Genomic DNA, 108,400 nt, shown 5'->3' on the forward strand with positions numbered 1-108,400 from the left:
ATTTCCTATTCATATGGAGAATTTCAGTGATGAAATGAGCAAAAAAAAATTTTTCTGTTTAAAAATATATTTACATTAATTCTAAAAGCATATAAGCACTTAGTTGCCCCCCACCTGGGGTAATGAGGGTTAAGCAACTTGCCCAGGGTCACATAGCTAGTAAGTGTCAAGTGTCTGAGGCCGGATTTGAACTCAGGTCTTCTTGAATTCAGATCCAGTGTTTTGTCCACTGTGCCACCCAGCTGCCCCCATATAAGCACTTAGAACATTGCCTAGCACATAGTTGGCACTTAATGTGTATTGATTGATTAATAATTACTTTTTACAGGTGAACAATTTGATGCCTAAAAGGAGAAGGAAATGGACTATCTTTTAATAGTAAAAATCCTGCTAACATATGAATGTGAAGGCATAACTTTAAGACAGGATGTTGAGGAGTTTGCAAATTTTTAAAAATATATTATCTGGGGCAGCTAGGTGGCACAATGGATAAAGCACTGGGCCTGGATTCAGAAGGACCTGAGTTCAAATCTGGACTCAGACACTTGACACTAGCTGTGTGACCCTGGGCAAGTCACTTAACCCTCATTGCCCCACCCAAAAAAACCCATATATATATATATAATTAATTATATTAATTAATAAATATTATCTGGGGAACACTATAAGCTTCACTTGTGTGGGAATGTTATATTGGCTTTCCTATAAAAAGGTGAAGACAGTATTGGAGCCAGTAGACCTGCAAACGATTATGGTACCTCAGATCATCTGCATAGGCATATTTCATGATTAAAGAGTGAAAAACTGAAAACAAGGAGAAATCATTCTTCTGCCTACCTGCTCATTTTCCCAAACCAAGCCTGAAGACCATGTGTAGGAACACTCTCAGAACCTGAGGTAGGGCAGAACAGATACTATAACAAAATACCTCCCATATCCACTCTAAGGGACATAAGAAAGAACTGAGTCATTCTCTCTGAGAGTTCAGCGTTTAGGAGGGCAGGTCTTCTACTCTACTTCCTCCCCCCAATTTCTAGTCTTTCTAGCTTGTTCTATTGCCTGCTACTGTCTCTAGAACATTGTCTCTATACTTTTCTTTAAGAGTTTAATAAACATTTTATAGAATCTATTCAAAGCAAATGTTCATGGTGCCCTACATTGGACTTTTCCCATCAAGTTGATGTCAAAGGATTAATAATTAATTTTTTGCCTGACAATTTAATCATTTTTGAAATAATCTAACAGCACTATCAATAATACTACTCTCCCTACAAAAGCAGATATTAAAAACTTAGTTTGATAAAATGCACATGAAACCTGTTATGCTCATACAGTATCAATATTCACCCTCTTTGAGGACCATATGCCTTTTGTAGGGAGAGTAGTATTATTGATAGTGCTGTTAGATTAACCATGAACATTTGCTTTGAATAGGTTCTATAAAATGTTTATCAAACCCTTAAAGAAAAGTATAGAGCACATTAAAAAAGTGGCACAAAGATGGGACGGGTAGGATAGACAATGGGGAGATTCAGAAAATGAAGCAATGATTAAAGGGATCTTAAAGTTCCTCATCTTGTGTCCAGGAAGGAATCCTTCATTTAATCCTTAAGAGTGTTCAAAACGGGGCAGCTAGGTGGTTCAGTGGATAAAACACTGGCCCTGGATTCAGGAGGGCCTGAGTTCAAATCAGGTCTCAGACACTTGACACTTACTAGCTGTGTGACCCTGGGCAAGTCACTTAACTCTCATTGCCCCACCAAAAAAAAAAAAGTCTTCAAAGAGGCTGAGTTTGGTGTGAACTCATGGCGACTCTGAGCCCCCTATCCCATTCCTGCATTTCTGTTTGTCTAAGACAGACTAGAACATCAATTAGAAGCTGGTGAGAGGTAGGGGAAAGAAAAATTAGGTATTCATTTGGGAATCCTTCTCTTTGAGGCCCATGCCACCCTGGCAGAAAAAAAAGGCAGAATTTTCCCAGAGTTTCTCCTTCAAGTGCACATTGGACAATCCCTGAATCTATCTCATGGAACTATTGAGACAAAGTATAACAATACTATATAGGATTCTACACTTTAAAGTGACTTCTGTTACTCTCTTCCAATCTAATTCTGAAAAATAATGTGTTCTTTAAGATATCTGATAAATGGTCATCTAATCATGGCCTAATTAACCCTGATTCAACATTTGCAGTGATCAGAGACAGCTATTTCATCTTCCCTGAGTCTCTTCTTCTCCCAGCAAAACCTCCCCTTTTTCAAAGAGTCATGGAAAGATAGATAAAAAATTAATTGGAAACTAATTAATCAAATCCTAAAGTATAAGTGGGTCAAACAACAAAGCAAAGAAATAATCAATAATTTCAGCAAAGAGAATGACAATAATGAGATAGCATACCAAAACTTATGGGATACAGACAAAGCAGTTCGTAGGGGATATTTTATATCTCTAAATGCCTACATGAATAAAATAGAGAAAAAGGAGATAAATTAATTGGGCATGCAACTTTAAAAGCTAGAAAAAGAACAAATTAAAAATCACCAATTAAATACAAATTTGGAAATTCTGAAAATCAAAGAAGAGATTAATAAAATTGAAAGTAAGAAAATATAGAATTAATAACTAAAACTAAGAGCTGGTTTTATGAAAAAATAGATAAACCTTTGGTTTGCTTGATTTTTTTTTAAAGAAAGAAGAAAACGAAATTACCAATATCAAAAATGTAAAGGGTGAACTCACCACCAATGAAGAGGAAATTAAAGCAATAATTAGGAGATATTTTGCCCAACTATATGCCAATGAATTTGATAATCTAAATGAAAAGGATGAATACTTACAAAAAATATAAATTGCCCACTTTAACTTAAGGAGAAATAGTCTTTAAGTAAGCCCATTTTAGAAAAAGAAATTGAAAAAGCCAACAATGAACTCCCTAGGAAAAAAATCTCCAGGGCAAGATGAGTTTACAAGTGAATTCTACCAAACTTTTACAGAACAATTCATTCCAAAACTATACAAACTATTTGGAAAAGTGGGTGAAGAAGGAATCCTACCAAATTCCTTTTATGAGACAAATATGGTATTGATACCTAAACTATGATGAGCAAAAACAGAGAAAAGAAAATTATAGAACAATTTCCCTAATGAATATTGATGCAAAAATTCTAAATAGAATATTAGGAAAGATATGGCAGCAGTTTATTACCAGGATAATACACTATGACCAGGTGGGATTTATACCAAGAATGCAGGGCTAGTTCAACATTAGGAAAACTATCAACATAATCAACACATCAATAACAAAACTAACCAAAATCATATGATTATCTCAATAGATGCAGAGAAAGCTTCTGACAAAATACATTAGCAAGCATAGGAATAAATGGAGCTTTTTTTTCTGGGGCAATGAGGGTTAAGTGACTTGCCCAGGGTCACATAGCTAGTAAGTGTCAAGTGTCTGAGGCCAGATTTGAACTCAGGTCCTCCTTAATCTAGGGCTGGTGCTTTATCCACTGCACTGCCTAGCTACCCTCAAATGGAGCTTTCTTTAAGGTGAGAAGCAGTTATCTACCTAAAACTACCAGCAAGCATTATATGTAATGGGGATAAGTTAGAAGCATTCCCAATAAGATTAGGGATGAAATAAGGATGTCCATTATCACTACTATTATTCAATATTCTACTCGAAATGTATATTTCTAATAAGAGAAGACAAAAGAAGTTGAAGGAATTAGAATAGGGAAGGAGGAAATAAAACAATCACTCATTGCAGATGATGTGATGGTATACTTAGAGAATCCTAAAGAATCCATTAAAAAACTACTTGAAACAATTAACAACTTTAGGAAAGTTGCAGGATATAAAATAAACCCATATAAATCATCAGCATTTCTTTACAAGACCAACAAAGTCCAGCAGCAAGGTATAGAAAGAGAAATTCTATTTAAAATAACTGTAGACAATATAAAATATTTGGGGGCCTACATGCCAAGGCAAACCCAGGAACTGTATGAAATAATTATAAAATACTTCTTAAACAAATAAAACAAATCTAAGCAAATGGAATAATGTCAGTCGCTCATGGGTAGGCTGAGCTAATATAATAAAATGACAATGCTACCTAAATTAATTTACTTATTCAGTGCCAATACCAATCAAACCACCAAAAATTATTTCATAGAGCTAGAAAAAAAAAACAAAATTCATCTGGAAGAACAAAAAGTCAAGAATATTAAGGGAATTAATTTTAAAAATGCAAGGAATGTGGCAAAGGAAGCTGTAACAGATCTAAAACTATATTATAAAGTGGCAACCATCAGATCTATTTGGTACTGGCTAAGAAATAGAGTGGTGAATTGGTAGAATAGGTTAGGCACACAAAACACAGTAACAAATCGAAATAGCTATCTCCTGTTTAATAAAGCCAGAGACTCTAGCCTCCAGGATAAGAACTCACTATTTAACAAAAATTGCTGAGAAAACTTGGAAATAGTATGGCAGAAACTAGGTATAGACTAATATCTTACACTGTATACCAAAGTCAAAATGGGTAAATTATCTAGACATAAAGGGTAATACCATAGGTAAATTAGAAAATGAAGAAATAGTTTATTTGTCAGACCTATGGATAGGGAAAGAAATTATGACCAAAAATAAGATAAAGAACATTACAAAATGCAAAATGGATCATTTAGATTACATTAAATTAAAAAGAAACAGAACCAAGGCAACCAAGATTAGAAGGAGAGCAAAAAGCTGGGAAACAATGTTTACAGCCAGTGTTTCTTATAAAGGCCTCATTTCTAAAATATACAGAGAACTGAATAAAATTCATAAGAATACATGTTTGGGGGCACCTAGGTGGCACAGTGGATAAAGCACCAGCCCTGGATTCAGGAGGACCTGAGTTCAAATCTGACCTCAGACACTTGACACTTACTAGCTGTGTGACCTTGGGCAAGTCACTTAACCCTCATTGCCCCACAAAAACAAAACAAACAAACAAAAAGAATACATGTCATTCCCCAATTGAGAAATGGTCAAAGAATAAGAACAGACAATTTTCAGATGAAGTAATTAAAGCTATCTACAGCCACATGAAAAAATGTTCTCAATCACTACTGATTAGAGAAATGCAAATTAAAACTACTTTGTTGTACCACTTCACAATTATTAGACTGGCTAATATGACAAAAGAGGAAAGTGATAAATGTTGGACAAGATGTGGGAAAATTGGAACATTAATGCATTGTTGGTAGAGTTGTGAACTGATCTAACTATTCTGGACAAAAATTTGGAACTATGTCCAAATGTCTATATAACTGTGCATACCCTTTGACCCAGCAATACCACTACTAGGTCTATATCCCAAAGAGATCATAAAAAAGGGAAAAGAACCCACATGTACAAAAATATTTATAGCTGCTCTTTTTGTGCTGGCAAAGAATTGGAAATGGAAAGGATGTCTATCAACTGGGGAGTGGCTAAATAAGTTGTGGTATATGAATGTAATGGAATACTCTTTCACTGTAAGAAATGATAAGCATAATAAAAAACTTTTATGAAAAAAAAAGAAAAAAAGATTTTTAAAAATGACAAGCAGACAGATTTCAGAAAAACCTGGACTTACATATATTGATGCTGAATGAAATGAGCAGAACCAAGAGAATATAGTACATAATAACAACTTGCTGTGATGATCAATTGTGATAGACTTAGTTCTTCTCAGCAACATGATGATCCAAGACAATGTCAAAAGGCTCATGATGGAAAATTCTCCCCACATCCAGAAAAAGAACAATGGAGTCTGAATGCTGACTAAAGCAGACTATTTTCACTTTTGTTATTTTTTTTGTTTCTTCATTCTTATGGTTTTTTTTAAACTTTTGTTTTGATTCTTCTCTCACAAATTGACTAATGTGGAAGTATTTTTAACATGATTGTAATGTATAACCTATATCAATCAGATTGCTTGTTGGCTTCGGGAATGAAAGGGAAGGAGAAAATTTTTACAAAATCTTACAAAAATGAATGTTGAAAATATCTTTACATGTAATTGGAAAAATGTAAAATAAAATAGTATTATGTATATATGTATACACACACACACACACACACAAAGATAAAAACCCTCCCCATTTTCTTCAATGGATATGTATATGCCATTGAAATAGGAACTTTACCATCATACTTGACCTCTGCTGAACATTTTACTTTCTTACAATCATCTCTGAAATATAGTATATTGCAATGACCATACTTTTCATAGTGGCCTGAGCAAGGCAGAATGAAGTGGGACCATCACCCACTTGTTCTTGGAACCTGTGCCTCTATTAATGTAGCCTAAAATCTTAGTTTTTCTAAAGGTCAGCAAAAATCTTCCTCCTCTCCCTCTACCATGAGCTCTTAATTGAGAAAAAAGAACAACAAAATCCTTTTCACAAACATGTGTAGTTGGGGTCAGCTAGGTGATGCAGTGGATAAAGCACTGACCCTGGATTCAGGAGGATCTAAGTTCAAATCCAACCTCAGACACTTGCCACTTACTAGCTGCGTGACCCTGGGCAAGTCACTTAGCCCTTCGTGCCCTGCAAAAAAACAAACAAAAAACAAACATTTGTAGTCAAGCCAAATGCATTTTTAAATTGGATATTTAGATAGATAAATTGATGGAGAGAGATACATACACATAGACATATATGTATATTATATACAACATATATATGTATTTCCCTATATATACACACTCATATATATGTAAGTGCATATGCATATATATGTGTTTATATGTACATTGTGTTTATATTTTATTTTTTATATATGTGTGTATATATATGTATGTGTGTGTGTATATATATATATATATATATATATATATATATATATATATATATATATATATATATATATATATAGCACACTAAGGCCTTTACCTCTGTATTACGTTATGGTGAGCAAGTTTCATCATTGGTCCTCTGGATGCCAGGTAGATCATGATACTGACCACTTTCTAAAGTTTTTTGTTGCTACCATTTTGTTGTTATTGTATAAATTGTCCTCCTGATTCAGTTCATTTCACTCTGCGACAGTTTCTCCAAGTCCTCCCAAGTTTCTCTGAAAACATCTTTCTCATTTTTACAATCATCACTAATTCATGACATTTATGACACAGCTTGTTCCCCAATTTCTGGAGACCCCCTCCAATTCTCATTCTTTGTCATGTGAAAAAGAACCTTAAATTCTCTTTGTCCAACCTTAGAGTTCATTTTGCTGAAGACTAATAACTTCCTTAACCTACTGTCCCTTTACTTTTCCCTTCTCCATTCTCCCTTTTTCCACCTATTTTCCTGTTGAGTGAAATGTATTTCTCTACTCAATTATGTGTTTGTGTGTTTGTGTGTGTGTGTGTGTGTGTGTGTGTGTTCTCTACTTTGATCAGTTCAGATGGGAGTGAGATTCAAATGTCACCCATTCCCCATCACCACTGATACCTTGTTTAAGTACATGTCTACTTTCATACCCTGCCTTTTGGGAAAATTTTCCACATACCTCCTTTCTCTCCATCTACCTTTCTCCCTCTCTTTCCATTTGTTTGTTTTGTTTGTTTGTTTGTTTTGTGGGGGTAATGAGGGTTAAGTGACTTGACCAGGGTCACACAGCTAGTGTCAAGTATCTTTGGTCAGACTTGAACTCAGGTCCTCCTGAATCCAAGGCTGGTGCTTTATCCACTTTACCACCTAGCTGCCCCTTCATTTGTTCTTTAAGATCATCAAGAAAAAACAGACCTTCTCCTAGTGTTTGTCTTATTAGACTCCTTAATGTTTGCTGATGATGTTTGGTTTCAGAAAGGACACCTGGACCATCTTTGACTAATAGAATGGAAGTAGTTCACCTCAGGATTTTTTTTTAAATCATTATTCATTTCTGTTTGCCTTTTCCTGAGTTTGAACTTCAGTGTTTCTGCATGGCCCTGGTCTTTTCATCAAGATTGCTCCAAAGTCCTCTATTTCATTACAACTCTCTTTTTCCCTGCAGGGTTATATTCATTTCTGCTGAGCAAGTTATTTATGAGTCTAAGTTGCTACTATTTATTTGCTTCTGGCAAGTTCTTTATTGCTAAATTAGGTGTGATCCCAGTTGTGATTTCCTCACTATTTCAATTCTTTCTTGTTTTTTTTTCAGTGATGCCCCTCCCCCCCAATCCCACCATTGACTGGGAAGCTCTGGTTTTGACCATCATGTTCCTGGAATTTTTCATTTGGAGGTTTCTCTCTTGAGGTGACCAAAGGATTCTGTCTACTTCTACTTTGTTCTTAGTTCTGGTTCTAAGGGTTTGGGGCATTTTCCTTTTAGGATTTCTTTTTCTCCTTTTTTATACATATGTTTATATAGTTCATTAAATATGTCCTGATTACATGTGAAAATATTTTCCAGATGGTCCCTAGCAGTGAGGGGGCAGTTTTGCTTTGGAGCCTTCAGTGATTTCTATTGACAGAGAAGGTCAATGTTCTCCCCATTTTTTCCTCCCAAGCCTCTGGCTCAGTTTGAATGGTCACCATATCTTCTTGATTCATCTCATCTTCTCAGTCTGGAGAAATACCCCCTCTCTGTCATACTCCTCTGTCCCCAGAACACATAATTTGTGAATAAAGATAAACTGAAGTAATAGAGAAACAAAAACAAAGAAATGATGAGAAAGATGTTCTCAGAAAAACCTGGAAAGACTTACATGAGATGACAGAAAGTGAAATGTACTGCGTACAATTTAACAGTAATATTATAAGATGATCATCCATGAGTGACTTGGCTATTCTGAGAAATACAATGATCCAAGACAACTCTGAAGGACTTATGATGAAAAATGCTATCTGTCCCCAGAGAAAGAACTGATAGTGTCTGAATACAGATTGAAACATTTTTTACTTTATCTTTTCTTGAGTTTTTTTGGTCTGTTTTCTTTCAAAACCTAATGTGGAGGGGCGGCTAGGTGGCGCAGTGGATAAAGCACCGGCCCTGGATTCAGGAATTCCTGAGTTCAAATCCGGCCTCAGACACTTGACACTTACTAGCTGTGTGACCTTGGGCAAGTCACTTAACCCCCATTGCCCCGCAAAAAAATAAAATAAAATAAAATAACATACTCACAATAGCCTTGTGCTACTCTAAGTATAATAATTATTATTTCCATTTAAAAAAAAAACCTAATGTGGAAATGTTCTGCATGATTACACATGTTTAATATATATTGAATTGCTTGCTTTCTTAAAGGTAGAGGGTGGGGAGGGAGGAAGGAAGAAAATTTGGAATACAAAGGTTTTTTTGTTTTGTTTTGTTTTGGTGAGGCGATTGGGGTTAAGTGACTTGCCCAGGGTCACACAGCTAGTAAATGTGTAAAGTGTCTGAGGCCGGATTTGAACTCAGGTCCTCCTGAATCCAGGGCTGGTGCTCTATCCACTGCATCACCTAGCTGCCCCTTGGAATACAAAGTTTTAAAAATGGATGTTAAAATTGTGTTTTTACCTATAATTGGGGAAAATAAGATTTGAAATAAGAAAAAAGAATGTAAAAACAAAACAAAAACAAACAAAAAACTTGAAACCTACAGTTGGTCTTATTATTGGCTGGTTAATTACCTCATTTGGGATAAGATGACTACCTAGGGCTGTGTTCTCCTCCCTCCCCTCTGCCCACCCACAGTAGAATTTTACCTTTTCCAGGATAGGACCAATTTCATTTTCTATGTATTCCCAGCACGGTCACTGATCCAAGAAATTATTCTGATCAAAGTATCTCACAAATACTAATATTTATTGAATTTTAGCACAAAAAAATAATAATCAGATGATTACATTTTCTCCCCCTCCTTTTCAGAGGTGGATAACTATGGATCTGGAATAATATACATACTATTGGACTATGTTAATATAATGGTTATTTGTGCTAAGGTATTTTTCTATTTCTATTTTATTCATTGATTTAAAAACAACAACAGATGGACTCTGGGTTGGGGGAAATGATATTAAACAATAAAAATGATTAAAAATGCAAGGTTTTATATCTTAAAATATGAATAAATAAATGAATTTATTATGAATAAATAAATAATTGAACAAATAATGCATGCACACATACACAAATGAATAAACAAATGTCTATTGCATTGAATTAAGTGGTTCCATCTTCCTTTAAGCCTGTGCACATGGGTCACAGAAGGAAGCCAAGGCCTTATTTACAGTCTAAAGAAAGAGGAGGAGGAAATGAAGGGTGGTTTGGAGCCTGGTCCAGGGCAAGAGGAGAGGCAAGTGAATCCCTAGTATGTAGGAGGCTCATTTCTGTATCACACTGTTAACACCATGAGAGGAGGAAGGGGAAAGGGGAGAATGGAACAAGCATTTATTAAGAACCGACTATATGTGAAACACTTTAAAATATTATTTTTCATTAGATTCTCGGAAGAATCCTCTGCGGTAGCAGTTCTTGTTAGCCCCATTTTAGAGTTAAGGAAGCTGAGGCAGACAGACTTTAAATGACTTGTCTAGGGTTACAGAGATCTGTGTGCTGTGGCGACACCTAAGGTCCCCTAGAGAGAGGGAATGGGGAAGACGAGGATCTAACTCCTGAGAAGGGGCAAGGGAATAAGTATCTGGAAAAGTCCCTGATGCACTTCCTTGTCTTCCTGTCCCCAGAGCATCTGAGAGGAACGGGGCTTCCGGAGGCTGAGACCAGCCACCATGGCTGTGTCCCTCACACCTGGAGAGCTGGAATATGTTAATGACAACACGGAAAGAAGCACAAATGCGAGTTTAGGTCCTGGAACACCTGGAGAATTTAGCTACATGTGGATCCCCTCTCTGGTCATAGCCTGTATTGGGCTGCAGGGAAACGACATCGTCCTGTGTCTCCTGGGTTTCTGCACCAGGAGGAATCCCTTCTCAGTCTACATACTCAACCTGGCCTGGGCCGACTCTCTCTTCCTTGGCATCTATTTTTTACTCCACATACCGAGTTTTGTTAGATATTTCACTATTGTTGACATTTGCAAGTTTCTGTTAAACGCCGCATCCTTCTTCTACACTGTGGCCCTGAGCCTCCTGACTGCGATCAGCACCGAGCGCTGTCTAGCGGTGCTCTTCCCTTCCTGGTACCTACATGACCGCCCCAAGCACGCATCTGCAATGGTGTGCGCTGTCCTCTGGGCTCTGCTTGGCCTCTTCTGGTTAGCAGATTTGGTCTTCTGCAGTTACATAAGCAATTCACTTACCTGTCTCACCATCCCCAGCGTCCCTTTTGTGTGGATAGTCCACTTCACCCCAGTGCTCGGCGTGTCCAGCCTGACTTTGCTGCTGAAGGTCCAGTGCAGCTCCCAGCGCCGGCAGCCCCCCAGGCTCTACCTCCTGGTGCTGCTCATGATCCTGGTGTTCCTGCTCTGCGGCCTGCCTTGGGGGGGTCGAAGGTGAAATGAAGCGCTTCGGCTTTTATTTTATGCCTTATTGGCTCCGTATACTTTTGGTCTGTGTGAAAAGCAGCGCAAACCCTTTCATTTACTTCTTGCTGGGCAGCCGATGGCCTAGAATAGGGAGGGAGCCCCTCAGGGTGGTCCTGCGGAGGGCCCTGGCGGACGAGCACGAGTTGGAGGGCGGGAGAAGGGGCATCCGCCACACCCACACCCGGGAGAAAGCATGATAAGAATATGCTCGACAGGGAGCTCACGAAATGAGCACATGGCCTCAGCTGCAGCCTCCTCCCCCACGCCCACTTCCTTCCCCAGGGAGACAGCATTCCCCGCCCCCACCCCACCCCACCCCGTGCCTTCCTTCATTGCCTAGGGTTTCAACAGGAGTGGCTAGGTGGTGAAGTGGATAAAGCGCTGGCCTGTATTCAGGAGGACCTGAATTCAAATCTCAACTCAGACACTTAGTAGCTGTGTGACTCTGGACAAATCATTTCACCCCAACTGCCTCAAATATCAGGGGACATCTTCAGTCGTCCTGCTTTTTTTTTCTTGTCTCTGAACTCAGATGTCTCTGGAGGAGATAGTTAGACTGGTGACCTCGCACAGCCCTCTCTCACTTAAATCCAATTCACTGAAAGTCATGAAATCACCCCCACGTCATGGTCCTCTTCAGTAACAAAGGACAAACTAATGATGTAGGGTTTCGTCTCCAAGGAATGAACAAGCATTTATTAGGTGTCTAATACATGTATCTCATTTAATTCTCATAATATCCGTGGGAGGCAGGTGCTCTCATGATCCCCACTTTATCATGAAGGAAACTGAGGTTGGCAGTGATTCAGTGACTGGCCCTTTGTCCCAAAGCCAGAAAGTGACTCAGACTGGATTTGAGCCCAAGTATTCCCAACTCCAGGCCCAAAGCTCTGGGTACTCTGGAGCCCCTAGATGGCTAGAGGCTTCAGGACTTATGGTACTTGGGGAGTGAGGTCCAGAGCCTCACATGTCACCATATGAGGGCCAAAATTTGATATACAGAGCGTTATTTGGGTGACTCACCTTAATATGGGGGTCCCAGAAATATGAGAGACCTTTTAGGTTTACCCTCCCCTTTTGGATATTTCTCCCAGGCCAATAAGAAAGGAGTCTCTAAGCTTTAGTTCACAAAAGGATCAGATTTTATTACTTGGGAATTAATTAAACAACAAAGGTGAAACTAATAAAAATCAAAGATAAGGAAATAGGAAAATAGAAATACAGATAAATACTCTTAACTCTAGACTTAACCTATGCAAAACCCCAGACCGATTCCAATTTAGCTAGTTCAAAGAAATTTAGGGTTTTCCATAATTAACTCACCAACCACCCAGACAGTCTGCAGTTGCCCGGGCCACCAGAACAGCAGTTGCTGGAGACAGGGCAAACATGCTCCACCACCAGGGGAGTCGCCAGACAGAGAGAGCAGAGAGTGAGCTCGTGTTCTGGAAGCAGCCTCCACCTCCCTTCAGAGAGCATTCAATCTTTCATCCCCCAAAAGGGGAGGTCCTTCAAAAACTGCCTAATATTAATCTTACCACAAATAATTTTTACCACAACCAGTAGAGAGGAAGGCCACTCCAACAAATCACCACTGTTCCTGTCCTAGAGAGTAGAGGCAGAGGCAAGATATCCTATAAAGCTCCAAACCTCATTGCTCTTGCCTTACCCATCTTGGTAAATGAAGGATAGTCAAGGGCCAGACTCCTCAAGGTCCCATAAGCCAGGCTCCCTCACTTTCTATTGTCTGAGGCTTGATCCACAAGGTTCTCTCGGGCCTCCTTCCCTCTCCCTGCCCAGAACAGAGGAGACTTCAGCTCAGCAATGCCCACCCCCTTCCTTTCCCACTCCTCCCCCTTCCATTTCTCTTCCCACTGCCAGTAAAGGAGCTGAGCTAGCTACTTCTCTGCCTCTAAAGGTCAGGGCTGGGGCTCAGCATCCTCTCTTTTCTTCATTTTGTTTCTCTAGGGCTCAGCCTCTCTGAATCTCTGTGTTTCTCTGTCTCTGTATTGCTTTCTATTCCAATCTCTCTTTCACACTGCATGACCCAGTTCCTAATGAGGAGGCATTTTAAATACTTTATGACAGGGGGAACTCTAGAGGGTCCCAGGCAGGGGAATGGGATACAAAATACACATCACACACACAACACTCATACTCAACACACACACATATACACACATACACACAACTTCCAGCACACACAAAACACAGATCATATAAGAGACACAAACATGTAGAGAGAGAGAAAGAGACTGAACCATAACCTCCCCGGGAATATCCCAGCTATAAGAGATCATTTAGCTTCCCTTTGAATTCTCTAGTGACAATGACCTCACACTCTGCTCAGCGGCTTCAGGTCCCACATTTCACCTAGTCCAGGCACAGAATGGGACAGGGCATCCTCAGCTTCTCTTGTCATTGCTTACATGGTGAGCATGACGATGAGCATCAACCAGTTACCAAGGCAAAGAGTGTCATGGGATGTCCATGGCACCCAATTCTCCTTGATCATGTCATCCTTAATCACTAATACTGATTGGCTGTGCCCTCAGCTCCTCCCATTGTTGGTGGAATTATTGACATATTAACAGATAAAACCAAGCCCCCAACAAGGGAACCCTGCACCAAAGCTCCAGAGGCAGAGAAGTAGTTAACTCAGCTCCTTTACTGGCAGTGGGAAGAGAAATGGAAGGGGGAGGAGTGGGAAAGGAAGGGGGTGGGCATTGCTGAGCTGAAGTCTCCTCTGTTCTGGGCAGGGAGAGGGAAGGAGGCCCGAGAGAACCTTGTGGATCAAGCCTCAGACAATAGAAGGTGAGGGAGCCTGGCCTGGGGGGTGGTAGATACAGGGGTGTCTGTGGGAACTGAGGAGGAATTCAGCTATCCCACCCCAGTAGGGAACCAGGAATAAATCTTGAGCAGCAGCAGGCCCAGGTGGGGAAGGGGTGTGGGCTTGTCAAAACTAAGAACCATAGCACACAAAGTTCTGCTGGCTGGTTAACTAGGAAGTTTGCTTGAGGTTACCTTTGGACCAGAGAACAGGCTAAGTGAGAGAAAAACCTACCCTCCCTCAAACCAAAACACCTGGGACCCTCTAAATCTTGGGACAGTGTAGCTTGGAAGTAGGGCCCCACTGTAAGAGGGAGTTAAAAGTCAAGTAAAAAATAGCAAGATGAGCAAGCAAAGAAAGTTGAGAACAAGAGAAAGTCTCTTTAATGTCAAGGAAGATTGAGGTGCACCCTCAGAAGAGGATAACAACCTCAGGGCCCCTAGATCCAAAGCTTCCAAGAAAAATATGAATTGGTCTCAGGCCATGGAATTGCTCAAAAGGGACTTTGAAGAGAAAGTAGGAGAGATAGAAGGAAGATTTAGAGAGGTGGAAGAAAGAATGGAAAGAGAAATGAGAGCAAAGCAAGAGAATCATGAGAAAAATTCAACAACTTGAAAAGCCAAATGGAAAAGAAGATACAAAAACTCTCTGAAGAAAATTGCCTAAGAATTAGTATTGAACAAATGGAAGCTAGTGACTTTATGAGAAACCAAGACACAGTAAAGCAAATCCAAATGAATAAAAAAAAATAGAGGGCAATATGAAACATATCCTTTGAAAAACAAGTGACCTGGAAAATAGATGCAGGAGAGATAATTTGAAAATCATTGGACTACCTGAAAGCCAGCACCTTCCAAGAGATTGTCAGGGAAAATTGCCCTAATATTGTAGAAGCAGACGGTAAAATAGAAATTGAAAGAATCCACCAATCACCTCCTGAAAGAGATCCCAAAAGGAAAACCTCCAGGATAGCCAAATATAGCCAAATTCCAGAGCTCTCAGGTCAAGGGGAAAATATTACAAGCAGCTAGGAAAAAAAGGAATTAAAATACTATGGAGCTACAAAAAGGATAAAGCAAGAGTTAGCAGCATCTACATTAAAGGACTAGAGGGCATGGGATATGATATTCCAGAGGGCAAAGGAACTGGGACTACAGCCAAGAATCATGTACCCAGCAAAACTGTGTATAATCTTTCAGAGGAAAAAATGGGACTTCAATGAGAAAGAGGACTTTCAAGCATTTGTGATGAAAAGACCTGAATAGAAAATTTGACTTTCAAATACAAGACCCTAGAGAAGCATAAAAATTAAAGAACAAGTCATAAAAATAATAAATAATTTTATTGAAGAGAATGATAAATGAGACAAAGCCAACAGGATGTGGCAAAAGCAGCAATTATAATAATATTGATACCTCTAAATGTTTACATCAATAAAATAGAGAAAGAGCAGATCAATGAATTGGGTATACAATTAAAAAACTATGAAAAGAACAAATTAAAAATCCCCAATTAAATACCAAATTGGAAATTCTAAAAATTAAAAGTGAGACCAATAACATTAAATGTTTTTTTTGTTTTGTTTTTTGGGGTGAGGCAATTGGGGTTAAGTGACTTGCCCAAGGTCACACAGCTAGTTAATTGTCAAGTGTCTGAGGCCAGATTTGAACTCAGGTCCTCCTGAATCCAGGGCCGGTGCTCTATCCACTGCGCCACCTAGCTGCCTCCAATAACATTAAATGTAAGAAAACCATTGAATTAATCAATAAAAACTAGGAGTTGTTTTTATAAAAATAAAATAGTTTAACCATTGCTTAATATGATTTTTAAAAAGAAAGAAGAAAACTATTAAAAATGTATCCAAAAAGTATCAAAAATGAAAAGAGCTTTCATACCACTAATGAAGATGAAATTAAAGTAATTGGTAGGAATTATTTTGGCCAATTATATGCCAATAAATTTAACAGTTAAAGTGAAATGGAAAAACACTTACAAAAAATAAACTACCTAGATTAACAGAAGAGGAAATAACACATCTAAATAAACCTATTTTAGAAAAAGAAATTGAATGGGCCATAAATGAGCTTCCAAAAAACCAAAACAAACAAACAAACAAAAAAGCATCAGGCCCAGATGAATTTACAAGTGAATTCTACCAAACATTTAAATATCAACTAATTTCAATATTAATTAAATTATTTGGAATAATAAGCAAAAAAGGAATACTGCCAAACTCCTTTTATGGAAAAAAAAAAATATGGTGCCGATACCTAAACCAAGAAGAGCAAAAGCAGAGAAAGAAATTATAGAACAATTTCACTAATGAATACAGCTGCAAAAATCCTAAATAAAATACTAGTTAGGATATTACAACAGTATGTCACAAAGATTACACATCATGATTAAGTAGCATTTATACCAGGAATGCAGAGATGATTTAACATAAGGAAAATTATTTACATAATTGATTATATCAATAACAAATGTAACTAAATCATATGACTATTACAATAGATGCAGAGAAAACTTTTGACAAAATACAATAGTTATTCCTATTAAAAACACTTGAAAACATAGTATGAATGGATTTTTCCTTAAAATGAAAAAACCCATCTACCTAAAACTACCAGTAAGCATTATTTGCAATGGGGATAAGCTAGAAGCTTCCCCAATAAGATTAGGAGTGAAACAAGTATCCCCAGTATCACCAATATTATCCTGTATTGTATTAGAAATGCTAGCAGTTCTAATAGGAGAAGAGAAAGAAATGGAAGTAAAAAGAATGGGCAACAAAGTAATAAAACTTTCTTGTTTTGCAGATCACATGATGATATGCTTGGAAAATCATAGAAATTCAACTAAAAAGCGAGTTGAAAGAATAATTTTAGAAAATTGGCAGGATGTAAAATAAACCCACATAAATCATCAGCATTTCTGTATATTACCAAGAAAACCTCCTAAGAAGAAATAGCAAGAGATACTCCATTGAAAATAACCATAGGACATCTAGGTGGCACAGTGGATAAAGCACCGGCCCTGGATTCAGGAGTACCTGAGTTCAAATCCGGCCTCAGACACTTGACACTTACTAACTGTGTGACCCTGGGCAAGTCACTTAACCCCCATTGCCCCGCTAAAATTAAAAAAAAAAAAAAGAACCATAGACAACACAAAATACCTGGAAGTCTACCAGTGAAGACAAACCAAGGAACTATATGATCATAATTATAAAATATTTTTATATAACTAAAGTCAGATTTAAATGATTGGAGAAATACTAATTGTTCATGAGTAGAAAGAGCCAATAAAATAAAAATGGCTATTCTACTTAAACTAATTTACTTATTCACTGTAATCCCAATTAAATTACCAAAAACTATTTTATTGAGCTAGAAAAAAAAATGACAAAATTGATTCGGAAGAACAAAAGGTCAAGAATATTAAAGGAATTAATGAAAAAAGTAAAGGAAGTAGGTGTAGCAGTACCAGATCTTAAACTGTATTATGAGTTGGTAATTATACAAATTATCTGGTACTGGCTAAGAAATAGAAATGTGGATCAGTGGAGCAAAGTGGATATACAATACATGGTAATGAATGATTATAATAACCTTGTGTTTGACAAATGTAATAATGTAAGCTTCTTGGATAGAAATTCACTAATTGCTAGGAAAGCTGCAAAACAGTCTGGCAGAAACTGTGTATAGACCAATATTGTACATCATTTATCAAGAGATGGTCAAAATGGTTACATGATCTAGATATAAAGGCAAAATAAGTAAATTAGAAGAACGTGGGACTTATTTACCTATAAGGCCTTTGAATAATAGAAGAATTTATGAATAAACAAGAGGCAGAGAACATTATGAAATGTAAAATTGATCATTTTGATTATATTAATTTTTTTTTCTTTTGTGAGGCAATTGGGGTTAAGTGACTTGCCCAGGGTCACACAGCTAGTAAGTGTTAAGTGTCTGAGGCCAGATTTGAACTTAGGTGCTCCTGACTTCAGGGCCGGTGCTCTATCCACTGTGCCACCTAGCTGCCCCGATTATATTAAGTTTTTAAAGAAATAAAATCAATATAGCCAAGATTAGAAGAAAGCAGAAAATTGGGGGGAAATTTTATACAGTTTCTAGGATAAAGGTCTTAAGTCTCATATAGAGAATTTTATCAAATTTGTAAGAATATGAGTCATTCTAAAATTTGTACATGATACATTCCCAAATATATCCCAAAGGATATAAACAGGTAGTTTTTTTTAATAAAGAAACAAAAGCTATATATAGTCATAAGAAAAATGTTTCAAATCATTATTGATTAAATAAATGTAAATTAAAACAAGTTTGAGGAAGGGGAGGGAGGGAGGGATAGAATTTGGAACTAAAAGGGTTAAATAAAATGCTTAAGAAAGAAAGGAAGGAATTTGGAACTGTGCCCACAAAGCTTTTTAATTGTGAATACCTTTTGACATAGTGGTAATAAATATTTATTGGCTGACCGACTGATAATAATATGAATAGTAGGTTTAGACCTCAAAGAGACCAAGAAAGGATCCATATGTACAAAAATATTTATAGCAGTTCTTTTTGTTCAGGCAAAAATTGAAAAATGGAGAGGTATCTATCAATTGGGGGAAAGACTGAATAAGTTATGACATATGGATTGATAAAATACTATCATGCTATAAAAAATGATGAGATAGTTTCAGAGAAACCTAGAAAGATTTATATAAACTTATATAAAGTGAAGTTTGCAAAACCTGCAGAAAAATTTATACAGTAACAACAATACTGCAAAGACAACCAGTTTTTGGAGAATCAGAGTCCTTTGTAAATTTCAAAACATTAAAAAAAATTGCGATATCATTGCCATGTTGTATTCTCTCTCAGGAGAGTCTAAGGAGAGCAGAACCAAGAGGATTGCCTTGGGATGGATCTGAGCTCCAGGGCACTGTTTGCTATTTAATTGTCACTAGACTAGGTTTTTGACAAAGAATCCAAAGAAGTCCTACATAGATGGAGCTGAGTGACTAACCTTTTCCAATGATATGGATTTCAAGGGATGATGGTCAGTGACAGAGGTCTAGGAGGAGTCAGGGAGAAATTCTAATGAGATCATGGAGAGGACTTAAGCACACACAGATGTTTGGTGACATAAGGAAGGACTAAGAGAAAAAGAAGAATCAGGGAAAAGAGTTCTCCAGGTCATACTGCTGAACCAGTTTTGTTGATGCTCTGATCTACAAACATTGATGGAAGAAGAAGACCTTTCACCTTTTCTCTGAGGCAGGAACTGGAGGCCTCCTGAAAAGCTCTAATAAACATATTTTTTAAAAGATTTTCTTGGGGCAGCTAGATGGCGCAGTGGATAGAGCACCGACCTTGGAGTCAGGAGTACCTGAGTTCAATTCCGGCCTCAGACACTTAACACTTACTAGCTGTGTGACCCTGGGCAAGTCACTTAACCCCAATTGCTGCACTTTAAAAAAAAAAAAGTTTTTCTTGACCTCTACCTCTTTACAATTGTACACACACACACACACACACACACACTGCTCCTAATTATGCTCTCTGGGTTCAAGAAGAACAAGTTGAATCCTTCTTCTTCATGGTACACCTTCAAATATTTGATAATAGCTATCATGTCCAACTTATGTTTTTTCTTCTGGGGTTGAAAAGGAGAATGTTGCTATTGTAACAAGGTATTTTAGTGTTTCTCATTTTTTTTTTTAATATGGAGAAATGTGTGATAGCCGATAGGGCAACGCCTGTTGAATGGACAGACCCAAGGAGTTGTCATCAATGCAACATGGAAGGAGTTCACCAAAGTTTGGTGGTAGGAATCTGTCTGATAATGCTGAGCAATTCAAAATTTTTCTAAAATATTTGCAGAAAGACAAAGGTGGATAGATGACACAAAGCTTGGAGGAATTGCAGACAAGCATTGGGATCAAATATTTTTTTAAGAATCTAGGATAACTTTTCTGTGTCAATTAATGCGGGGGCGGGGGGATCCTCCAGGAAACTAAGGTTATTAGTCTGTGTGGCCAGATGGGCTGAGGATGGTCAGATCACAAGATCAAAGGAAGAAGAACATCAGCTGAGCCAACAGGAGATACTGAGATAAGTTCATTGAACTGACATTTACCAAAACTTGCTGTGATATTGCACAGGAAATCACAGGGGCTTTTAAAGATATGATAACACTGCCTTTGGCAGGAAACCCCTTAGAATCTCAGGCAAGATCTCTAGGGCAGAGGATACGATAGCATTGCTATTCCATCTGAGAGTAGCTTTTGGACAAATTGGACATAATTTCAGAAGGAAAGAACTAACATGGAGGGGGGTCTGTAAAACTGTTGCTATAGAATGTGGGGTTTTGACTTGGAATTGGAGGAAAGTGGGGAAGGAAGGAGGTAGAGGTGATGACTAACAATATCGCAGGCACAGGGTACAGCTGATGAAAATGCACAGTAAGGAGGTGGACGTCTTGTGTGGAGAACAGCAAGGAGACCAGAGTCATTGGGTTGCAGATTATGTGGAAGGTAGAAAGATGTAAGAAAACAGGAAAAGTAGAAGGGGCTAGGTTTTGCCTAGGTTATTTTTATAGAGGCAATAGAGAGTCAATGATATTGATTGAATAAGGGGATGACATGGTCAGGTCTGTGGGTTAGAAATATCACTTTGATAAATGAATAGAATCTGGATTAGATTGGGAAGATACTTGAGGCAGAGAGACCAGTCAGCAGGCTATTGCAACATTCCAGGTTTAAGGTGATATGGGCCTGTACCAATGTATTGTTAATGTCAAAAGAGAGAAGGGGGTATACACAAAGTCAATCAGTCAATAAACATTTATTAAGCACTTGCTATGTACCATGCATTGTGCTAACTGCTGGGAATTCAAATATAAGCATAATTCAAATATGGCAGTCCCTGCCCACAATCAGCTTACATTCCAAATAGAGGAAGACAGCACTGGGGCATGGGGAAAGGAAAGTACCAGGTTGAGAGAACGGAAAAGATGGAGAGTGTCCAAAGAGTCAGGAGTATAATCTGGAAAGGAATGAACACATGGCTGGTCTGGGCCTCTTCCTTTAAAAAAAAAAATGAAGTTCTTGTGAGATACAGGCTAATCAGAGGGAGAAGGCTCAGAGGCTAGGATGTGAATGTGTGAGTTCTAAGGAAAAGAGGTTTCTGGAATATGGCAGAGATAGCCCAGAGCCAGGGGTGTAGTCTTGAGAGGAATGGAGGATGTTAAGAAGAATCAATGGGACTTGACAACATAGGAGACATGGGTGGGGTCTGGGGGAGGTGAGTAGTGAAGGATGACACCTAGGTTTTGAGCCTCAGTGACTAGGGGGTCAATGGTACCCTTTAAAGTAATATGGAAATTAGAAAGGGGGGACAGTTTGGAGCAGGGAAGAAAATATGTTGTTTTAGACATGTTGAATTTAAGATGTCTATGAGATATCCGATTCCAGATGCCTAATACAGGACAGGGTATCAGTAAAAATTTCCCAGCAATAAGAACCTCCCCAAAGTGAATTGGATCGATGTGGGAGGTAGTGAACTCCCCCTTGCTTCTTATGTCCAAACAAAGTCCAGTGGTCCATATATAGATGACCTTGTAGGAGCAACTCTCATTCATCTCTATGTTCAACCAGATACCTTTGACATCCATTTTAAATATGGGATTCCAATTTCCTGAAACATAGAGATAGAATTATCTTCTTCTTCAGTTCTTACTCATTAATTTTAAGTCCACCTCTTTGCTGTCTTCCCAACCTATCATTTGGAGTAGAATTCTTTCTATAACTTTCTACTTCAGGAATTCTGAATAATTATCCTTGCCCACTTTTTTTTTCCAAATTATCATGGATTCCCTTTGCCCTAATTTTACTCCTATACATTCACAGTTTTAGTCTTTCAATAACTGAAAGTTTCATTGACTTTAGTCATCCCATTACCCTGTTCAGTGAATAGCTACTAAAACAATTTGTTGTTGTTCAGTCATTTTAGTCATGTCTGACTCTTCATGGCCCCATTTGGGGTTTTCTTGGCAAAGATCCTGGAGTCGTTTGCCATTTGCTTCTTCAGCTCTTTCTACAGATGAGGAATTGAGACAAACAGAGTTGAGTGACTTTCCCAGGGTCACACAGTTAATAAGTGTCTCAGGCCAGATTTGAACTCAGGAAGATGAGTCTTCCTGACTCCTTGCCCAGTACTCTATCCACTGTGCCATTGAACTGACCATTAAAAGAATTAGAGGTCTCAAAGAGTCAGTAAGGCTTCAAGTATAAATCTTATCAGACTCACTTTGATCTTCTTTTTAGATAGAATTGCTAAATTGTTATAGAATCCAAAAGTTGTATGAGACTCCTGAGACCCTCTCATCCATCCTGTGCCTAACAAAAACCCCTATCACATCAGACCCAACAAAGGGTAAGAAAGTCTTTGTTTCAAGATTTCCAGTGCCAGGGAACCAATAATCTTCTAATGCAACCACTTTCCCTTTGGAAAACTTAATTTTTTTAATTTGTTATTTTTTGGTGAGGCAATCAGAATTAAGTAACTTGCCCAGGGTCACACAGCTAGTGTCAAGTATCTGAAGCTGGATTTGAACTCAGGTCCTCCTGAATCCAGAGCCAGTCCTCTATCCACTGCTCCACCTAGCTGCCCCGGAAAACTTAAATCTTTAATAGACTGTTTTGGAGTCTATCTCATTGTAACTTCCCTCCACTGATCCAACTTTGCCTTCTGGTCTATGCAGAAGCAGCCTAAGGTATTGTCAGGGAGAGTTTGGAAAGAGCCTTTCTTCACATAGGATATCCCTCAACTTGGGTCCTAACCTTAATTCAAAGATACCTATAGAGCAGAAGACTCTTCTCCATATCTCCTTCTCTTCCATAGCTCCATCTTCCTTTTTCTCCTCAACATCATTTTAGATATGCCCTGCTCTCTCCAAACTCTCAAATCCCCATAAGCAGAATGCCTCCTCAGCGCTTTTAAGAAAGCTTCTTGTTTTGATAGCAATTGCTTGGAGAAGGATGCAGCCAGTGGCAATGTCTTTGATTGATTCAAGAAATTGTCACGTCCCAGTCCCCAGTTTTACTTTGATTCTATTAAAACATCTTCTCACTTAGTTAAGGTATAAAAGTGAAGATAAGTCATAAGTAATAATAAATTAAAGGCAATAAAAATAATAAAATACAACACAATCCATATGAACCTGGATCACAGGGTGGAGTAATAACTGCACTGAAGACACTGAAGACATCAATGTCTTCCAGTAATTGGATTGAGGTTTGAGTTTTGCAAAGTGCTTTAGATATGTTATCACATCTTATCCTCACAATGGTCCAGTGAAGTATGTGCTAATATTATCCTTTTTACACAGATGGAGAAACTAAAACTGGTGAAAATTAAGTGACTTGACTAGAGTTACACAGCAATTAAGAATCCAAGAAAGGCAGATAGGTAGCATAGTGGATAAAGCACTGGCCCTGGATTCAGGGGGACCTGAGTTCAAATCTGGCCTCAGATACTTAAAACTTACTAGTTGTGTGACCCTGGGCAAGTCACTTAACCCCAATTGACTCACACACAAAAAAAGAAGAAAAATAATCCAAGACAGGATTTGAACTCAGCTCTTCTGTGCTCTAAGTTCAACACTTTACCTAATAGTCACCTTGCTTTCTCATTTGTCTGTCCAGGTACATCTGTACCACATGAAATTATTTCTCTGTTAACTGTTTTCACAATTGCTCCTCACTTCTATCAAGTGAGCAAACTCTTTTCTTATCTCTATGAAGACTTAACATTTACAGACTCTTTCCACTTACATAGATCCTTACCAGAGAGCTTAGAAAGTGTTGCTATTGGGGGCAGCTAGATGGTGCAGTGGTGAGGCACCGGACCTGGATTCAGGAGTACCTGAGTTCAAATCCGGCCTCAGACACTTGACACTTACTAGCTGTGTGACCCTGGGCAAGTCACTTAACCCTCATTGCCCTGCAAAAAAAAAAAAAAGTGTTGCTATTTAATGTGGCTAGCAGCTCTCTTTAAGTCACACAATTGCAAAAGTCATCAGACTGATTATCTTTGGATGATACAAATGACTGAAAAGAATGCTAGGCACTGTGCTAAGTGATAAATAATTTTTGGAGAAGGAAATGGCAAAGCACTCCAGTATCTTTGTCACAAAAATCCCAAATGAGATCACAATGAGTCACACATAACTGAAACAATTGAACAGCAACAAAACAGAGACCAGGCCAGTTATTCACTTGGTGGGATGCCAGTAGGAATGGGGCTCCAGTGTTGGGTTGTAAAAATCAGAAATTATCTCAAGTTAATGAGAAGTTCATTGGTTGTCACATGCAATAGTCAGAATGTGTATGTACACATATGTATACACACACACACACACACACACACACACACACACACATTTTCCCCTAAATTGCCCCAATTTTTTATACCCTTGATCAAATAACTCTGGATTCTTCTCTTTACCAAATTCTACTTTCCAGTTAACATATTGATGTGAATCCCTTTTCATATTCTAAAGATGTTCTGTTTTTTAGGGGGCAGCTAGGTGGTGCAGTGGATAAAGCACTGGCCCTGGATTCAGGAGGACCTGAGTTCAAATCTGATCTTAGGCACTTGGTACTTACTAGCTGTGTGACCCTGGGGAAGTTACTTAACCCTCATTTCCCTGCAAAAAAGCAAACAAAAAAACCCCCCAAAACTAAATATGTTCTGTTTTTGAGAATGTCCAGACTTCTGTATCTTTTGGTTTATAGGCAATTCTATTGCCTCCTTTTTCTGTTTTTCAACCTCGTGGGTCAGCAATAAATATTCCTGCTTATTACAGCATTCTATTATAGTCATACACAAGAATTTAACCCTTCAATTTCTCCCTCTGAGATGATCAATATTCTCACAATTTTTAACAATTACCAAAGCAATTATCAGTTCAAGATGAAATGATATTCCATTTCCGGAATAGGAAACAGGTCCATAACACACCAAGAACTAATAAAACAAGTAAAATTCTCATGGAGTGAATAAAGACATCTAATAAAGCTGTAGCTTTGGGGATATCAAGTGTGGAAATATATTCAAAAGAGAATCATACCAATGATGAGTGGTGAAAGAAGACTCTTATTCAACTAGGCACATGAATTCACCTTCATCATGTAACATTTTTATAAATTACTGTCTGACCTATTCCACAATTTTGATTAAGGACTGGAATATCACATTATTTTTAAATCATTCATAAATAATTCTCAATTAGTATTCAAATCCACACAATAATTATCATGCTGGTAATTAAGACTCAGAGTTCTCTCTCTGGCCAGCATAAGCCGGGATACCTCTGCAGATTAATCATCTATAAAGTAGGTAACATTCGCCCTGCAAATAGGACCCTTGGAAGTTTGGAGAGAAGTTGAGATCATATCATCCTCCTAAACAACATTATTGAAGGATGACACCCCCAACCCCGCCCCCCCAACCATCATCCATGTGCCAATCCTTCGGCAGTCTCTGATCCCTTCCTTTGGGTGTCTGGCAAATGCCTTCCTGTGCGGGGATCAGGGGAGGTTTGTGGAAGTATTTTCTTGACAATCTCCAAGTCCCAGGTCGTTTGTGGAGATTCTCTGGGTAATGCTGCTAAACCTGCCACTGACAAGACTCCATAATATAGTAAGACCTGACAAAACCTATTGTCATATCGGCCTTCACTTAGTTCACGTGATAAGAAGCAGTTCAGACATTATGGAACTAACCTTGAAAACAATGGAGCTAGAGGAAGAATATCAAAGTAGACTATGCAAGAAGGTGCCTTCCACTTCCATCCTATTATAGCGAGTCAGAGGTGTTTGAGCATTGTAACAAGATTCGTTATTTTGGAAAACATATATAATTTTACCTGCCATGGTTGGAGAGATTTGCTATAAAAGGAGAGACATGATTGTAAACACCAAATTGTTCCTCCTGACCTAAGCCTAAGGGCACAATGGAGAAACTAAGTCAAGAGGATCCTGCCATTAATTTTTTTTGGATGAAGCAATTGGGGTTAAGTGACTTGCCCAAGGTCACACAGCTAATTAAGTGTCAAGTGTCTGAGGTCAGATTTGAACTCAGGTCCTCCTGAATCCAGGGCCAGTGCTCTATCCACTGCATCACCTAGCTGCCCCCCTGCCATTAATTTTTAAGACCTTCCTCTCAACTTTTCCAGGCATAAACATTCACCTGTACTAGGTCTTGGATCACCTTCCCTTTGAGCAGCTCATGGCATTTCCCTCATGAATTCCTGACAATTATAATTCAGACAACCGATACCTGAATTCAAAACTCAGAACAATAACAAACAATTGCAAGAAATGTTACCTAAATAGCAACTTTCACTAATAACAGCTTAGGACTAGGTAGACTTATTATTATTTCCCTCATGTTGTTGCAATAACAATTAATGATAAAGAGTTTACCAAGCCTTTCCATGTAGATAGATAGATATGCACACACATACACACACCCCAAGTCTTCCCATATACATGTATATGTATATGCATATACTTTATATTTATATACATACACATACACATATGCATATATACATATATACAGTAAGTAGCCAGTGTTTTTCTGGGTTTTGAGTGGACTATCATATATTCGTTATCTAGGTGTAATTCCAGAATATGTTATTTTCTTAATTTCTAATGATTGGGGGAAGCACAGTGGATTAATCACCGGCCCTGGATTGAGGAGGACCTGAGTTCAAATACAACCTCAGACACTTGACACTTACTAGCTATGTGACCCTGGGCAAGTCACTTAATCCTCATTGCCCAAAAAGAAGAAGAACAAGAAGAACAAGAAGAACAAGAACAAGAACAAGAACAAGAAGAACAACAAGAAGAAGGCATCTAGGTGGCACAGTGGATAAAGCATCAGCCCTGGATTCAGGAGGACCTGAGTTCAAATCCAGCCTGTGACCTTGGGCAAGTCACTTAACTCTCATTGCCCCACCAACCCCCCCCCCAAACAAAACAAAACAAACAAAAAAAATTCTAATGATTGATTTTTATACCAAGATGAATTTTAACTGAAAAATAAAAGAAGAAAATAATGTTGAATGTTTTTTATAATGAGTGAACATATATATATATATATATATATGCACGTGTAAATCTCCAGATCAACAGATCTGCATTTCTTAAGGTATTACATATTAAACCCCTATGGCAAAAATAAATCATTAAAAATGGAGTCTGTTGAAACTAAGTTGGCTCAGGATGTAACTTCCATATATATTATTTCAGATATAATTTCACAATCACAAATCACTTTTATACTATAAGCACAGTTGTAAATCCTTCCCACATACTTTGGCAATGAGTGTCACAGAAGAGGGGATCCCAGTTTCTCAGTAAACCCATTCATTGTTTTAGCATTTTACAACACTGAGCAAGTTCTTTCACATAGCCAAGAAGATTTTATGACCTTGTCCAAGTTGAAGGTCTCAAGGCACCTGGCAGGTTTACAGACCCATGATCAGAGTCATAGGAAAATGATAGCTTTAAGTTGGTAAATTTAATTTGAAAATTTGACCATATTAACCTCATTCCAAACATTGTTAGTTCCACCTAGAATTTCATTGGACTCATAGTCATAATTCAATTCTCATAAAAGGGCAGCTAGGTGGTGCAGTAAATAGAATGCTGGGCCTGGAATTAGGAAGACTCATCTTCCTGAGTTCAAATCTGGCCTCAGACACTTACTAGCTGTGTGACCCTGGGCAAATCACTTCACCTTGTTTGCTTCAGTTTCCTCATCTGTAAAATGAGCTAGAGAAGGAGATAGCAAAACTACTCCAGTATCTTTGCCAAGAAAACTCCAAAATGGACTCCCAAAGGGTCAGGCATGACTGAAACAACTGAACAACAAATTCCTATAAAAATTGTACAAGAAATATGTCTATGAAGCTCAGATACATCACTTATAAACCCTCTGGGTTCTTCTGTTGTCAGACACCTCTGAGAATAGGAAAAATAAAATCAAATAATTTCTGACATTTGGTGCTTTGAGAATTACAAAGGACTAGGATTCTGTAATTTTGAGAAAACCATAGTAAGGCAAACAAGATCCAAAGGAACTATGTGACTAGGTGGTGCAATGGATAGAGCTCTGAGGCTGGAGACAGGAAGACCTGAATTCAAATGTAGCCTCAGATACAACCTTTCCTTCCTTCCTTCCTTCCTTCCTTCCTTCCTTCCTTCCTTCCTTCCTTCCTTCCTTCCTTCCTTCCTTCCTTCCTTCCTTCCTTCCTTCCTTCCTTCCTTCCTTCCTTCCTTCCTTCCTTCCTTCCTTCCCCCTTCCTTCCCTTCCTTCCTTCCTTTCCTTGCATTCTTCTTTCTTCTCATCCTAAATGAGAATACAATTTGGTTGACTCAGAAGTGGTTGAATGGTCCCATCTAAGAAGGAGTCATCCATGCTTTGTTGCCAATTTGGAAGCTCTCCAAGGGAGTGCCCCAAGGATCTATTCTGGAGCCTGTCATTTAAGAATAATTTAAATAATGGCAGAGCTGGATAACAGCAAATTTATAGATGTGCAAAGAAGAGACAGATAGATCACACACTGAATGATAATGTCAGGATGTGTAAAACTCTTTGCAAGTTAGAACATTGGACCAAAATCTAGCATCTTAGACTAAGGTCGACGGGACTTTGGAGCCACTGGATCTAGCTCTGTTCTCCCACATGGTTGAACACAAGTAAGTATCTAAAGATGAGATCTAAGCTGGGTCTTTTAATTCTAGTTGAATGTCCTTTCTACCACACTACCCCATCTCAAAGAATAACATGGAATTTAAGTAGAATCAGTGTAAAGTCTTATACTTTGGTTCACTAAGTCTAACTTCAACAATAGGTTGTGGTAGATAAGTAGATTGTAGGCAATCTGAAAACAATCTGACAGTTGACTGAGTAGAAATCAGCAGTGTGATAGAACCCCCAGGAAACCTAATGAGGTCTGGGGCTACATTATCAGAGGCACAGGTTCCAAGAAGAACGAGGGGGAAGAGTCCCATTGCACACTGCCCTGGTCACCACCCCCACACCTCCATGGGAGGGTTGTGTTCATTCCTGGAAACCACCTTTTAGGCAGGAGGAAGGGCATGTTCTTGGCATGTACTTATACCTGAAGGTGCTGGAAAGGCTGGATTGGAGGTTTTCAGGCCAAGATGGCAGGATGATTAGGAAGGTGTATTAGACAGATTGGAATAGCTGAGGGAATCACTGGAGTCATTTACACATGTGTTTCTGCCCTACTTTTGTCTCAACAGTCCTGTGAGGTAGACACTGGGAGGCTGGATGGGCATTTGGGGGCCAGGTTCTATGGGAGGTTTCCTGCCATTCTCTAGGTGCAGGGTGGGACCAGCCCTGAAAGGAGGATCTGCCCAGAAACATCTGCTCCTTCCTTGCCCCACCCTCCAGCTCCCAACTGGCATTTAATCTTGGCTCAGAGAGACACAGAAGTTTAGACCTGGGATAGAGAGCAACAATGAGCTGCCCCTCACCTCAGCCTCACTTGAGGTTTGGATTCCTTTCATGACACAAAGTGAAGAACTGCAGTTTTTAGTGAATATTTGAGTCAATGAAGTTCATGGTACCTGGGAGCACAAGACAATGGAGATTTTCAGAAGAGAACCTGGATGGAATTCCACATCTGACACTTTGTGGCAGGCATTGCCATAGAAAGTCGGCCAATGTCTCAAAGCCTCCATTTTCTTTTTTGTTCAAAAGGCACAATAATGCCTATAGCTCATCTCCTGAATTATGGAGATCAAATGAACCAGGTTTTGTGAAACGTTCATAAACTTAAATTTGCTGTAAAAATATTTTCCCCATATTCTCTAGCCATCGCATTTGCATAATGTCTCTGTGAGCATTGGTCTGTATCCCACTCTACAATTTCAATGGACCTTTCCAGTCATCAGAGCACCTGACCAATGATACTCAGTCTGTTCCTGAGGTGTCTCCTTTCCAGACCTCTTTCCCTGACCATGGAGAGCTCTGACTATCCACAATGCCATTTCCTTGCTTCACTATGCTATGTGCTAGAGATAACACCACCCCCACCAAAAGTGCAAATAAATTAAAATGTTCTGGCTCTCAAAGTCTAATGGGGGGAGGAAGAGTAAGAATATGCAAATAGCTGTGTACAAGCAAGATCTACATAGGCTAAATGAAAGGAAATCAAAAGAGGGAAGACATTCGGAAAAGGCCTGTTATGAAAGGTGGGATTTTGACTTAAACTTAAATGAAGCCAGGGTAGCCAGGTGACATATAAAAAAGGGGAGAGTTCCAGTTGGAGAGAAATTTGTTTCATATACCTTTTAGTCATCTAAACACATCCACAAGAATGATGATATCTCATTTTCTTTGACAGTTAATATGGAAATTTTCTGTCAGAGGAAAAAAAATGCTTTTTTTCTGTCCTATTCATCACCAACCTTCCCCACATTAGAAGGGATCTTTCCTTTGTGTTTATTCTTTCAACCAGTTTCATATCAACATCAGCCTATGATCACCATTCAACATCTCTACATCTTTCCCATAAATTATAAAACCATAACATGTTACATCCTAATGTAATAAATCATTCTCCTTAAGCCAGAGAATGGAAAGTTTGTCCAACAGATGTTTCTGATCTCTATAGATTAGCCAACAATTGAAATCACCTCACCTGGACATAATCCCATCAGGACAGAGTTTCCAGCACCACAGCTCAGGTGGACTCTTAAGGGCAGTCAAACAATTCTAACCCTGCTCACCATGAAACCACACCTCCTTTAAGGTGTAGAGACTTATTAAAATGTCTTCCTATGTTTCAGGTTACTCCACATGTAAGAAGTGTAGAAATGAAGACATGGGTGGGACACCGTGAGTACCTTCAAATCTATGAAAAGCATTCCTGCTTACACACAAAAGGTCCAACTAAGAGTGGTGGGTTTAACTTGCAAAGAGAGAGAGGCCTTGGGGGAAATGAAAACCAGAGCTTCTCCAATAGTAGAGCTGTCCATCAGTGAAATGGATTGCTCAGACATGCAGGCCCCCCTCACTGGGGGTCCTTAAACACAGTTGTCATCAACACTGGACTCTCTGATCCCTGCAGCTTCGGAGATTCAACAGCAGCCTAGCAGCCTTGTCCAGAAAAGAAACAAAGTGAGTCACTATGGCTGGTCTTTGACGAACCAAATTTGGCTTTTTCTGATTGTTGCTGTTTAGTCATTTTCCAGTCGTGCCCAACTCTTCATGACCCCATTTGGAATTTTCTTGGCAAAGATACTGGAGGGGTTTGCCATTTCCTTCTCCAGCTCATTTGACAGATGAGGAAACTGAGGCCAACAGGGTGAAGTGACTTGTCCAGGGTCACACAGCTAGTAAGTAGGTGTCTGAAGTTTGATTTCAACTCGAGTCTGACTCTAGAACCAGTGCTCTATATATGCACTATGGCGCCACCTAGCTTCCCTTTCTGATTACTGTTTCCTCTTCTAGATGTTCACTTAAGAGAATTACACAATCTCTAAATTTGCCAACATTGAAAATCTCAAAAAGTCAATGGGCAGAAGTAAAAGCAGGCTGGTCCAGTCCAAAAAAAAAAAAGGACAAAAAAGGCCATGGGAGAAGAAAAACGCTCTGACAATCATTCAAGGAAAATGTGTGGAAAGAGTGACGCCCACAAGGAACAGACTAAGAAATCAGATGGAAGACAGACCCTCAGATTAACATGGAAGAAAGAAATGTTTCATCTCCAGAGTTGAATAATTCGATTTCTCAAATTGGGAATGGGCACCAAAGGCATTTCATCCAATCCACATTTGTAGAAGAATGGCCTCTATGACATTCCCGGAAAGTAGACAACCAGGAATTACTTTACGATTAAGCATGACCTGAGGTGGGTCATTCCCCCTCCCTAGACCTCAGCTCCTTCTCTGAAAAGTGGCTTCTAAAAATCACTTCTAGCCCTAAAGTGACGACTCCAAGTTTTCTAATCTCCCAGGGCCCAAATTTCACTTTCTATCAAATGAAGGTGCTTGGAGGTAGAGATTTTGTAAAGAAAAAGCTCTTTAGATGTAACAAAGTGACCATTTGCGTCGACATTATCCTGAGGGCTTCTCGTAGAAGGTAGAATGGAAGAGGGAAAGGAATTAAGAATGTGGAGGACTAGGTGAGAGCTGGGGATCTGCCATTCCACTGGAAAGCTCCCGGCCCCAGTTCTGCTCCCTCCCTTACCTGGCTGTGAGCGAGGCAGCAGGTCAACTGAGAATGTGCAGTGGGGCAGAGAGCAGAACCAGGAGGTCACTGAGGCTCTTCCTGTTTCTCCTGTTCTGACCATAGGGCTCTAGTGTATTTATTCCTTCTTCTATCCATTATCCCCTTGGAATTTCCATCACACATTCAGACCCCTGTCACCACCACATTTCCCAAAGAGAACCCCGCCCTTCCCTGCCAGCCCATTCCCTCCGGGGCAGACTTGCCCTGAAGAGACTGGAGATACCTGGGGAGACCAACCTGGAAATGATGACTTCTCCTCTAACCATGGGCTGTCTGCAAAAGCCTCTGATTGGAAACTGAGGCCACAACAAGGGGTATCAAGGGTTTGGATGAGTGCTTGTGGTTTCCTGTGTAGCAATGCCATCCATTCAGGACTCAGGGTTCTTGAAAAGTGGTCCCTCAGGGGACTTATCCTCAGCATCTCTCTATGACGCTCTCCTCCCCTGCCTTGTGACTTGCCCCCTAAACCTACATGGTCACCCAGGCGAGGCATTGTCAGTTCTCAGACTACATTTCACCCATTTGTTCCAACTCAAGGCCCAGCTAATGACTAGGCTTTACCCATGAGCCCCTGGGTTTCTCTGAGAGCTTGACTTGGAAGGGAAGTTTGGGTTAGATGAGGGAAGACCCTCTTGAAAACCCAGATGAATGCTGGAAGCGTCTTCCATCTCCCAGAGGCTTCTTTAGTTTTCCAGTCCCCAACCTCTCATGCATCATTTGTTTTTTTAGTACTCGCACCCATCCATGATTCCTCCTGCTCCCATGCCATCAGGTGATATAACAACAAAATTAGAATAATCAGAACACATTGTGCACAGTTATCTGCTAATGAAATTAAAAACACAAAAGAAATAGAGGAATACCTTCAAAAATATAAAATACCCCAACTATTAGGAGACCAGACAGAGATATTAAATAACCCAATCCCAGAAAAGGAAGCAGATCCAGCTGTAAAGAAACTAGCAAAGAAAAAATTCCTGGTCCCAATGGATTTACAGGGAAATTCTATCGAAATTTTAGAGAACAATTAGTACATCAACACACCAAAAAAAAAAAAAAAGGCAAATGTAATAAAATGACCAAGATTAAGTGGGACTCAAATGAAGAAACAGGAGACAAATCCCCAAAACATTCCCACCATGGAGGGGGGGAGGTCCAAAGGTGTTACACAGTGCACACATTTTCAGACTTTTTCAATGTATTGGTCATCTATGCTGACCTTTTCCTCTCTCCAAAAAATTATGTTTTGTCATGTGGGATGGCTTTCTGGGAGGGGGAAGAGAGGGATACTTGAGATAACAAACAGAACATATCAATAAAAACACACTTTAAAACTTCAGTGGCCCCCTCTCGCCCCCAGGATCAAATACAAAGCCCCTCATAACTGGGCCTCCTCCCCTCCCAGTCTTGTCACACCTTCCTACCCAGGATGTACTTTGCGATGCTGGCTTTGCAGCTGTTTACCCTACATGGCGCTGAACTTACTGCCCCCCCCCCCCCCAGCTCCTAGGATTCTCTTCCTCCTCATTTCTTCTTCCTGCCTTTCCTGGCATCCTTCAAGTCCCAGATAAACTAGCACTTTGTACAAGAAGACCGCATCAATGCCTCTCAATGCTAGTGCCTTCCCTCTGCTGAGTATCTCCAGTTGATCCTACCTTTATCTTGCTTGGACACAACTGCAAGTTGGCTCCCTCATCTCGCTGAGTTCCTTCAGGGAAAAGACTTTCTTTTGCCTCTTTTTATCCCCATTGATTAGCCCTATGACTGGAACCAAGCTGGTGTTTAAAAAAGGCTTATTAGCTAATTGTATATTTGCTTTTGTCCCCCTCTATCTTTTTTTTTTTTTGGATTTTACATATATTTTGGAAAATAAAATTCTATTCAAACCCCTCTATCTTTAAAATAAATACCCCTCAGGGCAGCTAGGTGTGGCTCAGTGGATAAAGCACCAGCCCTGGATTCAGGAGGACCTGAATTCAAATATGACCTCAGGCACTTGACACTTACTAGCTGTGTGACCTTGGGCAAGTCACTTAACCCTCATTGCCCAACCAAAAAAAAGAAAAGAAAAAGAAAAAGAAATAAATAGCCTTCTATAAAAGTGAATACATGGTACACAGTTAAATGGAGCCAAGGTTCTAAGTCAGTGGGACCCCAAAATGGAAGGGAACAAAATTGATCGGGCCTGGAGAGTGTGGCAAATCACCGGTACTCCCCAATCCCCTCAGAGAACTGAAAAACTCTCAGAGGTCTGGGGTAGAAGGTAACTGTCCAGGCCCTCAGACAGTGGAAGTACAGTAAACAATGATCTGTGATGACTCTATCCTTTTGGAACAATCTTCTAGTCTGTTTAGATCCAGACAGATATGAATGCTGTAATGCGCTGTATTTGCTACCCTTCACACCTTTGAACATCTGTCCATTCAACTCATTGACTGGAGAACTACAAAAGTCAAAACTCACAGGCCTCAGAATAGATCATGAGGGCACAGCCCTGGAGAGCTGCTTCCAAACAAGTCTGTTAATGACTCCACCTTGATGCTGGCTTATCCACCAATTCTACATCTGTCTCTTCTCTCCTCTAGATCACACTGTCCCACAGGATTTTGGTTTCTACCCTGTGATTTCTCTAGAATCATAGACTCCTGGTCCTGTTTAATTCTCAAAGAACTAAATTAATGTGAGGCAAGATTTAATTTTTTATTCTCTTCTCAGAGGTTTCTAGGGTCAGCAGATCCCAATAGATGCTTCCTAGGGACTGATCTAAGTGATTTAACCTTATTTCCTACACAATGGATGTAGGAACTGTATTATGAAAATGAACCCAGTGAAATGCTAGATGCACTTAATAATATTTCAAATGAAATGGGGTGATTACATTTAAAAATTATATGGTACATAATAGATTTGCAGTTTCTCATGCAATTACCATTTTTATTATGGTATGTTATGAAAAGGTTTGGTTTATTCCATAAGTTAAAAATAAACTTTAAAAAAACTACATGGAAAAAATTAAAAATATTATTACTCCCATCACTACATTCATGGAGATGTATAGGTTGGTAGGAAACATCATCACTGGCTAAGAAGCCAGAGAATATTGCCTTGTAAAGTGCTTTGTAAACCCTAAAGCGCTCTCTCTCTCTCTCTCTTTCTCTCTCTCTCTTTATATATATATATATATATATATATATATACACACACACACACATACATACATACATAGACACACACTCACACTCATAGATATACTCACACACACACACACACACACACACAAACATAAACATGCTTCCATGGAACAAATTGTCTCATTTACTTTTCTCAGAATCAGGAAGACACGACTTTGAATCCTAACTCAGACAATCCCTGTGGGACCCTGGGAGGCCCCTTCACTTCTGTCTGCCTCAGCTTCACTGCCACTAAAGTAGGGATAATAGCAGCACCTGCCTGTCAAAGTGGTTGTGAGCACCACATGGGAGAATGTCTAGAAAGCTCTCTGTAAAGCTTAAAGCTTTAAGAAGAGTCTGCATGTGCTCCTTCACTGCTTTTCCTTAGCTTGATGCCTTGTTCTTGCCTGTCAGGGCTGTGTGGATCTTGACTCTGTCATCCCACAGGGTAGATGCCCTGGCCAGCTTTGGGTCACATGAAAGCCTGTGGTGGATGCCAGCCATGCCTGTAGTGATAATAATGTCAGAGCTGAGGTGGGGGCAGGGGTGGGGGTGCTGCAGTCTTCCCTCTCCACCCACTCTGTGCTCCTCCAGCCCAAAGCAGATGCTCCTGTTTGTCACTGGTTTCCTTTCTCCAAGCCTTCCTCCTTTTCTGGAGCTGAGAGGGTTCTAGAAAGACGCTGGATCAGGAAGAGCTCATCAGACTTAAGACAGAGAGAAAGGGATGATGTCACACAATCCTCAGGGAGGTCAGGCAGGATAAACCCAGAGCCACCTATGGAATTCTGCTGTGCCCCACTCCCCAGCAGTGGCATCTCACATCCACATGTCCATAAATCTACTTGTGCTTTTCATGACTTCAGAGTAAAACTTAACAGCTAGGATCCCCACACTCCCTTTGGGTCTCTCTTTCTATGCCCTCATGTGACTTCATGGCAAAAGACTGGGGATTAATCATGATTAATCATGAGAGGTACTAACTCCTTAGTGTAGACAGACCATATTCTAAAGAAGCGACCTGGGGCCATGGTGCCTTAGGCCAGCTGACTAGGCCAGCTTGGCTGGCTGGATGTCCTAATCAAGGGACCCGGCTCAAAGTGGCTATGCTGCCCACTTCCTTTGCCCCAGAAGAATGGGCTAAGCTCTTTGGGCAGTGGCTTTGCCCAGAAGGGAATTAGAATAATGGAAACTTTTGAGAGAACAGTGTGGGACCCCCTTACCTGAATAAAGAATAATCAGGGAAGTTGAGTTCATACCTGCAGTTCCAAGAGAACAACACCTTTGTTGCCACTGCATTTCCCAAACCTTTGGCTATTCCAGTCCTAGAGGGAGGAGGGCTCAGAGATATGACACAGACAGTTTGGAGAAAAGGCATTAGCCTTCTACAAGTATTCAAAATAATACATTTCTGGGAGGATGGTTCTTTTTCCATTTGCTAAAAGAAAACATTACTACTGGAGATATTTTTTGGAGTTTTATTGGAATTTTACTTTTTTTACTTTAAAATTGCAAAATACATGGTATTTGGGAAAAGTTTTGCTAATTAATGATGCCTAGTAGTGTCTCTATAATTGTATTATGCCATAGAAGCATCAAGAGCTGTTTAAGAAGACTAGATAGTGGTCCTCCAAGTGCATGAACATCACTATAGCCACAGGATCTTGTGGATTAGCAAATTTAAATTGAACGCTTATGCAAACCAAGGAACTGCATTTTGAACCTGAGATGGCCTGTGGTAGTCAAGGTGCTGTCAGACCATGTTAAGAAGAAATTACTTTTATAGCGCATACATTATGGTGGTTTGATATCGTTTTCTGATATTCTAGCTAAATCCATGATATTGAATAGCGCATCAGGTTGGCATAAGGAGATAAGTTCTAGTCTAGACTGACACTATCAGGTCACTTAACTGATTTTCGTTTCCTTATCTGTTAAGTGAGATAAGCCTTGCTCTACCAACCCTATAAGGTTGTTGGGAAGGTAAGAAAGAAACCAGCATTTATTAAGTGTCTACTATATGCAAGGCAACACTGAGAGCTTTACAAATATTACAAATATTGACATCTCATTTCACCTTCACAACAGCCTTCAATAACTTCAAAGTTATCTCCCAGAATTTTGATTTGCAATACAACTAACATTTCATTTGTGTTGTGCTTACTTTGTCTTTCTCTCGTAGGACTGTGGTTTTAAAGAAATAATTGTGTTGTCTTCATCTTTTTAGAGTGCTTTCACATCTATTATCTGATTTGATCCAGGTAGCACGTCAGATAGAGCACTGAACCTAAAGTTAGGAAAACCTGAGTTCAAATCCAGCCTCAGATGCTTCCTAGCTGTGTGACCCCCAGGAAGTGACTGCCTTGGTTTGCCTCAGTTTCTTCATCTGTAAGATGGGGATAAGAATAACACCTACACCTAAAGGATCTCATAGTCTAATGATGATTTTGCCAATGTTATTATTTCTCTACATCTCTTTGTTCCCCTTTGGCAATCTCAAGCTGAAACTTCTGTGATCTCTGTGAAGTCTCTCCCCTCTCCCGAAGCTCCGCCTCATCCATCAGGGCCCTCTGGAGAACCACTTTGAGGGGCTCCCGAGATTTCTGCCGCCTAAAGCTCCCCACAAAGAAGTAAATGAATGGATTGATGCCACTATTCACACAGGAGAGTATATCAATGATGAAATACGGAAGGTACCAGCCCCTGAGGGAAATGTGCTTCCACCAGGACAAAAGAAACCAATAAATGCTGAAGGGAAGACCCAGGAGGAGAAATGTGAACACCGTGGACAAAATGGCAACGTAGATCTTTGGAGACTGACGTTTCTGGGCGCTGCCTTGGACCCTGAGGAAGAGAGTCAAAGCGGACAGGCACATCAGAGACAACAGGGAGAAAACCAGCACGGCGCCAGCTATGGTGAAGTCGTAGCAAGCCTGCTCACTGCACTCTCTGTACAGGAAGCCACAACTGTGTCCAGTCAGCACACTGAGCAGCACGGACTCGGTCCAGAGCAGGGCACACACCAGCGTGGAGGCGTGCCTGGGGCGCTGGCCTCGGTACCAGACGGGGAAGAGGACTGAGAGACAACGCTCGGTGCTGATGGCCGCCAGCAGGCTCAGATCCATGGTGTAGGAGGAGAACGTGAGAGGCACGAGCACTTTGAGCGTAGGAAAGGAGGAATATAAAGACCAGGAGACATGAAAGTGAGCGGAGGAAGACAAAGTGTCATAAGAATCTTTGAAAATGTCCACCGTAGTATAAAACACCTGGCAGCAAAGGAACAGGGCGTCGGCCCCAGCCCTGTTGAGGATGTAGACGGAGAAGGGGTTCCTCTTGATGCGGAAGCCCAGGAGCCAGAGGACGATCCCATTGCCCACCAACCCAACCAGGCTCATAAGTACAGTGAGGTAGGGAATGATAATGGGCAGTGACTTTGCATCAGTTCTGTCCCCTTGACTTGGTGCTACAATAGTCCCATTTCTCTGTGTCTCGTTCACATCATCTAGTTCCCAGGAACACAGCATGGAAGTCTGGTCCATGGTCATTGGATGTGGCCTCAGGAAGGATCTGCTGTCTCCCGGGGACACACCTGTGAACAGAACAGAATAACATGGAAAGACACAAGGAACCTAATATCACCCAGACCACAGTAGGCACAAGAAGGAGAGTGTGGACACTTGTTATGTGCAGGGGAGCCTGTGGCCCCTGGACTCTCCCCCTGGACTCTGCTTCCACTGAACAGTGGTGTGGTAGACATTATGAAGACCTTTTTGTCCCAGGAGTGGAGTGCAGCATTCTCCAACAAAGAAGACTACCAGGGGCAGAAGTGACTTTTTTTCTTCCTTTTCTCTTCCTCTATCTCTCATTTCCCATTCTTGCAGATGCTGGGTCAGGCCAACAATACAATTTGACAGGGATGTATACAATTTATGGACACCATGCTAGGTCCAAGAATAGGAAGACAAGAACAAAAAATAGTCTTGGGGTATGCAACATGAACAGATAATGTGGGATAAGTAATAAGTACAAAATAATTTGAGAAAGGGAGATTTGGCTAACAGGGAGGTGGGTCAGTAAAGGCTTCTCATAAGAGGTTGAGCCTGGGATGGAGCTCAGTATTCTCAGATACTGATGTGAGGGAGAAGTGAATGACAGGCTTGGTACAGTGTAGGCAAAAACTCCGAGGCAAGAACTGCCTTCAGCCCTGGAATTCACACGTAGGAAGTACCCAACACCAAGGCCTCTCCCTGGGATTGGAAGCCAAAGTCTCCACCCAAGGAGGGCACTCCTTCCTCTCCGGGCTGTACTTGAGACTTTCTCTGTCAAGCCTACACGCTGAACACCTAGTTTAGTTTGTTTTTTTAATATTTTCTTCTCCCATAAGAAGTTGAGCTCTGGGGGCAGCTAGGTGGCGCCGTAGATAAAGCACCAGCCCTAGATTCAGGAGGACCTGAGTTCCAATCCGACCTCAGACACTTGACACTTATTAGCTGTATGACCCTGGGCAAGTCACTTAACCCTCTTTGCCCAGGAAAAAAAAAGAAGCTCCCTCCCTGAGGACAAGAAGGATCTTTCTTGTATTTGTGCTCCTACCACTTTAACCCAGTACCTGACACATTCTTGTTCATTGGTGTCTGACTCTGAGACCCGTGGACCATAGCTTGCCAATACATGTCCATGGAAGTTTTCTTGGCAAAGATACTGGAGTGCTTTGCCATTTCCTTCTCCAGTTCATTTTACAGAGGAGGAAACTGAAGCAAGCAGGGTGAAGAGACTTGTCCAGGGTCACACAGGAAGTGTCTGAGGCTGGATTTTACTCAGGAAGATGAGTCTTCCTGACTCTGGGCCCAAATCCACTGTGCCTCCTACTGTGAGATTAGTAAGGCTGGCGTCATGACCATCTGACTTCTCATCACATCTTAGTCAGAGTCTGTTACTAGAAATTGGCAGGCCAAACCCCATAGGAGGAAGGGGAGGAAGGGGAGGAAGGGGAGGAATTTTTGTAGCTTTAATGAGCAAAAGGGTGGGTTGGGCACCTCAGCCATGGGACTGAGAGGCTCGGGTCATATTACGTAAGAATTGGGAGCCCCAGTTGCAAAAGCTCCTGCTAGGAGTGCAGATGCCAACACTTGCTGTGGGCAAAAAGCCCAGGGGAGGGCGTGTCAAGGCCAGGGTCACGCGGCCACCCCAAGTCCTAGAGAACAGAATCACCTGTGGACAGGACAGGCCTAGAGACCCCCTCACAGAGAGATGTCCTGGGCCTGAGGTCCAGTCTTCTCTGGGAAGCGGCCCAGGCCTGGGCCTCTCCAGCCAACAAGACAAGCCTGGGCTCACATTTAATCAATGCAAGACGGTCTGAGGCAAAGGGTCAAAGGACCCTCTTTGCTATCCCCAGGGGCAGGAAATCCTAAGACTGCATGCACACACCCCCCACCACACACACACACACACACACACACACACATACACACACACACCACTCACATACATGCGCACCCCCCCAACACACACACACACCCAACACACACACATACACACACACGCATACACACACCACCTCCCCACCACACACACCCCCCCACCACACACACACACATACACACACCACCCCACCAACACACACCCCCCACCACACACACACACACACACACTACTTCCCCCTATCACACACACACACACACACACACACACTACTTCCCCCTATCACACACACACACACCACCTCCCCACCACACACACATACACACACCATCTCCCTCCCCCACACTTACCCCCCACCCCCACATCAAAGTCCCCTGCACTGCCTCCAGGGGTGTGTGCTGGTGATGGTGATACCTGGTCACACCCCTCAACACAGAGGGGCAAGCTTCCCCTTGGGTAATGTGGGGCAGGGGAGGAGGAGAGATATTTCAGAGAGAACTGAGGTGACAAAGGGCTGCCAAGGAAGCACCAGGGGACTGTGAGTTGATGACCCAAGCCCTAGGCCAGTTCTCGGCCCCTCCGGGGGGTTTTCCTGGGCTTACTGCCAAAGCGAAGGGCCCCGCCCCCTGTAGATGCAGGAGGACCAGGGAAAGGATGGCCGGAGCCGAGGAAAGATAAGGGTCCTGCAGTGGCCCGGAGGAGCAGACCCGGGCCTGCAGCACTCCCGCTGCTCCAGCCCCACCCCAGAGTCAGCCTGGATAACAAAGGTATTTCCAGAAAACGAGGAAGGACAAAAAGAGCAAACCCATCAGCGCCCTGCCTCTTCGAGCGAGTGGGGGCAGGGTCTTCCAGGCTCCCACCTGGGCCTCTCGGAGCCCACAGGCCTCCCCAGGGCTCACAGCAGAGGGTCTAGGCCAAGTTGTGCAATGGGTGCAGAGAGCTCCCCGCCCCCTCCATGTGCTGCTCAGCCTCCCGACTAGGGGCGGCTGGGCTGGGGAGGAGCCTCTGAAGGGAAGGGCACCCGTCCAGTGCGGGCGCCTTGAGGCTTACGTACACACGTCGGTGTCTGCCCACGTAGGACTGTATCACAGCCGATGGCTGTAGCCACTAGTCCCATCCTCCAAACAACCCGGTGTGATACCTGCTGTTAACGGCCCCATTTCACAGAGGAGGGAACTGAGTCTATGGGACGGAGGTTAGCCCAGGACTCCAAGGTGTGATGTCCCCAACCCCACCAAAACAAATAAACAAAAAATAAGAGTTGATTTAAGGGTTAGCTTAGTGCAGCTTATTATCAATAAACACTGATAATTGTGGGCTGGGAGAGAGAAGCCGGACACTGAGGGAGCCAAGCCAGCTGTCCTGTTTTCTGTGCTGGACAGTGGCTAGTCTTGGCTTGAGACTTCTTCAGAATGGTCACTGTTCACTGTCCTGACGCCCAGGGTTACCAGGGGAGTCCCCACCAGGAACAGGTCAGGGTCCCAGACCACCTGTTCTCATGGTGGGGAAGGCGCATCTAAGATCCCCCTTCCCCCACCCCAGCCTGGATGATCCATCCGGAGTCCAGAGATGCAGGAAAGACCCCAATAGGATGGGAAGTCACTGGGGGAAACGGCTGAGGAGATCCCAAGTAGGCTTTGGCATCAGTCAGATGTGTAAGGATCCTCTGGGACCCTTAGACCCCTGTGGGGAGGGGTTACGACTCACTCTGAAGCCCGCTCTGGGCTGACCATTAGCTCAGCCTCCATCCTGGGACTGGGGCATTCCGGACCTCTCTGGGGGTGGGGGGAGCCAGGCTGAATGAGTGTCTCTGGCCTGGCCAAGCACATGCCTGCCACCCCTGGTTGCTGAGCCCCCCAAAGGCTCTCCCCTCTCCCGACTGTTTATAGGAGACTCCCTCCATTTCAGGGATAATGAGAAAAACGAACTTACTGAGGGACCTTCGGGCAGCCGTGGAAAGCGGGTTCTGGGGTCTGGGGTCTGGGCTGTGGGCGTGCCCAGGTGCTCTCGGTCTGGGAGGCAGCGATGGGGAAGAGGATGCTCGCATCCTTTAAATCCCCTCTATCCCATGGCTCACCCGGAAGGAAAGGCCCAAATGAGCTTTGGGGAGTCCCCCGCCCCCTAATGCTCTCCAAGACCAGACCAGGGCTGGGCAGCTTCCTGGGCTGAGGGGGAGCGGCAGGGAATGGTCCATTACCTCCTCCCCAGAACACTTAGAGGCCTCCCCGGGGGTGCTCAGGAGAGCGAGCCCAAGGCGGGGGCTCAGCAGCCCATGTTGGCCGCACTCACAAAGCGCTGCTCCTGCATTAGCAACTCCCTGTCCCTCCTCTTCTGATGGCTCAGGTTCCCAGGAAGGTGTTAGGGGTTTCCTGTCGGCTGAGTGCTCAGGGGCCTCCTAGCATCCTGCCGGCCAAGTTGCCGCTATCATCACTGAAGTGTTCAGCCTCCCCGAGGGAGGGATGTGGGAACCCTGAGTGCTCAGCTGGGAAGCAGGGGCCGCCCTCGGGACCCAGGAAAGCACCCGTGGATTTCAGAGCAACGGTCAACATGTATTTTTATTTTAAACAGTTTTGTAAATCAGAACCCACCAACGCCAGTGCAGCCAGACCCGGGGTCACACCAATGAGTGTAATCTTTATATGGAGGGAGGGAGAGAGAGAGAGAGAGAGAGAGAGAGAGAGAGAGAGAGAGAGAGAGAGAGAGAGAGAGAGACACACACACACACACACACACACACACACACACACACACGCGGAAGAAAGCGGGGCGGGGAAGGTGCGCCCATCAGTCCAGATCATCAAAGTCCTGGTCCCCTTCAGCACCTTCAAGCTTCAACACCTGGAAGGGAGATGGGGTGGGGGGTGGACCAGCAGAAACAGTGTCAGCTTCTGCTTGAGCTCAGAGGGGGAGACCCCCCGCCCCCCACAGGCCCGTCGAAGAGTCTGGGGAAGCCTAGGGCCCAAGAATGCAGGGAGGAATTCCAGCTGATGCTCCATGTTATCTCATGACCCCAAATGACCCAGCAGCACCGGGGCTCGGAGGCAGGCCTGCACTGCCACAGCCAGGACACGTGGAGGACCCACATGGAGGACCCCAGACCCAGGCCTCTCCTCCCTCGACCACGCTTTCTGGAACAGAGATCACTGCTGCCCTCCCTGGCCCATCCCTCACACAGCCAATAAAACCATCTTTCTAAGACAAGAGGGAACCCCATCACTCTCCTGTTCTAGAGCCACGAGTGGCTCCCCATTCCTCCAGGACGACCCTCAAGCTCCTAGGCCCAGCACTCAAAGCTCCCCACTCTGCACCTCCTTCCCTATGGCTCTCAGGCATTCTGCATCTCAGGGACATTTGGGGGGGCTCACTGTCCTCCCCCTGAAACTCCCTAATTATGTGACCAAACAGTTGCACCCGCCTTTCAGGGTGACTGAGGGAGCCGACAGACACTATCTTTAAAGGTGAGCCAGTGCTGTTATGCACGGTGAGATGAAACCCAGGCCTGCAGACACCAATGCTAAGCTACAAAGACACCGAGGGGACCCCTGGGCCCCACAAGGTCATAAGCCACACACTCTGGGGATACCCTGCCCAGTGCCTGGGCCAAGATCGGGGGAAGGAGGAAGATGGACCAGGAGTTCCCACATTCTCACAAGAGCTGGAGCCCCCAGATCCCATGAGGGGGAGGGGACCCTGGGCAAAACGTCACTTCTGCCCTGAGAGCGTCCGTTGTGCCCAACGAGGCTGGCATCAGCCCCTTTCTCTCCAGCTCCTTGGGGGCTTCAGAGAGTCTTCCAGAAAAGCGCTGGAAGACCTGCGAGGCCAGTGATTGTCAGCCTTGTCCCCTCATCTGCAGGACGTCCGGCATCCTACAAGACCGGTCCATCGCTCCCAGGGGTGCCTGCCTTCTCAATGCCCAGCCCTCAGCCTGGCACCTCACCTGGTGGTCGATGCAGCGGAATTGCCAGGGCCAGTTGGACTGGTAGAGGAAGGGCCTCAGGTCGAACCTGTTGTCGTCAGGGCTGTAGTTCTCGGCGTGGTAGGAGGGTGTGAGGGTGGTCATCTTGTGCCTGTTCAGCGAGTACATCCGGAAGAAGTATTTCACCTTCTCGGCCACCTGAGGACAAAGCAGGAGAGGGGCTGGCTCTGAGGGAGGCCTGGGGGACCCTCAGTGGTCCGGGTGACTCACCAGAGTTTAATGTACAGTCACCGCGCCCACAGCCACGACAATGCCAGGGCACGACTGGTTGGGGCAGACGCCCTGCGTCCAAGGCAAGTCTGAACTACCCAGGCCTGATTTCTACCCAGCTTGGTCTGAAGGCCCTGTCTCACTGGGGGCCGGGGACAAGCACAACATTTGTCATTGTGCCCTGGATACAATGGGCACGTGACAAACGTCATGGAGCAGGGGGCTGTGGAGAATGTCCTTTAAGCAAACTGGGGTCCTCATAAGCCACGGTGGAAGTGGCCTACGCCAGCGTCATCACTATGAGCCTCAGGGCCCACCCTCGCCCCAGTCCTGCTTCCATTAGAAGGGCCTGGGGTTCTGGGGGCTCCACTGACCATCCCAACCCCTCTGTGGGACTGAATCAAGCCCAGAAGGGCGTCCGCCGTTAATTCCCGCCTGCCTCTAGCTTGCTGTGTATGGACGTGCACCCGCTCCCCCACTGGACCATAAGCTCCTGCGGGGCAGGGACTGTCCACTCAGTGCCTAGCGCACAGTAGGACCGGGTAGCGGCTGAGAGAGGGGATGGCCAGGAAAGGAGTCCCAAGACAAGGGGGCCTCTGACCAGTGGCTGACCATCTGCAGACACCAACACCATTGGCTGTCTCGAGCTCCGAATATGTGGAGTCAAAGGCTCTTTGTGGGCCTGTCGGCTGCCCCGGCCTCAGAACGCTTCCTAACGGGCTCCCGGGGACTGCGACTGATGCCAGCCACGCTCAGCCACAGCAAGCGGGGGAAGTGGCCTCTTGTCCCCGTGGCCTGTCTGAAAGTGACTCCAGTGCCCCGGGGGGGGTGGCGGGGGGCACGCACCTCTCTCGGGGTGTAGATCTCCTTCCACATATTGATGAGCTTGCAGAACATGCTGTAGGGCCCTGCCTTCCCAACCTTCCTCAGTCTCCCCAAGACAGACAGCTCCTTGTACGTCATGCCCATGTCTTCCTGCAGAAACAAGGAGCCCCCAGAGCATTAGGAGGTCCCCCACGCCAGGGGAAGGAGGCCTTCATCAAATCCTGCCTCCTGCCCTCACAGGCCCTCCCCGTGCCACGGAGCTGGGCGCAAGACAAAGCCGGAAGTCTGCCAAGACTGCCTCCCGGCGAGGTGACCCCTCTGAGAAGCCAAGAGGCCGCGACAAGCCCTGGGTCTGAGCCTGGCTTTGCCAACTCATGGCTGTGTGACTTCCGCCTTTATTCTCTACACCTCAATCTCCTTATCTGTGAAATGGGCTAACGGCCACTCCTCCTACCTCTGAGGCTCAAATGGGACGAGAGATGTCACCCCATGGGGAACAATGTGAACACGGATGGGAAACGCGACCCCAAGGGGTGAAGGCCGACCTTGGCCGCGACCCAGAACCCAAATGAGGGCAGTCTGAGCCCAGGGAGTAGTGGGCAGGGGCTCGACCACGCCCTGGATGAGGCCCACCCAGGGAGACGGGAAATAGGGCGAAGAGGGGACGCCAAGCTCGGGGTCGGCCCTGGAAGGACGAGCCAGCTGGGAGGGATGGAGGGGAACAAAGTGGGGCGCCTGGAGCCCGGCACCAGGACTCAGAGGCCACGGAGCCCCAGAGGGGTAGGCGACCGGCCGGGGGTCACACGGGTGCCTTCCAATTCAGGCCCTCCAAGTCCTTATCCAGGGCCCTCCTGAGGACTCTAAGTGGGTCCTGGGGGAGGGGCCGGGAAGGGAAGGGAGACCCCGGCAGCACCGGCCACCCCCCAAGCAGCCCATTTTCATGAAGCTTTACTCAAGAAGCATTGGGAACCTATTTTACTGATGGAGAAACTGAGTCTCAGCCAAGTTCAGCCATTGTTTTAGGGCCGCGCAGTCAGGAAGCCCCGGGACAAGCCGCGCTCATTCAGCACCGAAGACGTGAGGGGTGACAATGACGACAACAACGTGTCCGCGGTCTGCCGAGTGCTCTACACATGTGGCCTCATTTGAGCCACACAATAGTCCTGTGAAGTGGGTGCTAGGACGGCCCCCCTTTTACAGAGGAAACTGAGGCAGACGGCGTTTCAGCGGCGTGCCGCTAGTGTCTGAGGCAGAGTTCGAACTTGGGGCTTCCTGTCTCCAAGGCCATCTCTGTACCAAAGCCAGGCCTCTCCCGACTCCACTGCCCAGCAGATGGCTCTGGCCCCCCGGAGGCCCCCCAGCCTCCCTGCAAACAGGAAGCCGGCAGCAGACACCTGACCCCTGTGCTAGAGGAAGGCCCGAGGGTCTGCCAGAGCCCTACCTCATCGGTCTGGGTCACCTGTCCTTCGGCCAAGGGCTCCAGCTCGGCAGTGGCCGGGGCGGACACGATGCTGCAAGACAAGGATGCAGGCGTGAGGGCCTCTGGCTGCCGCCTCCCACCAGGGCAGAGGCCCCCAGACATTCTGCAAGGACCCGAGGACACAAGGACTGGAGGGGGCCTGCCCCCCGGGTTCTACAGGCACAGGACAGAGGGAACGCTATGTCATGTCAAGAATGAGGCTTCAGGGGGCAGCTAGGTGGCGCAGTGGATAGAGCACTGGCCCTGGAGTCAGGAGGACCTGAGTTCAAATCCAGCCTCAGACTCTTGACACTTACTAGCTGTGTGACCCTGGACAAGTCACTTAACCCCAATTGTCTCACTAAAAAAAAAAAAAAAGAATGAGGAGGGGGCTAAGGATCAGGGGAGGACTCCTGGAGGAGGCGGGGCCTGAGCTGGGATTCCAACAGCCCAAGCACCCCCCAGGTGTGTGTGTGTGTGGGGGGCAGATCTGGAGGCCGGGCAGAGGCCCCCATGCCTGCACACTCACCTCCGCAGGGAGTTGAGGTGGAAGCGTTCTATGCAGTACTGGATGAAGGTCCTGAGGTCGGTCTTGCTGAGGCCACCAATGGGGTTGATGTCAGCGCTAGAACAATCGTACTTGGTCAGGTAACCCCGGAGGCTGAGGGCAAAGACCAGACTCATTTTGGGGAGTGGAAGGAGGCTGTGTGCTCAGGTTGGGGCGAGGGGGGGGGCAGGGGAGGGTAGGGGGCTGCAGGCCCAGGCAGGGGGTGGGCGGTATGCTGCAGGCCCGGGGAGAGGTGGGGGCAGCAGGCCTCATCCAGAGGGATGGAGAAGCCTCCCTGGCCCAATCTCCCGTTCCCCGAGCCTGCCTCTCCATGACTCCCTCCCTCCCACAACGGCAGGCCTCAGACTCTGGCCCGTACCTTTCATCCACGTTGGTGGAGCCAAGCACCAGGAGCCCCCCTCGCATGCCCCGGGACCAAAAGCTCAGCTGAGCAAAGAGATAGGCAAAGACCATCCTGACTCTCGCCTACAAAATAAGGGAAAATTGGAGGGGAAATAACGGCCTGTGAGAAAACGCAGCTGTGCTCAAAAAGGGGGCGGGGAGGGGGAGGCAAATGCCCCCACAATTAGACGTCAGAGAAGCTGGGGTGCCCGTGGGTGCCCTAGAACTACTGCCCAGACTTGGAGAAGCAAAGGGGTGCAGGGGGCAGACAAGTGGATGATGGGCATATCCTGTCCTTTTTACATGACAACGTCTTCTCTCCTTGGGCACTGCCCCGCCCCGGGGCAGGCCCCCATCACCAGCAGGGTCTGCCTGCCCCACGTCTCTCTCTGCTCCAGAGCCCCGTGCCCACTTTCTAGACCTGCCTCGCCATCTGCAAAGTGGAAGGGCCAAACACCATGGCTTCTGAAGCTACTCCATGCCTTCCACCTCTAGCGCCCATCAGCCCACGGCCACCGTCACTGTTGTTGTCAGTGGTGTTAAGTGCTACTTCCAATGATAACAGTAATAAGGGGTGCCCTCCCTCCTGTCAGCCAGTCAATAAACCCTCCTTGGCTCTGACCACTGACTGCCCTGGCCTCCTCCAAGCTCCAGCTAAAATCTCACCTCCAGGAAGCCTTTTCTGATCCCCCTTAATGCCAGTAAAAGGGCCTCCCTCTATTGATTACTTCCACTTTATCCTGTCAATAGCATGTAGAGACGTGGTGATCACCACTTTAAGAAGGAGTTAAAAGTCAAGAAATAGGCTGGGAAAATGAGAAAGCAGAAACAAATGCTGACCCTGGAAAGTTTCTGTGGTGACAAGGAAGATCAAAATACACCCTCAGAAGAAGATAACAAAGTCAAAGCTCCTACATCCAAAGCTTCCAAGAAAAATATGAATTGGTTTCAGGCCATAGAAGTGCTCAAAAAGGACCATGGGGGCAGCTAGGTGGCACAGTGGATAAAGCACTGGCCCTGGATTCAGGGGGACCTGAGTTCAAATCCAGCCTCAGACACTTGACACTTACTAGCTGTGTGACCCTGGGCAAATCACTTAACCCTCATTGCCTGCCCCCCCCCAAAAGAAAAGGACTATGAAAAGAAAGTAAGAGAAGTAAAGAAAAGAATGGGAAGAGAAATGAGAGTGATGCAAGAGAATCATGAAAAAAAAGTCAACAGTTTGAAAAGTCAAACTGGCCACATGGAAAAGGAGGTATAAAAGCCCTCTGAAGAAAATAATTCCTTAAAAATTAGGATTGAGCAAATGGAAGCTAATGACCATGAGAAATCAAGACACAATAAAGCAATAATAAAAGAAAGAAAAAAAATAGAAGGCAATGGGAAATAACCCCTTGGAAAAACAACTGACCTGAAAAATAGATCTAGGAGAGATAATATGAAAATTATCGGACTACTTGAAAGCCATGATCAAAAAAAGAGCCTAGACACCATCTTCCAAAAATCTATCAGGGAAAACTGCCCTGGTATTCTAGAAGCAGAAGCTAAAATGGAAATTGAAAGAACCCACACATCACCTCCTGAGAGAGATCCCAAAAGGAAAACTCCCAGGAATATTATAGCCAAATTCCAGAGCTCCCAGGTCAAGGAGAAAACATTGCAAGCGGTCAAAAAGAAAGAATTCAAATATGGTGGAATGACAGTCAGTATAATACAAGATCTAGCAGCTTCTGCATTAAAGGATTGGAGGGCCTGGAATATGCTATTCTAGTGGGCAAAGGAACTGGGATTATAACCAAGAATCGCCTAACCAGCTAAAATGAGTATAATCCTTCAGGGAAAAGAAATGTGAATTCAATGAAAGGGAGGACTTTCAGGCATTCTTGATGAAAAGACCTGAGATGAATAGAAAATATGACTTTCAAATACAAGACCCTAGAGAAGCTTAAAAAGGTAAACATGAAAAAGATATCATGGGGGATATTAAAAGGTGAAACTGTTTACATTTCTACATGGGAAGATTATACTTGTAACTCATAAGAACTTTCTCATTATCAGAGCAGCTGGGTGGACTATATGTAGATAGAGGCCACAGGTCTGAGTTGAATATGAAGGGATGATATCTTTAAAAAAATAAAATTATGGGGTGAGAGGAATGCACTGAGAGAAATGGAAAGGGAGAGATGGAATGGGGTAAAGTATCTCACATAAAAGAAGCAAGAAAAAGCTTATGGAGTGGAGGGGAAGACAGGCGAGGTGTTGTGGAGTGAGTGAGCCTTACTCTCGTCAGAACTGTCTCAAAGAGGGAATAACATACACATTCCATTGGGTATGGTAATATATCTTACCCTGCAGGAAAGTAGGAGTGGAAGGGGATGGAGGGAGGGGGTGAAAGAAGGGAGGGCAGATTGGGGAAGGGGGCAGTCAGAAGCAAAACACTTGGGTTTTTTTAGAAGTAAAACACTTTTGAGGAGGAATAGGGTGAAAAAAGATAGAAAATAGAGTAAATGTCATGGGGAGGGAATAGAATGGAAGGAAACATAGCAGTAATAACTGGGGGGAAAAATTTGAAGCAAGTTTGTCTGACAGGCCTCAGTTCTCAAACACAAAGAAAACTGAGTCAAATTAGTTAAAATAAGAGCCATTCCCCAAATGATAAATGATCAAAAGATATGAAGAGTTTTCAGATAAAATAATCAAAGCTACCTATAACCATATAAAAATCTCTGGTTCACTACTGATTAGAGAGATGTAGGTTGGAACAATTCTGGGGTGCTACATCATACCTATTGGATTGGATAACAGGATAGCAGAGGAAAATGACAAATGTGGGGGACAGGGGGAGAATGAAACATTAATACACTCTTGGTAAAGTTGTGGACTGGTTCGGGCATTCTATGGAGCAAGTTAGGGCTGTGGTCAAGGGGCTATTCAACCATGGATGTTCTTTGGCCTAGTAGTACCATTGCCAGGGGGGTATCCAGGGGGAGATAAAAAAAAAAAGTTGAATTCAAAATTGAGCAGATGCCCATCGCCTGGGGAGCGGCTGAAGGGTTGTGGGATGAGATTGTGATGCAACAATGTTGTGCTGTGGGAGACGATGAGCAGGATACTATTGGAGAGGCCTGGGGGGACCTGCATGAGCAGATGCAGAATGAAATGTACCGTATACAAAACAACAGCAATAGTGTAAGATGATCAGCTGGGAATGACTTGGTTGTTTTTAGCGGTACAAAGATCCAAGACAACTCTGAAAGACTTATGAGGGACGCAGTCCATCTCCAGAGAAGGAGCTGGTGGTATCTGAATATAGATTGAAGCATAATGTTTTTTAGTTCCTTTCTCTAAAGTTTTTTTGTCTGTTTGCTTTCACAACCTGACTGATATGGAGGTGTTTTGCATGACTACACATGTATAATTTATATTGAAATACTTGAGTTCTTAAGGGGGGGGTGGGGAGGGAGGGAGGAAGAGAATTCGGAACACAATGTTTTAAAAATCAGGGGCAGGGGCAGCTAGATGGCGCAGTGGATAGAGCACCGGCCCTGGAGTCAGGAGTACCTGAGTTCAAATCCGGCCTCAGACACTTAACACTTACTAGCTGTGTGACCCTGGGCAAGTCACTTAACCCCCGATTGCCTCACTTAAAAAAAAAAAAATCAGGGGCAGCGGGGGTGGCTGGGTGGCGCAGTGGATAAAGCACCAGACCTGGATTCAGGAGTACCTGAATTCAAATCTGGCCTCAGACACATGATACTTACTAGCTGTGTGACCCTGGGCAAGTCACTTAACCCCCATTGCCCCGCAAAAAAAAATTAATTAATTAAATAAAATAAAAATCAGGGGCAGCAGGAAACAGCTAGGTGGCACAGTGGATAAAGCACTGGCCTTGGATTCAGGAGGACCTGAGTTCAAATCTGGCCCCAGACACTTGACACTAGCTGTGTGACCCTGGACAAGTCACTTAACCCTCATTGCCCCCCCCACCCCCAAAACAAAACAAAACAAACAAAAACCCCAAACTTTTAAAAATCGATGTGAAAATGTGTTTTTACATGTAACTTTGGGGGAAAAAATGAAATTCTAAAAGAAACATGGTGATCAATCAATCAATACACACTAAGCACCTTCTATGTGCCAGGCATTGTGCTCACCTGGATGTCATATTAGATTTGTATACCCAGCACTCAGCACACTGCCCACACACAGTAGGTGCTTAATAAGTATTTACTGAGTGACTATTGTCTCCTCAATCAGACTGTGAGCTCCTCAAGGGCAGGAATTGTCTTTTGCCTATTTTTTATGCCTGTCAATTAGCATAGATCCCGGCACTGATTGACAGTGTCATCACCTACTGTTTCTCTGATGCCTGGAGATTTACAAAGTCCATTCTTCATATCTACTCCACAAAACAGGCCCCCAGGGCCCTTGTGTGGACCAAGGGCTATGCTGTGGGTCAAGTGCTTTGACAACCTCCAAGAAGAGGGCAGTGTAAGCTCATGCATTATTCCTAGTGTCTGTTATTAAACAGGAGGAAACTGAGGCCGGTTTCTCAGAGAAGGGAGGGATGTGTCTGGGAGCCACCTCAGCACGGCCTCCCTCTTTCACACCAAAACACACAGTAAATAGGAATGTAACATCAGCCAACAGATTGGTAACTGTGATAATTAACTGTTATTATTGCTAATGACGGCAACAAACAGCAACTGATTTTAACAGGGTGCTTTGAAATTTACAAAGCATTTCATGGACCTCACATCACCTGAACCCCCTAAGCGATCCAACAAGTCTCCATGAACCCCCTGTTGCGTGCGGGTGTCATCACCCCATTTCACAGAGGAAGAAACTGAGGTTCAGACATGCCCATGGTCACACAGCTCCATGTGAGGACCAGAACCAGTCAGAACGTGCTGACTCTGAGAATGACCAGAACTGCCCCTTAGGAAGCCCGGGGTGGGGCGGGGGATCCATCAGACCCTGTCTGGAGCATCATGGGGCCTCTGGCCACACTGGTGGCCCTACGGGAAGAGCCCCGGAAGCTGCCAACAGCCCCCTTTTCTCAGAGCCGCCGCCCCCCCCCCACCCAACCAGGCAGGACCCACCTGCACATTCTGCATGGCCAGATCCTCACGGCTGCTTCCTCCGTGGACCAAGAATTGTGGCATCTTCCCGGTCACTATGCGGAAGATCTCGACGATGGCTTTGACGACCCCGTCAATGTTGAGGTTGATGTGGTAACTGCAGGGGAGGGGGCCGCGTCCGTGAGTGCTTACCGAGAGCTGACAGATGGACCCCCGGCACCGGGGCCCAGGACAGAGAGGGAGGCAAAGGGCTCCTTCCACCCCCAAAGGCAGCGCACACAGAGCCTGCGCCAGTCCTCCCATCTCCTGGAGACCTCCTCAGGACCAAAGGGACGGTGCTGCAAGGCACCAGCTCTGGGCAGCAGAGAAACATCACTGGCCTGGGGCCTTCTGTGCACCCGGGAGGCGAGAAAGGAGGCAAGGGTCTCACCCCAGAAATGAGGCCAAAAAGTTATTTCTAACACATTCACACAGACTCAGACACACACACACTGTGTACACATACACAAACACAGACACACTCACAGACACACACTCATGACACACATGCAGCACATACACTCACACTATGTATACACACACACTCACAAACATATACACTCACACAGACATGCACGCAGAATAGACACACACACTATGAACACACACTCACTCACACAGACACACACATACACATATGCAGCACATACACACACTATGTACACAAACAGACATGAACACACACACACTATGAACACACACACTCACACAGACACACACATACACATATGCAGCACATACACACACTATGTACACACACAGACACACATGCTTACAGACACGCACTCAGCACATACACACATACTATGAACACACACTCACACACCCCTGCCTAGCAGCAGAGCCTTGGTACCATGGAGTCCAAGGACCAGTATGGAAGGATCCTCTCACACCCAAGCAATAGCACCACCACAATTGGACCCAAAGAGCTGGGGGGGGGAGTCAAAACTGTTGCCTTCCCTCACCCCCCCCACCCCAACCCAACAGAAGCCCAGATATCCTCCGGCTGGCCGAGGGTCCTGGGCCTCAGGCCCCCAGGGGAGCCCCGAGAGCAGAAGGAGCTTGGCCAGGGTCCCTCGGGTGCTCCATCGGGCACTCACAGCACGGGAAGGAAGCTGAGAAAATCAAAACTAAAGAAACGTCCAAAGACACTGGGGAAAAGGCTCAGAAGGAAATGAAGCCGGAATGCCAAGATGATGGGCAGGAGGAGAGAGGGGTCAAAATGCAAAGTGGGGCGGGGAACCCCAAAGACCCCTGAGGACAGGCAGCAGCCGCCTCTGTGTGCAGGAAAGCCGCTAAACATGAGCAGAAAACCGAAAAGCCTCTCGCTGACCAAGCCGGGCCAGGGCATCACCCCCCGGGCAGGAAATGCAGGAAACAAGATTCATCTTCTGGTTCCAAACCCCAAACTGTGGTTGTTTTAGAGGAGGAAACTGAGGCCAGACAGCCCACTGGGCTCAGCCTTAGCCAGCCCCACGTCAGGGGAAATCAATCAGCGCCCTGGGAGCCCGGATGAATCCCTGCAGGCCAGCGCTCCCCCGGAACCAGAGGAGGGTCTGAAAAAACAGCTCCCGCTCAAGGGCCACCCCCCAACACACACACCTTCCGATCTGCTCGGCCAGCTCCTTGGCCCTGTTGTAAGTGTCCTGGGAGGAATTCTGCGTGGCCATGTAGCACGTGGTCAGCAACTGGCTGCACAGCTTCTGGGGGTCCTGGGGGACGACGTCGTCGCGGTTCAAGATCCTTTGGATATCAACTAACACCTCCTTATCTGAAAGCAGGCCAGACGGAAGTGGGGTTCAGCCACTGTCACACACGCACAGCCAGTCACAGGATCACACACAATCACCACCCCCCCATCGCATGACCACAAACACCATCACACGATCACAATCACACACACTCATGCAAGCACATGATCACAGAGGCATCACAAATTCACACTCATAATATACTTACACACACACACACACACACACACACACAGCCCGTCACAGGATCACACACAATCACCCCCCCCATCGCATGACCACAAACACCATCACATGATCACAATCACACACACTCATGCAAGCACATGATCACAGAGGCATCACAAATTCACACTCATAATATACTTACACACACACACACAGCCCATCACAGGATCACACACAATCACACCCCCCCCCATCGCATGACCACAAACACCATCACGTGATCACAATCACACACTCATGCAAGCACATGATCACAGAGGCATCACAAATTCACACTCATAATATACTTACACATACACACACACACACAGCCCGTCACAGGATCACACACAATCATACCCCCCCCCCATCGCATGACTACAAACACCATCACACGATCACAATCACACACACTCATGCAAGCACATGATCACAGAGGCATCACAAATTCACACTCATAATATACTTACACACACACACACACACACACACACACACACACACACACACACACAGAGTGGATGCAGTCTCCTCCTCAGCCACAACCAAGGTGAGTGGGGTCCCCCCAGGTTCCTGAACGCTCTGCCAAGGGACTGATACCAGCACTTGCAAAGCTTGGGGGACCTGGAGTTTGGCTCCAGGGGTGGACAGGGGGTGACATGGGCAGGCTCATTGCAAGTCAGCCCCACCCAGGTAATGGGCAGCTAAGGGAGCAGTGACCAGAGCTGGACCTGGAGTGAGGAAGATGCTTCTTTAGCCATATGACCCTGGGCAAGTGACTTCCTCTGCCTGCCTCTGTTTCCTCTGCTGTAAAGCGGGGGCAATGATGGCATCTGCCTCACTTGGCATAGGGTCGGGCACACAGCGGGTGCTGCCCGAGGGCCAGCTATTACCACTGTTACCATGACTATTTCAGCCTTAGTGCCCCCTCTCGGTCACGGTGAGGCTGCCACTGACAGAGCGAGTGCCCACAGGGGTCAGGTTTGAACCGTTCGAGGTCCTGCATCCCTGTTGACTGCAGCTTTCTTGGACGTTCAAGAAGGGATAGAGCAGTCTTCAACCACTTATGAAGCACCTACTGTGGGCCAGGCACTGAGGAAGCAGAGATAACAAAGGCCCTCAGCCCTCCGAGAGCTTACGGCAGGCCAGGGGTTTGATCTGGGCCTCGGTGAGTTGGCAGAAAAAGAGAAGTGAGCTATCTGGGGAGGAAACGCAGCAGCAGCGGGTGCCAAGAACAGGTTTCAGTGAGGAGGCTCTCGGCAGAGAAGACAGCAGGGAGTACAAAGGCCCAGAAGTGAACGGCTGATATGAATTATATGAAGGCGTGCAGAGCACTTTACATATGGGAGTCTTGGCCATTACAATAGCCCTGTGTCGTTGTTCAGGCTTGTCTGACTCTGTGACCCACTTTGGGGTTTTCTTGGCAAAGATACTGGAGTGGTTGGCCATTTCCTTTTCCAGCTCACTTTACAGATGAGGAAACTAAGTTAAACAGGGTGAAGTGACTTGCCCAGAGTCACACAGCTAGGAAGTGTCTGAGGCTGGATTCGAACTCAGGTCTTCCTGACTTCAGGCCCAGGGCTCTGTGCACTATGGTGCCCCCTAGCTGCCCTAGCAATAACTCTGTGCACTGGGTACTATTATCACTCCCAGTTTAGAGTCCCCAGGGCAGAATCGAGTATACCCACCTCCCTAGGAGAGGCCCCAGGAGAGTCCGGGCATCCCCACCACTTACTTCCATTACTCACGGCTTGGCAGACCAGGCGGCACATGGAGTACACCAAGCAGGCGACTGCAGAGCTGTCCAGTCCCCCGCTAAGGGGCAGGAAAAACCCAGCCTTGAAAGAGCAAATCGAAGAAGAGCGTGAGGAAGCACGCCGAGGCAAACACACTTCCTTCAGTTGAAGGGCATATGGACATCAGAAGCCCCATCCACCGCTAACTGTCTCAGTGGCCTCAAAACAGCAGTCCCAAAAGGACACAGGCATTCGGTATAACAAGCCTCTGCCCCACCCCCATGGCTCATAATGATCTTTGGAGGGTCAAGGAGAATGGAGGAGGTGCTATGAGCCTGGAGAAGGGCACATTCCCTGATTTTCAAAAAAGGAAGAGACTGGCATTGCACACTCTAGGCACGCATGTAAGTGTCACTTCAATTCCTGGCAAATTTCAAGAATATATTCTACTATTATTTTAAAGATTTTTTATTTCATTAAGTATTCTCCAGTTATAGGTAAAAAAAATTATTCTTTTTTTAAAAATTTGAGTTCTAAAGACTCTTCCTCTCTTCCTACTTTCCCCTCTTTGAGAAGGCAAGCAATTTGACATTGATTATGCATGTGAAGTCATGCAAAACATATTTCCATATTGGTCATGTTGTAAAAGAAAACACACACATACACAAAGCCAAATAAATAAAGAAAATGAAAAAAAGTCTGCTCTGATCCGCATTCAGATGCTAACAGTTCTTTCTCTGAAGGAGGATAGCATTTTTCATCACTAATCCTTTGGAATTGTCTTGGATCATTGTATTGCTGGGAATAACTAAGCCATTCACAATTGACCGTTGTTATAATATTGCTATTACTGAGTATGATGTTCTCTTGGTTCTGTTCACTTCACTTTGCATCAGTTCATATAAGTTTCCCCAGATTTTTCAGAAAGCATCTTGCTCCACATTTATTTATTTATTTTTTTGGTGAGACAATTGGGGTTAAGTGACTTGCCCAGGGTCACACAGCTAATAAGTGTTAAATGTCTGAGGTCAGATTTGAACTCAGGTCCTCCTGACTCCAGGGCTGGTGCTCTATCCACTGTGCCACCTAGCTCTTTGCTCCACATTTCTTATAGCACAATAGTATTCCATCAAAATCACATACCACAACTTATTCAGTCATTCCCCAATGGATGGACATTCCCTCCATTTCCAATTCCTTGCCACCACAAAAAGAACTGTTATCAATACAAATAGGTCCTTTTCCCTTGCATCTCTTTGAGATGGAGACCTAACAGCACCACTGCTGGGTCAGAGGGCATGCTGATTTATAGCCCTGTGGGTGTGTAGAGAGCATACTCTATTAGAAGGATGGGTAGTGAACGTGCAGAAAAGGAAGCAGTGATTACAGACAGACAGCATGACACCAGCAAGACCAGTGGACTGCAGGTTCACCTCATCTCCTTCCTTAGTGGGAGAAGTGCACTGAAGAATTCTTTCAAGACAGTTTTGGAGCCGTCTTCAGGAAGGCACATGACGAATGTCTCTCGCCGTTCTTTTGGACAAGACAGAGGAGCAGAAGCGTCGGGATAAGGGTCAGATGTGAGGCAGCAAAGCAGTCTGTGTTATCCTTGGGAGGCAGGAGACCTGGGCTCAACTCTCCTCGGAGACCCTGGGGCAAGTCAGCATTTTGGAGCCTCGTGGGGATAATGATCTTTTCTCTAAAGAAGACTGCTGTGCCAGGTTCCAGATGACATAATTCCCATGAAAAAGAGCCGGGGATTTGGGCATAGGTGCTGTTGTTGTTTGGTCTTCCAGCCGCGTCTGATTCTTCTTGGCAAGGATACTGGAGTGGTTTGCCATTTCCTTCTCCAGTGCAATAAGGCAAACGGAGGTAAGTGACTTGCCCAGGGTCACACAGCTAGGAAGGCCAGATTTGAACTCAGGTCTACTAGGCCACTGAGCCACCGAGATGCCTCTGAAGGTGGGTTTTAGCAGATTCCAAGCTCAACATGAGGCAGGAAAGTCAACTAAACCTAATACCCGGCGGCTTTTGGAGAGGCTGATGCTGGTCAGCCTGACTCAGGACAGGTGTGATGGCAGTTCTGTGGTTCGGTTCTGGATACCATCTTTGAGGAAAGATGAAGCCAGGTGCGAGGTCACTCAGAAGACAATGACTGAGACGGCGAGAGAATGGGAGAACCTGCCCTCAGAGAATCAGCTGATGAAATGAAGGGGTTAATCCTGAAGAAAAGGCTGGGGGGTGGGGGGTGGCACAGAGCAGTCTTGAAGAGCTGCCTCAGGGAGGAAGGAGCAGGGAGGAGTGCACCCCAAGGAGGGCAGGCTGTCCGGAGAGGCCTTGGCATCCCTTCCAGTAGAAGCGCAGCAGCTCCCACATGGGGTCAGGGGGTTCTGGCCCAGGTCTTGATGGGGCCCCAGGTTCCTTTTGGCGCACAGATTCTGAGAGATGATCTGGCAGAGGCCCCACAGGGAGCCCGTGGGGGCAGATAAGCCAGCCTCCAGTACCCAACAGAAGCGCAGGTAATGTCACCCATTTCTGAGGTGTTTTATGGTCCCCCCCACAAACACAGAGGAACCCAGACATCTCACCTGTTGACTACGCCGCAAGTAATCCCAGAGCCAACACGCAGGGCCAAGGCTGCCAAGGAAGCAGAAAGAAAGGGTTAAGACAAGCTCTGTATGTGCATGCACCCCCAAGAACCCCCATACATCTGGAGGGGCTTACGGGCACCAAGCAGAATCAGCCACAGAGGACTAGGGGGCTCACTTTTCAAAAGACTTGTCGTCTCTGCCCCAGACACCAGCCCATTAGACAACAAACCCCAAAGGCTTGTTCATATGCCTGGTGTGATGCACCTGGGTTCCAAGAAACATCCATCCATCCATGTTTCTAGTGTATCATCAATATATCTATTATACACCTATCATCTATCTAGTTACCTATTAATCACCTCTGTATCTATTACCTATCCATCCATTCATCTATTTGTCATTTATATATACATTATCTATCCATCCATTTTTCTATTATCCTTCTATCATCTATCGGTTATCAATTTTTCTCTCATCTATGACCTGTCCATCCATCCATCACATGTCCATCATCTATTGATCTATAAACACCTCTGTACCTATCACCTCTCCACACACCCATCTATGTACATGCATAGATATCTATCTCCTTACCATCTAGCTAGCCCCATCCCAAAGATGAGGCAGCCAAGGGGGACTTGTCCAGGATTGTACAACTGCTGAACATCATGGAGGGGAGCAGGGATTCACACCCACATCTCTCCTAGCTCCAGGTTCAGGACGCCCCTTATACGCCCGTGCCTCACACGCCGCCCCCCACAGTCCTCTCCACTTCCATCATCAGGCCCCACACTGCTCCAGTGACCTCCGCACAGAATCCTGGGGCCTGGGGCTGAGTTTGTGCAGGGGCCTATCTGTGCCCTGTGCCCTGTGCCCTGACATCCGACAAATAAATGCCTTAGTTTAATGGAGAGTGGAGGTGCCCTTCAAGACTTGACACTTGAGCTGAACCAACCCAGCGTGAACTCTCAGTGATCACACCCTCAGCCCCAGGGGGAGTGCAGGGACCACCACTCCCCTTTAACAGATGAGCAGAAGGGGGAGGAGTCAGGAGAATGTCAGGGACGAGGCTCCGAGCCTTGGATGAGGGCCCCCAGGTCAGGCCTTACGGAGCAGAGACTGCCCCCCTCAGCCAAGGCCACCTCACGTGACAAGCCTGAGTCAGGCCAGACGATTCGGGTCCAAGACCTCCCGGGCCAGCCTTTAGACACCAACACGAGGAGGCAGGTGCTATGTGTCCTGGGCGTTGCCAGCCTGGGCCCCCCTGACCGTGCGGGGCGGGGCCCAAAGCCCAGCTCTGGGGGATCACATGACTTACCTGATCTCCTCCCCCAGGCTGTGGAAGTGCCACTGGAAGGGCTCCGAGGTGGAGACCAGAACGTCATCATGGCACGAGAGCGCAAAGTCGACCTTGATGCGGGGGTAGGGAACCACTTTGCTGGCCTGGCGGGGGAGACGAGACGTGGGGCACTCTCGTGGGTGAGGGGGCTCAGAGAGAGACCCGCAAGTGCCCCCGGCCCTGAGGATGACTCTCCAGCCCTCCCACTGGACAGATAAGGAGACCGCACCCAACAGGGGAGGTGACCGGCGTGAGGTCAGCAGCTCCGCAGGAGTGGAGCCAGGCCACGCAGACCAGTTCTGGGGCATGCCCTGAGCAGACCGCGCCCAACAAAAACACGCACCATCAAGTTACGAGAAGAGATCTCGGCTCGGAAGGTCCGGATGTCCTCCAAATCAACGGTGGCCGTGAGGACCTCCTGGGCGAGGGAGGAAAGGGCATGGGTTCTACCCACTACGCAGCGGCGGTGGCACCACGGCGGCGGGCTTTCCTAACACAAACCCCACAGGAGTTCCCCCTACTCGGCAGATGAGGAGAAGGGCCAGGAGGCCTGAGTCACAACCAGGGGCCGGGCCAGCCTGAGCCCTGGCTAGAGGAGAGGGAAGGGTCTACACTGGCTGCAGGTGAGCGGCTGGGGGCATTCTGGTGCCCACCACAGCTCTGGCATTTGTCTTGGACACTTTAGAGTTAACTGGGTAGGTGCTGGTTTGACCCAAGAAAATCTAAGCTTGCTGAGGGCCATTTCCTCTCTGCATTCCCAGTACCCAGGCGGTGCTTAATAAATGCTTGCCGCCCCCTCCTATGATGCTATGTGCTGCTAAACTGAGGCAGGGAACAAATGACCGAGGTACTGAAGCCTGCTTCCCTGACCTTGACCCTGCAGGGGTGAGGAGGGAGGCTCTCTACGCGCTCTGGCGCCTCACCACTTCATCCAGGGAAAACTGCGCTCCTTGGGCGACGGTGCTGCCGTTCACGGAGATCATGGAGCAGCCGTCGTAGTAGAGTCGGTCACCGGCACAGCCCTTCTGGTTGGCCAGGAGATAGATGCCACCATTCTGGAGGAGAGAAGCGCCCAGGCTGCTTCCAGGGCCGCCAAACAGACCCCAGACCAGGCACGGATGCCCCAGAGAAGAGCCGCCCTTGGGCGAGTCGGCCCTTCTCTGAGCGGGGCAAGGCCAGGACTCCTGCTGGCACAGAAGGCAGCCCTGGAGCAGCACCCAGCAGGCAGCGCTGCCCAGCGCTGAGGGTGCAATTTCACAGCCGCAGGATGAACTGGTGTCACCAGCAGGTGAGGGGCTCTTTCTGTGGATCAGCCACTTATTCACAGGACAGGGGCTCACAAAAGCCTTCGGGGCTTCCGCCAAGAAAATCGACTTTTCTTGGGAAAGATGATTTCCCAGAATCCTCTGAAGCAGCTGACCCTGTGGCCCCCTAGAACTCTCCTTCCCAACAGCCCAGCCCGTGTGTGCAGGGAAGGTGACAATCAGACACCTCAAAAAACCCCAGGGGCCAGCCCATCACCGTCCAAATTCCAGCAGCCCTGGGAGGAAAGTGGGAGAAAAAGGGCCACCCTCCCTTTGCAGATGAGAAATAACTCAATCATCCCCAAGACAAGAGACCCTATGGGGGCAGCTAGGTGGCTCAGTGGATAAAGTACCAGCCCTGAATTCAGGAGGACCTGAGTTCAAATCCCATCTCAGACACTTGACACTAGCTGGCAAGTCACTTAACCCTCATTGCCCAGCAAAAAACAAAAACAAAAACAAAACAAGAGACTCTCTAAGCAGACACTAGAACTTTGTGGACACACCTACCTTTATGGTGGCCAGGTTCACCAGCTCCACTCTGGTGTGGGCCTTCCGCAGCACGTGGTGACTCCCTGAGGAATTGGTGAAGATTTCCACTCCATCCAGGCCCATATCAATGTGTGGGCTAAAGAAGAGTGGGCAGACCACTGAGTGGGCAGGCGCCTCTGCCCTGCATCTCCCTCCCTCCCAGGCATTCTCTCTTACTCCTCTGGGAGGGAAGTATGGAAGGCGGGCCCAAGGCCAGGGCCCAGAGATTACCTGTGGGGTGTCCACAGCTCCTCGCAGATCTCAGTGCCGATGCAGGTGTCTTTGGTTGCCAGCACCAGATCCCCGAAAGGAACCAGCTCCTGTATGCAGAAGGAAAACACTGATTGGGGGGGCCGCCCCTTTGAGGAAGCAGTGCCAGTCTAGGACCATCTTCCCCAGCCCTGCTGAGCTCCCATGGATGCCATGGAGAGGGCTGGCACCTCCTGGGGATCCTGTTGCCCACTCCTGGGCTTTGGGGACAATGCTGGAGGCATCTCTGACAACGTGAAGACCCTCCAAGGTGGAGGCACTCACCAGAGCTCCCCCAATGAGTAAGCAGCAGAGCAAAACCAGAACATCTATAAATCTAGAAAACTAGACATCTCTTCCCCAGCCCCACACTCAACAACTACCTGGCATCTTCTACCCCAAGCACCTTTCTGAGACAAGGCACTATAGAGGAGATACCAACCTGCCCTGGCAAAGGGACGTCCCCCCAGGGAGGTCCCCGGCTCCTGCTACTACAACCTGCCAAGAAAACTACCAGAAGGGAACACCAGCCACAGCCCCGTGAGAAAGAGGGCGGCAACGAGTATTCCCATTCGGCAGATGAGGAAACTGAGGGGAAGCAGGCAGGAGATGGACTCTACTGGGGGACAGAAAGAACGCTTGACGTGGAGCCGGGAGGCGCAAGTTTGGGTTCATCTGAGACCTCCACTCGCACCCACAGCCCAGCTTTGCTCCTCTGTGAAAAGGCAGCAAAGCCAGAATGCCCCAACTCAGCCTGGGCTCTTGAGACTCCCCTTCTGCCCCGCGCTCAACAGCCCCCCATCCCGGGGGCTGTGCATCCCACAGGGATAAGTGGGGAATCCCCCACTGGAGCCTTCCGGGCAGAGGGCGTACCACCAGATCACCCTCAGACCACCAGGCTCGTCCACACTGCCCCCTTCCCCCGTGGTCCCCCAAAATACAGAGCCCGAGAGCCAGCTCGTTGGCCCTGGGGCTCACTTGTTTGGTCAGCTCCTGAATCATCCGTGGGAGAAAATGGTCCTCAGATTTCCTTGGAAGGAGAGAAAAGAGTCTTAGGAGAGGGAGGCCAAAAAAGGAAGCTGTTTTTCCCCAAACCGAACCAGCCACTTTTAATTCAGCATTTGTCTTGAACACACACACACACACACACACACACACACGGGAAACAATGTCCTTCATCCAGAACTGCCACTGGGGGGGCCTCTCGGGCCACTGGAATTGGGGGAGGGAGGGGTTGCCCTGTGTCACTGCAGCGATGCTTATTGTCACACTGGGAGGGCTTGTATTTCTGGCTTGAGGGAGGTGGGAAGGGGAGGGGAAGAGAGACTCTGAGTGTGCTGACAAACTAGGGGAGAAGAAGCAGAAATGGTTTGGCTCAGCAGTTCTTTAAAAAACTAAACTTAAGGGGCAGCTAGGTGGTGCAGTGGATAGAGCACCGGCCCTGGATTCAGGAGGACCTGAGTTCAAATCCGGCCTCAGACCCTTGACACTTACTAGCTGTGTGACCCTAGGCAAGTCACTTAACCCTCATTGCCCCCCAAAAAAAGAAAAAAAGAAAGAAAGAAAAACTAAACTTAATCAAGAGAGTGCTGGAGGCGCTATGAAAGGACAGGTGCACTGATACATTGTTGGTGGAGCTGTGCAATAGTCCACCTGTTACAGAGTTCAGATAGGGATTAGGCCAGGAAAGGGACTAAACCGTCTGTAGCCTGAAGTTCAGAAGGTCAAAGATAGAAATAAAGGTCAAATACATACTGAAGCAGTCCCGGCAACAAATAACTAGGAACAAAGTTGGTGCCTATGCATTGGAGAATGGTGGGAAAAAACCTATGGCGTGTGAATGTAATGGTCTATCACAGGATGATCGGATGCAGAACCAGGAGTATGCCCAACGAGTCAGTCCCTGAGCCATGAAGATCCCAGAGAGAAATCATGACATAGACCAGAAGGGTGGGAGCCTACTAGGGCTGAGGAGGGCATACACTGTCCGAGGCAGTCGCTGGACGGCATGTTCTTGCTTAATATTTTTCTTTGTCACAAGAGAAAGAACAATCTGATTCACGGGGGGTGGGGAGGTGGTGGCAGAAAGGGACTCAAAGACAAAAGGCACCAACAAGCTGTCCTTTTAAAAACAAACAGCAAATGGTTTTTAAATGCAGAGCTTTCCACAGTCACAGGAGCAGTGCTGCCCTCAAGGGGCAGGGGCAGGGGAAGGGTCACAGGGGCCAGCTGCTGACAGCTCCAAGGGAGGTGTCAAAGGCTCCTCTTTGGGAGCCACAGACCAGGAGTGGAAGAAAAGGGAGAGCAGCGGAAGCCCCAGGCCCTGAGTGGGAATCCTGACTGCCACTTATTACTGGAGGGCCCTGGACAAGTCACTCAACTTGGCTTATAAAGTGGGCTCGGATGAGACTACAGAGATTCCTCCCAGCCCCAGTTCTGAGAAAGAAGAGCTTCCTTGGGCTGGAGCAATCAGGGTGGGCTCCCTGGAAGAGGTCAGTGAGGCAGCCATGCATTGCATGGACTACTAGTGGCCCAAAGACAGAACGGAACACAGCCCCCCTCCTGTGGGGCTTAGTGGAGGAGACAGAAGCAGGATCTGGAGGTGGGAGGTGCCTGTGAGACCACCAAGCCCAAGGCCTCAGGTTAGGGATGTGACGCTCCCAGAGTCCCAGGGTCAGAGATGCCAGGACACTGGGCAGAGACAGGGCCCATAGAAGCCTGGCTCTCAGGGAGCCCTGAAGACCAGGCACAGGGCACGGGGACACAGGGGCTGAGGTGCCTCCTGAACACTCCAGGTGGGAAGGAAGCACAGCAAGGAGCCAGAGCTTACCGGCTCTTTTGCCACGGAGCAAACCAGCGCATCTCCTGGTAGTTCCCTTCATTGGCCAAGACCATTTTGGGGCGAATCAGAAGGATTTTTCTACAAAGGAGAGACGGACAGTGGCTTGTGGTCAGCTTCTGAAAGGATGAGGGAGGCTGAGGCCACCTTGCTACAAGGGTCTCAGATGAGAAGACCAGCGACCGACACCAGTCCCTAAAGGGCGGCCAAGGGGGAGCCCTGAGCTGACCGTCGGTCAGCTGCTGGCCGCCACCGCCCCCTCCTTTTTCTAACCCACTGAGAGTCCAGGTCACACAGGATGACAGAGCTCCCTGCCTGGCTAGTTAGCTGACCCGAGGCCCCACCAAGAATCTCCTATGTTCTCACCCAAAGAGGAGGCACAGAGGGTGGGCTGCCCCCCAGGTGACCAAAGACAGCTGCAAGCTCCACGCCGTGGCTAAGACCCAGACCTATCACCTTCCCTTCCTCTTCATAGACCTCAGAACCCCCCTAGCAGGTGGGGCTCAGACCCACCAAAAGACTCCACGCCAACGTGGTCAGTCCTCAAGCACCCCCACCCACCCAAGGCTGAGGATGTGAGCCTGGGAAACACCAAACAGCAGCGCCCCAATGCTCCAATCTGTCTGCTGGACAGTCGGCCGCTTCCCAGGCCCAAAGCCACGGACCAAGAAAATGATTTCTTTCTTACCACGCAGCCATGGGAAAATGGAAACATGGGGTGCCCAACACAACGTCCCCAGCCTACCCATTGAGAAAGATCACTCTGCAGTTGTAGCGAACGTTGCGGTGCATCACAGGCCTGGAGGAATAAAAATGAGACGAGTCTGGTCAGGGCCGTCTCTGGAAAACCATCACACCCCCTTGGCGTTGAAAAGCAACATCCAGTTAAAAAAACAAAAAAGAAAAACCTCCCTGTGGACATAACTTTTTCTTCCCAGCTGTTTCTAAATCAATTTTTAAAAAAGAGGGTTGGAAGGGGCAGCCAAGTGGCACAGTGGATAGAGCACTGGCCCTGGAGTCAGGAGGACCTGAGTTCAGATCCCGCCTCAGACACTTGACCCTTACTAGCAGTGTGACCCTGGGCAAGTCACTTAACCCTCATTGTCCTGCCCACCCCCCCAAATCATCTAGATATTTGTTGTTTCTGCTCAGTGGTGTACAACTCTTTATAACCCCCTTTGGGGTTTTCTTGACAAAGATACCAGGATAGTCTGCCATTGCCTTCTCCAGCTCATTTTATAGATAAGGAATTAAGGCAAACAGGGGGAAGTGACTTGCCAAGGGTCACACAGCTAGGCAGTGTTTGAGGCCAGATTTGAACTCACAAAAATGAGTCTTCTTGACTTCAGGCCGAGTATTCGGTCCATTGTACCCCTGAGCTACTCTCCATCTAGGTATACTCCAATTCCAAAAGGGTCTGCTCAAGACATCATCAGGCAAGACTTTCAAAATGCCTGCAGTCAGGAAGTGGTGCCTCCATCCTCTTGATACAATTTTAACTCAAAGTATTTCTTTCTGAGCTTGAGAAATAGAGAACCATTCACTGTACAGTGACAGGCTCTCATTCGGCATAGTCGATATCACTACAAAGTGGCTTCTTTATCTTGTCATCTGCTAGAAGGGGGAGGATGAATCAGGGTGGAAGGAGAGTGGACAGAATTGCCCCTCCTGACTTCTGTAACACCAATAATGTTCAAGTGCAGTGGTCTCTGTTGGAGCCATCGTGCAGAAACATCACAAAATGAAGTGAACTATTACCCCCCAAATGAGTGTGTGGGGCAAGATGGGAGGCTTTTCACCATTTTATTGGCCACAGATCCCTTGGGTAGCCAGTCTGAGGAAGCCTAGAGACCTGTTCTCAGAATAAGGATTTTAAATTCATCACGAAGAAAACCAGTTTTATCTCTGAGGGCCACTCTCGCCGTGCTTCTCTGTTAGGCCAGACTCTCTCAGAGGCAGTAGAAAGCAAGGAGATGTTACCATGACTTCCAGGGGAACCACAGCACCCTCCACATCTCGGACAAGCTTGGAGTGGCCCCATGTCCAAGAGCCCCTCAGCTAGCCCAGTGCCCAGAAGGATGTGGCATTCTGCCATCTGTTCCACCCACTGCCCCCTTGGATGCAGGATTTACCCCACCCCCACTGCCCCCAGGTACCCCAGTGCCAATACTTACATCCCAACATCACAGATGATGTTTTGGGCGACCGGAGCCACCAGAAGCTGGGCCAAAACTTGGTACGAATGCAAAATGGTGTCGGATTCAAAGTAGTGATCCCAACAGCCATAGCCACTGCAGGGAGAAAAGACCAGGCAGTCAGGAGATGCCCTCCGCACCCAGAAAAAGACCCGCAGGACCCGAATGCAGAGTGAACCGCGCCGTCTTTACTTTTGTTGTTTTTCTTTTTTGAGTTTCCCCTTGTGCCCTGATTCTTCTTTCACAGCAGGAGGAATGCAGAAGTTTGCTTAATGGGATTGTACACGTAGAGCCTATAGCAGATTGCTTTCTGTCTGGGGGAGGAGGGAGGGAAGGAGAAAAATTTGGAACTCACAATCTTAGAAAAACGAATGTTGAAAACTATCTTTACATGTAACTGGAAAAAAGAAATACTATTAAGATTTAAAAATAAATAAACAAGGGGGCAGCTAGGGGGCGCTGCAGTGGATAAAGCACCAGCCCTGGATTCAGGAGGACCTGAGTTCAAATCCGGCTTCAGACACTTGACACTTACTAGCTGTGTGACCCCGATCAAGTCACTTAACCCCCATTGCCTAAAAAAAACAAAACAAAAAAAAATAAAATAAAAATAAACAAAAGACCCATCAGAGAAGCCAGGGACAGACAGGTTGGAGCAGGGCCCTGAGAGCTGGGCAGCCATAAAGACCAAACCCTCAGCCTGAGGGTCTCAGGGACCCCACGGGAGACAGCTGTCACCTCTGGGAGGGAGGGGCCGAGCTGCCCTATCCCTCCAATGAATTGGCCACAAGCACAAGCAGAAAGAAATGAGGTCCTTCCTTCAAGTCCCCGACGAGGACAGGGTGGGAGTGATAACACTTGTGGAAAGGAGGGAGGGGACCCAGCAAATTCAAGGGTGGAAGGTTAGACAGAGGGGATATTTTTAATTTTAATTATTTTTAAATTTCCTTTCAGTTCCAAATTTTCTTCCTCTCTCTAACCCTCCCCCAGACGCTGAGAAGGCCGAGGGACCTTAGAGACTACATAGCGCTTAGGACCATCTCTCCTGGGGTCTCCCCTATTAGAACTGGGTCTCAGGGTTCTAGATGGAACTCGGACCCAGCACAGTCTTCGCACAGAGGAAGTCCTTAATAAATGTTTACTCCATTATTCAGAAAGTCCTTGCTTTAAGGTTTGCAAAGAGCTTTACAAGTATTATTAGCCCATCAGATTCTCCCAAGGGGGCAAAGGGGAGACACTACTGTTATTCTCATTTTACAGATGAGGAAACTGAGGCAAGCAGAGGTTAAGAGACTTGCCCCCGGGGGGAGGGGGGCGATCCCGCATGCCAGGAACCTCCCTCTCCTCACCTCTGCCTCCCAGAGTCCTTATTCTTCCTTCAAGGCTCGCCTCAGTCTCAGGTGGTTCTCCTCCAAGAGGCCTTTCTTCCCCAACCATCCACCCCCCAGTTTCTTTCTCCATGTGTCTCCCCAGGAGAATGTGAGCCCCCGAAGGACAAGGTCTGCTTGGGATCGGGCTTGTACCTCTAGCCCTGATTGAGCACCTCGTATACAGCAGGTGCTCAATAATGGTCCGTGGAGGCCAATGGCCTGTTGTCAAGGTTACAGAGTTTGTCCTTTCTGTTTATCAGTCCAGGACTGCTTACCATATTTCCAGCTCTGGTCCGAGCCGGTACTTGGCGCCTTTGTTCCTGGCAATTTCAATGCCTGTTACAAATGTGAAAAAAAGAGAAAAAATGAGAGTAGCGTCTCCCATGCCCCTGTGCAGAGGAAGGCCTCCCCCCCCCCCCCCCCCCCCCCCCGGCAGCTGAAGGCCCTGCCTTCTTCACACGATTGCCGTTCAAAGTTCCTCAGTCCAACAAAGAGCCTGGGTCATGTCCAGGCCTCAAGAAGCCAAGCAGAGAGGATGGGGCGAGGGGCAGGGTTTACCTACGTACGCATATACGTGTGCATGTGCAAATGTGTATAAAATGTTGCATCAATGTGTCACACGCAGAAATCAATGATTTATAATGAAGAATTATCGTGTCTAAGATGATGGAACAACCAGGCCTCCAACCAGTTGTGATCACCTCTGACAAATAATGACTGGGGGACCCTGGGCAGGTCACTTAACTTCAGTGCCCCAGGGTTAGCTGATGACAAAGTGCAGAGAGGCCTGGGCCTGTAGCAAGGAAGACCTCGGTTCACATCCAGCCCCAGACACTTGCTAGTTTTGTGACCCTGGCCAAGGCACTTCAGACCAGCTTACCTCAGTTTCCTCAACTATAACATGGAGATAATACTATGATAATAACCCTCTCTGTAGAGTTGTTATGAGGATCAAGTTTGATAATAATTGTAAAGTGTTTAGCCCAATGCCTGGCACAGACATGTCAGTTACAGGTATCATTATTATTCATGAAAAAGGCACAGGAAGGGGCAGCTAGGTGGCACAGTGGATAGAGCACCAGCCCTGGAGTCAGGAGGACCTGAGTTCAAATCCAGCCTCAGACACTTAACACTTACTAGTTGTGTGACCCTGGGCAAGTCACTTAACCCCAATTGCTTCACTTAAAAAAAAAAAAAAGGCACAGGAACATACCAAAATCTATGGGATGCAGCCAAAGTGGTGCTTAGGGGAAATTTTATAGCTCTAACTGCTTACATGAATAAAAAAGGGAAAGAGGAGATCAATGAATTGGGCATGCAACTTAAAAAGCTAGAAAAAGAACAAATTAGAAATCCCCAATTAAATACTGAATTAGAAATCCTGAAATTAATAAATTAATAAAATTGAAAGCAAGAAAACTATAGAATTAATCAATAAAACTAAGAGCTGGTTTTATGAAAAAACCAATAAAATAGAAAAAGGCACAGGGCCTGGCATATAGTAGGTGCTGTATAAATGTTAACTATTATTTTATTATTGTGTTTAAAAAGTGATTCACACAGTACCTGGCACACAGTAGGAGCTATAAAAATATTAGCTATTATTTATCATCCTCATCATTATTAAAAGTACTTAGCACAGTGTCTGGCACATAGTAGGTACCATTTAAATGTTAGCTATCTTCATTAAGTGTTTGGTACATAGTAGGCACTATATAACGTTAGATATTTATTATTATTTAAAAGTGCTCGACAATACCTGGCACATAGTAGGTGCTATATAAATATATATTATATAGATATATTATGTAACTATAATATAAACATAGCTTACCATTAATAATAAGTGTTTTACAACGTTTGGCACATAGTAGGTGCTATATACATGTTAGCCACTGTTTATTATTGCTATCATTATTTAAAAGTGCTTCACACAGTGCCTAGAACATAGCAGGTACTATCTAAATATTAGATGTTTATTATTAATAAAAAGTGATTCATGGGGCAGCTGGGTGGTACAGTGGATAAAGCACCAGCCCTGGATTCACAAGGACTTGAGTTCAAATCCGGCTTCAGACCCTTGACAGTTTACTAGTTGTGTGACCTTGGGCAAGTCACTTAACCCTCACTGCCAGTTTGGGGGGTAAGTGATTCATATCATTCTGAGCACATAGTTGGTACTATATGAATGTCAGATATATAACTATTATTGTTTTAAAGTGCTTCACACAGTGTCTGACACATAGTAGGTACTATATAAATGTTAACTATTATTTATTATTATTATTAATTTAAAGGGCTTCATGCAATCCTTGGTGTATATTAGGTGTTATATATTAGATATGTATTATTATTTTTGTTTAAAAGTGTTTTGCACAGTACCCTGCACACAGTAGGTGCTATATAAATGCTATTATTTATTATTGCTATTATTTTTAATAGTCCCTGGAACATAGTAGGTACTATATAAATGTTAACTACTATTTATTATTGCCGTTATGATTTAAAAGTGCTTCACGCAGAGCCCCCAACACACTACAGTAGGTACTACATAAATGTTAACTCTTAGTATTATTTCCTCCCATTATTTCCTCCCCCCGGCCCCCTGAGACAGCCTCTCAGGATGCCCACCTGCAGAAGCAGACTCACCAGGAGTTCCCTCGAACTCAGGCCACTACTTCTCACTATGGGAGTGGGAGCCAGGAAGATGTGGGTTCAAATCCCACCATGGCATCTGGTGCTGTGACTTCAGGCCTGAACCTTAACCACTCTGGGCCTATAGGGCTATGGTACAGTAAATGACAACCACCAAATATTTGTGTGGTGCTTTCATTGACGTCCTTATCTCTGCCAGTCTTCACTACCCCCATGAGGCAGCCAAGCAGGAGAGCCTCACAGGAGCTGGCTGCCTTAGCCAAGGTAGCACCATGCCTGGCACGTAGTAGGTGCTACATGAATGTGAGCTGCCATTTAGGCCTGGCACTGGAGCCCAGGGTTTTAGAGGGGCAGGAAAGGAAGAGAAGCGCACAATTCCTGCCCTGGGAGCACAAGCATCATCTTATATCTTGACATCAGACCCAGCAGCTTATGCACCTCCAGGATCAAAGGAGGTATAGAGTCTCACATCACATCACAAATGAGGAAAACCAAGGCAGGCTCATGTTTACTGAGACTAATGCCAACATACCAGTGAGATGAATGGGCACAGGAGCTGATGAGATCCTATCAAATGTTTGTGCCTCCTTTATCATAAGTGCCTGGAAGTTTGCCAGTCACACCTAGCGCACAGTTTCTTTGGCTGGCACAAAGGACCCCTGCCTCTGCAAGACTTTGCCAGGGATGCGATGGGGAGCAGCTGGGAAAGCCCTGGTAGTGTGCAGGTGGGCTGCCCCAAAGGGCTGGCTACCACCTCCTTGGTGGGGACCAAAGGAGAAATTATGCACAGCACTTTGTAAACCTTAAGGGTGTCCATGGTTATTGTTACCAAGGCCGGAGGGACTGGTATCCACCCTTGGTAACACTGGGGCCCTTATTCGCAGGGTGCCTGACTCTGGGCACTACCCCTCCCCAATTCCCCAATGAAGCAACGAGCATTTATTGTGGACCTACTGTGTGTCAGGTAGTGGGGCTACAAGGACAGAGAATGAAAAAGATGGGAAACCTCGCCCAGGGGAGGCAACCCCAATCCGGGGGTGCAGGGAGGTGACAGAAGAGGAGAGGGAACAGGGGTTTTGAAGCATGTGGTAGGTGCTTGATAAAGACTTGCTAGTGGGATTGAACCAGTTTTCTGGCTGCCTCATCCAGGGGTGTCGTGCCCATGGGATTTTTCCCTGGAGGAAGCTCAAAAGACCTGCGGGGGGGGGGGAGGGGTATGAGGGGTTGCTGCCGAGCAAACCGGGAGGATTTCGCCCGGGATACGCGGCGGCTCTTCTCTCGGCCAGCTTGGGGCCCTCGCCCGACGCCCCCCAGCTCGGGCCTGCAGGGAGGGGGCTCTCGCCCCGCCCCGCCCCCCCCCCCCCATACTCACTCCTTAAAATCCTCCGCAAATTGCCCTCAAAATCCAGGGCCCACTGATTGAGCGAGCAGGTGGCCACGGTCACCTTCCTGCCCATGCCTGCAGCCTAGCCGGCCTCCTGCCTCCCGTCAGTCCGTGCGTCCTCCCTTCGATCCGATCCGCGCCGGAGCCAAGGGCAAGGGCAACGGCAGGGCCGGCGGCCTTCTTTCTTCCGGGCTCGGAGCGCCGCGCAACGCGCGTTGGAACGCTGTGAGTCCCAAAGGTTACAAAGTATCCTCGGCTCTCTCGGATTGGCCTGCAACGGGAGCTTCCTGCAGCAGCCTCCGACACCGCCCCTGCGGGGCCCGAGCCAGGCGCCCCGGCACACCCCCCACCCCCGCCCGCCCCAGGGGTCGTGCTCGCGATCCCTGGCTCAGGGGACCGGCCCCGCCCAGCCCCGCCCCACCCCAGCCAGGCCCCAGGGGGCAGATCTAGGCCTGGAGCTGGACTGGCCTGTCTCAGCTCGCTCCCGCTCCCGCTCCCCGGGGTCTGCTCCCCGCCCCCTTCAGCGTCCCCCTGCGAGTGACTAGAGAGTTGGAGGCGGGAAGGTTTCCCTGGCAGGACTGGGAATTCTGGCTGGACTTTTCGGACGACCTGAAACACTTTGGGGCTCCTGCCGGCCGGCCCCTCCCCGCTTTCAACTGTACATGAGTCATGTACTTTAAACCAGATTTACTGTACCCCACCCCAACTTGTTCTCCTCCCCCTCCAGGTATGGCCCGTGTGACTCCGCAGGTAGGTTCAGATGGGCCTGAGGCGGCTAAAACCCGCCCACAGGTACGAAGTCTATTTAAATCCGAAAGTGGAGGTGGGCGTGGGGGTTGAAGTTCTATCCCATATCCTTGCCCTGATCATTCAGACACTGAGAATACAATTAAAATAAAATAAATCTCTGCACCTCAATGCTTACATTCTAAGGGGCGGGGGGGGAGGGGTAGGAGGCAATATGTATAGACATAGCCATACTAAGGATCCATACTACATGGATGGAAGGGGGGAGGGGAAAGAGGAGGGAAAACATTCTGGGGGTGGGGGCAGGCCGAGAAAATAGGCCAGCACGGCTGGATCCTAGAGGAAGTAGGGGACAGTAAAGTGTACGGAGCTAGGAAAGATAGGAAACACTTCAAATGCAAACAATGCACTTTATACTTGTTCGGAGAGGGGAGCGGGAGCCACTGAAGTTTATAGAGCAGATGATCCGCTCACCCGCCAGGACTGCGGGAGCTGGAGCTCCTTCAAGCCCCGCCCTCTCTGACGATCATCGAGGGGGAGGGAAATGCCTCCTTTGAAGCAGGGTCCCGCCCCTGTTCCTGCTGCTGAGTGGCCAGGCTGGCTCCTCCCCAGTGGGCTCGGGATGGTTTGAGGCCTCTGCACCAATCCAGGTGTGCAGAACACTCTGACAGGGGCATCATCGGCAGCCCATTGGTCGCCTCCGTGGCACGTATCGGGTCGGGGGAGGTCCCTAAGCGGATTCACCAACTTGGGCTTCCAGCCCATCCACCCTTGTAAGCATCTCTGGGTGTGCTGAGCTGCGGAAGTGTGCAGGAGGTAAGAAACCTAGCGGGAAATGGTCCAGGGACTTTGAAGATTCCAAGCAAGTGAGCAGAGTAGTTGGGGAGGCTCAGCTGGGACGCTCTAGACAAGCAGCATCTTCTCTTCACATAGCTGGGCTCGGTGTGGGGTGTCCAGGTGCGTTAGATTGCAGGTGCCCTTGGTTTTGCATCCCCAGGGCTTAGCCCAGCGCCCCTTAAGTACAGGCTGAGATGCACGCCAATGCTTGTCGCCAGTGTAGACTTTCTGAGTCGTGGGTGTCATGAATCCAAGTGTCTGCTCCATCTCTTACCGCCCCCCCCCTCCCGGGGAATTAGTTACGAAGGTCACAGTGTGGTGGTGCCCAGGGAGCCTGCGGAGAAGGCATGAGGATTGGTTTAGTGGGAGCTCGGGGAAGCGCCGTAAGACTTTTAGAAATGACGGGGCAGCTCTATTATTTCACTGTCGAGGGGGCTTGCATCTATTTTACATTTTAAACCTGGAATATAAAAACGAGGCGCCAGCCCAGCGCTCGTTATGTTCAGGACGTAACTCAGCCTGGTGGGATGGCTAGAGAAAGCCCGGATTGTCGTAGTTGGAAATCAGGCAGTTTCATCCTGTTCTTAATCTCAACCACCATCTTGTAACGCCAACCACACACAGCTCATTAAACAGTTGATTGGAATTATACGTAACGAATCGAAAAGACAGCCCTCGAGACAAACCGGCCCCTGAAGTGACTTACAGGATCGAGAGTACGTTTTGTTTTCCTCGGTTACCCCCGAGAATTCATCTTCCTCCATAGGCGTGACTAGGTGCCGGGAGCAGGCTCCAATGGCCCAGCTCGCTTTCTCCCCCTCCTTCCGCTGAAATTGAAGACGTGTAGACCGGCCTTCGGTCCCAGTCATTGTTAGCCCCCAGCCGGCCGAGGCGAAGTGTTGGCCGCACGGTTTGGGCTGTTGTTAGTGGGCAAAGACAAATATTATGTAATCACCAAAAAACAGGGGGGGGGTAACCTCCCCAAAAATGGTTTTTTGAAAGGAGTTAGCCATACTTTGGGGTATTTGTGTTACATAAACTCTGGATTATCCTACTGTGGTTTGCAGCAGAATAACCAATGAGAGAGCTCTGGCGGCGAAAGCATTTTTTTTTCTTTTTAAGTTTCCGGGGGGTGAATTCCAGGAGGTCAGGTCAAGTGGCATTCAAACTTTCAGCTCTCTCAGACCTAGCTCCGTCGTGGTGGGTGGTCAGGGAGGGTCCGGCTTGGGCTCCTGCCTCCTCCTCCCAGGGACAGGACTTAGCCTTCTGGTTTTGATGACCCGACCCCAAGGGTGCAATTCATTAGGATCACAAGTTCCCGGATCTGTAGCGGGAGGAGCCCCTGTTATAAACTGGGAAGCTCGAGTGAATTGTATAGGTTCCCAATGGCCACAAGCAAAGGCACGATTGAACTCATGCTGGCTCCCTTAGCAGTAGGAAGTGGTGGCTTCATTAGTGGCGAGGCAGCTGCTGGTGGTGCATGCTCGGTCAGAAAGGACCGAGTTCAAATCCAGCCTGCCACTTAATCGCATGACGGCTGGGCGGTTCCAGTTACGGATAAGATAGCTTACTAGGTGCTATGTAAATGTCCCCCCCCCCTCCTCCTGTTCCCACTCTTCTTCCTGGCTTCTAGGAGATATTTGCAAAGCGCTTTGCCACCTTAAAAGTTCTCTGTAAATGCTTTGTTCTCACTCTTCCTATCAAGCGGTTCCGAAGGGCGGCGGCCAAGGTAGTCTGGGACGAGCACGGGCTTTCTTGATAAGAATCCAGCTCAAGGAAACTCTTTCTCCTGTTTTTAGGGCAGAGGTCTTGCAAAATCTGACCACATCAAATTAGGTACGGCTCAGTGAAATGGGCTTCCTTTGTAATTCTGGTGTTCAGAAAGGGTCTGGAGGCTTCACCCACTGCCCAAGGGGGCCGTGCCCCCAAAGCCCTCTCTAAGCCAATGAGACTGAAGTGGATCTTGGCCCAGCTGGCGGGGGAGGGTTCTTTTAATTATAAGGAACTGCTTCTGGGAGCAGACTGTCTCACTCCTTACTAGCTTTCTCTAAGCTGAAATGAGCCCCGAAGTGATGGTCGCCAAAGCTTGGGGGGAGGTGGGGAGGACATGTTAGAGTTTGAAGGAGCCTCGGGAACACCCCATGGGGCTCCTCCCTTTTGGACTGAGGAGAGAGGCCCAGAGAGGGGAAGGGTCTGGCCTAAGAAGTGACCGGCCGGCCTTCAGACCCAGCGCCCCCGCCTTGGGGAGTGCCGGAACATGTCCTGGTTTTCACCGAAAGGTCGGATCCTAACTCACAGCCCCCTAGAAGGGGTCAAAGAGGAATAGGAGCAGGCCCTGCTCCCACAGAAACGGCTCCCCCAGGCGACAACACTGGGGGCTTTTCCTCCTGCTTCCAGTTTTAAATTGTTCTCATCACCGTGACGACTGCGATGACAGGAGTCACAGTTTTAGGGTGTTTTGGTTCATCATGGCGCCACCCTCCTTTCCAGACGTGGTTCCAGCCCCCTACCTCCCCAGCCTGCCTGGAGCAGCGCCCATTTCCTTGACAAAGAAAAACCCAAAAAACTCGAGGAAGAGAGAAGGAAAGGCAAGCAGGTGAAAGGAGCCAACACACAGACCACCCGACACGTCTTTCATGAGTCCACACTCGTAGCCCCTCACTTCTGTGAGAAGGAAGGAGGGAGGAGACTTTGTTATTTCTCCAGTAATCACCCTGGCTGTTTTTCGTTTACCTTGTTAGGCCCGTAGGGAGTATCTTTTTCCTGGTTGTCTTTATTTTACTCAGTCAGTAAGCATTTAGTAAGCACCAAGGCACTGTGCTCAGTTGTGGGCATACAAAAAAATGCAGAAGACAGACCTTGATGTCTGGGAGTTCACGGTCTGAGGAGAGAGAGGGGAAAGGTCAACAGTTAGTTGGGTACAGGTACAGAGTAGTTGGGGGGGGCGGTCTCTGGGGATCTAGGGACCTGGGAAAGGCCTTTGGGTCCAGGTGGGATTGGAGCGGAGTCTAGAGTCTAGAAGGAAGCCAGTACAGAGAGAGGCAAAGGAGATTCAATAATCAACAATCTGGTTAATAATCATGAATGATTTAGGGACATGGTGATCTCCTAAATAGAGCTTGGAAGGGTGTTTGCATTGTGTTTGAGAGCATGTGTTTGTTCTTGGAGAGTTGGGGACAGCTCTACCTGGACCAAGCTAGTGTGGATTTTTTGTTTCTGAAGTTGGGGTTTTTTAAAGATCTCCATTCATGTTTTATTCGTTTAGGATGGTTTTTTTTTGACTTGATTTATTTAGACTGATTTTTCCTGTCCAAAGAGGCAGGTTGGACCAGCTTCTTTGCTGCAGTCCTAGACTGGTGAATGGCAAAGGGTGTGGGCCTGCAAAGACACCTGCTGACTCCACAGCCCGCCCCCCTCCAAACTCAGGAGGGGCACGCCCCTGGCCCAGCCTTGCAGTCTCAGTGGGGAAGGAAGTGTCCTTGCATATCAAGACTCGATGCCTCCCCCATCCCTTCTCATGCCCGCCGCCTTTGAAGATGGGGCAGCTCAACTGTGGCATGGAGAACATTGCCGGTACATGCAGGATTCAGGCAGAGAAAGATGATTGGGTGATAAAAAAGCAGGTGATCTCTGTTCTAACTGCTGACTCCATTGCACCACCCTCAGTGCCAGGTTTCTCTGGCATCCTTGTTCTTCTCAATTAATTGTCTGTTGGCTCTGGGGCCAGCTGGTGCTGAACATGGAGGAAAGGGCTGCTGGTGAGCTGCAGAGGGCCTCCAAGCTGCGCCCCCCAGCATCTTTCCCAGCCAGCGAGGATGATACCCCACCCCTTGTGGGACCTAGTCCCCCCTCATAAAGTGGGGAGAGTTGTCTCCAAGGAGGCCCCTGTTACAAAGGTACTTGTGTGTCCTGAAAGAGCCCTGATTGACTGGACTGTCTGAGGGATGCCCCCTAAGCCCCCTCCCCAGGGAGCCCTCCCTGCCTTCCCTCTGATCTTTCTCCCATTTATATCTTGTTCTGACATAGTTCTCTGCACTTTGCCCCTGTTGATCTGTGAGCTCCTCCGCGGCAGGGACTCTCCTTTCTCTGTGTTCCCCACATAGCCCAGAGCCAGGCACACAGCAGGCCTTAATAAATGTAAGTTGGCTGACACAATCCCCAAAGCCGGCTTTCCTTTTAGAACTCCTCAAAGAGCTGACAGTCTTGGACAAGTAAATGAAGGTCACCCTGCTAGGAGCAAGTGATCTAAATTTCCCCACCAATCTCTGGTCTTAATGGACTTAATTACATTGCTTTTGCCTTTTTTTCTTCCTTCCGCCCCCCTCCCCCAATAATATTTTAGGGTTTTTTTGGTTTTGTTTTTTTTATTTTTTTGGTGAGGCAGTTGGGGTTAAGTGACTTGCCCAGGGTCACACAGCTAGTAAGTGTCAAGTGTCTGAGGCTGGATTTGAACTCAGGTCCTCCTGAATCCAGGGCCAGTACTCTATCCACTGCGCCACCTAGCTGCCCCTAGTTTTTTTTTTCCAATTATATGTAAAGATAGTTTTCAATGTTCATTTTTTTTTGGGGGGGGTGAGGCAGTTGGGGTTAAGTGACTTGCCTAGGGTCACACAGCTAGTAAGTGTTAAGTGTCTGAGGCCACATTTGAACTCAGGTCCTCTTGACTTCAGAGCTGGAGCTCTTTCCACTGTGCCACCTAGCTGCCCCTCAATGTTCATTTTTTTTTTTTTTTTTTTGCTGGGCAATGAGGGTTAAGTGACTTGCCCAGGATCACACAGCTAGTAAGTGTCAAGTGTCTGAGGCCGGTTTTGAACTCAGGTCCTCCTGACTCCAGGGCCGGTGCTTTATCCACTACGCCCCAGCTGCCCCAGTGTTCATTTTTAATAAGATTTTGAGTACCAAATTTTTCTCCCTCCTCCCCAAAACAACAAGCAATCTCATGTAGATTATACATTACAATCGTGTTAAACCTATTTCCACATTAGTCGTGTTGTCAAAGAAGAATCAGAACAAAAGTGAAAAAAACACAAGAAAGAAAAATCAAAAAGAAGTGAAAATAGTATGCTTCAATTTGCATTCAGACTCCATAGTTCTTTCTCCAGATGTGGAGAACGTTTTCCATCTTGAATCCTTTGGAATTGCCTGGGATCATTGATGAGAAGAGCTAAGCCTATCTTAGCTGATCATCACAGAATGTTGCTGTCACTGTGTACAGTGTTCTCTTGGTTCTGCTCACTTCACTCAGCATCAATACATTTAAGTCTTTCCAGGTTTTTCTGAAATCTGCTCACTCATCATTTCTTACAGCACAATAGTATTCCATTACATTCATATACTACAACTTGTTCAACCATTCCCCAGTTGATGGGCCATTCCCTCAATTTCCAGTTCTTTGTCACCACAGAAAGAGCTGCTATAAATATTTTTGTACATGTGGCTCCCCTTCCCTTTTTCATGATCTCTTTGAGATACAGACCTAGTAGTGGTATTGCTAGTCAAAGGGTATGCACAGCCCCATAGCCCTTGGGGCATAGTTCCAGATTTTCCTCCAGAATGATTGGATCAGTTTACAACTCTACCAACAATGCATTAGTGGAACTTTACCCCAGTAGTTGTTTTTTGAGGCTTTTTTGTGGGGGAGGGATGGTTCCTAGAGCATAATTTGCAACTCCTGTTGAGCCACCCAGAACTCGAGCTCTGCTCTGCTAGAGTGCAGGATGTGTTGTTAAAGGAGTAAGTAGCACCATCTAAGAGGAAGTTGCACTTTGTTTCCATGTTATTTCTCCTTCCTGCCGCATATCCAGGTATGTTTCTGAGTTTTTAGTGTTACAGTATTTACAGAAAATTATTTATATTGACAAACCAAACCCTGTGTGGTTTCGAGAGCATGAATGGAATATTCTACTTCCCTTGTAATTAAAGCCCGATACTTGTAAATATTTAGGTGTCCATTTTGACGATTGGTGTCTGTTTTAAGTGCTTCAGCCCTACATGAAAACTCAATAGTCTTATTAAATTAATTTTCACCATTTCTTTCTGATATTTAAAACCTATCTTTACAAATTTTCTTTCTTTCTTCCTTTTTGTAATGTGCCACGAAATTGAGAGCCACCAAAATTAAGAGGAATTTTGTATTTGGTGCCCTTTTTTGGTGTAATGTTCAATTGTGTATTAAGCATGTCCACTGACTATAACCTGGGTTTTGTCATATAAATATTTAGGTTTTGTTGGGAAAATACTATAGTAGAGACATAAAAGGTGATACCATAGGTAAATTAGGAAAGGAACGAAGAGTTTACCTTTCAGATCTTTGGAAAGGAGAACAGTTTATGACCAAACAAGAGTTAGAGAATATTATGAAATGCAAGATGGATGACTTTGATTACATTAAATTAAAAACGTTTTTGTACAAACAGAAGCAATGCATCGAAAATTAGAAGGGAGGCAGAAAGCTGGGAAACAATTTTCATAGCCAGTACTTCTGATAAAAGCCTCATTTCTAAAATATATAGGGAACTAAATCAAATTTATAAGAATCCAAGTCATTCCCTAATTGAGAAATGGTCAAAGGATATGAACAGGCAGTTTTCTGATGAAGAAATCAAAGCTATCTATTGCCATATGAAAAAATGCTCTAAATCACTATTGATTAGAGAAATGCAAATTAAAACAACTCAGAGATACCACCTGACACCTATCAGATTGGCTAATATGACAAAAATGGAAAATAATAAATGTTGGAGAAGCTGTGGAAAAGTTGGAACACTAATGCATTGTTGGTGGAGCTGTGAACTGATTCAACCATTCTGGAGAACAATTTGGAATTATGCCCAAAGGGCGAAAAAGCTGTGCATACCCTTTGACCCAGCAATACCACTATTGGGTCTTTTCCCCAAAGACATCATAAAAATGGGAAAAGGACCCACATGTACAAAAATATTTATAGCTGCTCTTTTTGTGGTGGCAAGGAATTGGAAATTGAGGGGCTGCCAATCAATTGGGGAATGGCTGAACAAGTTGTGGTATATGAATGTAATGGAATTCTATTGTGCTGTAAGAAATGATGAACAGGAGGATTTCAGAGAAACCTGGAAGGACTTGCATGAACTGATGATGAGTGAGATGAGCAGAACCAGGAAAACAGTATACACAGTATCATCAACATTATGTGTTGATCAACTGTGATAGACTTGATTCTTCTCAATGGTCCAAGATAGTTCCAAAAGATTCATGTTGGAAAAGACTCCAAATTCAGAAAAAAAAAAAATGTGGAATTTGGATGCTGATTGAACCATAGTCTTTCTTTTGGTTTTGGTGCTGTTGTTTTCGTTTTGAGGTTTTTCCTTTTTGCTCTGATTCTTCTCTTATAACATGACTAATGAAAAAATATGTTTAATATTATTGTACATATATAACCTATGATTACTCGCTGTCTTGGGGAGGGGGAAGCGAGGGGAGAGAGGGAAAAACATTTGAAACAGGAAATCTTATAAAAACAAATGTTGAAAACTATCTCTACATGTAACTGGAAAATAATAAAGTACTTTCATAATTTAAAAAAAGAAAATACTAGAGTAGAGGTTGCATCAAATAACTAAATTCCCATTGTGTGATTTTTAATCGAATTTTAGTCTTGAAGCAAAAGAGGTATTTGTGAATTTAAACTGTTTATGTTTGGAGAATGTATGTGTGTATGTTCACATGTCAGTGTGGGAGAAGATAATCTCTTTACATCATTAGTGAATTTATCGACTGTTGTCCTTTATAATATATAATGTAAGGGGGCAGCTAGCTGGCGCAGTGGATAGAGCACCAGACCTGGATTCAAGAGGACCTGAGTTCAAATCCAGCCTCAGACACTTGACACTTACTAGCTGTTTGACCCTGGACAAGTCACTTAACCCTCATTGCCCTGCAAAACAAACAAACAAATATATAATGTAAGCATTTGATTAAAAGAAAAACAATGCATTAGTGTTCCAACTCTCCTACATCTATCTTCTCCGACATTTATGATTTTCTTTTTTGGTCATATTAGCCAATATGACAGGGGTGAAGTGGCACCTCAGAGTTTTCAATTTTTATTGAGAACAATATGACTATAGATGGCCTTAATTTTTTCATCTGAAAACTGCCTATTCATATCCTTTGACCATTTATCTACATTTGCATTTTTGATACTTCTGACACTCCGGCATTTGCAAAACAAGTAGCTCACCTTGGGCTTGTTTCTTGGGCTTTGGTGTGGGGGAGACTTGGATTTAAATTCTGCCTCAGAAGTCTGCCAGCTGTGTGACCCTGGGCAAGTCACCAAACCTCTCTTGGTCTCAGTTTCCTCATCAGTAAAATGAGGCTGGACCATTGGCCCCTAAGGTTCCTCCTCTTCTAAATCTGTGGTAGCTGTGAGGGGTGCTGGATAGAGAATGGTAGCTCGTCTGCTTTGAGGAGCGCAGAGCAAATAACTGTGTAGGAACAAGATGTCAGTGGGATAAAGGGAGATAAGCACCCATGGAAGGCAGGAGGGACTTCCTGTAGAAGGCGGGTTTTTAGTGGGCACGTGAAAGAAGCCCTTGGTGTTTATTCCTCTGCTTTAATTGACTGACCGCTAAAACACCCCATAATTTGGTAATGTTTGAAATTTGTTCAGTGACTGTTGATTGAAATCTACAAAGGAATCATGGAATGAATTCACTTTTACACAGACTGTTGGAACCCTTTGACCGGCAGATCATGCTTCTGATGAGTTGTTTTTGGCAGACCAGGGTTTCTTATGAATTTCAGAAAGGTGCATAGTTTTCATTTTCCTCCTAATTTTAGTATTTTGCATGGTGTCAAGGAGAATAAAGTTTATTGTGGGAAGTAACAATTATCCCTTACTTTTACAAAGTGTTTCCAAAAGTGGTGTTTACAGAGCCTTTTGGGGTTTGCAGAACCCTTGACTTCTGGCCTCTCTCTGGGATATCTGTTAGTCCTAAAAGTTTTGTCCTCCTTCTCTGTGACTACATGGTAGGTGATCTCTGGGGAACAGTGCCCGCAATATGCATGTTCCCCCCCTCCCTGTGGCCAGTCCTAGAAACAATGAACACAGAGTCCATCACTTTGCCCATGCCCAAGATCCGTCCATGCCTCAATGAGCTGTCAGATTTAGCAATCACCTACCATGCTCCAGGTGCTGTGCTAAGCACTTTACAAATATTGCCTCATTTAATCCTTACAGCAAACCTGAAAAGTGGGTTTACCCCCATTTTACAGTTGAGGAAACTGAGGCAAACAGGTTGAGTGACTTGCCTGTGGTCACACAGCTAGAAAGTATCTGAGGCTGGATTTGAACTCAGATCTTCTTGATTCCAGGCCCAGTGCTCTACCCACTGTACCACCTAGCTGCCTTTAGCTAGGTAAGTGCTATACATAGGATTTCTTTTTCTTTTTCTTTTGCAAATAAGTAAACTGAGGCTCAGCCACATGACTCACCCTTGATCAACTAGTATCAGACTAGTTGACTAATTATGGAACGTGGTAAGTACATAATACTTGTTTACTGACTGTTTGCCTTGCTGGGAGTGGGTTTTATCATCACTGCACTCAAGTAGTCACAGGCATCTCTTCTCTTTAGGGTCCAATGGCGGTGCGTGCCCCAGCCGGCTCCCTCAAGCAGAGGGACCCCAAGAAGATTCCAAATGGAAATAACACAGCCCAAGGAGAATGGGGCCGAGCCTGGTAAGATTCTCTTCCAGGCCCCCTAGCCTGGAGCTTTGGGGGTGAGAGCCCCAAGGCTTGGGACTGGGTGGCTGATGGAGGAAGATTTTGTTCTGGCCGTCTGCCTTTTGTAAAGTTCCTCCCACTGTGGTTAGCAATGCCCGCACCTCTGCAGCTTGTGGGACATTTCACATACATTGTCTCTTTTCATTTGGGCCTCTCCATCACCAGTAAATATGAGAGGAATTCTCCATCTTTATGGAGGAGAAGAGTAAGGGCCGGCCCATGGTCATTTCTTCAGAGATGGGATTCGGTCCCCAAGCCCTTCCTACTCTACCTTGAGAAGAGAAGAGCATCAGTGAGAACCACAGGGCCTAGCAAGAGTGGCCAGAGCAGAGGAGCCACTTCCTCTGCCTGCTGCCCTCTGAATCTCTCCCAGCGCCGCAAGCATAAGTGTGAGGCCCCGTTGACGATCAGCTCCCTGCTCATTCATTAACCCTGAGAGGCTGCATGTTGTCCGCCAGGCTGACCCATTCTAAAGACACAGAGGAGATGCTGGGATGCTAGATTTAAAGCTGGAAAGAATCAGAGGTTGGGAAGAGAGTCCACAGCCATCCTCAGGGAAAGAGATGTAGGCAAACTGGGTGGGGGAGGATTGCTTTATTTGCCAGCATGGCAGGCAACCGTCTTCCATGAGGAGTCATATCTTGGCCTTTTTCTAACCTCAGAATTCCTAAAAGTCTGTCTGTCTGTCTGTCTCTCTCTGTCTCGTGTGTATGTGTGTCTCTGGGTGGGCCTGTGTGCATGCACTTTGTCATCGGGCCAGAGATCCAGGGGGGCCAGGGAGCCTCAGGTCCCTTAGACCAGAGCCCTTATTCTGCAGAAGAGGGAACTGGGGCCTAGGGAATTGAAGGGACTTGATCACAGAGAGTAAACATCAGCTTCAAGGAGAGCCCAGGGCCCAACTCCAAATGCTTCTCTCTGGCTCACAAGTTCCTGCCGCCTTTTAGCCCATTTATAATAGTGACTCTTTACACTCTACAAATTTGAATAAGCAATGATGGTAAGTGGAGTCATTGTCCTGTCTCTGTCTGTCAGTCTGTATCTCTTTCTCTCTCTGTGCCATAGCAGCTGAATTAAATATGTTGCTTTTGCACCATCCCAATTGCAGGCCGTGCCTTCTGCTCTTGGTCTTTATCGTAATTTAATGTCAATCTCTTACTTCTTAGTTATTCTGGTCCCTTTTACTGTTTAAATCCTCTTTTCCAGGTATATCCCTCCTCCTCCCCTCCCTAGACTAAATCTAGAAATGGGGACCAGACTATAACTTCACTGATATAGGGAATTCCTAGATGAGCAAACTCCCCCTGCAGATTCCAGTTGGCAGCTTGTCTGCAACACAGTCTTAGCTGCCAAAGACACGAAAGGTTAAGTGACTTAACAGTGTCCGCAGCAGTAAGTCTTCCTGTCTTTGGCTCTCAGGCCCCAACACTGCGCTGCCCTCCCCAGCCTTTACAGCACACCAAGGGGAAAGAATCAGTTCAGCATAACTAACCAGTTTACCAACCATGTAGGGGCAGTGGATGTGGTCTGCCACTTGGGAATGACTTTTTACCTTCACTCTAGGAAGTCCATTGACTGAGTGCTTGCTGTCCATAGTTAATAAATCTCCAACCACTAGCATGTGGAGAATGGCTCCCCACTGTGTCCAGTCTTAGCACTGCATCAGTCTCCTTTTGGAGATGATGTTTGGTGCCCTCAGTGTGCAGGGCCTCTGCTGTCTTGCAGGGCTTATGCTCTTGAGGCTTGCTTGTGGCCATTTTCATTTCTTTATCCCAAACTGTCCCGTGTGCCCACCATGATGTCTAAGCCATTGAGCACCAAGCATTATCTGCTGATTCCACATTTTTCATATAATTCCTGTTTTACTTCATCTTCAGCTTAGGAGTGACCCAGAGTGTTGAAGGAGGGCTGGGGCAGGTGGGATGAGAGTTAGAAGCATGTGTCACATATTGGTGATTCCTGGGGATTGATCAGAAATAGTGACAACTAAGTGGATAACCAAAGGCATTCTGTGCGTTTATAAGTCTTCAGCCACCAGTAAGTGTCGTGTCTGAGGTCGGATTTGAACTCAGGTCCTCTTGAATCCAGGGCCGGTGCTTTATCCATTGCGCCACCTAGCTGCCCCCCCCATTCTTTTTCAAAAAGCATCCACAGTTATTAGATGTTGACTTGACCCTATATAAATGTCCTAATTTGGAAGTCCATCCAGAAAGCTAAGGGCTAACACCGGAGTGTCTGTACTCAGTCTGAAGGATGCTCCAGAAGCTTGGAATTGTTTTCAATATTAGATCAATTCTATAGTCATTTCAAGATCATACTTACATTCGTATTCAAGGAAAACAGACGATAATCGTTTTCACATTTCCCCCAATTAAAAACCGGGACCAGCTGTTACAGAGATGGAGCATTAAAGAACAGGTGTCAAACTTCTTACCGGAGCATCCACTGGAGAGGTTCATACTTGGGAAAAAGAAAACTCCTGATTGGCAAACCTGCTTAAAGAGAGTGTGGGCAGTTTGTAAAGTGGTTTACTTACCATTGTGATTGCTGCTCTGGAAGATTGTTTTGGGATAATCCCACAGAATACACAGAAAGGAAATCTCTCCCCCACTTAGATTGTCAACTCCAGGGGAGGAGTGGGCAGGACTCTTCACATCTTAGCCTCAGGCTGAACATCTCCTTCCCTAAATATGGAGATCCAGAACTTAGAACCTTAAGATCACCCTGTCCAATATTACAGAGAAGGAAACTGAGACATGCCCAAGGTCCCATTGATGGTCTTCTACATGAACTACCAACTCCCTGTGCCTTTGCACAGGAAGTGTCCCCCACCTGGAATGCTTCTCCTGACCTCTGTCTCTTGCCACCCCCAATTCCTTTCAGGGGTCACTTCAGATGCTGCCTCTTGCAGACACCTCTCCTGATGACCTGACTCTGGGTACCCCCTCCCCCTGCACTTTATATAGCTGTTTTATCTGTGCACAGGTCCATTTTTCATTGCATCTTTGTATGCCAGGGTCTTATTGAGTGCTTTCCCCATAGCAAGGACTTGATCAGTATTTGTAGAAGTGACTTCATCAATTAAGTGCCTACTGTGTGTAGGGATAGGAAAAAAAACAGCTAGTTTGTGTCTTGAAGGACCTTCCTTCTATTGGGATGCAGGAGAGGAGTGCTTGATGCTGGGAGGGGTCACACCCCAGCTAGGGGATAACTGAGGCATGTCCAAGAAGGCATCGGCTGCCCCCGATGTCCCCAGGAGCAAGGAGGGAGGTGGACGCTCTATATGCACATAATTGATAACAGAAAATTGCTGTGATTGATCAGCTTAGATCTGGGAAGGCCCGGATTCAGACGCCCTCTTTAGAAGGTACTAGAGGCCTCTAATCAGGAAGACCTGAGTTCAAATCTGCCTTCAGGCACTTCCTAGCTGGATCGACCCTGGGCAAGTCACTTCACCACTGTTTGCCTCAGTGTCCTCATTTGTAAAATGAGGACAGTCACAGCATCTACCTCCCTGGGTAGTTGTGAGAGTCAGATGAGACTCTATGTGTAAAGCATGTTGCCAACCTTAAGGCTCCTTGTCAGTGCTGGCTATTGCTTCCGTCCTGATGATTATTCATTAGGCTCAGCTTTCCTAAGGGGAGGGAAGTATTTTTTAAGCACCTGAGGCTTGGCTGGGTTGTGATTCTGCCAAGAGTCACCAGCTGTCATCACAACCACAATAATGATAGCTAGACTTTCATAGCCCCTACTATGTGCCCGATCATGGGCTAAATAAAACACTTTACAATTATTAGAATAACCCTGGGAGGGAAGAACAGGTTTTGTTCCTTATTTCATCTTTAACATGCAAAGAACAAGCGCGCGCGCACACACACACACACACACACACAGAGACGCCTCGTTTATTTAGCACCTACTGTGAGCCGGCAGGATGCCTCATTGTGGCTACATAAAAGAGGTGAACAATCCCTGCCCTCAGGGAGTGCCCAGTCTAAGGCTGGCTCAGCTATAGGGGCCTGGTCCTATACACACCCAGTCCTAAGCATTGTTGGATGTCCAGAGTCCTAAGAAAATACCTCGAGGGTCCAGAGGGCTTTGCTTCCGGCACAGGACAGGGTTAGAGACAGAAAGCAGCCTGGGGACCAGCTCTCCCTGGCCTCCAGCCATGGATTCTCTGCCTAATGAGGCAGGAGACCGGGGGTCTGTCTGTCCACCTTTCCTAGAGGGCTGGATGGAGGAGCCTCCTCGGAGGGCAGCTGTGCCCCACTGACCCTGTTGTCTTCCCTCACAGGGAGGTGGACTGGTTCTCCTTGGCAAGCGTTGTCTTCTTGCTGATGTTTGCCCCGCTCATCGTGTATTACTTCATTATGTCCTGCGACCAGTACCGCTGTTCCCTCACGGCGCCCGTGGTGGAGATGGTGACTGGGAAGTCCAGCCTCTGGGACATCTGGGCCCAGACGCCGGGCGTGACGCCCAAAGCCGCTCAGATCTACCTCGCCTGGGTGGCTTTTCAGGTCGGCCTTCCTAGCCCCTGCATAAGCAGCTCTTACTGGGGATGGGGTCTCCTGATGCCTCTGGGCTGACAAGAGCCTCAGGTTTCCTGATTCTCTCTAGATGGCTCTGCCTCGGGATCCCTTTGGGGGGGGGGGGAGGAGGAAAGGTTAAGCCAACAATGAGGCGGCCCTGAGCCAGACATAGCTCCGGATGCTCCCCTCCCCCTGCTTGCAGACCCTCGCCCTCTCAGCTACCACTAAGTTTCTTCCCAAATGTCTTGTTTTAGGTGGTGTTGTACATGATGATTCCCGATTTTTGCCACAAATTCCTGCCTGGCTACGTGGGAGGCATTCAAGAGGGGGCTGTAACCCCTGCAGGTAACTACTGTGCCCTTGGCCAGAAGATAGCCAGGCCCCTGGCCCCCCAGAGAGCATGAGCCCCCACCCCCCACCCCGCATGAAGCCCCTCAAAGAGCACACTGCTTTGCTCCGCACCTATCTGTGACAGTATACTGGGCATCCAGGGCATGCTGGCTCCTAGGGAGCCCATTGGCATTTGGGTCTCAGCAGAGCCTGAGAAGATGGACAGGGCAGGGGGCCTGGGCCACACATCAGCGGCAGATCCTGGTCTGGGACCCGGGGCTCCTGGCTCCCGGCCCACCGTGCTCTCCCTGGGGAAGGAGCCGCAGAAAGCTCGCCCCAGAGAGCCATTGCCCAAGGCCCGCGTGCTGCTCCTCTCCCGGGCTGCACACCTTCCCAGGGGGTCCACCCACCCAGGCCAGCTTCCATCTCCCTGCAGGGACTGTCAACAAGTACGAGATCAATGGTCTTCAGGCCTGGATCATCACCCACATTCTGTGGTTCGCCAATGCCCATCTCCTCCAATGGTTCTCCCCCACCATCATCTTTGACAACTGGATTCCACTGCTTTGGTGTGCCAATATTCTCGGCTACACCGTGTCCACATTCGCCCTCATCAAAGGCTACTTGTTCCCCACCAATGCCAAAGACTGGTACGTTCCACAGCCTGGTGAGAAAACCAGCCTGAACCCCCTCAGGGGGAGGGGGGGAGGGGAGAAGGAGAAGGAAGGGGGAGGGGAGAAGGAAGGGGGAGGGGAGAAGAAGAAGGAGGGGGGAGAGGAGGGGAGAAGGAGAAGGGGGAGGGCAGGGGAGAAGGAGAAGGAAGGGGGAGGGGGGAGAAAGAAGGGGGGAGGGGAGGGGAGAAGAAGGAGGGGGGAGGGGAGAAGGAGAAAGAAGGGAGGAGGGGAGAAGAAGGAAGAAGGGAGGGGAGAAAAAGAAGGGGGGGAGGGGAGAAGAAGGAAGGGGGAGGGGAGAAGAAGAAGGAGGGGGAGGGCAGGGGAGGAGGAGAAGGAAGGGGGAGGGGAGAAGGAAGAGGAGACTCAGCTAAAATCCCAGAAAGCCCCATGTTCTTGTTTAGTTTCTGACTAAGCGTCTGTTTAGCCTTCACCCTGTTACTTTATGATGATGAGTTAAAAGTTAAAATGTAAAAAGTTTAAAATCTTTAAAAGTTGGTTTCTGCTCCGGGGAGGTCTCCCAGGCATCCCTCTGAGCCTCTTTGCCCACCTCAGCCATGGCCATGTCCCCAAGCAGCCCAGAGGTGTAGACAGTAAGGGTGTGGCTGCTGACGCAAAGCAGCAGGACTGTAAGGGTCTGCTTCTCCTGCTTCCTCTCTGTGAGGCACTGGACATCAGAAAACGAGACAGCGGGCCTCAGTGATCCCTTTCCGCCTACTTCAGTAAACCCTAAAATCTAGAAGGTGGAGGCAGGGCCGTCTTGGAGCCTCAGGCTGGGCCAGCTGGTTCTAAACCCAGAGATCCGCCTGGACCCCAATGGATCACCTCACATTTGTTAGGCACCTGCTGTGAGCCCTGCAGAGCATCCTCTGGCAGAGCTGGGGCTGGGGCGAGGGGGTGGCTTTCTGGGCCATTCCCACCACCACTAGCGCCCTAGTTTCTTAGGTTTCTTGTCATTTGTTTCTCCCAAAAAACATTTTTACCGGAAGATTCCTGATTTTCGGCCAGAACCGAAGCCATGCTGCACTCTCTGTTTTTTAAACTTTCTCGTCGCGGGGGCCTCAGCCCAGGCCCTACAACTGAGGGGGGGAGGGTGTTGCATGTCAGGTTTGTAAGAGACCCCAGAGGCATCTGGTCCAGCCTTTCGCTGAACGAGTGTCCCCTCCAGAACACCCCCAACAAGCAGCTGCATGGCCTCTACTTGAGGAGCCTCCAACCCGCCCCGCCCCCCCCCCCCCCCGGCCGGCAACCCCATCCCAGTCACCCCTCACGTGACCCCTTTGGAGCCCCTTTTCCACGGCTGCTGGTTTGAACCTCCAGGCCGAGTCTTCGGCAGGCCAGGGAGCCCTATTTCTCTGCAGGCAGCACCCGGAGCCGTGCGGACGCCCCTGCTTGGCACCAGCTGAGGGGAAACGAGACCTGAATAAAGCAGGTCTCTTGGCTGTGGTCCAGACTTAATGTGTTTACCTTGGAGTAGAGGGTGCCCGCTAGGCTAGGAATCTTCCCACATGGCAGCAGCTCCAGGATGTTGTAACAAGTGCTTATTTGATAGCATGAGATAGCGAGGCCTGGCCAGGCTTCCCATCTCAGCCCTTGTCCTCCCCCCCCCCCCCCCACACACACACACAGAGCACGCCTCCCCATGAACACACACACCTCCTGTGCACAGAGGCAGGGACGGAGCTGAGTGTTTGAATCTCACAAGGCAGCTCTCTGTGTTCTGCCTTTTGGCCCCAGTACAAGCCCTTTCATGTAGAAGGTGCCTAATAATTCAACCTAGTCAGTCCAGGAGCATTTAGTAAGCACTTACTGCCTGCTGCCTGCGGGACATTGGTGATACAAGGACAAACAGACCTGCCCCTGGAGGGCACTGTGTCCTGCTCAAAAACACTTCCTGGGTTGGCTGGGCTGGGACTGGCCGGAGCCAGCAGATCAGGATACACTTATTGGTTGGTTTGTTTATTGGAATTCTGAGTTTTCACCAGCTCAGAGGCCAAACCTATTGTGCAGAGCTGAGCACCAAGTTGGCACTGTGGGGGACAAAGACATCAGTGAGACGGCCCCTGCCCTCAAGGAGGGCACATGTTAGCAAATAAATGTGTGTCTACACACATCTATGAATATATGTATGTATATGTGCATATATGTGTGTGCTTTTATGCATGTCCATGTTTGGTAAAATATATTTAATACAGGCGTGTTTGCAATCTGTTTATCTAAGTGTATTGGGGAAGAGAAAGGACCCTGACCACTGGGGGAATCAGGAAAGGCCTGGTACCGAAGGTCGCAGAAGCTGAGATTTGAAAGACCCCCATGGTTTCAAAAGGCGGAGTCAGGGTGTGGGGAGGCATCAGCAAAGGCCTGGAGGCCAGAAATGGATGAGGAGGGAGGGAGCTTGGGGAAGGAGCAGGCTGGGCTATCAAACAGAAGCAGGAGTAGTTCAGACTTGGAGTGCTTTTAAGGTTCCCTGAACCCATGATGGCAGCCCTGTTGAGGCAGAGGCTTGTGAGGGGACATGCCCAGGGTCACCCAGCTGGTCGGTGTCTGAGGGTCTTTTTAGCTCAGTTTCCTGACTCTGGGTCAAGGGCTGTGGCTGCCTCAGGCCAGAACTCGCGGGCAGAGACATGGTACCTGCTCTTAGGTCACAGCTGCTGGGCCAAGACGCAGGCAGCCCCTGGTCACCTCCTGTTCTCTCTGCTCCTTTCAGCAAGTTCACAGGCAACTTCTTCTACAACTACATGATGGGTGTGGAGTTCAACCCCAGGATAGGGAAGTGGTTTGACTTTAAACTCTTCTTCAATGGCCGACCGGGCATTGTCGCCTGGACGCTCATCAACCTGTCGTTTGCGGCCAAGCAGCAGCAGCTCTTCGGCTCTGTGACCAACGCCATGGTCCTGGTCAATACCCTGCAGGTGAGTGTGTACACACTCTGGGGGCCGGCCGGCGGTCCTCTGCTGCAGCCCCTGGTGGAGCGGTCTCTGTTAGGGACCCCGGCCCGTCCAGGAACTCAGTCGTTTGCAGGTCACCGTGGGAGTAACCCCGCTCAATGGGTTCTTACACATGTCTGCAGCCCCCTAGAGTCTCTTCTCCCGTATCCCTAACCGGTGCCCGCAGAGACGCCCAACAGGATGAGGAGTGAGAAAAGGCTTCTTCCGAGGTCAGTGGTACCTGAAGAAGGAAGACGAGATTTCCAGACCCTGGTGTCAGCAGACAGGAGGGGGGGGTCTCGCTGTGAAGCCCCTTGTGGTCACCCCCTCCCCCCCTGCACTCCTGCACCCACGTTGCTGAGTGGAACCAGACTAGGAAGTCAGCTCCTCGGATTGACCTCAGACGTGTGCCCACTGGCATCGCCTTCAGTGCACAAGGGACCCTTTGCCCTCCCTGACTCATCCACCCCCTGCAGGAAGTAGCTGCCCCAAGCTTTCCCACCTTTCACCAGGCCCTGAAGCCATACTTGACTGATGGGTGAAAGAGACCACTTGGGCATCTTTGGGCTGGGTGGCCCCTCTGCCTGGCATGCCTCTGCCCTGGCCACTGCCTCTTGGGACCCTTCGCCTCCTCAAGGCTTAGCTCAGATGCTCGGCTCATCACCCCCTGAAATTGCCTTCTTTCTCCTTGGCATTGATTTTCCCTCAGCTTAAACAGGCATCAGTCATCTCCCCTCCCCAATCAAATTTAAGCCCTCTGAGGGCAGGACCTGTTCCTCATCTTGTCTTTGCAGCCCCAGCACAGTTGCCTGGCACTCAGTTTATTGACTGATTGATTGATTGATTAGTGGGCACTTAAGGAATCCTTGTCAACTGAACTGAATTGGGCCATGAGTATGAATTCATGATCTTTTAGATCTACTTTTCTAGTGGTTTGGCTGGGCAGGAGGGGGGCAGTGCCAGGGAAGTTGTTTTGGGTGTTACCCTAGAGGCTCAGGCCTTGCCTCTTGTTTCAACTTTGGTTAGAGCAGTGAGTGGAGTGGGGAGCAGCCAGGCCATGGGGTGCTTACCTGGTGCTGAGACAGTGACAGAGCATGCCTGGGCACCCACCGTATTCTGAAGACCTGGGTTTGAATCTGCCCATGATGCCCTGACTTTGTGACCCTGGGTTCTTTTGTGTTTTTAAATTTGTGATATATAATTAAATTTTACACATATATCAAACATAGATTTAATATACACATACACACATATGACAAAACGTATATTTTCTACAATATTACATTTAGCTATACTTAGATATATTCTAGTACATATAACTTAGTATTTAAATCCTTTTTTATAAAAACGCAGTTTTCTTTTTTATATACAGGTAAATAACTTTTATAAATAGCATATACATATCAATTTTTATGAATAATATATTTGACAGATATAATTACTGTAGAAATCTGACCTAAATACCTGATCTCTATAGTATTTATGGGTGTGTGCGCAGATACATACACCCCTACCCCCCTGTACCCTTCCCAGCACACCCCTCCCCCACTTTTTTCAGGTTACACATTTTTATTTCTGTTTTTCTGTTCCAATCTCTATCCCTCCCTCCCTCCCCACTCCCTGAGGCAGCAAACAGTCCGATATGGGTTATACATAGATGATCATGCAGAACATCCCCGTATTTGTCACGTAATGAAAGGACGTGACAAATAGACTGCTTCCCCTGGGCTCTTTCCACTGCCCTCCGATGCCTCTCGGGTCATTAGGCTCCCCAGGATGTGCTGGTTGTATACAATGGTAGTGTGGCCTCGCTCCTGGGGGTCTTCTCTCTGTTTTGTGCCCACCCCAGCGATTGGCACAGGGCCCTGTGTCCTCAGCAGGCGCTGGACCAGCGAACTCGCCCTTCCTGTCTTTCAGGCTCTTTACGTGGTAGACTTTTTCTGGAACGAAACCTGGTACCTGAAGACCATCGACATCTGCCATGACCACTTTGGCTGGTACCTGGGCTGGGGTGACTGCGTCTGGCTTCCCTACCTCTACACCCTCCAGGTGAGCATGTGAAGGACAGATATTCAAACCTTGGTAGTGGGAGGAGTGACCCATGTTTGGTGGGAGACACCACCAGGAATCATTCTGGGCTAAGTCCCCATGAACCTCCCAAGGTGTGGAGGGAGCAGAGCCCCCATCACCGACAGGGGGCAGCCTCCCAGGGTGGATTTCTTATGTCCTGATGTTAGATGGGTACACCCTGAAGCCAGGGTCCTTCTGAAGGAAAAAACTATCAGTCAGTCAGTCAACCTTCATTAAGCACCTACTATGTGCCGGGCACTGCACTAAGCACCGGGGACACAGAGAGAGACCACCGACAGTGCCCAGCACATAGTAGGTGCTTAATGAAGGCTGACTGACTGATTAAAATCTAATGGCTCCTGCTGCACCGAGCATATGCAACGAGAAAGAGGTGACCAAGGGCAGAGGTTACCGATCATCCTGCTGCTTGGGCACAGATTGGCTTGGCCCAAGGTAGTCTGCTGTAGTGCCCGTTTTATAGACGAGAATGTTGAGGCTCAGAGAATTTAGGGGACTCTCCCGAGGCTGGACAAGTCCTAAGAGGGACTGGCATTTCTGGGGAGTGTAATTTTGCAGGACTCATCGCGTGTGTTCTGTCTCACCTGAGCCTCACTGTGACCCGTCTTACAAACGGGGGATCTTCTGAGACTCAGGGATGTTACTGCCCAGGGTCACCGAGCTAGTAAAGGTCCCAGGTGGGATTTGAACCCAGATTCCTCCTCACTCCAAATCCAGAGCCTCGGGTGCAGCACTGCCAGGTAGGAAATAGCAGGACCAGAATTCGCATTCAGGCCTTTGGCTTCCCAGCTTAGACCTCGGCAATGCCTTCGTGGGGTCCTGGGGGGAGCTCAGGCTGTACGACGCTCCCCCAGGGCCACCAGCTCACCAGTGGAGGAAACTGAGACCAGACCCCTTGCTTCCCCCCCAACAGGGCTTGTACCTGGTCTATCATCCCGTGCAGCTCTCCACACCGCACGCGCTGGGCGTCCTGCTGCTGGGCTTGGGCGGCTACTACATCTTCCGGGAGGCCAACCACCAGAAGGACCTCTTCCGCAAAACCAACGGCAACTGCCAGATCTGGGGCCAGAAGCCCAAGTTCATCGAGTGCTCCTACACGTCGGCCGATGGGCGGAAGCACCACAGCAAGCTGCTGGTGTCGGGCTTCTGGGGCCTGGCCCGCCACTTCAACTACACGGGGGACCTCCTGGGCAGCCTGGCCTACTGCCTGGCCTGCGGCTTCTCCCACCTGCTCCCCTACTTCTACATCATCTACATGTCTGTCCTGCTCACCCACCGCTGCCTGCGTGACGAGGACCGCTGTGCTCACAAGTACGGCCGTGATTGGGAGCGCTACACCGCGGCTGTGCCCAAGCGCCTGCTGCCTGGCCTCTTCTAGCGGGACCCCCTCCCCAGGCCACGAGAGTATCCGCAGCCCTGTGGCCCATGGACAGGAGGCCAGGCGGGGGTCTTGGAGCCCACGAGGTTCCTTTGAGTCCGAAGTCGAGCTGGGATTCTCGATAGTATTTAAGAAACGTACTTTGTGACCCTAGTGGACACAGAATCTGGGGCGCTGAAAGGGCAAACGGTACCTCGGGTGTCGCTGGGAGGACTCCCTGGGGGATCAGTGCCCTGCGAGCCTCCCCAGGGGGACCCTCGCACTGCAGCCAAGCTCTCTCCTGGCTAGCCCTCTGCCCTGTCTCAGTCTTGGGCACCGTGACTGAATCTTCTGGCACAATATTCCGGGGCCCCAATCTAACTTCTTTTCTTCAGCCAATCAGAAGAGTCTTTTTTGTTTCTATCGTTCTTGACTGAAACCCAAGGCTTTAATCCAGTTATTCAGTCAGTCAGTCAGCTAGCATTTCTCACACCCCTACTGTGTGCTGGCGCTGTGCTAAGTGCTGGGGATACAGAGAAAGGCAAATGACGGTCCCTGCCCTCGATGAGCTTCCGGTCTAGCGGGGAAGCCAATGGGCAAACAGCTCTGGCCAAGCAAGCTGGACGGTATCAATCGGAGGCCACCCGCGGAGGGGAGCGTCGGCATTAAGGAAGAACAGGGGAGCTTTCCTGTACAGGGCGGTGCTTCAGCTGAGATGGGAGGCAGCAGGGGGAGGACCCAGGAGGTGGGGTGACGAGGGAGAGAGTTCGAGGTGCTGAGGAGAGCCCAGATTTGGGAGATGGAGGCTCTTGGATGGAGAGCCTTCAGAACTCTGCAGGAGTCTGCTCTTTGCTCCTGGGCGTGAGAAGGAGTCCCTGGAGTTGACTGGATTGGGGAGGAGGCTCGGGATCATGCTCAGTCATGTGAAAGCTGAGTGATAGACAGACTGAGGGGAGAGGGGCAGGTACGGACGCCATCCTGGAGGAACGTCCCGAGGGAGAAGTGCGAGGCCCTGGCCGCAGGCAGGCCTGGCGGAGCGAGGGAGGTGGACGGCTTAGGTTTTGAGCCAGGCAGACTGGGAGGATGCCATGTGGTGCCCACCACAGTGAGGGGAACGTGGGTCTAGGGGAAAGTTAAGGAGATGGGAGATGAGGATGTGTATGAGACACACAGTCCGAGATGGGCAGCAGAGGTCAGGGCTGGACAAATCAGTCTGAGAGCCGCCTGCATCAGTGACTCTAGTGGGCTGGTCTTTTTTGAGGGTCAGATGAAATCCGTTGGAGGCAGAAGGCCACAGCCTTGAGGTTGGGATGACATGGGGCGGGTCAGGGGGCGGGTCAGGTGCCGTCTCTGGCACGGACCGGCTGGGAACCTGGGGCCAGGGGATCATTTCTCAGTGCCTTGGGCAGTGCTCTGAAACCAGATCACTCAGGAGCTGCCATCTGCATCTGGGGAGTGAGTTTCCACACCCGCTGAGCTCTCTGCTCAGATAAAACCACAGGTCGACTCCCCCCAGGTCCTCGGCTCCCGGGCACCTGTAACACAAAGCTCTCCAGAATGGGGTGTGCTGGCGACGTTCTGCCCACGTCCAGAGTCTGCTCTCCTTGGAGACCAGAGGAGCCCCCACTCCTGTGCGCTGAGCAGTCCCCTGAGAGCTCCTCTTCCACCCTTCCCAGCCCACCGTGGGGCCCAGCCAGGGCAGAATTAATCAGGGCCCAGGATTCAAAGGGACATGAGAGACCCCCAGGATGGTCCTCCCCTTCAGTGCTTCCCAGTTGCCTGTGTCACAGCACCAAGTGCAGTGCCTTTGTACACAGCGGGCATTTAATAAGTGTTTGATGAACAACAGTACTGATTCTTAGGGCAGTGTATTTGACCAGAGCCTCCATCTCCCTCGTTGGCTGCTTAGAGCCATTATTCCTGGTTCTGCCCAAAGAAAACGAGTGTAATCCCCCATTCTTGTCTGCCTCATCTCCAGCTGTAACAAGCACGGAGCAAACGGAACTTTGTTCCAGGGTGCTAGCCTCCTGGGGGCGGGGCCCCCTGTGCCTTAGCCTCAAGGGGACCAAGTGGCCAGAGTCTTCCTGTCCATCTGCTGGGGCAGAGGCGGGGCAGACTCCTTAAGCCTGTGGCAAGGTCTCCTTCCTCTGCCCTGGGGGTCCCCTCTAGATGCTCTGGGGAGACGCCCATCCCTGGAGGCCACCACTGAAACCTGAATTTCCCTCCACTTTTCTGGCCAAGATGCCTCCCCAAACCTGCACTTTCCTCTTGCTATTTTTAAACCCACAGTGAGACTACTTTGATTCTTACTGAATTTTCTCCTGCCTTTGTGAAGATGCGTTAAATCTTTTCTAGACTGGAAGCTCCCCACGGGCAGGAATAGGGCTTTTCTAATCTTTGTATCTCAGCACTGAGCACTGTGCTCTGCATACAGCAGGTGCTTAATAAAGATTTGTTAAATAATTAGTTCTGTTTGATGCCTTAGCTGTCCCCTCCCGCAATCGGACACCTCACACGGAGCTCCTCTTCCTCATGCCCAGAGACCTGTGTTCGTCACTCCACTGCTCAAGACCCTCCTGTGGATCCCTGTTGCTTCCAAATGTTAGGCGTCCCCAGCCTGCCCTCCTGCCCTTGTCAGTCACCCTTCTCTGGCCGTCACCTCCCTAGATCCCCCCCTTGGAGAATGTGAGCTTCCTGAGGGCAGGGTCTGTCTTGCTCTTCTGATTGGCTCCTGAGGATCTGACAATTAGTAAGCACTTTTTCATTCATTCATTCATTCTTCACTTGGCCCTCTTATAACAAGCACTATGTTGACACCAGGGCCAGGGAGAGGGAGGGAAGGGTGGGGAGACATTGGGAAAGGCGATGACCTCCCCATCACCCATCTTCCTCTACCTCTTACCCGAGCTTCATCCCAGCCCCATCTTCCTCTAGGACACTTGGAGGCCCATCAGCCTCAGCACGGGCCAGTGGATAGAGCACTGGAATCAGAAGACCTGAATTCAAATCCAGTCTCAGACACTAGCTGTGTGACCCTGAGCAAGTCACATAACTTGTTTGCATCAGATTCCTCATTTTAAAAATGGATTTAAAATCAGCACCAACCTGGCAGGGGGCTTTAACACTTACATAGTAGGTGCACGGCTCCCACCCTCTCCTTGACCCGAATCTGAGGAAAATGAAGCCCATCCCCCCCATCCCATCCCTGTACTGTGAGTAAGGGTAGTAGTGATCATAGTAGTAGTGGAAGAGGGGGAGGAGGAGGAAGAAGACAGAAGTTATCTATCTATCTTCCTAGCCCAGCCAAACCAGACAACTCTCTTGTCCCTCTCACACTCATTCCAGCTGCTGAATTCCCGCCTGTCTTCTACAAGAGCCAATGTCATTCCCTCCCTTTGAAAAGCCTTGCACCTCCCTGCCCTGGCATTATAACACAAATGTGGAAGGCTTCACCTAGGAGGTGGGATGAGCCTAGTGAGTCAGAACTCCCTTAGTTTGGGGGCGGAGGGGGGGGGGAGAGGGCAGCCAATTCCAGTGAATGGGAAAATTACCAAGTATTTGAGCTGGTGACTCATCATGGGTGCTCCACCCTTTGGAATTAGGGGATTCCTTTATGGCATATAACACTTTTAGGGAATTTGCCTTGTTCATTTCTCTGAGCTTCGCTTCCCTTCCCTTCCCTTCCCTCCCCTCCCCTCCCCTCCCCTCCCCTCCCCTCCCCTCCCCTCCCCTCCCCTCCTTCTCCTCCCCAGAGCAGTTCCCTGGGACCCTCTTCCCTTTCTGCTTCTCTGGTGCAGGTACAAGGCAGAGGAACAGAAGTGCCCAAGGCAGAGCCCAGCACTCACAAAGACCAGGCTTCATAGCCTTCTTGTGACACAGTAGCTTTGCCATGTTGCTAGCCGGACGCGTGTGTGTATTCAGATCTCACATCCCCTGGGAAGTCTAGGGTAAAGCCTCGTGTGGGGAGTGGGCAAAGCTATGCCCCAGGACCACAAGACTGGTTAGGGACCAATGAGGGAGGGAGGGAGGGAGCTACATTGGGCGAAGCCCCTACCAGCTCTGACCTTCTATGTTCCGAGGCTCCTCCAAGCTTGGACATTCCACAGTCCGCATGGGAAGGTCCCATCCACCTCTGACAGTCCATGTTCAAAGCTCCTAGTCTGCAGTTCGGAGATATGCCACCAGAGGGCAGTGCTACCTTGGTTGGAATTGCACTGGCAAAGAAAATGAAATGTGGACACGTCCTGATTTTTTTTTTTAATTCCCTGAAAAAATGCCACGAGAGAGCCCACATGGTCATCATCAGTGCCCCAGTGCCTGATGGGAGCACCTAGGGAGGGAGGAGGGAGTCACCTGAAGAACACTGCCGATCTTAGGGGTCTAAGGCATTGGTTCCTACTGGGTCTTTTCAGAGGGTAGTAAATGGATCCTATCCATGATCTCAGTGGTTCTTCACAAAGACCTTGTGTTGTTGTCACAGGATAGCCTGGCATAGCTCAGGGAGCACTGGGGAACTTGGGTCAAGGAAGCCCTAGACTCAGGTCCCACTTCCGGCGGCCCATGTTGGCTTTGTGATCGTCCCCAGTCACAGAGAGGGGGTTGACCTGCACTAGGGCGGGGAGTTTCCTTATCTGGGAGTTCTCCCCCAAAGGGAAGGGATTTTCCTTAGTATTATCACCATTTTAGTGATAAGAAAATGGGAGTAGGAGAAGCGAAGTGGCTTGTCCAGCCACAGAGGTGACACATAATTTGAACCCAGGCCTTCCTATCACTACACCCAGAGTTCACGGGTGTGTCATCACTCAGTTGTTTCAGTCGTGTCCGACTCTTCATGACCCTAAATGTCCTGGAGTGTTTTTCCATTTCCTTCTTCAGCTCGTTTTACAGGTTTGGAAACGGAGGCAAACTGGTGGAGTGATTTGACCATGGTGTCTGAGGCCAGAACTTGGGAAGATGACCACCTTTCTGACTCAGGGCCAGCGCTGTGGCTGAACAAGTCACTTCACTTCTCCTCCTTCCTTATCAGTAAAATGGTGATAATAAGTAAAATCTCTTCCTCTTAAGGTGATTTCATTACTGTAGAAGACTCCCAGGTGAGGAAACTCCTGCTACCAATTCAGGTCAGATATTTACTAGCTGTGTGACCTTGAGCAAGTCCCTTAATCACTGCCTGCCTCAGTTTCCTCCATGTAACACGGGGATCCAATGAGAGAATGTTTGCAAATCGCTTCGCATGGGGCCTGGTTGATAGTGCACCTTATAGACTTTGGTTGGTCTAATGTTGTCGTGGTCACTTACCTAAGCTGGGAACCTGGGTGACTAGGAGGATGGTGGTGCCCTGCACATAGCCCCAGGAAAGGCTGGAGTAGGGGGAAGATAATTAATAAAAATAAGAGTCCTAAAAACTTGAGGAGTCAGTGGACATCACTCAGGTCTCCTGTCCCTCCAGAAGTTTCATTGACATTTCCTTACAGATATCTCTGTTTGAGATGGTCCCATAAGAGCCCATTGGACGGGGGGAGGGGGAGTAGCAGATGAGAGAAGTGGGGGGGGGGGCTGGGAGAGCCAGAGGAGAGCAGGTAAATCCTCTCATGGGCTCACACAGAAGAAATGTGAAGAACAGAAATGAGGTCAAAGAACTGGGACAAAAGCTAGGGCAGGGAGGGGAAGTGTGAATAAGATGCCAGATTTTCAGAGTGATGACCTTGAACAGAGAATCACCTTGACACTGCATCTATTCAGGGAGGAAAGATGGGATAATCAAAGACTCATAACAATGCCAGGGGAACAATGATAGAGAGACAAGGGGTAGAACCAGTCTAGGAAGTCCATTATAGTCAGGAGCCCGTGCAAGTCAGATCAGCTGGTTTCAAATACCACTAATGCTCTTGATTACAAGTCCCTGGGCTTTTGTTTTCTCATTTGAAAAAGGAGGAGGTTGGACTCAGAGGTCTCTAAGATCCCTTAGATGTCTGATTCCATGAACCAAGAAATGGAGAGGTGCTCTGCCTGAACTATATTTTCACAAGCACCTTTCTGACAACAGCCCCATGAGATAAGCTGTGGAAGTCCCCCTTTCACAGATCAGAGATCTGAGAGGATCAGAGAGAAAAAATGATTTGCCCAGCCAGACTATCAGAGATGAAATGCAAACTGGATCCCAATTCCAGTGTTCTTTGACTGATGCCACATTGCCTCTCAAATATGAGGCTTCAGGGGGCAGCTAGGAGGCGCAGTGGATAAAGCACTGGCCCTGGATTCAGGAGGACCTGAGTTCAAATCTGGCCTCAGACACTTGACACTTGCCAGCTGTGTGACCCTGGGCAAGTCACTAAACCCTCATTGCCCTGCAAAAAAGAAGGAGGAGGAGGAGGAGGAGGAGGAGGAGGAGGAGGGAGTCAATAGAAGTCAGGTTGTTGTGGGCAATCACATGTATAAAGTGCTTTGCAAACCTTAAAGCACCACATAAATCCTGGCTGTTCTTCAGTTCAGCCTCCTCATTCATAAAATGAGCCGCTTGGACCTGACAACTGCCAGGGTCTCTCCTTGCTCTGTGTTTAGTTCTCCATCCCCCTCATTTCATAATTCTTTCAGTGCACACGTTCCCTTTCTATCACTTCTTACATGCACATCTTGTTAATATTATACTGCTACCATTCCACCTTCTATAGTCCTTGGGGTAACCTGAAATTTTGATTGCTCTGGAGAGCCTCATGCTCCAGGATTCTCTCCAATATAGATCAAGAAGACTGGTTGAGTTCCTAGCCTAAGCCACCATTTCATGAGGTACTCTGGCTAGCTACGCTCACTTCACTCCTAATTCAACTTCCTCTCCAAACTTCCATCCCACCAATCTTGCTCCATTTAGCTACCTTTCTCCCAGTTCCCTCCTTTCTAGTACCTCTTATTGTGTTGTTTTCCCTCATTAAAATGTAAATTGCTTAAGGATAGAAATCGTCTTATTTGCTTATATTTGCATCTCCAGCACTTAGTCCAGTCCCTTCTACATAGTAAATACTTGACCAAGGCCCTACCCTAGCTATCTAAGATCAGGTATATGTTCATGTGGAAGATGGGCCCTTTAAATCAGCTTGCATTGTCTCTTGAATTAAGAAAAAAAGAAGTAACAGATTAGTTCACCACAATGCTCATTGAGTACTTTAAAATGTGAATGATAATAACCAGATAAATACACATTAAAATATTCCTTAAGTATCCACTCATCTAGCAAAGATGCTGAAAATTGTTAGGATTAGGCCAACAGGAATACGAATTTACTTGCAGCAAAACTGGAATTGATTCAGCCATTCTGGAAAGTATTATCCAAAAGAGTTATCCAACTGTTTGTTCCAACTGACCCCAAGATTTCACTACTATGACTATATCCCAAGGAGATCACTAACAGCCAGAAGAAATCCATCAGTACAAAAAAGTCATACCAGTTTTGTGCAAAATAGCTCTATTGATAAATACCAACACGGAGAGGCACAATAAATATTCCTGAAATCTCTGTAGGAATACATCATGATCCTTTTCTAGGTTGCAACCATTTCCTATGCCTGTCATCTAGACTTCTGACTTTCTGACAGCACATGTCAATTTTATGACCTATAAACTGTAAAGGGAGAAGAAAGCTAAAATAATGATGGAAACACTCACTTCCTAGCAGAAGTTCACACATCTACAAGAACAACTCATAGAAATCAAAGCCCTGTTCCTGCCTAGCAGATGCTTCTTACAGAACAAAAATGGGAAGACTATAATCAGAAGGCAATAGACAACAAATAATGAAATAAATAGAGATGCTGGCTGCAGGAGTGATAGCCAGCATTCTTGGCCAGGAAACTGATGACTGCAAATTACATAGACTGCTCTGAAGAAGAGATCAGAACTGTCCTCTGGAGGGGCAAGGCAGCACAATTATTATTAGTTTTTTTTTTTTGCAGGGCAATTGGGGTTAAGTGACTTGCCCAGGGTCACACAGCAAGGCAGCACAATTATGTCATCGTTGTGAAAAGCAAATGGATTCAATAGACTTCAATATGCATTTTTTATTGGATTGTCTGGAAATAATAATGAAAAAAGCAAAGAAAAATCATCAGTCCTTAGACTAATAGAAAGTGTCTTAGAAGAAATTCCACAATGACAGAACACTAGGATCAATCCCTCCTAAAAGAGAATTAATTGAACTCAACTATCCTGCTAGTTTACTTCAAAAGTAGAGTTCAGAAAATAAATGCTGAAATTCTTCCATCTTTTGAGAGAGTGATGATATTATCTGTTTGGATACCACCTTCATCACTGCTGGACACAAACCTTCATGCGTTCTCCTGGAATGCTCCATTTCTTTCCCTGTCTCTATAGGGGAGCTATCTAAGGTGCTTAAAGAGGCTCCCGATTTATTCTATGTATGCCCTTGCAAGAAAACTAACAGGTGTTGCTCATCTGTGATGCTTCACTCTTGCTTTGTGACCAACCAACCTCCTTGGAAGATTATATCCTTATTTTTCTCATAAGATTAATGTAATGGTATTAGAGGCCCATGATTTTTTAAAAATAAAAGTATTTTATTATTTTCCAGTTACATGTAGAAATAGTTTTCAACATTTGTTTATATAAGATTTCCAATTTCAAATTTTTCTCCCTCCGTCCCCTAGACAGCAGGCAATCTGACATAGGTTATATATACATAATAACATTAAGCATATTTCTGCATTAGTCATGTTATACAAGAAGAATCAGAGCACAAAGGAAAAACCTCAAATCAGAAAACCAACAGCACCAAAAACAAAAGAAATAGTATGGTCCAATCAGCATCCATATTCCACGGTTCCTTTATTTTTTCCTGGATTTGGAGAGCCTTTTCCACCATGAGTCCTTTGGAACTTTCTTGTTCCATTGGATTGGTGAGAAGAATCTGGTCTATCACAGTTGATCAACACATAATGTTGATGATACTGTGTATACTGTTGTTCTGATTCTGCTCATCTCACTCATCATCAGTTCATGCAAGTCCTTCCAGCTTTCTCTGAATTCCACCTGCTCATCGTTTCTTACAGCACAATAGAATTCCATTACATTCATATACCACAACTTGTTCAGCCATCCCCCAATTGATAGACATCCCCTCAATTTCCAATTCCTTGCCACCACAAAAAGAGCAGCTATAAATATTTTCATACATGTGAGTCCTTTTCCCTTTTTTATGATCTCTTTGGGAAAAAGACCCCAAAGTAGTATTGCTGGGTCAAAGAGTATGCACAGCTTTTTCGCCCTTTGGGCATAATTCCAAATTGTTCTCCAGAATGGTTGAATCAGTTCACAGCTCCACCAACAATGCATCAGTGTTCCAATTTTTCCACAGCTTCTCCAACATTTATTATTTTCCTTTTTTGCCATATTAGCCAATCTGATAGGTGTCAGGTGGTACCTCAGAGTTGTTTTAATTTGCATCTCTCTAATCAATAGTGATTTAGAGCATTTTTTTCATATGGCAATAGATAGCTTTGATTTCTTCATCAGAAAACTTCCTGTTCATATCCTTTGACCATTTCTCAATTGGGGAATGACTTGGATTAATATAAATTTGATTTAGTTCCCTATATATTTTAGAAATGAGGCCTTTATCAGAAGTACTGTCCATAAAATTGTTTCCCAGCTTTCTGCCTTCCTTCTAATTTTGGATGCATTGCTTCTGTTTGTACAAAACCTTTTAAATTTAATGTAATCAAAATCATCCATTTTGCATTTCATAATATTCTCTATCTCTTGTTTGGTCATAAACTGCTCTCCTTTCCAAAGATGTGAAAGGTAGACTATTCCTTTCTCTCCTAATTTTCCTATGGTATCACCTCTTCTATCTAAATCATGTACCCATTTTGACCTTATTTTAGTATAAGGTGTCAGATGTTGGTCTATGCCTAATTTCTGCCATACTATCTTCCAGTTTTCCCAGCAGTTTTTGTCAAATACTGAATTCCTATCCCAGAAGCTGGGGTCTTTGGGTTTATCAAACAGTACATTACTAATGTCATTTACTACTGTGTCTCCTGTGCCTAGCCTATTCCATTGGTCCTCCACTCTATTTCTTAGCCAGAACCAGATAGTTTTGATGACTGCTGCTTCAGATTTGGTACAGCTTAACCCACCTTCCTGTGCATTTTTTTAAAAATTATTTCCCTTGAGATTCTTGACCTTTTGTTTTTCCAGATGAATTTTGTTATTATTTTTTCTAGCTCTATAAAATAATTTTTAGGTAGTCTGATTGGTATGGCATTGAATAAGTACATTAATTTAGGTAGAATTGTCATTTTTATTATATTAGCTCAGCCTATCCATAAGCAATTGATATCTTTCCAATTATTTAGATCTGATTTGATTTGTGTGAAGAGTGTTTGGTAGTTGTGTTCATAGAGTTCCTGGGTTTGTCTTGGCAAGTAGACTCCCAAGTATTTTATATTATCTACCATTACTTTAAATGGAATTTCTCTATCTATCTCTTGCTGCTGGACTTTGTTGGTCATGTATAGAAATGCTGATGATTTATGTGGATTTATTTTATATCCTGCTACTTTGCTAAAGTTGTTAATGGTTTCCAGTAATTTTTGAGTTGATTCTCTAGGATTCTCTAAGTGTCCCATCACATCATCTACAAAGCGGGATAGTTTTGTTTCCTCCTTGAGAGGCCCATAAATTTTAAAAATTAACACAAGAAAGTAAATGTTGGAAGTGCAAAGGACTATACCTTTTAGGAGAGGAGTCCCACTTCAGAGATCCATTAATGGCTCAGTGAACAAGCACGTGTTAAGTGCCTACTATTCCATACACTATTCTAGGCCCTGGGGATATAAACAGAGACATGAAACAGATCCTGCCCTCGAAGATCTTACATTACACCAAAACACCTGGAACCTTGGACTCTGGAATTCTGGGACAAGTAGAGAATGTCTGAATTATGATCTGAATGATTCTGAAAGTTCCTCTGCACTAAACAAATTAGCCTGCTACCAGCTTTTGACACTTTTATATTTTCAGTTTCTTTTTATTGTCTAATGTCCTTCTCTTCCCTTTGCTGTTGATCTCATTTCCTCATCTGACCTTATTTTCACCAGTGCCAAACCTCCATGACTATGGACTTAACAAAGATATTTATTTCTTGCTCTGAAAATTTAAAATACAAACTTCTAGGTTGTGTTTCAGTACAAATGAT

The 108,400-nt window shown here is 46.6% G+C and overlaps 3 protein-coding genes and 1 pseudogene across 5 annotated transcripts; 2 read left to right on the forward strand and 2 right to left on the reverse strand.

Moving 5' to 3' along the window:
* Nucleotides 1–10,730: 10,730 nt before the first annotated feature.
* On the forward strand, nucleotides 10,731–11,682 carry LOC122731770 (annotated as a pseudogene).
* A 26,607-nt stretch (nucleotides 11,683–38,289) lies between these two features.
* LOC122730573 (mas-related G-protein coupled receptor member A-like) lies at nucleotides 38,290–42,164 on the reverse strand. The gene is made up of 2 exons (XM_043969744.1): nucleotides 42,117–42,164; nucleotides 38,290–39,424 (listed from the first exon to the last, which is right to left on the reverse strand). The coding sequence occupies exon 2, from the start codon at nucleotides 39,378–39,380 to the stop codon at nucleotides 38,295–38,297; it is 1,086 nt and encodes a 361-aa protein (XP_043825679.1). The 5' UTR covers nucleotides 39,381–39,424; nucleotides 42,117–42,164; the 3' UTR covers nucleotides 38,290–38,294.
* A 1,629-nt stretch (nucleotides 42,165–43,793) lies between these two features.
* On the reverse strand, nucleotides 43,794–74,265 carry NADSYN1 (NAD synthetase 1). 2 transcript variants are annotated; one of them, XM_043972795.1, is made up of 21 exons: nucleotides 73,935–74,265; nucleotides 70,183–70,243; nucleotides 68,517–68,633; nucleotides 67,088–67,141; nucleotides 66,334–66,423; nucleotides 64,482–64,533; nucleotides 63,486–63,574; nucleotides 63,234–63,351; nucleotides 62,343–62,474; nucleotides 61,763–61,837; nucleotides 61,399–61,523; nucleotides 60,078–60,126; nucleotides 57,489–57,591; nucleotides 55,398–55,566; nucleotides 53,778–53,913; nucleotides 48,653–48,759; nucleotides 48,256–48,351; nucleotides 47,709–47,778; nucleotides 46,289–46,417; nucleotides 45,194–45,370; nucleotides 43,794–44,094 (listed from the first exon to the last, which is right to left on the reverse strand). In XM_043972795.1, exons 1-21 carry the CDS (start codon nucleotides 74,017–74,019, stop codon nucleotides 44,041–44,043), a joined length of 2,088 nt encoding a protein of 695 aa, XP_043828730.1. In that variant the 5' UTR covers nucleotides 74,020–74,265; the 3' UTR covers nucleotides 43,794–44,040. The 2 variants fall into 2 exon arrangements, with proteins under 2 accessions (XP_043828730.1, XP_043828729.1); XM_043972794.1 differs by having other exon boundaries at nucleotides 48,256–48,387.
* Nucleotides 74,266–75,408: 1,143 nt separating this feature from the next.
* DHCR7 (7-dehydrocholesterol reductase) lies at nucleotides 75,409–99,657 on the forward strand. Of its 2 annotated transcripts, none has more exons than XM_043970763.1 (8): nucleotides 75,409–75,509; nucleotides 85,144–85,247; nucleotides 89,584–89,806; nucleotides 90,073–90,163; nucleotides 90,585–90,798; nucleotides 93,527–93,731; nucleotides 95,664–95,795; nucleotides 96,748–99,657. In XM_043970763.1, the coding sequence occupies exons 2-8, from the start codon at nucleotides 85,150–85,152 to the stop codon at nucleotides 97,210–97,212; spliced, it is 1,428 nt and encodes a 475-aa protein (XP_043826698.1). In that variant the 5' UTR covers nucleotides 75,409–75,509; nucleotides 85,144–85,149; the 3' UTR covers nucleotides 97,213–99,657. The 2 variants fall into 2 exon arrangements, with proteins under 2 accessions (XP_043826698.1, XP_043826699.1); XM_043970764.1 differs by lacking the exon at nucleotides 75,409–75,509 and adding an exon at nucleotides 84,991–85,046.
* The last annotated feature ends 8,743 nt before the right edge of the window (nucleotides 99,658–108,400 follow it).

The sequence above is a fragment of the Dromiciops gliroides genome, chromosome 6 (assembly GCF_019393635.1).
Source record: "Dromiciops gliroides isolate mDroGli1 chromosome 6, mDroGli1.pri, whole genome shotgun sequence".
In the NCBI taxonomy this organism is placed as follows: domain Eukaryota; kingdom Metazoa; phylum Chordata; class Mammalia; order Microbiotheria; family Microbiotheriidae; genus Dromiciops; species Dromiciops gliroides.

Coding starts and splice junctions, on each gene's coding strand:
- LOC122730573 (XM_043969744.1), bottom strand. CDS start 39,380: ATGACCATGGACCAGACTTCCATGCTGTGTTCCTGGGAACTAGATGAT.
- NADSYN1 (XM_043972794.1), bottom strand. CDS start 74,019: ATGGGCAGGAAGGTGACCGTGGCCACCTGCTCGCTCAATCAGTGGGCC. Junction 63,352..63,485: donor GAGCTGTGGACACCCCACAG/GTAATCTCTGGG, acceptor ACTCTTCTTTAG/CCCACACATTGATATGGGCC. Junction 47,779..48,255: donor CACCTCAACTCCCTGCGGAG/GTGAGTGTGCAG, acceptor CTTGTCTTGCAG/CATCGTGTCCGCCCCGGCCA.
- DHCR7 (XM_043970763.1), top strand. CDS start 85,150: ATGGCGGTGCGTGCCCCAGCCGGCTCCCTCAAGCAGAGGGACCCCAAG. Junction 89,807..90,072: donor TCGCCTGGGTGGCTTTTCAG/GTCGGCCTTCCT, acceptor GTCTTGTTTTAG/GTGGTGTTGTACATGATGAT. Junction 95,796..96,747: donor CCTACCTCTACACCCTCCAG/GTGAGCATGTGA, acceptor CCCCCCCAACAG/GGCTTGTACCTGGTCTATCA.